General features: G+C 41.9%; 7 protein-coding genes across 10 annotated transcripts; 4 read left to right on the plus strand and 3 right to left on the minus strand.

Moving 5' to 3' along the window:
* Window positions 1–689: 689 nt before the first annotated feature.
* On the plus strand, window positions 690–10,914 carry LOC114447342 (phosphatidylinositol 3,4,5-trisphosphate 3-phosphatase and dual-specificity protein phosphatase PTEN). Of its 2 annotated transcripts, XM_028423559.1 has the most exons (10): window positions 690–1,498; window positions 5,138–5,222; window positions 5,318–5,362; window positions 5,459–5,502; window positions 5,732–5,970; window positions 6,161–6,302; window positions 7,716–7,784; window positions 8,302–8,468; window positions 9,354–9,683; window positions 9,879–10,910. In XM_028423559.1, exons 1-10 carry the CDS (start codon window positions 1,420–1,422, stop codon window positions 10,062–10,064), a joined length of 1,386 nt encoding a protein of 461 aa, XP_028279360.1. In that variant the 5' UTR covers window positions 690–1,419; the 3' UTR covers window positions 10,065–10,910. The 2 variants fall into 2 exon arrangements, with proteins under 2 accessions (XP_028279360.1, XP_028279361.1); XM_028423560.1 differs by lacking the exon at window positions 7,716–7,784 and having other exon boundaries at window positions 9,879–10,914.
* Window positions 10,915–27,679: 16,765 nt separating this feature from the next.
* fas (Fas cell surface death receptor) lies at window positions 27,680–30,867 on the plus strand. The gene is made up of 9 exons (XM_028424241.1): window positions 27,680–27,835; window positions 28,105–28,208; window positions 28,798–28,935; window positions 29,134–29,248; window positions 29,380–29,450; window positions 29,531–29,632; window positions 29,805–29,839; window positions 30,078–30,096; window positions 30,340–30,867. Exons 1-9 carry the CDS (start codon window positions 27,687–27,689, stop codon window positions 30,627–30,629), a joined length of 1,023 nt encoding a protein of 340 aa, XP_028280042.1. The 5' UTR covers window positions 27,680–27,686; the 3' UTR covers window positions 30,630–30,867.
* Window positions 30,868–31,501: 634 nt separating this feature from the next.
* On the plus strand, window positions 31,502–43,383 carry dync2li1 (dynein, cytoplasmic 2, light intermediate chain 1). 3 transcript variants are annotated; one of them, XM_028423153.1, is made up of 20 exons: window positions 31,502–31,604; window positions 31,711–31,834; window positions 31,924–31,958; window positions 32,087–32,156; window positions 32,406–32,494; window positions 32,604–32,802; window positions 32,915–32,983; window positions 33,091–33,168; window positions 33,305–33,384; window positions 33,524–33,594; window positions 33,704–33,801; window positions 33,906–33,998; window positions 35,147–35,635; window positions 36,059–36,227; window positions 36,509–36,615; window positions 38,754–38,981; window positions 39,317–39,507; window positions 40,927–41,120; window positions 41,260–41,359; window positions 42,519–43,383. In XM_028423153.1, the coding sequence occupies exons 1-13, from the start codon at window positions 31,516–31,518 to the stop codon at window positions 35,207–35,209; spliced, it is 1,158 nt and encodes a 385-aa protein (XP_028278954.1). In that variant the 5' UTR covers window positions 31,502–31,515; the 3' UTR covers window positions 35,210–35,635; window positions 36,059–36,227; window positions 36,509–36,615; window positions 38,754–38,981; window positions 39,317–39,507; window positions 40,927–41,120; window positions 41,260–41,359; window positions 42,519–43,383. The 3 variants fall into 3 exon arrangements, with proteins under 3 accessions (XP_028278954.1, XP_028278955.1, XP_028278956.1); XM_028423154.1 differs by having other exon boundaries at window positions 35,150–35,635; XM_028423155.1 differs by having other exon boundaries at window positions 35,475–35,635.
* abcg5 (ATP-binding cassette, sub-family G (WHITE), member 5) lies at window positions 35,199–42,997 on the minus strand. The gene is made up of 14 exons (XM_028423152.1): window positions 42,803–42,997; window positions 42,541–42,662; window positions 42,147–42,283; window positions 41,224–41,322; window positions 40,954–41,086; window positions 39,329–39,468; window positions 39,075–39,204; window positions 38,778–38,991; window positions 38,426–38,631; window positions 37,119–37,257; window positions 36,956–37,029; window positions 36,752–36,863; window positions 36,551–36,663; window positions 35,199–36,209 (listed from the first exon to the last, which is right to left on the minus strand). The coding sequence occupies exons 1-14, from the start codon at window positions 42,961–42,963 to the stop codon at window positions 36,025–36,027; spliced, it is 1,965 nt and encodes a 654-aa protein (XP_028278953.1). The 5' UTR covers window positions 42,964–42,997; the 3' UTR covers window positions 35,199–36,024.
* Window positions 43,337–49,472, plus strand: abcg8 (ATP-binding cassette, sub-family G (WHITE), member 8). The gene is made up of 13 exons (XM_028423151.1): window positions 43,337–43,476; window positions 44,591–44,692; window positions 44,814–44,961; window positions 45,042–45,280; window positions 45,372–45,504; window positions 45,873–46,142; window positions 46,225–46,384; window positions 46,573–46,674; window positions 46,756–46,955; window positions 47,728–47,804; window positions 47,954–48,221; window positions 48,312–48,439; window positions 48,629–49,472. Exons 1-13 carry the CDS (start codon window positions 43,432–43,434, stop codon window positions 48,764–48,766), a joined length of 2,010 nt encoding a protein of 669 aa, XP_028278952.1. The 5' UTR covers window positions 43,337–43,431; the 3' UTR covers window positions 48,767–49,472.
* Window positions 49,473–50,260: 788 nt separating this feature from the next.
* Window positions 50,261–93,973, minus strand: lrpprc (leucine-rich pentatricopeptide repeat containing). Its single transcript, XM_028423411.1, has 38 exons — window positions 93,772–93,973; window positions 92,779–92,981; window positions 92,541–92,663; window positions 92,243–92,364; window positions 92,047–92,105; window positions 91,822–91,908; window positions 91,594–91,720; window positions 91,336–91,480; window positions 90,901–91,052; window positions 90,700–90,805; window positions 90,477–90,584; window positions 85,533–85,651; window positions 85,351–85,441; window positions 84,524–84,593; window positions 82,583–82,610; window positions 82,160–82,217; window positions 81,352–81,458; window positions 80,450–80,527; window positions 80,259–80,330; window positions 80,082–80,189; window positions 79,859–79,989; window positions 79,449–79,534; window positions 74,843–75,050; window positions 70,297–70,421; window positions 68,282–68,388; window positions 65,036–65,104; window positions 64,810–64,900; window positions 64,092–64,234; window positions 62,625–62,736; window positions 61,834–61,960; window positions 58,979–59,067; window positions 58,694–58,898; window positions 57,261–57,388; window positions 57,041–57,156; window positions 53,987–54,061; window positions 53,427–53,511; window positions 52,205–52,347; window positions 50,261–50,500 (listed from the first exon to the last, which is right to left on the minus strand). The coding sequence occupies exons 1-38, from the start codon at window positions 93,948–93,950 to the stop codon at window positions 50,435–50,437; spliced, it is 4,248 nt and encodes a 1,415-aa protein (XP_028279212.1). The 5' UTR covers window positions 93,951–93,973; the 3' UTR covers window positions 50,261–50,434.
* Window positions 93,974–94,492: 519 nt separating this feature from the next.
* On the minus strand, window positions 94,493–96,648 carry znhit2 (zinc finger, HIT-type containing 2). Its single transcript, XM_028423418.1, has 2 exons — window positions 96,575–96,648; window positions 94,493–96,349 (listed from the first exon to the last, which is right to left on the minus strand). The coding sequence occupies exon 2, from the start codon at window positions 96,289–96,291 to the stop codon at window positions 94,585–94,587; it is 1,707 nt and encodes a 568-aa protein (XP_028279219.1). The 5' UTR covers window positions 96,292–96,349; window positions 96,575–96,648; the 3' UTR covers window positions 94,493–94,584.
* Window positions 96,649–104,590: the final 7,942 nt, after the last annotated feature.

Consider the following 104,590-nt stretch of genomic DNA (forward strand, 5'->3'; position numbering starts at 1 on the left):
CAATCAATTAATGAGGATACCAGTGTGTATTTTTTTTTTAAGTTGACCATTAACATTGATAATCAAAACAGCCTACTTGGTGTTCAGTTTTCTGTTGCATGATGGTTGATTTATTATTTCAAGCCCCACGTGCCCTACTGTACAAATATGATGTTTTAATTTAGTGACGTTTTAATCGTGTTCCGTATTGTAAATAGTGTCCTTGCAGTGTGTAAACAGCGTTATAAATTAAAATTGACATAAGAGAAGGCTCTATTAAAAAATGGCCGGAAATACGGTAATGTATATATTTATACATTTGTAAGTATATTTTTATATTATATAAATGAATTCTAAATATAATTTTAGTTATGTCACGATGATTTGCTACGTTGCGAAATGACAGTTTAAACCGCGAAAAGTGACATTATGTTGGAAACTTCCCTAATTAGAGCCACACGTGATCACTTTGACAGAAGGGAGCGTCGCACACGAACAGACTTTATCCTTCCGCCAGATGCACGAAACCATTCAAATGTTGCGCTTCTCGAGGTTAAAACAATAACATATTTAAGAAGTAACTTAGCATCACTTTATATTAATTGTTGAATTAATATTATATAATTCTGCATTCACTAGCTTTAATTAAGCTGGGGGGACTATACAGTGAAGGCGGCGGGATATGTGTTCTAAAATCCCAGCCTGCTCTACCTTCTTTTTTTCCTTCGGTGGAGGCCATGATGGGAGCCTGAGAGTTCAGCTGGAGCGAGAGGAACGAGAAAAGAAGATGATTACCCGGGACGGAACTGTCAAACCAGCCTGTGCAGATTTTTGATCTTTGTATAACTATATACATTTAAGGTGGAGCCTGTCACTTTTTTTCAGATGTGTTTTTGGCAATCAGTCGATGACAATGTTGAATCGTTAGGAGGCTTTTGGATCGAAAAAGGAGGTAGCATTCGCTATTGTTGCTAGCTAGCTGCGCTAGCTAGCTAGTTAGCTAGCGAGCTAGCTACATCTTAGTGACTGGATACGGGTTTTAGAGAACCGGTGAGTTCTCTTTTCTGCTGTCAATCGCGGCAGCTGCCATCGAGCCAACAGCTTGGACCGTGTCTGGCTTCTAAGTTTTTTTTTTCAGCGGACAACTGCATGTATTTTATTCGGGGGTGTTTGCAAAACGAATTGCAGGATTGGGAAAGTCGGGCCTGCACGGAGGAGCAGAGCAAGGCCCGTCTTTATGATCCAGAGGAAGCCTTTCTAATCCTACCGACGGCCACTGCTAGCTCTGCTGGCTAGCACGTCTGTGCGAGGACTTGCAAAATTCAGCAGCCAACGACCCAGAGCAGACCTACTGACTGCGACATACACGACCATAGAGCCAATACTCGATAAACCTGTTATCATCATTTTTCCACATATAGACTCCTGTCACCTGCTACAATGGCTGCGATTATAAAAGAAATGGTCAGCCGGAACAAAAGGAGATACCAAGAGGATGGTTTCGACCTGGACTTAACATGTATCCTTTCATGCGTTCCTCATTTTCAGCGCATTCTGTGCATTGATTAGATAATGTGTATTAATTGCATTAACTGCTAGTAATGGAGCAGGATGGTCAGTGGAGTAAAGTAAGGATAGTTAGCTTTCCTGCTACTTAAGTTAGCTAGCTGGCTAGTTGGTTAGACGGCGTAGCTTTGCTGTCACCCAGTATGTTTAAAAGATGGTGGATCTGTCAAACCAGCACGCATAAATGTCACAGCTGGATCCCCCCGTTCAGATGGACATTGGTGTGTCTTGCAAACGACAGGGTATTTAATCTGCATACCAGTCACCCAGTGGTGGACTGGCTGGAGGTTGTCAAATGATGAGTGGGATCTAGTCAGTATTTTTAATCAAAGGTGCTTGCAAGGAGATAGATGGTGTTCAGTGCGTGTTTATCTCTGTTCAGTGTTCTGTATACTGTGCTTTGCCATACATCTTGATAGAGTTGAATTTTAATAAGGTAGGTATCTGTTTTTTTTGTGATAGGATTGTAAAAATGTCTCTCTCAGCCTTTTCTCACTCACTGTGCTCTCTTTCGGTGAGCATTCAGCGATCAGATCATAAAATGAGAAGCACTGTTCAATTCTGATCCCTTCTACAGAAATACAGATTTTTCTAGATTTAAGAATTGGCATTTCAGCCTCATGCAGGATTTTGGATAGTACTGGTTCACTACTGCAGTATCGCTGGTGCTAAAGTTGATACACTGACTTATTTGACTGGTGATAAACTAGATCAGCAACTGCTGTGGTTGACCAAGACCAGCTAAATGCATAATGTAATGTGTGACAGTGCTTAGAGTGGGCCATGGTTACAATCAGGGTGGAAATGCACTTGTCATTTTTGCAAGGATGTGTAACTGCCATTTTGAGTTTTTGCATTTTACAGTCAATCTGCTAGCATTTATTGGTTATTTTTTCAAAGGACTGATAAAGTAACTTATATCCCATCTCTCAGATATGACAGTCTGCTGTTTTTTTAGCTAACTGATATAAAGTGGGCTGTGGGATATTGTACGTTAGACCAAATCATTAATCTAAAGTCAAATCAAGGAAAAACCTGTGGCAAATAGAGGTGCAGCACTATCTACTTCCCTACAGCACAAACAGGACTTATTATTTGCAGACATATTATTTGCAGACATAAATTATATTTATTGTAAATGTTGTGTTTTACCTGGAGAGCCTGGTTGAGAGGTGTATTTTCTTTTCTTTGAAAAGTAGAAATATAAATAGAAACATGCTGAAGTGATTTCAGGTGGATCTGTCACCTATGATGTATGTGTGACTGTAAATGCTAAACTGTGCCACAGTACTTGATCAGATGTTTGCCACCTGCTTTTATAATGTGGTAAATCTAATGTCAGGTCTGTCGGTGGCAGGGCTCTGTGGTGTGCCTCTACAGCTGTTTTTGTGCAGGTGTAAAAAAAGGGGGCACACTACTCAAAAGTGTCATCTTTCTTTGTCTTGGAAGTCTCTTCTTGTTCAGATGTGGGCCCTTTCGAACTCTCCCTTTTATCATTTTTGGCATGGGTGTCTAAAAACAATATGGGCTCTCTGCAGTTATGTAATGCAGTATCACAGTTCTGGGAATTGCCCTTAAAATAGAGTTGCCAGTGATCTTGTATCAGCATTGCTGTCTGAGTGCTCTTTCCCTCGCTTACCCTCTCAACCCACCACCTCTCCTTTTGCTCTTTTTCTTTACTACTCCCACTGTAATCCTCCCTCCCAGTGCATGCCCCCTTTCCTCTGCTCTCCTCCTTTTCCTGTCCTGCCTACCTCCTTCTCCTCCTCACTTAGCGCTCTTGCCGGTTCCCACTCTCCCTTTCCCCCCTTCTCCTCTCTTGCTCTTAGTTGTGGATTTGGCGTGTGCATAGTGCAGAGGCAGGGCTGGCTTTAAAGAAAAAGGGATGCCTAAAACGGCAGATTTTCTTTTTCCCCCCTCCTACTTAGAGCTTCCGTCAAGGGTCCCGCATATGCGTTTCCTCTCAGCTGCAGAGACCAAGCCCCCTGTGCTCTGGGCTGAGGCTCTCCTGGGAGCTGTGGAGCTTTTTAAAACACTTAGAATAGTCTGACTGGGATCAGTTTGCCTGTAGGTCCAAAGGGTTAGAGTAGCCCATTAAATAGCATAGAAAACCTGCATTCTGCTCCTAATTAGGTCTGTGAGGCATTAATGTGCAGGATTATGGAGCAGCATATACAGATAGGCTGTTGTGGAAGTAGATTGGCAATATGTAAATAATACTATAGATTTGCTGTTGGGCTTGTTGAAATCTGGTTGTATTTAGACTCTCATTTAATTCCTTTTAAAAGGAATCTGTTGGTTTTTTCATAGTTGGTTCAATGTGACAGCTGTCATGCGGTTGACATCATCTACCTGTTCTAGATATCAACATTTTTCTGCACCTACAGGTTTGCTGATGAAACAGTGAGGTGTGTCAGCCGTGAAAAGTATGTTTTCTTGTGCAGGTACTTGATATGTATATGTGCACATTGGCAAAGTTGAGGATTGTATACTGCACCCGCCAGCCTCTGTCCTCACCACAGCTGTCGGATGTGTGTGTCAAATTTTTCTGACCAGTTAAAAAGTGATTTTTAACTCTGGGGGGGAAAAAAGGTCTGCTCAGAATGAAACACATCCAATTAGAAATATTCAGCTCTCCTATATTTGACACCATGGCACAGGAAGTGTAAGTAAAGGTTGCCCTTTAGTCAGTGGTTAAAGTGTGAAATCGCACAGCTTAGGGTGACAAGCAGACTTTAGTTACAGGTAGGCGTTGCAGCCGAGCCTCGAAGACATGCATGCCAACAGAATTATTCTTTTCATTGCAACATGACACTCACGAGCCTTTAAGATTTTAAGTATGTCAACCTAATATTTGGCCACAACATTTTTCATCACTGACCTGTGCTATCCCCCCCATTCAGTGACAGAAGGCAGCTGTGAAGGCAGCCGAGGTGTAGCATGCACAAAGTGGTGCAACCAGAAGTTAAACTGGTTGTGTGATAGATAAAGTACTGCTTTCCATTTATACATAGTAGTATGTCATAGAAACCGACAGTTACTTCAGCTGCAGCTCAGCAGTCAGAGCACAAAGCATTTTTGTTTCAGTTTTTTTTTCCTACCTGTGTGTCTTCATGTTACCTGCATTTAATATCACAGATATTCAAATTAGTCTTCACTGAGCTCAAAAGAGAGATAAGCCAAACATTTGCAATCATCCCAATATAACTTTGGGCTCTAAAAATACATACAGGTCAGGGAGCGGAGACTCTCCTCGTGCACCCACATGTGGGCCTGGCTGAAGTAGGAGCGCCGTTACTCTTGTCCTCTCTGCCTGCTTCTCACTGTCAAGGCCATCTGTCACAACACACACTCACACTGATCAGCACCCTTTCTCTGTGCCTCCCATCTATCCATACCTACAAGAACACCCTCATTTTGACATTCTTTTTTTTTCATCACTGCATTATTTTATGCTCTTCTTTATGTTACATGCCTGTCAAACATGCAGGTTTTTGTTTTAATATTTATTTATTAAATATTTCCTTTTTTGTGAAGGCCTGATTCCCACAGCCATGCACAGTGTACATTTCCTTGACCCCTGCCTGAACAGATATCTACCCAAACATCATTGCTATGGGCTTTCCAGCAGAGAGACTTGAAGGCGTGTACAGAAACAATATAGACGATGTAGTGCGGTGAGTGATCAAAGAAAATGGAAGTGCGTTAATTTTTATACATGTGGCCAGTACTGATGTGTCCTCTATCTGGTCACCTTCATTTCTTTAAACAGGTTTTTGGATTCAAAGCATAAAAACCATTACAAAATCTACAACCTGTAAGTGTTCCACATTCTGTTTGTATCTGAAGTGGTCTTGTTTACTTTTCAACTTCCTCTGTGATCGTTAACTGGAGTTTGTTCTTCCCATTTCAGCTGTGCAGAAAGACACTACGATGCTGCCAAATTTAACTGCAGAGGTACGCTGCTTTACATCTTCTACAAATGCTTCCTCTCTTTAAAGCAGCAGCCTGATCACACACGTTAAAAATCCCACATAATGTCCACTGTATTTTCCTTGCTGTGCTGTGCTGTCTTCTCTGACCTGTTTATATTGTGTTTGTTTTTATTGTTTACCTCTTTTTTTGTTTGCTTTTTTTACTTCTCTTATTACCACTTTGCTTGGATCTGCATCTCTTCACGCATCAGTTGCACAGTACCCTTTCGAAGACCACAACCCTCCTCAGCTGGAGCTAATTAAACCATTTTGTGAAGACCTGGACCAGTGGCTCAGCGAGGATGACAATCACGTGGCGGCCATCCACTGTAAGGCTGGGAAGGGCCGCACTGGAGTCATGATCTGCGCTTATCTCCTCCATCGTGGCAAATTCCTGGAGGCCCAAGAAGCACTTGACTTTTATGGTGAAGTCAGGACAAGGGACAAGAAGGTGAGACAAGAAAATGAAATGCCTCTAACACATCAGTTTACTTTAGATCACTGTATGTGTTTTTTAGATTTGAAATGTGTATTATTAAAACCCTAGCATTGTGCTAACTCCCTGCTACAAATGAATCTTAAAAGTTGACACTTGAAGACCTTATGTTTTAAGTCACCGTTTGCATGTTTATTTGTTCCAGGGAGTAACAATCCCAAGCCAGCGCCGCTACGTCTACTACTACAGCTACCTACTGAAGCACCAGCTAGAGTACAAGCCGGTGGCGCTCCTCTTCCACAAAATGGTGTTTGAGACTCTCCCCATGTTCAGCGGGGGCACCTGCAGTGAGTCACTCTCATGTTCATCTTCAACTCCAAAAACTAGGGCGTAGGCATGCATACAGGCCGCTGTTCAAACGGAGTGAGAATGTGTGCGCACAGTGCTCTGTAGGGTTCACCCACGCTATACAGTGTAGCACTGTAAAACAGAGTGGGTCATGTATGGTCAGGATGAGTTGCCCGGTGCCAGGTTTAAGAAAGGAAAAAAGAAAAAAGTGTGGCCAAATGTGCAACATATTTGGACCTTTAAATAATAGGGGCACAAAGCCTGCATTTAAAAACTATTGAATGATGTGCACACTTCAACAGGAAATTTAAAGTGATGTTAAACACATAAGATGTTTTTTTATAGATTCTATTAGCTCAGTTGAGTTGAGCAATAATATAATTAATGCACCACAATCATAATTTTTCAGCTTTCTCAGAGCAAGCAACTTTTATAGAAACCAGATTATGTGTGGTTTCATTTCATTTTCTGCACGCTGTATTCAAAATAGTTGCAATGTGCACTGTTTAAACAGAGCAGAGTGCTGTAGCAAGCAAGAGACAGATAATTTACTTAACTGGGAAGTAACATAAGAGTCATTAAAAAGTGAAATATTTTGGTGATTTTATTTTTGTATACAGTTGCTCAGAATTCAAGTGTTTATAAGTCGCTGAGTTTATTCCTTCAATCCAGAGTGTTTGCACATCACTGCATGTTTGCATGTAGCATGAGTGGACTGTAGAATGGTGTGTGTGTGCAAACATTTGGTCTTGTTGTCCCGTTTTGCTGGTAGAGTTATATAGGCAAAAAAATGTTGGCATAACTGACATAATGATTCTTTTTCACCCCTTTATCTTACATGTGTTTATGTCATGTTTTGCTGTATCTACAGGCAAATCTTCTCAAATGTGTCTGAGTCACATAGTGTTGTGCTATCCTTCTATCTGAATTTGTCCATTTTTAGCTGGTCAGAAAAAGCACCTCTTCTTCCTTCATGTCTTTGGCTTTCCCACCCTAACACCTGACTGCACTCCACAGCCCTGAGTATTGATTCTTCTGTTTCCTGCTAACCATCTCCTTATACAAAAAAGGCCCTATTCTGAGTTTGACGTCTTCATATTGATGCACACACATTACTCATTTTCTAGCCTCACAACAGCCATAAAAAGGAGCTAGTTGGATATTAAGTGCACATCACACATTCCAGATTGTTCTGTGGTTGCAGTCTACAGTTCCTCCACTTTTCCTTCCCCTTCTCACAGTATATGCTAGGTGTTATGTCGAAATCTGAAAATGCTCACTCTTCCACTTAAACGACTTTTCAATGTATGTTGTTGCAGATGTAAATATTTGTGTTTGTGCCTGCTGTGCTGTCAAGCCACTGACAGGCCATTCAGGCCCTTTTTGTGATAATCTCCTTCTTTCTCTCTAAGGGGACAGTACCGTTAAAAACAGGAGCGAGCCGACCCCTCAGGGCTTCAAGAAAGGGAATTGGCATTGGGGTAAATGAGCCTTTCATCCGTTATTGTTGTTATTATTTTAGTGGTTTGCATTTTTATGGCTGCAGAGATACAGTAGGGAGGAGCAGTCAGAATGTAGACATGTTGCTTAGATGGATATGAAATGAGGCAAGACCTCCCAACACCTCCCTACCCAGACAAGAAGAGGAAAGGGTTAAAATTCTGCAATGTGTTGCGCTGGTCAAAGACCAAACCATGATTGTCTATCAGAATAGGGTCATGTGTCTCTGGTTCTGGGTCTCTTTGGGTGTTACATTTTGTGGTCTGCTACTTTCCCCTTTCTCCTCCTTAATTTAATGTTTTTGCACTTATCCAGTGGGGTGGCGGTGGTGGCCTGTTGCTTTTGTCAAACTCTTGTAATAACACTGTTACCCTGTCTCTCTCTCCTGATTCACTCCCTGCTCCTCTGTCACTCACTCCTTCTTATGCTTTCTGTCTTAAATCTCACATATCTCTCACTTCGCTCCTGTACAACCTTAACACTTTTCTTTTTTTGCAGATCCCCAGTTTGTGGTCTATCAACTGAAAGTCAAGATCCACACGTCAAACCCCGCTCACACACAGCGCGAGGACAAGCACATGATTTTTGAATTCCCCCAGCCGCTGCCCGTTTGCGGAGACATTAAAGTGGAGTTCTTCCATAAACAAAGTAAAATGATGAAGAAGGTGAGTTTATTTCAGCTGTTACATGTGCTGATGTCTGCTAAATAAAAGTATTTCATTCTAGCACTTTCCTGCCGAGTGCCAACTGCAATCTCATTAGTGGCAAAAAATCCATTTATCAGGGCTTTCAGTTGATTCAATTATTTAATTGCAACTGACAGATCCATAGCCAATTTGCAATAAATCTGTTATTTGTTCTAAATGTGCATTAAAGGTATGATTTTTGAGATTTTAGTTAATTTTACACAAGTGGCCTATTTCTGTGTGAGGGAAACGAATTTCTTCTCAGGGGTGTTTGTTTTGTCCATATACACTGTTAATGCTGCCTCACTTCCTGATTTCCAAAACTACAGCCACGTGCTGAGAGTCAAGGAGTTTGTGCTATCATGCTAAATTTAATAGGTTTGTTGTTAATGTTTGTATTATATCACCAAAAGCTGATGATAATGTGTCCAAAAACTATTCAAATATGAATTATCTGCATTGGGCATGGGTCTTCTCCACCATGGGCAGATAATACTGGAGGTTCTTTTGAGTTGATCATTTGTTGTCTGTCCTGCTGCCTTAAATTTTCAAATGCATATTAATACACAGCAGAAAATAGACCCCAACAAATGTTCTATTTACTCCACTTTGAGTAATATTTGCTCAAAACTACAGTGGCCAAGGGCTTGGTAATGTCCTGAAATAGCCTTTTTTTTCTTTTTTTAAAGAAAAACACTATTTTTGTTAGTAGCTTTGAGAGATTCACATCTTCTCTAGAACAAATACGCTTGGGGCTGAGACTAATGCATGGTTGGTTTGTTACCGGATTTGTTGATAATAAGAATTTCGTTTTGACAATTTTCTTATTAATGAACCGTGTTGTCACCTCTTGTGATTCTTCAGGACAAAATGTTTCACTTTTGGGTGAATACATTTTTCATCCCTGGACCAGAGGAGAGCATGGACAAGATGGAGAATGGTGCAGTGAACAATGCAGAGAGCCAGCAAAGAGGACCGGGACCGGGCCAGGGCCAGCCACAGACCGCCGAGTCCAGGGACGGCTGCAGGGAAAGCGGCAGGGACAGCTGCAGGGAAAGCGGCAGGGACGGCTGCAGGGAAAGTGGCAGGGACAGCGACAGGGACAGGGACTACCTCATCCTGACGCTCACAAAGAATGACTTGGACAAGGCCAACAAAGACAAAGCTAACCGCTACTTCTCGCCAAACTTCAAGGTAAGCACGGATGGAGTTTAGATCCAATTAAGATATTAGTTCAACAAAAGGATTTAGTGATAACTGTAAGTCTGTTGTTGAGTAGGCTAATTGCTGTGCTTTCATATCGGTGTGTAGTTTTTAAAGTATGATTACTGCTATGGAAAGTAATCTGTCTCGCTGCACAGACTAAAGTTTAGTTGTCTTAATTTCCAGGTGAAGTTGTATTTTACGAAAACCGTGGAGGAGCCTTCGAATTCTGAGGCTAGCACTTCGACATCCGTCACCCCGGACGTTAGCGACAATGAGCCAGACCATTATCGATACTCTGACACCACTGACTCTGATCCGGAAAATGAACCTTTTGATGAAGAGCAGCACACGCAAATCACGAAAGTGTGAACTCTTTTTAAACAGGAAAAGAAGAAATTATACACCAGAAAAAAGGAGAAAACTTGAATATAAACTCAAAAGAAGAACCTTTGTCCCTTCCCTCCCCCAGATGGCAATAGAATATCATCATGTCAAATGCCAACTTTAGGGAAAAAAAGATAAATATCCTGACCAATATATTGTTTTTTTTATTTTTCTTTTTTTCTTTGGCACGGCCATGTTCCATGTGCGAGGTATTGACACTGTTGCCCCATGGGAAAAGGTGCTGTAGCTATAAAAATGTGTTTATATATATATACATACGTATATGTATATACATATATACATGCATATATAAACAAACTTTTTTGTGTCAAAGACAATGGAAAGAGTACCACAATCAGGAGATGGGAGTTGAAGTGTGGGAGAAGTTAGAATGATATACTAGGACTATGCTGCTCCTTCTCCTGTCTAAACCAAGGCCAGTGCTGCAGTCACTTTGTTTCACTCCCTCTCTGCTCCTCCTCTCCTTCTCCTCTCATCTTTTACTCTCCCACCCTCCATCCTTTCCTCCTTCCTATATTCCTTTACTGTGAATGCTTCTTGTGCTCTTTGCAGGCTGTCTCACGTGACTTTTGGCCTTTGTGCAGTGCAAACTGCATGCGGGCAGTGGGTTTGGGGTGGGCGGGGTTATGAAGAGGCTGTGATGATGTCTAAAGCATTGCCATTCCTGTTCCCACTGTGTAAGCGTTAAATTATGCAGAACAAGGCATCCCATGTAATTGTTAATGTTTTTTTTATCCTAAGATAATAAAAATATAATACACAAAACAGCAGGGAGACAAGTGTTTGCAATAATGTCGACACTACATTTAAAGGACAGTGGTGATTTGCATGTATTGGAATGGGCGTCCATCCCTAATAAATGTATGCAATGTTGTCTTTTCTTAAAGAAATCAGCTTTGAGATGTGTCTTCTGCGTGGGGTTCCCCAGTGCTTTGAGTCATGCTCAGAAAATTACATCAGAGGTTTATGTAATACTCTCCCTTAATGCAGAAAGAGAATACATTTTCTAATATGCAGTTGTCATCAGGTGGTGAGGCCACTGCGGTCTTTTAACTTAACACCACTACTGTCAAGTGAAGTCACACTTTCAAGAGACGGCACCCAGACGCTCCAATCTGAATTTTAGCTTGTGTGAAATGGAGCGTTTGTGGGGGAGAAAAAAATATGTGTATGAGCACTGCGCTTGGTGAGAAAAATGCTGTAAAGCAGGTTGTCGTTGCAGCTGTTGGAGCTGTGTTAACAGTAACTTCCTGCTTTAAAGGTCAGTGCTGCAAATAGCGGTGGGACCTGAGGTAGGGAAGTGATGGAAAGATTGTTATTAAAAGTTCAACTAAGAGCAAAGAACCTACTTCAAACAAATAACACTGATTTAACTTTGTTTTGTTTGTGCTGGACATCTGCATTAATGCCAGGCTTTCAGAACACAGACAGAAATCTATTGATTATAAATGCAACTAATTCAGACTTGACTTGTAATTGCAGTTAATGCTTCCAGGTAACAGGACATTTACATTTCCTGAATTATTTCAGAGTAAACTGATCCCTGAACTGTGTTTAAAAACACTGTCAGCCAAAGGCTGGCTGACTGCATGCAGAATGGCTGCTGCTGGTTAATCAAGGCGTTCTCCACATGAAATGAGCAGAGGAAGGAAAGGCTACCAGCCCAGGAGGGAGGAGTGCGGGGCCTTGTGTAGACGAGTCTGCTCTGCTCACAGGGTTGTGTGACTCCCCAAATGAAAGAGTAACAGGATTAACAACCATGTCGCTGTGATAGGAGAGCACAGAGTGGCAAGACCCTGGCTAAAGCATGGCCCAGAGTCTCCTGATAATAAAATAAAGTATGAATTAAACATATATATTTAAAAAAAAAATGTTCCACCCCCAGAGGCTGGCAGTCACATAATCCCCTTCTGCTCTATTAAGACTCAGTCCCCGGCTCTTTGGTGTTGATAGAGACATCAAAGCTAACCAGTGCAGCGTCAAATGAGACAGGCAGCAGTCGCAGGGGCCCGGCTGTAATTGGCTGAGCTGAGAAGGAGAGAGAGACTCTGGTAGATTAATAATGGATGTGGTGTGCAGGGTTAAGAGATGCCTTAGCTCTCCACAGGCAGACTGAGAAGAAGGAAGAGCCTTACTCTTCATCAAACACAACCACAGCCGAAGCAGCACCTGAAATATTCATCCAAATCAATGTTCAGCTTCATTTGTATTGTGTTGAAAGACAATGTCGACACATCTTCTGAGATGAGACAAAGATGGAAGCAGGGATATTATCTGGAAGCTGAACAGGGACTATAATATACTGTTTTATGGTAATGATATGACTTTTAGGCTGGATATGTATTTTATTTCTGTATAATTACTGGTTAAAAATCCTCACAGCTCTGGTGTTTAAATGATTTTACATTGTATACTTGGTAAAGTTTCACCCCTTATGGTGGCCCCTGAGGGACAGTATGAAGGAAGAAATGTAAATGGAGACACTTTGCCGTCCCATTTTGCCGTGAATGATATTTATGGCAATTTATGGTAATTCAGTTGTTAGCATTGGCTCAGTGGGTCTCCTGCTCAAACTTTGCAACAGTGTGACCAGGCCTTAAGTAAAAAATTATTAGTGATTACTATGTATAATGTGATATTGACCTGCTTGGAGTAATTTATCAGGCACGACCTTTATTATGTTGTTTTCTTTTTTATGGCCCAACATATTTTTATCCACTATACGGTGAAAATATTAGGGCCAGCACCAAACACAGAGCTTCAAGCATAGTTATTATGACAAAATGAGGGGGTGGGGAGTGTGTGTGTGTCTGTGTGTGTGTAGGGGGGTCAGTTTGGCCTACAAGAAGAAGATAAACCCAAGCTGGTAACCCCATTTCTCTTCCATCTGTTGGTAGCAGTTGTAGAGCATGGCTGCACTCACCAGGACCTGGCAACCCATCCCCCAAGCTCTCTTTCTCTGGCTGACTGCACAGCTGTGTTGCGTTTGGATTAGGCCAAGAATAAAACAGGAAGTAGAAATTAAACAAAAGCTTAAACACACACACACACACACACTGTAAGTTACCAAAGACTCTGCAGCGTCACAAGTGACAGTCTGTGGAAAAACATGCACACACCCACACATGTGGACCACCACACACACATACTGTATATATACACAGTACACTGCAGCATTAAAGTCTCACAATGCATTCTAACACGGGCCCAGCAAGGACCACAGGCATATCATTTCACTGTGCCCACACATGTGGTACTTTTTACATGCTAACTGCCTCGCCCATGGAGGGATGAGGCACAACATACCACAATTACTTAATTTATTCTAATAAACACAAAAAATACTGCACAGTATTCTGATACATGTATTTTCTAATCTGTATTTTTATGCTGAAATTCTGATTTTAATTCTGATTTATATTCTGAGAATATTTGTTTTTCTGCTGTGAACTTGGGCCTTCTTTTTAACAAATCCTCTGCATGGTTTCTCTTTTTTTGTGTGTGTGAATACACCAAAATAGCCCGGCGATAGCGCACAGGAACTATGCTGAATAAGGAAGTGGAATTAGGAAGAAGAAGAAGACGTTTGGAAACGTCGATGTTTATTTGGCGTTAGTGTGCATTTGATGGAAATCCATTAAAGTGCTTCTCGTCATGACTTGGATCAAGTCTTAATGAATATACGGTAAATGTTTTCAGATGTTACTTTTTACTGTCAAGACCTGAGTCACCTAATGAGTCACACAGGCTGTGTTAGTGTGTGAGTTTTTGTTGACATGGATATGCCAGCATGCTTTCTCAGTCTGTGTGTGTTTATGTGCGTCTTCATGAATAAGAGAAGCACATGGAAACACTTACTGTATTGCTGTCGCCACTGGTCCCTCCGCTTTCTCCCTCTCCCTCTCTCTCTCTCCCACACACACACACACTTATTCTTTCTATGTGATCAATGAAGAGCACATATGTGTCCATTGTACTGAAGAATAGTCAACATGCATAGCCAGAGGCCAAGAACATGGAACAGAGTGTATCAGCTTTACCAAAAGGCTCTGCTTACAGTACATGCTTACAACACAGCACACATTCACACACTCATCATACAGCAGGAACCTGCTTTGTGTTTAGCCTAGGAAGACGGTGGTGAAGAGTGCTGCTGCTGCTGCTGCAGGGCTCTTATGCATATCCGTGTGAATTTGTGTGAAAATGTATGTTCATATGCATCAGACTGCACTTTGACAGGCTCTGTTCTCTACCTGACTTTTACTCTGAAATCTTAGAGCGGGTGTAATCCTTCCCCCGAGCCTTCTCCTCCTCACTCTCTTCCCCTCTCTCCATCTAGTGTCATCAGGAGGGTAATATGAGGCATATGGCTGCTGATGACAGTCCCTAATCCTCACGCTGATAACTGATAGTTACCCCGCACACTCCTCACCCCCCATCTCATCCTTATATACCAAGAACAAGGGAGTGAGATGCAAGCATGTCTGCTGATACTCTTTGCTCAGCCTCAGCGTCTCTCCGCTCTGTGTCTGTCCCAGCTGAGAGTCATTATCTGAAATGACTTGATGCGAGGATGGCTGATGGACAAGAGCGATATTAATGTTTGTGCTGGAGAGTTAAAGTTAGAAACGATACCGCAGACTTTCAGAGTTCTAGAGAACAGAAACTGCTGCAGGCTCTTAGCACTTACAAAAACAAACTGCAAACGCTGAACATAGCAGTAGATGTAGTCAATTTAGTGTAGCAGTCATAACGGGCTGTGTACAAGTTGACATATTGTGGTGATGATGTCAAAAAAGCAGCCATCCAGCTGCCTCTCAGAGTGACAGACCACGTGAATAAGGAAATCAGAAATTACCATACATTTTTTAAAGGCTAATGTATTTGTTGGTTTGGTGGTAGTAAAAGTTTAGATTTGCAACCACCTTCAGCGCATGAAGTGTTTAATGTGTCCCTTCTGGGCTCCTGTAGAAACAAGCGTGCTATATTTACAGTACAATTCATAGTTAACAGTTATCATACACTAATGAAAACCTTAATAATGTATTAAGTGAGTATTAAGTGAGCCTGTTTACTCGTTCAACTTCTCCTACACTGGTATTAAAAGTATAAAAGATTTTGTACTTTCAGTCTTGAGAGTTACATAATTCAGCAAAATGTCTCAGGAATAGCACTTATTGCTAATATCTATCTGTCGTTTTCTGTCATTAGCTGCTCTTAGCCACCATTACAGCAAAATCCCCTGAGATACTGAAATGAGCCGGTGAGCTTTTATAGCTTACAAGTCCCACTTTTCATGTTTTTTTTCTTAGCTTTAGTTTAGCCTGATGTAAGAATGAAAGGCACTGACCTGATGATGCTCAGGGACACACCAACAGAAAGGATTCATGTCATTCTTATGTCTTAATAATTCATATGAGCCAAGTAGCTTAGCATAACGATCAGAGGAATAAACTCACCTGCAGGCTCTAAATATTAACATGTTTTATTTTGTTTATTTTACTCATGCAAAACCAAAGTACAGTGTCCTTGCTTTGTGTTCAGATGTTTTACAATGCTGTGTGTGCTTATTTAAACCATTTTAACACTGTAAACTAATCGTTCTCTTATGTTTACTCTTATCCCAGTATTGGATGACACCTCTGAGAGAAGCTGAGGGCCGATTCTGGTACGTTTACTGTGTGTACAGTGTACTTGTACAGACAAGTGACATACTTTCTGGAGGCCTCGTGGATGTCAGTCACAGAAGTGGGTAAGCATGGTCCATCCTCTCATTTGGAGCCTGCCAGTCAGCAAGCTACTCAACCAGCCCTTAAACCAGCCAGCCAGAGCTTTTTAAAGGGCCTGTGATTTGACAGAATCCCGTGGGGGGAGATGGGTGGATTAGGATTAGCAGCTGTTTCCCCTCAAACAGTGGAGAAGATACGCTATAGCTACACCATGCTGATGGCAAATTAATAGATGAATAGAACATGCGTGCGTCGTCTCAGATAATGTGCTAAAGCTCCCCATTTCATAAATAGTGAGGAAGGTGTCCTTTTCTTGAACCCGGCTGTGTGGATCGGCTGTCACACTCATTTTGAGTAGCAGGGAGGGAAGCAAAGGCATATTGTGGCCGTGAGAAAGGTTTAAAACATCATCACTTTAATCTGGGAGCACAAAGCCAGCTACAGATTATGCTCCTGCCTCTCTAGCGATTCTGCCGCAGATCGGTTTAGATGACCCACTAACACCCTCAGAGACAGGGGCTTTTAACCCCAAACAAACACCGATAACAAGCAGCCATCAAATGAGAACACACACATCAAGCACACACACACACACACACACATTATCCGCAACCACGGATCCCATACACATTGGCTGCACCCACCCACAGCTTCCAAAAACACATAAATACATACACACAGAGGACACCCATGGCACATGCTCACAGCCACAGACAATAACAGATGAACACACAGGCTTATGTCAGTTCCACTTGCATCCATTTCTGGCTATTAAGCAAGACACAAAAAGCCCAAACTGTTGCGTAGCTAACAGGTTTTTAAGGTAAAATGACACAATTGGTGGTGTGAAGAGACAGCGTGCAATGTGGCTATCACTTAGACTGTCACCTGAAGTGAAGGTGACACTGAAGTAATGCTGAAGCAAACTAAGGGGCACACGTCAGGTAACTAAAATAATTTTCCAAGTTCCATGAATGCAGATACTGTGGAGGCCTGCATTAACGTTCACATAACACATAGTAGAGATCTAGAGAGATGAAATCCTGCTCCTCCCAGTGGATTACATTCATCAAAATGTGTACAGCAGTCAAAGTTGAGTTAGCGCTCAGTAAACTTAATCTCTTGTCTTGGGGAATATATATGTCAAATACTAACATGGCCGTTTAAAGTATTGCAGTCTGTGTTGTCTTTCTGAGGCCCGTAGGTTTTCATTAACATGTTGCTGGAGGACAATTTTCCACAGGTTCTGTCTGTTGCCACGTTGGCAGCATTAAAACTAATACAAATGCACCAAAGAATGTGTAAAAGATGGGCACCGTGACAGCTCCCCAAAAACGTCAGAACATCTTAAAGGCCTCCTCCATGTTAGTGGATGGAACACAGACCCAACTAAAAACTGTTTATGGCGTGTTTCTATTTTTCAACATGTTGAACTTTGTTTAGGAGTTCATAGTTATGCTGTTGTTGGCTTAAAAAAAAAGGGAAGTAACGTTTCGGTCAGTAGCAGCAAGCTCAAGTTTGATGTGGAAGTGGGTGAGTGTTTGGGCAGAAGCATTGAAGTAGCCTCAACCGCTCAACCTCTTCTGTCCAGACTCTCTATTAAGTGAGATATTTTGGCCTCAGTTTTTATGTCATGGTCAGAATTGGTTATGTCTTTTTAAATCTTAATATACATATATTCTAACATTAGAGTCTATGGAGAATTGACTCACTTGCAGCCCAACTCCCAGGGGTTGCAGGGGGTACTGCAGTTTTTGAAACTTCAACATTGGCCTGCTCTGATTGGTTAACTTCAGGTGGCCTGAGCAGACTCCGCCCACTATTAAGTAAAGGAAAGACCCAGGGAGGTGGGAGCAACACAAACATTTGACAAAGTGATTCATGAGACACAAAATTACTGTACATTCATAGTGCAGGATGTGTCAGCGGCCATTTTTATTGCTTTCCAGGAAATGACAACAACATTTTTAACTCATTAAAAATGAAAAACAACTTGCACTGGCATATAGGTGACAGTGCAAGACATGTTATATGCATTATTTTAACATTAAATTTGGTATAAATGGCACTCTTGACCCTGCTTCTTTTGAACTAGAGTTGCAACCACACAATTAGCTTCCTGGCAATTTAATGACTAGTCTTCTCTATCATTTATAAAAACCCTGAGAGGCCACATTGCATGCATGAGGAACTCAACTCCCTGCGTCTTTGTCCAAATATTGAACTATTTCAGCTCACAAGATTGACACACGCTGTATAATTTATAATATTTTTCTTTCAAAAAAAGCTTGCTCATTCATGTTTAATTGGGAATCTGCATTATTTAGGATGTATCTACATTGAACCAGAACTTAACCTTTGCTAAAAGGAGACACACACAGCAACGACGGAAATGGAGAGAGGGAGAAATCGAGAGGAAAGGGATATCAAAGTGGAGTAAATCCGATGGTGGTTCACCACAATACACTTGAGATGTGAGGAATGAGTCAGAAAGGAGATGACTGTGTCAAAGAAAATTATGAAAGCATAAGAAATGAGGGGAAAATGAAAAAGTAGAATGCAAAAGTAGCATTCTGTTTGAACCTATAGCTCATGATTTTCAGTGAGGAGAAAATCATACAACTGCAATTGTGTCTTCGCTTCTTCAACGTGGGAGAGGCAGAGCGTGTGGAAAAGTTATTCTGTGGTGTGACAACATGGCTGCCAGTTTTTGCCCAAACTAATTGGTCTCACTCCTCCTATCCTCTGCATTTAGGTCATTTGTGTCTTCATGTAGACACACTTTACAATTGCAAAGTTTAACCACTCAAACCACATGGAAAATGTCCCCACACCCCTCTGTAACGGTTTTGTGTGTGTGTGTGTGAGAGAGAGGTAAAGAGATAAAGAGAGTGAGAGCACACCCTGATGTTTCCTGTCTCCAAGTAAAGACTGATGTATTGATGTGAACAAGATGTATGTGTTAAAAAATGCTGACATGTTTAAAATAAGTGTCGCACAACTCTCTGACACCACCACTCCCAGCTGGATGTGTGTATGTGTGTGTGTGTAACAAATTAAGTCAGATGTGTCCAGATTTAAGAGAGTACATGACACAAGTGATGTCTTACACGTCCTGATGCAACTGTGCGGATGTAAACGTGCTGTTCTTGTGTGTCTTAATACATCCAACATCACCTTCTTCCTGGATGATTTCAACCAACCAGTCTGTCAGATAAAAAAACAAATTGCTGAGGTTGCAAGTCTGTTCACTTCCTCTGTGATTTCTCTCTTGAGAGAGAGAGAGTAAGAAAGAGAGAAAGTGTGTGCATGTGTGAGAGAAAGAGGCCCTATCTGTACTTGAACACACCCCTACCACAAATAAGTGAACGTGATTCATCACTTCCTTCCTATTAAGCATGAATAGTGCAAGAGCAAAGTGTAAACCAGAACACCATGCACAACTCCACCCCTCTGCATGCATGCACGCAAGCGTGTGTGTCTGCAACCACACACATGTGCATGCCTCTATTAAACACAGCATACTTCCATATAAACTTGGTTAACAACCTGCACTACACCAGCTTTTTTGATAGTTTAAGTTTTTATATGACAGGCATGAAGCTTCATGTGTGTACGTGCAGATTCTACCGTGTGTGTGTTTGTGTGTGTGTGTCTGTGAAAAGGTTCCTCCTGCTCTCGACCTCTGGTGCCATCTGCCAGTGACAGGGCAGAAATGCAAATCAGATACAGTCAGATAATACACCACGCTCACTCCTTCCATTAGAGCAGCCTACAGAAATAAACTAGGTCAGACAGACCAGCAGCCAGCTGTGTGTGTGTGAGGCACATGCGCCTTTCTTTGTGTAGGGAGACAGCTATATGTATGTGTGTGTGGGGGGGGATGGGTTAGCAAGTAGAGGTTCATAATATTCTTAGTTCTGATACTGCACACTTAACAGTCACAAGTAATGTACAGACAAACGGCGGCTCAGCGCTGCCTTTTCAAGATTTCAGACTGAGGAGGCACTTGGAGGCTGTGTGACAGGGCAAAGGAGCTGGGTGACAAATAAAGTCTCTTATCTGAGGCTGAAATTAGACCACAGCCAGAGCACAACTGATAGGGAGCGTATTAAACTCTCGAAAAACGAACCTCCCGGGAGGGTGATGCAACGCAGAGGCAACGCTGGCGTAATGCAGACAGATGCGTCCTCCTCTCTCATATCGCTGCGACGCCTCTGAATTATGAATGAGACCCTCGTGCACCTCTTCAATCCAAAAGGCTTCTTCTCTTCATGCTTACAATATACTGTTTGTTTTCATTAATGCCTCATGCTCACATGGAGACCCCCGTATTCACCGTTGGTTGTGATAAAAAAAATCTTAAATAACGGTTGGCAGGGTATTGTATTATGGGAGATGATTTTAAATCCCCTTTGTCTGAGTAAGGACAAAGCAGATGGCTTATAGGTGCTGATCTAAGACAAATGCATCTGAAGAGCTGTTTTGATGAATACAGTATTCAATACACACACACTCCATCTTTATTTGCTGCATAAGAAATCCATGCTGCATGACATGTAAATCATTTCATTTACCTAAAATACAGTCATAAACACCCTGTATCCGATCTGTCCTACCAGAGAATAACTCTACAGCCTTTTACTCATTCCATGTGATAAACATGCAGCAATATGAGCTGAATAATAAATGACTGCATGCCTTTCAGAAACATTTCAAACATGGGCCTTCTATTTATAGACGCTCAAACATTTCCTTCTCCAGCTAACTTTCTCTGTTTTCTTTCTTCCTTCAACTGATCTCAGGCACAGATTGTAAATTCGGTCACAGGGGAGGGTCAATGATTCTCATTTCCTGCAGTTTGGTCCTCTTTTAACAAAATGACTCTCCACTCCCTGAATTCTCTGAAGTTCCTCTGAGATATATCTGCAGCTGCTCGTTTATGTGTGTGTGTGTGTGTGAATCTGTGTGCACTCACAACAGCCCGTAATGTGCATGAGTGCAGCGGCGTGGCATGGGAGCACTGTGCACAAAGTTAGACTGGAAAGGTGACATGAGATGAAAAGGTTAATATTTTCCAGACGGGTGGGTGGGAGGTGAAAGCTTTGTGTGTTCATGCAGTGTGGGTAGTGTGTGTGTGTGTGTACGTGCTTGTGTAATTTCTGTGTGGGTGAATGAGAAAAGTTTCATGCAGTGCTGTGTTCCCAGAAAGTGGACTAATTTCACTGAAGGGAGGACCAGTGTTGTCAGAGATCATGGAGCCAATCATTAGATGATAGGAAAGGAGTTAAAGGTTGGTGCATTTTGTCACAGAACTAGTTACAGTACTGTCATTTCTTATAATTTATGCACATCAGTTAAACTTCTTTCTGCCACTGTTCTTTATTCCATGTCCAGATGATGCAATATTTTTATCAGAAAGTCAAGGATTAAAATATAAAAACAACTTCACCCAGCTGTGATAAGAGCCAGCTAAGTCTATCTGTATGATGTTTATGCTGGAGTTTTAAATCCAGCGTGTATAAAGGCACCAATACTAATGCTGTTTATGATGGAGTTAGAGCCTGTGGTGGGAAAAACCTGGGAAGTGTCTATAAAAAGAACTACCATCAATAAAAGCTAAAGATATTGGCATCAATGATGATGAAAGCTTCGTAATGCTAATCCTCCTGGTCCTCAGAAATACATATAAAAACATATATATGGAATATTTAGAAGCAAGGAAATATCACGACTGGATTTGTTGCACAGGTGGAATCCTATGACAGTTCCACGCTGGAATTCACTGAGCTGCTGAGAACGGCCCATTCTTTCACAGATGTTTGTAAAAACAGTCTGCATGCCTAAGTGCTTGATTTTATACACCTGTGGCCAGGCCAAGAGATTAGGACACCTGATTCTGATCATTTGGACGGGAGAGCAAATACTTTGGTAATATAGTATATATGTATATATACATATATATACATATATACGTATATATATATGTATATATGTTTTCAGTTGTTTAAGGCGACAGTTAATAATGTGTCCAAGAGCATCTGCATTTTACAGTGGCCCAAAACACAGAAGTACCTGGGTAGATACTTCTGATTGGTTAAACTCACTTCTCGGTTCATTCCAGTTAAACAGATAACCCAGGACATTTTACAGGAAGAGGTGAAATCCCCACACTCACTTCTCATCCTCTCCAATCACAAAACACTCCCACCAATGGTTTTGAGTAAACAGGTGACCATTGTGTCTCTTAGGCTTCTCAGAAACCCTAACCTAACCCTGGGATGTGACTTGCTGCATAATCTTTAGTTGCTCTCTCAGGTCCAGTCTTAGTGTCATAACATATCCTGTGACCCATCAGAGGTAAATTCACTCATAGTAATAGGCACATATTGATGGTGTTTGTGGAAGGCAAACTTTCCGGGCTCCAGCTTTAAGTGCTTCATACAACTGAAGTTTCACGAGTCCATTATATAACTTTTCTGCTCACTTGTTTTGCACTCTGTCAAAGAATGTGGATTAGTGTGCAGTATGAGAAGTAACTCCTGGATAGCCCTGCATGGGGATTTCTAATGTAGATCACAGTTTAGGGACTGTTCACAGATTTGTGCATGAATGCAAGCTCTGAACTGAGAGAGGGGCTGTCCTTGAGGACAGAAATAGGAGGACGCCCTCTCATATAATGGTTCAGACAAAGGATAAATGAGTGGAGTGGACCCGCTCTGCGGACAGAGAGGACAGGTAAAGGACAGGACATGCAGGACTGGCATTGGTTTGGCCTGGTCTACAGCTCAGCTTCTCGCTGCTGCTGCTGCTGCTCTTTTTGATTAAGTCCCTAACTAGATTTTTCCAATACCAACAGTCCCAATAAATCCATCTCTATGGGATATTCAGCTGGCATTATCCTTGTCTCTCCTCTGGAAAAAAGACATCCAATCTGCATTCGTAACCATTGTCTTCCCACCAGACAGCCCAAAGAACGAACGCTCGCAGCCAAATCCCGCTTCCATGTGCAGACACAGACTCCATTGCCCACAGATACTCTCAGCTCTAATTAGGCAGACCGCTGGACGTGTTGCTGGGGGAAATCTCTCTGCACAGACTTATCATCTGGTGGCAGCTTTACAGATTTACGTCTTTTCATCTAGTTTATGTGTGTGTGTAAGCACACACACACACACACACATAAAGACAGGGAGATGTTGTAGCTGTGTTTGGTGATTTAGTGATGAACACATGCTTTTAACATACACAGCACTCAAGAAAAGTGTGTGACTGGGCGCTTGGTGTGTGTGTGTGTGTGTGTGGGCCCGTGCTGCAGCATGTTGCACAGCTTAGCACAGCCCTGCTGCACATGCATTTACAAAGTATACAATATGCTTCAGATGTACAGAAATACTTGCTGAGCTTTCCCCAGAGACCTGCGTCATCAGCACCGGGGTTATTTCCTGTAGCTGAACAGCAGCATGACTCTCTTCCTGTTCTGTGTGTGAAGAAGCATCAGGTTTGTCCCTGCAGTTCTTTCTTTCTTTTCAGATTTTCCTCTTTCAAGATCTCCAGTGTTTTCGACATCAACATTAAATGTTCAATTTTCAATAAAAATAAACTGAAATATATGTTAAAGACTGACCCTCATGGACTGTGATTGTGGTTAGGCCTAACAATACTAGCTCTATGAAAGATGTGCTGCTAAACTAGAAGTTCAACTATAAGGAAGTAAAAATGAAAAAGGAGGAACTCTTCTGCAACGTGCATTAAATTTATTTAAAAAATGCACAGGGCAGCTTACACAGAATGTGGCACTGACATGCCTGCAATACAATTTCTTCTTAGGGGGGAGAAAAACTTGTTGCTTTGCTTGTTATTCTGCAGTTGTGACCCAATTTCTAAAGAAAGACAGAGCATCGTGACTACAGTTAACTGAATCTATCAAACATACAGCATTAATGAACTTCAGCATACACAGCCTGTTCTCTCTCTCTCTCTCAGCTGTTACCTGCCGCCTCCCCTGAATCATCTCCTCCCTGTTCTTCTTCTTCTTCTTCTTCTTCTGTGTCCCTGGGGAGGCTTTGCTTCCAGCAGCTTCCTCCTGTAACAACAAAAACATTGTCTTATTCTATTTTATGTTTTTTCTTCCCTCTCCATCTCAGTAGAGCTATTACTCTGCCTTATTCTGCATGTGACCCCAGGGTGCTGGGAGGCGAAACACATTGGCTGTGGAGGATGATGCCGCCTCACAGAGCTGAGCTGTGTGAGCTGCAGTTCTCTGGTGGTGGTTTTTAGTAGATGTTTGGTTTTGTTGCAGTACAGCAAGCTGAGAGAGAGAGACAACAAGAAACATTTCAATGCTATTATTTAAGATAAGACAATCCTTTATTAATGCCCCCCACAAGAGAAATTAACATAAGTCCACACAAAAAAGAGATGAGCCATCTGCTTAAAAATGGCTGGTTGAGAAGTTTATGGTTTTAAAGGGAAGTTATGAACAGACAGCTACATGAGAAAATTCAAGAATGTGAGTGGGTAGATGACAAGATGTAGGTCCCATTAGGTCAGGTTTATGAAAACATCAGTTTGGATTAAACAGAGCCCATTATACACATGTCCACTTCCTCTGACTGTTAATGCCCACAAGACCACAGAAGGGTGCAGATACCTTAACACCCCATTCAACTTAACACCTCTGCATAACTGCATAACTACTGTGGTTAAATGTATTAATTCATAATTGTCCGACAACACCTGCGTGTGTTCATTTTGCTCTATAAGTAGGCCACATGAGCAGGCAGCAGGCTGGCACCAAATCCAACACTGGGACTACAAACGGATGAAATTCTACACATGCAAAAACAACCAAATCCCACAGGAGCTCTCCTTCAAGTGAAGTTTTTATTCCCCAGACAGACACTTTTACACACTTTTGTTCAAAGATAAATGTGGAACTTGGTTGAGATGAAACAAATATGGCACTTTTTTTTGTAAGAGAGAAATTATTTTTGATTCATTTTGATTTCCTGCTGCAAACAGTTCACTGTATGCATGGAAAACTATCATATCTCTGCATTGCTTAGCAACGAAAGCACGTTTTAAACATTCAATTTCACAATTCTCAAAATTTTTTGTAAAAAGTGTGTGAAATACAACCTTTTTTTTCTTTTAAAAAATCCTTACAGAGCAATGCACAGGAAGTCATGACTGTATTCATGGACCTCCACCAGCAGGGCTGCTGATAACAGAGCAATCACACCTCCTAGTGGCAAAAACTAGGTTTGCCTACATTCATCTGCAGATCATACAAATGTTCAATTTTAATCACCTTAATTACAATAATAAATGAATCCGACCAGTGCAGTGACGGCTGTTTTTCAGTCTGTTTGTATCAGCATCCTGATGGTCACAGTTCAAACAGAGATCGCCTGCGGTGTGATGTGTCCTTCAGGATGTTTTGGGATTTCCTGATACAGTGGGACTGTGTAGTTCTTCCAGCATTTAAAGAAGGCAGCCGACGATCTTCTGGGCCGAGTTTATGACCCTGTGGAGCATTTTTTTTTCTGAGCCAGCTGCCACTGCAGCTGGTGAACCATACGCTGATGCAGCAGGTTAGGATGTTCTCTGTGGAGCACCGGTAGAAGGACACCAGGAGTCTCTGAGTGGTGTTGTTGTTCCTCAGCACCCTGAGGACATAGAGTCTCTGCTGGGCCTTTTTCAGCAGTTCAGAGGTGTTCGTGCTCTAAAGACAGATGGATTAAGAACCTCAGCAAACATACACATGAAACATGCATATTGATCACTTCTGATCATCACTACAAATAAATATATACCTTCTGAAACTCTGCTGGATTTTCTGTAAAAAGAAAAAGAAAATATAAAGTTAGTGGGTGACCTCAACGATTAGGAAATACTTCTTACTTATCTGAGTTCTCATAATAATAACATGAATGTACTTATCTGTGTTGGTGGTGTGTGCTTCGGCCTCTCTTCTCCCTAAACAATGATAAAGGAGCAGAACTGTTAATGACATCATCAAAATGTAAAAAAAATTATTGATCAGGGTAAATGTTATAGAAATAAATGTATACTTATCTTTTGCAGCCCTGCTGGATGACATAAAATGAGATGGTATCAGTGAGGTGAACATAACAACATATTAGAATATAACTGCTAATAAAATATGTACCTTTGGGGCTTTTCTTTGTTTCTCTCTATTTATCTAAACAATTAATAACAGCAAAAATAAATTCTGTGTGTTTGTGTGTGTGTTTGTGTGTTTTGTCATCAAACTCTGAGGCACTTCTCTGAAGGACGATGGTCGCTGGTCTCTGTGGTCTCCGTGGTCTTCCACTTGGTGCTGGGAGGGACTTTGAACCGGCAGAGGACCAACATAAGTAGAGAGTCATCTGTACTGTTGTCCGTCACCCTCCACCAGTTCTCCAGCTTGGTGCCCTCACTGAGGTAAACGGCAGAGATGACCCTGAACACAGTGCTTCCAGTCAGATTCAATTTGCGGACACAATTTCTACTGTCCGCCTTCAGCAGTTCCAGATCAGCCTTGTCAGGGAGAAGTGGTGTCAGAAAAGTTCTGACAGCATACGCGCTGGTCCCTCAGTGAGCCAAGATGGAGTAGTTCTCTAAAAGACTCGGCTCTAATATTTGGAGCATTTAAAGTGAGCTGCAGTGTTTTAAATGGTATGAATGTAAGTCCTGCTCTGAGCTGGCTTTGCAGAGTTCACTGACTGTTATGTGTGACTGTTTGACTGATTATACACTGGCCATTATGTCAGCAATAAGTTGATCAACTCAGCCAGTCAATATGGTTACATCCATACCTTACATTTACATGTTTACATTTGAATATTTAACATTTAAGTTGCCTGCACCTAATCCACTGTGTGTAAACTCCATAACAACACCACATCTGCACTGGCTACAGGACATGATGAACATTATATCCACATATATCATTTAATTATTGTTCAGGCTCTGTGTGAGGCTCTGTGTGTCAAAATGATCTATGCTGTCTAAACTTAGCTGTTACTCTGAGGACATGAAAACTCTGCTAAAGACTCATCTATTCATAATCCATCATTTTTAACCTCTAATCAAGCACAAACAACAAAAACATGTCATAAGCTTTGATGTTAAACCCAGGTTAACCACACTCTCTCCATGCAGACTGGCAGAGACCTGGAGTCCACTCCAATCACCAAAAAGGGGTGATCTCCTTTCCCTTCTATCTAAAGGTTACCCTACAACACCCCAAATACAACACATAGTTACAATACATTTCTTTACACACAAGGCATTTACTTGTAGTATTGAGTACAAGACATGTATTTGTTTCATGTGTTATTTGCTGTTTATTGCACATTAAACCCCATTTTACACATTTAAACAGGCCCAGGGCTAAACAATGATCAGTTTTTGGATAACATTGATTTTTCAATTTGTGAATATAACAGCAGCTGAACTGAAATGTGTGTCACAGAGACACACATCCACCAGAACCAGATCAGGCTATCTCAGACATTTTTAAATAAACTACAGTTTATTTTGATTATTTTACAGCAATGCCAACCTATCCAACAGCTATATTCCTCCTGTAGTTAATTTAGAGGTTACTTGGAATAAAGATAGGAACAAAGATTTTGATGAGTAACTCTTTATTTTTAGAAGCCTATGAAGAAGTGTACACATTTTATTCACAAAGTGGATAATTCTGATGTTTGTCTTTGCATTATGTCAGTTAAATCGCGTCCAGCTCATCTGCAAAGCATGTGTTTAAACTTGTAGCTGTACATGTTGAAACATCGCACATCATTGGGAGTGACAGGGAAAACCCAGCCAACCCAGAAATCCCCGCATGCGCATGCGCAATCCACAGCAGCAGCAGCAGCAGCAGGGCGGTTTGAACAGTGTGTGTGATGAACAGTGCAGATGCAGGATGGCGCCTGATAGAAGCACACTTTCAGCGTGGACCATCATCGTGTTGTTCTTCGTCGCTGCGTCGCTGTAAGTTACGTTTTTATTTCACGTATTGTGACTCAGCTGTCGCTACAGGTGTGAAGTGTGCTGTGAGGCGTATACCCTGACTGTGTTAGAGCTGTCATTATAGAGCACTGCTGATGTATTAAGGCTTTAATTATGATGATATGTTGAAGTTTTTGTGGCTAATAAAGTTTGTGCAAGAGTAACCCATAAAAAGGTGACACGTAAAGTTAGCTTGTTAGTTTCGAACTACTTATAAACACTTTCGGTTTCGTTTTTGTTTGTTTCTCCAGAACTTCCGCCTCCTCTCGGGTCCATCTCCGAGGTAAAAGACAGGCTGGGTGCCAAGATGGCAGCTACACGCACGAAGGCAGGACGTGTTGTATGTGTGCAGCTGGTAGGTGTCAATGACTAAAAAAGAATAAGGAACAGCATTAACTTTAACTGTTAACCTAGCTGTCGTCTTTGATGAATATGTCATAATTTACTTTTAAAGGCAGCACCATCCTCTGGAAGAGTTATTGTTTCTTTAAGCCCTGTTTATACTGTAAACATCTGCCAGAGGCAGCAGATACATGGGTGTACTGTTACACTACTGTAGCACATATCATAGTCTCTGTTTCATAACAAACCCGCTCAACATTAGAGCCAGGCCCTCCGAGGAGCCACGGATCAGGCAGCGTCTCCAGAACATCATCATACAGGTTGATTGTAAGGCTGTTTTAGACACAAACACTCCTAACCCTTTCCTCTCTTGATGATTCATTGGCTCACAAAACAATCTAGCGGTGCAGAGAAGAGTTATGCAGTGGGTATTTTCTTTTTTGTATTGTGTGTAAGATGAGTAAGTCATACTTACAGGCTTATTAGCTTATGAGTTTTGTGTACCATAGGAAAACATTACAAGCATCTGTGTTACTTACTTGTTAAATATGATTATGACATTTTTGCCTCTGTACTCTGACTTGTGTATCTCCTCACTGTAGGTCTGCGGCTGGTGAAACACTGCACTGCTACGAGTCCAAATGATGGAAAATGTTCAATCTGCGAACCCAACACATACAACAGTCTCCCAAATTACAAAGAGACCTGTGAGCCCTGCAAGTCCTGCTCACAGCCCAGTGGTATGAACACAGTGATGCCTTCCTTTGTGACAGAAAACATTATGTATTAGGACAAACACAAGTATTGGCAATAATATTAACTATTGTTTAGGTGTCCCATACAAACAAAATCCAAATATTAAACAGCGCTTGAGTGTCTAACTTGACATTTAAGAGTCTGAAGTTTGCCTATTAACACTTACTGTACTGTCCTTTTAGCCAATATGGAGGTGGCTGAACCATGCACCGCTGCCAGGAACACAAAGTGTCGATGCAAGACAGGTTACTACTGCAGCAGTGACACAGACTGTATAGCCTGCCATCCCTGTAAAGAGTAAGTTCCTCTCAGATGCAGCTATATGTATATATATATATATATATATATATATATATATATATATATACATACAGCCATAGGATTGAAATTAATTTAATGACCTAAAATCTAAATTCTCTTTGTTCAAGGTGTGGTGATGCTGGCGTTAAAACAGCCTGTAACGCCACCAGTGATGCAGTCTGTAATGATGAAAGTCAAGGTAGTCTCTAGCACAGCGCCACATCATTTCACATCATTTCACAGTTCACAATTTAAAATAAAATGTTTTTTGTGTTTCAGCAAATCATACGGCAATTATTGTTTCCGTTGTCATCATCATCATCATTTTTGCCATCGCTTTTGCTGGTGCTCTATATCTCTTTTTTAGAAAGAGACAACACAGTTGAGTATTTCTCACTTTACAGTACATTACTAAATGCTTTATCTGACCACCAGAGGGCACACTATCCTCATATGATCCTCAGCAAAGCAGCGAAGGATCAGACAAGGATTGTGTGTTTGTTTTCCTCCTTTATCTTTCCTCTGTCTTAATTTTTTGAATTTATCTCATCAGGCAATGAACCGCAGCCAGCAGAACAAGTAGATCCAGTAAGTTATTCTTTCAGCCAACTGCTTTTACACACACACACCTGTTCTCATGGACATACGTGATAAACACTTGTCTCTCCTCTAATCTTGGCATAGCTGCCCCTTTATGTAGGAGGGACAGGTTAGTTGTGTGAAGCATTTGGTGTTCTTCATGTGTGTGTCATCTCTGTCAGTGTTGATGTAACGCACGTGTAAACAGTTTGATTTCAATTTTAACATTCACTCTACTGCTTTACAGCTGTTACCGCAACTTAAAGGTAAGAACATTGCGATTTTATACATCCAGTTTGCCCATTAGATTATGTTAGCATGCTTTACATTCAACAAACAGAATAGTCAGTGACTATGATTATATAGAAATATTTCAAAAGAAATAGCATTTCAATTAAGATTTAAACTGAACTACTTTATATTGACTGGAAATAAAGTGGTTATTAGTGTGGAAATTAGTGTATTTTTTTGCACTGTTCCCTATTCTCATTTTTTTTACATGAATACAGGTCTGGAACTGCAGCCTCTCCTGCCTGACCTTGCAGAGGTGCTTGGATGGAAAACCATGAAAGAAGTAGCCATGCGCACTGGGATGCTTAACACTGCTATTGAGTCCTGTAGACAGAACCACCCGGGTAACGCTCAGGAACAGACACTAGAACTACTGAGCACATGGGTCGAGAGGCAGGGCAGGGAAGCCCCAGAAAAACTGATCACAACCCTTCATACGAGTAGAGAAAGGATGAAGGAAGAGAGGGTCAGAAAGATTTTTTCTGATAAACTAGATGATAAAGTATGACTTTTACATCACTGCTGTCTGATGTATGAGTTTTTATTCTAAAAAAGCGAGAATGCTGAGATTCTAGATTGACAGGTTTTCATGTTGTGTGAAATTATTTCTCTTATTCTCTCTATTCTGCATGCACTACTTTTTGCTTCTGTTCATGTGTTATTGTGGTGAGAGCCCCTCATCACAGCTTTTATTTTGTGCAACAATGCTAAATAATGTGAAATTAAATAGTTCTTTTTATTCTCTATTCTGTTTTGTCTGTTATTTGATAAACTTGACATTTAAAACAATGTTATATAAAAATTCAGTGCTGAAGTTTTAGTGACTTATTTGATTTGAATTCAGGTCAATGTGTAATTGTTGCATATATCTATAAATATGTATTTATACCTCTATTAATGATGAGCTGTGATTGGTTGATGACATCCAGAATGTTCTTGGTGTCCACTGCAAAGGTGTCAGAGGACATTAGCATGTTTCTTGTAGTCCTTTTTGTAAATTGATGGCAGATTGTGATGAATGAAAGGTTTCTACATTGAATGTAGGTTGTACAGTGAGAGTTTAGAATTCATTCCAGTAGGTGACTAACATTGATGTGGATGACAAGAGTCTTCAGCACGTTTTTAATAAAGGGGGACAGATTTGTCTGTCAGTGCTGCTAAGGGTCTGTAGTCCAGCCATTTTGGTGCCCTAGCTAAGATTATAGTTGAATGGTATTGGAAATACTACAAACGTAACAAATTGAGATATTGTTCCTTCCAATATGAATAAATGCATTTGGTGGAAGTTCTGATCCATGTCTTCCACTGTTGTGACCCTTTCCAGTTCCAAACCTATTTACGCACTACACTTCCCACAATCCTCAGACAGGCGCAAGGACGAGTGCGTCATCAAAATGTGCCGTTACTCTGGCAACGTTTGTGACGGCTTGGCTTTTAGCTGTTTAGCTAGTTTGTCAATATCGACTGTAATGCCCAAAATAAGGTGAATAATCATCTTGCTTGCCACTTTTATACAACTCTAATATAATTACATAAATAACGTCATGTTTCTTTTGATCGACGTGTCGGTTCTGTCTCATATTTGTTAGCTCGGACACACTATGGGAGCAGGCAGCGGCGGAGGTGCACAGTCTGGACAGAGGAGGAAAAGAGGAGGACGGAGGAGAGACGGTGACCGAGAGGACTGTGTTTCTGATCGGCAGCAAGGCTGGGGTGACTTTAGTGCTGACAGACTGGAGACAGAAATACTGTTATGTTGTTGCTATAGGTGGTAAGCTAACATACATCTGCTTCTTTTTCAGGGCAAAACGTCCATTCTCCTCAGATGCCTCGACAGGTGTGTGTGTGTAAATCTGCTGCATGCAGACAGGTGTTATGTAGCCAGTTCAGTGTGGCAGTTATTAACAATAATAGCTCAATAATCTTACAAAACTATCATCTCTTACTGCTTTTTTTATCCACCAGAGATGAACCATCCAAGCCAACTCTGGCACTGGAGTACACTTTTGGCAGACGGGCCCGAGGACACAATACAGTGAGGAAGCCTTTTTTTAGTCTTCACACACTCTTAGTGTCTTTACACACAACTTTAAATAAGTTGTTACAGTCTAAAGTTATTTTGTTAAATATCGACACCAGCAAACTGCCCATAATTTTGTCATTTCCAGCACACTGAGTAATGCTTGATGAGGCTCGGTGGTCCTAGTACTTTATAGTAAAAGCTGTATGATGCATAGTCATAAATTGAAGATAAAACTAATAATGGTTATTTCTTTTTTTTCAGCCCAAAGATATTGCCCATATATGGGAGCTGGGAGGAGGGACCTCTTTGTCAGACCTAGTCCAGATCCCCATCACTCCTGCCAGCATCAAGTAGGTCTCTTAGTCTTTTTTGTCAGACTATAGCATATGTCCTTAGAAGCAGTATAAGTGCAGTGTCTTCTGAATGCCACTGTACAGAGCCCTTTCTGTCTTTCCACAGGTCTCTCTCTGTCATCCTTATACTGGATCTGTCTAAACCCAATGCTCTGTGGGGAACCTTGGAGAAGCTGCTGCAGGCAGCACAAGCACGACTGGAGAAAGTCTTCTCACAGGCACAGCAAGCAGAGAGGGCCAAACCTGGAGCCAAACACCAGACGGCTCCCCACTCAGCAGCAAGCATCTTACCTAAAGACTATCCTGTAAGGCTTGTGATGTTGTCCATTACACCCCCCCCCCCATTATATTAGTGTTTTTGTCCACTGCAGATGTAATATGACACATGTAACCTGAGTTAACTATGTCTGTGCACAGGACAGGGAGCTGATCAGTCCTTTTCCTGTTCCACTGCTCATCATTGGCAGCAAATATGATATATTTCAGGTAAAAACACGCAGTATAGTAACACCTGTCTTTACTTGGTGCTCCTTGCTTTACTTACATCTGGTGTTGAATTTTTGAAGTGACACTTTTTTCAATCCCTGTGGTAGGAATTGGATTCTGACAAGAGGAAAGTGGTCAGTAAAACATTACGTTTTATTGCCCACTATTATGCAGCATCGCTCATTGTAAGTGCACTTTTTTGCAGTATGTATATATTCATCACATGTAAAACAAGCAGGACCTCGTGCCTTCTTCTGTTTGCTCTCACTTTTAATCAAGGTTGACACATCTTCTTCTTTCTGTGTGTAACGTTTTAATTAGTTCACCAGCATCAAATCAGAGAGCCTGATGTCAAAAACCAAGAGCTTCTTCTCACACCTGGCTTTTGGTCTGGACAGAGGGTGAGGAGCATGACACAACATTGTACACAAAGTCAGGCAGACTGGAAAATTAGAGAGTGGTTGATTCAACAAGATGCTTTTATTGTTTTGGTTTTATTTGTGTTTTTCTTGTTGTTGTTGTTGTTGTTGTTGTTGTCAGGAAAACAGTGTCCTGTGAGTCAACTAAGCCTCTCATTATTCCAGCAGGCTCTGACTCCTTCAGCCAAATAGGTGAGCACAGCACCACCCAGTGGCCAAAAGTAGTAATGCCTTTAAAGATTGCTAAATGAAAGGAACATTAACAGAATTGTGTATTGTGTATTATATAATGTTAATTTAGGCTCTCCTCCATCTACTGATGTGGACATAACCTCTCTACATGCAAAAAACCCAAAAGACCTGTGGAAGAAAGTATATGAGCGTATCTTCCCTCCAGAGGTAGACCAATCACTGACAGCACCTGCACCTTTATCATCTGATTTAGGAATTTATATATGAATGATGTAGTTTTCACAGTATTCTGTCTCCTTGTTACTTTGCAGACCACAGGTGAGCAGAGGGAGCTGAAAGATCCAGCCAAGGACCAACAGTACAGTGAGCCTCAGATTGATGCCATGAGAGCCCAGAAAAACCAGGTATCATATCCAGAGCATTTACATAATCAGACAAAACTCATCATAAATCATCATTATGAATCTGGACAGGCTTTATTTGGTGCCAGACTGAAATTAGTGACATGACTCATTGGTTGTATGATGGCCAATCATAGTTTATCAGAAAGTCTGATCAGTTATCTCTGTGACCATGACCTTTGTCCTACCTGCAGACAGAAGCAAGTATTTAGGAAGATAGTGAATTATTGAAACAGTTAAAAGGAATTTGGAAGTTTATATAGCAGCTAGTTTAATTGACGTGTAATATGTTAAGTCTTAAACAAAAAAAAGAAAGTGCCAGACATACATTTGGAGAAATGCCTCTATTGACATAATTATTTAAGGGAATTTAAATTTCAAATATAAAATTGAAGCACACTTCCTCTATTTCTTTGCAAAATAATCTAAGCATCAAATAGAAATTCACGTTTTTCTTCTGCGTGCTGCCTGTCACCTGTCTTAAACAATGTCTGAGAGTGACCCTGTGCCCTGTAGTAACCCGCATGTAGAAGTGTTTCTTTCATGATCTCATTAGGCTGTAAAGTATGCTGTGGTAATAAACTCAGAGATTAAAGACTTTCTTGCTGGCCTGCCACTCTGGCACTTGACCGGCAGTAACCTCCTGGAAACACAAGTCCCTATTATCTCTGACTGACTCTCAGCTGATGCTGGTCATTTTGCTTTGGTATTAGATGGTACTGTTACATAATTAGTCCAAGCAAGAAAATTCCACCTGAGTCTAGAGAATAAAGGTGCGTGTATATGCGTGTCAAGGCAGACTTTAAAGTGACATTCTTAATGCTACGTAATACTAAGTGATAATATTCTAGTCTGAGCTAGTGTAACACCAACCTCTTATGTAGCAACACATTTTTGTTGTTCTTATGAAAAAGTTCTGAAAAGTTATGAAAAAATCAATTCCTTGAACTGCATAGATACGGTATGAATGCAGTGTGTCACATGTTGCAGGTGTTTTAACTATCTGTGTCCTGTATCTGTGGAGGAGAACAAAATCTTGTTTACCTGAGTTAACTGGGTTTGTGGAGTGTGGTTTTGAAAGCACCTCTTCTGTTTAAATTGATTGAAGTGTTTATTTTAAAACTCTCCTGTCTGTGTCATCTGTTTTTCAGGAGTTGGAGCAGTATAAGAGGAATGCAGCTAAGTCATGGAAAGGCCTGGAGCTGGAGACATGAAATAATCAGCTTTATTACACACATAAAACATGCAGCAAAATATACACAGTATACATTCCACATTATTCATTTACTTTTGTGTTATGTCCTTTACATAGTGCAACTTTTTTATATCTAAGTTTAATTTAATTAAATCTACAAACTGAACAAATGCATATATTCTTTAACCAAAATAAAATGTCTTCTAGAAAAATAAACAAAGTTTATTCCGTATTACTGGTGTCTTATGTTACAGTCTAAATTCAGTTCAATTTTGCACCACTAGTGGCAGCACTGAGCAGCACTCCCATCCAGAGCTGTGGAGAAGACATCTGGCGCCATTTTTGATTTGATTTCCGCCTCCCTCCTGCACCTGTGCGCTTTGTAATTAAATCAGTTTTGGAATGTTTTACACCTTCTATGTGTCGGGAGACCTTCTGAGAAACAGTGAGTTTGTATATTTACAGCCTTAATTTGTTTACATGTCGTTGGTACGGTGTTTTTCATGAGAAAGAGGAGTAATAAACACAAACTGATCATTTATTGAAAAGTTCGAGCAAGCCGCTAGCTTAGCATGGCCGAAAATAACGAAGGCGAGTGTCCATGAAAAGTTGTCAGTTGTTTACGGCTGTTATATGATGTCACGTCTGCATCCCAGTCAACACACACTAACCCTAACTTGTATTCATTAAAAAAAATAAAACTTAACTGTTTATGATGCAACGGAGAAAAGGGTTAAATACAGTACTTGATCTCATCTGAATAGTGAGCTGAATAGTTCAGTGTACTGTTATTGTTATCGTTAAGCAGACGAGTTTTCAGAGTTTTGTGCAGATTTAGTGACGCACAACTTTGTCCCTGAGTTTGTAGCTGATCATGCCGAGCAGCAGCAGGGCAGGGAGGAAGGAGTACAGGAGAACAAAGTCCAGTGTGTATCGAGACAGCGCTCCAGGATATCCCTCATCTATGATCTGACTACCTTGTGTGACGAGGCAGCTCCCTGGCAGCAAAGCAGATTTATCTGCAATAACACAAAACAGTTGTTGAGTGATGGCAGATTTTACAGATTCAGTTTCTGATCTGTCCTGACAAGTGCCCTCGAACATTGATCTCTGAACTCACACTTCATAGATCAGACTTAAAGGGCTGCAGTTTGATCAAATGTAAATGTAGATACATTGATTAATAAATGATTTTGCAATAACAGATGATAGGAGTTATAAAATGCAGAATTGTTTAGACTTGTTACACTGTTGATCAAGTTCCAAAATTCATATTATATATTATTATAATTTTTGGTGTCTTTTCATTCTTTCTTAGGGTGAGTGTACAGAGGAAGATCTCATGGGGAAAACCACTTACTGCATGTGAACTGGAGATCGTGGAACTCAGTGACTATGAGAAGCTCACAACTGTACTTCTGAAAGGTCAGGTAACTGAGCCACTGGAAGACCACTGGCATCTGCTTTGTGCTTCTGTTGTCAGAAAGAGGAAGAAAAAGTTGCCTGTCAAAGGTCCAATCCCAACACAGCTATTGAATTTATAAAACATACAGTGTCTTACCTTAGGAACCCAGAGCCAAGCAGAATCCCAGCAATATTGAGTAGAGCGACTCCCGTGTTGACCATGTTAGGGTCTTGAACTACTCCTAGTAGCACTACAGTTAGAAGCTCACCTAAGGATGGAAAAAAAAACACAAGATACAAGCACCATTAAGCTTAAAACATGCAGATGTATGTACAAAAATAATATATTCTATCAGCTCACCTGTAATATGTGGCACCAGAACCACAGCTGTAAAACATAGGAAGCGCAGACTTTCAGGGTGCATTCCCACTGTCCTAAAAACAAACAAAAACACAAAAGAGTTATCGTTCTACACACTTTAAACTTTTCCTAAGAATTGAAAGCAATTACACTTACTACCCACCAGTAAAGGAAGGAAGTGAAGATGAAGACACTCAGGATGCTGAAGGGAAGGATGTGGAAGATGTAGGCCAAGAACATTTGCCATTTACTGTAAAGGCCATCCTGACTTTCCTGATCACCAATGGCTCGCAGTGCTGGGACTGTTGATGTAAAGATAGATAAAGTAGAGTCAAGTTCAAAACCTTGTACCCCCTCTTTGTTGTTGTCACCCTACTCATTATCTAACATGCCATGACTTGATGATCAACTTTATTAGTTTAGTTTATTTTCCTATTCAGTTTTCCTGCCCTCTGCTGTTAGTCCATGTACGACTGCAGGTGTTATTCAGACAACTCAAGAACCTCAGTATCCTGCCAGTTATCTATGAGACTGTAAGTCAGAATGATAAACTCTGTAGCTGTTTGGGTGAACTTGCTACAAACAGAAAGACCTAAACACAGAGATAGTATAGATATGGTAGGTTTGTCGGACAAAGGGTACTACGGTTCATTGACCTGTCATTTTCCTAGGTGACCAACTAAGGTACTTCTAGTGACTGTGAAAAGCCAAATTACTGCTCTTTACAATATTCTTACAGTTTAATACTGACATTTTATCCGTAGGGTGTGATTGAAGTGTTAGATCTCAGGTAAGAGTCAGTGTTAGAGAAGCTAGTAAATTAAACGATTTAGCACAGTCACCTCCCAGTTACATGCTTAATGTAGTGGTCGTGGAGCATATGTTTAAACATTCCTGGATAGCTGTGCAACAGTAGGTATTTCAGTGCTGAATTGCAATTTAGATGACCCAAAACAGACTGTTTTCCCCCAAATCATTCGAAGAGTTGTAATGCATGTGCCTCATCTCCCTCTACCTTAGACCTCAAACTTATCAGTCACACTTTGTACAGTACCAGCTCTGTAATTAAACTCACAAATCATCATTTAAACTTTTTCCCTGACCTAAGTACCACAAGTCCCTTGAAGCACCTTCACCACACAGATTTTGAGCTCGACTTTTTTTGCTGAAGGGAACAAAAATACTGCAAACTGCAGGCGCCTTTCACCTACTGAGCAAGAGATAAGCGAACTTACATAGCCGAGATAAAGATATTTAAAGCGTGCTGTTTAACAAAGATAACACATTGCTGTTACTTAGATAATAGGCCACATGTACTTGAGTATTTCCCTGATCATATCTACCTCATGTAGATATTTTTTAAAAGAGTTATCAGACACATGCTGTGAGATCTACAGTGACGTAACCAAGACACCTTAGAGAAGGTAACCACATTTCAACATAATAATTTCCAAAGTAGATGAAACTCACAGAGAGCAACAGCATTCAGCATGCCAGTGTAGGGTGAAGCACCGATGCTCTGATAGATGATGCCAATGCGGTCCTGTATTGCACCCTTGTTGACATCGATGTCTAAATGCATGACGAAAAAAGCCACAAACAGACCGTAAATCAGGTTCTGAGATAGACGCATCAGAACGCCCATCCTGTCTCTGGACAAGTTTCTGGCTGTACGCCTGCACAGACAAAACATACTTGTAAATACAGAGAAAGGCACAATACATTTTCTTTCTAAAGCACTTTTTGGCCAATATGGAAAGAGTGATGTGTAACAGATGTTCTTGTGTCACATACGTAGGATGAAGACTCCTTCAGCACTGACCTGAGCAGAACTTCAAGTTTGGCAGCACCACTCGGTGACTCTTTGCTCTTAAAGGGAATGGCTGTCTTTTCTGATTGCTGCAGGCTTTGCTCCATTTTTCCCAGCATGCTCTGGTAGATGGGGGACCTCTGGTAAGAGGAGGTGATTTCATGCATGCGACTGAATGTGGCCGCTTCCCTCTCACTGCTGCGTGTGTCCACTGAGGTAAAGTCAACTGTTTGACATCATAGCAGTAGTTTAACTACACATACACACTTTAAACACACAACACCAAACATATTCTAGCGCATAGATTACCGTAGATATCGAAAGGGTTGCAGTACTCTGGACACTCATATCCACATTGGCTGAAAAAGTCCACCATCTCCTCTGGCTGCCCACAGAATACCAGCTCTCCTCGACTCATTATCGCTATCCTACTGAACACCTAGGAGGCAGACGCAAGTCAACAAATACATTTTTATAGGCCATGAAACATGTGTTTCAGTGTACTTGGAGTTAAAAGGTGTAAAGGCCTCTTTACAAAGTTCTGTTTCCAGTTCAGCACTCACCCTGAAGAGCTCAGAACGTGGTTGGTGGATGGTTACGATGACGATGCGGTTCCTCTTGGCCAGCTCCGCCAGCAGCACTACAATCTGGTTGGCTGTCATGCTGTCCAGGCCAGTGGTCGGCTCGTCCAATAGGATCAACCCTGCAACAACAGCATCCCGATGACATCACTGCTTTTGTTGTAGGTTTGTCACACAGTGAAAGATTGAGACTTTTTTCTTAGGAAGTTTTAAGTGTACTTTTTATTAAGTGGCACATGCAGGACTCTCAATGGGGCCAACTTAACTTGTGAAGATAAGTGAGTTCTCTCTCTCTTTTTTTAAAGATAATTACTCTAATTAGGACAATTAAAAGATTGCCTCTTTACATTATGAAAGCAGTGTGGAATTAGCAGATGCATTAATTGTGAGATTAATTCATTTCCTGGTTGATTGGAAAGGCAGCGAATGGGAACTCCTTATTACTCTGTGTGACTCTGTGTGTGTGTATGTGCATGTTCATGGCCATTTTAATCCTGAATGAGGACTGAGACCCTCCATCCTCCCCGGAGGACTGTAGACTGATAAACTACACCTGGGATGAGCACACACACACACACACACAGAGTGAGCTGGGTCTCTGTTCATTCCCTTCATGGTGTGATAACCCAGTCCTTTAATACTCTTCTCCATCTCTCTCTCTGTCCCCTTCTCTGTCCTTTCCTTATTCCCCTCCAACTTAGATCCTTTTGTTTTGTTTTTTTACCACTGTGGACTTTAAACTCTTCTGGGGAGAGACAGGTTATGTGGAAAACTTTCTCCCGTCATCAGCATGGAAGTCATACTTCTGTTTCTATGCCTGATGCTCATTTTGCTTGCTCTTCTTATCCTTTGCTGATGTTGGTTTTTAAAAGATTCCTTGCCTAGTTACATGCTTCCAATATATTGTAGAAAATCCACAGACTCATTCTTGACTTCAGCAGTATTTGTTAGATAAAGAATGAAAATATCCTAGTCTGATGTGAGGGTTGCCCTTGAACATTGTATGGGTAGAGAAGCCAACAGTGCTTGTCAGGTGATCACTGTTCCCCATTTGAGGTTGGCAACTAAACTTTCTTTCCATTAAATAGCACTAATGGGGCTAATAAGTTTGTCTCCAACTGTTCCTAGCTATCTTCCCTCCTGTGGCCATGGGGAAAAACTGGCTCTAGCCTGCTCTGATCATCAATGTGGTGGCCAAGAATAAATGTCAGAGGCTTGTTGCAGATAGGACATGGAAAACTGCCATTTATTTTGTTTGTGTGTTTGTGAGGATGTGTAAATTATGTAGCTAGGTTTCCACTTCACAACATCACATTCACCTCATATCAGCACTGGACAGCAGGAATCTTCACATCAAGCAAAAGCTGTTTCCTGTGGGTACCTATCTGTTAACCTATCCTTTAAGGGCATCTTGCTGATATTTAACATTTTGTATGTAATCCTTGTCTCTCAAAGCTTTAGATCGTCTCTATATCTATATCTATATCAATATCTTTTAAAGACATAAGAAACTTGAACTGTGCAATAGCACAGTTTGAAAGTCTGATGTTGAGAGGTAAAACTCCTGCTATTCTCCTCAGGCATATCCAAGCTGCAATGGTACTCACGTGGGTCCTGAAGTAACTGGCTGGCAATGGAGACCCTCCTCCTCTCACCCCCAGAGATCCCTGGGAAGACACGACCTCCAATAACACTGTGGGCCACATGAGTCAAACTCAGCTCGGCCATCACTGCCGACACCTACACAGGAGTTCAACCAGAGTTGAAAAGTCAGGTGACAAGAGAATATCTACCTCTAACAAGTTAGATGTTTTTTATTATGTCTTTGTATGGAGAATTTTAAACTGAAGAAAATGCTCACAGCCCTTGAGAGTCACCTTTTTCTTGATGGCTTCGGCCGAGTGTTTCTGCAGGGCCAGCTGGGCTGTGTAGGTCAGAGTCTCCTCCACTGTCAGATAACTCAGTAAGTTATCACTCTGGAAAAGGACGAGGCAAAGAACGAGAGAAAACAAGGTAAAAAGAGAAAAAACCACAATCAGGATTATGATCTGTTTTCCTGTTCTCATCCATCACTAATGACAAACTACAGTCTGCTGAGACACAGGAAATATATAGATTTCAGTATCACATCTTGTGATACTGACTACACTCCCATGCAGAACACATACTGAATACAGAATACTCTATTCGTGTTAGTTTACGTATGCATGGGAAAATCATCTGTAATAAACCTACACACACACACAGAAACTCTAATTGCTTGAACCAGCTGAACCTGCTGTCCGCTCCAATTAACATATGGCACCTCCCAATCCCACTTCTTCTTATTCTCTCATCTGAATGACTTTTAATATCAGGAGCTCATATCACCTCCTCATCTGCAGCTTAGCAGGGGAAGTTAATGACGAGGCTTAGAGAGCAAGAAGGCGGTGCTATCAGCAAGAAGAGTGAGATGATTTGAAAAGAAGCAAGGCCAGTTTTAAACCGGCGTTTTTAATTCAGGCTTTGGATACACTTGAGCACCTCTCATTGAGAGATTAAGTGTATGAGGAGGCTATCAAAGGTCTTAAGTTAATTTCATACGGAGGCTGGGGCAGCCTTTCTTGGAGTTGGTGCAAAGTGGTGTGGTCATCATTGAGTTTGTGATTTAGTATTTGTGGCAGTCAACTTATCTATACACAGTGTGCATGCATCCACTTTCCTATGAGGAAAAGTTTGACCAGTTGTCAGTGTGTGTGAGGAGAACTAGGGCAAAGTTTTTACACTTTTTTTTAGTTATACATTGTGAGTCAATATTTACCTGCAGTACGTAGGAGAAGCAGTCCTGATACTCTTCTCTCTTCAGTTTCTTGCCATTTATGAAGACCTCTCCTAGCAGTGTGCCAGAGTTTCCAATTCTCCCTGAGATGGCATCCAACAATGTGGTCTTCCCAGACCCTTTGTAATACACATGACAAACACACAATTGACACATTCATACACTTGTTTAACAACATTTTATATATGAAAATAGCCCCCTCTTCTATAGAAAGACGTTGTTTTATTAATGTGTTCCTTCTATTTTTGGAGCTGGAGTGGCTGTTATTTAACATTTTGAAAAAAAGATGAAGAGCTATAAAATGCATCCTTATGAAAAGGACACTATTTTTGTTTTTCTTTTCCTTTTTTCGAGGCTTGCTGTGTCTACTGTGTACCTGAATTGCCCAGAATTCCCATGATCTGCCCACTTTCTACGTGGAAGGACACATCATTGAGGATCTGACGAGTCCATCGTTTCCTGTAGGAGGGTAAGTCCCACCATGGACCCACACGTTCACTGACAAACACACACAAGCACACACATAGAGAAGGGCAATAAACAACATAACAATTGTTAATGTACAGCATTTCATTTTTTATGGGCCCTGAGAGGTAGAGCAACCTAAAATTAAAATGTAGTCTGTGTGCAGCTCTTACCTGACTGTGTAGGAGATCTTGCTGACACTGAGACAACACGAGGCCTCGTCTCCGCTGTCTCTGCTTAAATCCTTCTTTACCTCTGACAGGAATTTGAAGGACTCCTTGAATTTTGTCCCGCTTTCTGCCTCCACTGTTTGCATTGAATAATTTCTGTTCATGTCTCTAACTAATCTTGTACTCCAAACAAAGAAACCGTAACACGTCCGTTTCTCATCAGTACGTCAATAATCTGTATGTTCTAGATTTTGTTTCTCTGCACCTGTTCCCTGCACCGAGCAGCAGTGTGAGATCAGCAGCTGAGTCCCTCAGGAACCATAAACACGCATCGAATGTTGCGTTATCTTAGAGAACTTTGATCAGGAGTTGTATAAAGAACACAAAGAACACACACTCTTAGTAGATTCACTGGATGTCAGTCTCATTTCAGTCTTCATGTTGGACACTGCATCTCAAAAAGCCATGACGGACAGGACAAAGAAGAGCTAACATGACGTGAATATGACTGGAGTTAAACCAAAAGAAGAAGAACAACAGACACCTGTAGAAATAAAAAAAAAAAAAAGAGAGGATCCTAACGGGTGTTGATCTCTTGACCTTACAAACATCAGCGAGCGATTTGCATCATCATGGACACAGACACTGCCCTCAGTCAGACTAATGGCTATGCACAGGTCAGTCAACTCATATTTTTAAAATTCACTACTTATTTACAGATGTGTCTTAATTAAATCCAATGTAAAGCTAAACTTTCAGTTGATTCCTTTGACTAGCATTAAGCTGCACTCTTTATCTGCTGTATAACCACAAATTGTATAAATTTAACTTGTGCCTGAACTCAGTGACCTGAATCAGATCGTGTTTGACACTGTAGTCAGATCAATCAATTGATGCAATTAAATGATTGTGGACATTTTACAAGGTGATGTTTCTTATGTACCCTGAAAGGAAAAATGAACTAACATACATTTTATTAGGAAATACATACTTCAAAATACCACATGAAAATGACAGCATTTCTTTAATATTGATCTGGTAAAATAACAAAATGCTTCACATTTTTGCACTGTTCTTATTTTCTACTCTAGATTCCTGCCTTCCTCCGCTTTTCCTGTTTCATGAGTTCTTTAGGTGTTTGTCTATAAAAATGGAGAGACTGTTGAAACTTTTGCTAAACACTGCACTGCTAGACCATGAATTCTAATTAGAAAGAACAGTGCTACGATTATTTCACATCAGATTTAACAGCACTGAGACAGTCGTTTCTCTTAGCTCATTCAAAAAAAGGTGCATAACCCAAATTAGCAATTGTATACAACATAAACAGTATAGCATTTAGTGTGGGTGAAAGCTCATTCTTTCTTTAGTAATCATTTATTTAATTGAATTACATAATATTAGGTTTGCTTCCAAATGAACTCTGGACCACTGGACCCACAACGAAGATTTTAGGCAATTATTTGCACATAAAGTAGATGGATGTTAATACAGTCACACAGGAAAAGATCCACACACACTGAAGATTACAATTGCATCTAAACTAAAACAAACACAGTATCTAATGCTAGTCTAACCATAAATTTAACAGGCTTTTGTCATTTGTTTTTTTTCGTTAGTGGAACTAACTCGTCCACAGATCCCTTTATTCATCTAGTAACTGAACAGAACTTTAGAGTAGTGATACATAAAAAGAGCTGTACATCAGTACCCAGATGAATATGGATTTTGATGTGTGTATGTCCTTGCCTTTTCTGTATTAGTCCTTGACCTGTCTACTTTTTTTAACAGCACCAGGACACAGAGTTGTTCTCAACTGAAGAAGACAGCAGTCTCTACTTCACCTACAGTGGAGGGTGCAATGAGCTGGAGGTCAAGAACCTGCACTATGAGGTAACTGTTGAATAGCCATTCTGGTCTCATACAGATGTTATGTTTAGCTTCACGCTGCATTTTAACCTCTGTATGTATGTGCACGCTGCTTGAGTAAATGTGCACACGTGTGTGTTTCCAGGTGGACACAGCAGCTCAGATCCCCTGGTATGAGAGGTTATCAGAGTTTAAATTGCCGTGGGAGATAAAAGGAAACAAGCAGACAGCCATCAACAAACTCAGCCTCAGAGTGGGCAGCGGACAGATGCTGGCTGTCATCGGCAGCTCAGGTGACACTCAAACACTCTTGCATTGCTTAGTTTCCTCACTGTTTACATTTTGCTTTACAAATATCATCACCGCCTACCAGGTTGTGGTAAAACGTCTCTACTGGACATCCTAACCTGTCGAGATGAAGGCGGCGTGATGACATCTGGTCAGATTCTGATTAACGGAAAGCCCAACAAGCCGCAGCTAGTGAAGAAGAGCATCGCTCATGTCCGCCAGGATGACCGCCTCCTTCCTCATCTCACTGTCCGTGAGACACTCAGCTTTGTTGCCAAACTCAGGCTTCCCACGCACTTCACACAGGCTCAGAGGGACCAGAGGGTATGATGAATCTCACACTGTTCCATCCAGAAGTATGTACACAACATGGTGGTATTGCTGTGTGTATAACAAAACTAAATCTCTGTCGCAGGTGGATGACGTCATTGCAGAGCTTCGGCTGCGTCAGTGTGCGCACACCAGGGTGGGGAACGACTATGTGAGGGGTGTTTCTGGTGGAGAGAGGAGGAGAGTCAGTATAGCTGTCCAACTTCTCTGGAACCCTGGTAAGAAAATGAAAAAATGGAATAGAGACACCACCAATTAAGGTGTTGACTGTTCTCTAGACTTTTTTATTTTTTGTCATGTTTCGACACAGATCATTGTAAAGTGTTCAGTCACTGACTTTTAGCAAATCGTATTTATACATTTAGAATCAGAACTTACAACATTATCAGTTTAGTTGCGGACCACTTTTAAAATATCATCCCTGTTCCACTTTGGTGTCAGACAGTATTTTATTAGCAAGGATCTAGACCAGTTGTATTACTCTGTCCCCTCTTCCAAGCTACTCTGTTGATAAAAACATACCTACATTTGGACTGAAGGACACGTTGAGCAGCAGCACATTTTATGAATTATTTTCACTTTTTAGGTATTTTGATCTTGGATGAGCCCACTTCAGGTTTGGATAGCTTCACCGCACACAACCTGGTCATCACACTGTCCCGCCTCGCCCGGGGAAACCGCCTGGTCCTGCTCTCAGTCCACCAGCCTCGATCAGATATCTTCCAGCTCTTCGACCTTGTCGTCCTGCTGTCTTCAGGCTCAGCCGTGTACTGTGGTGCAGCTCGGGACATGGTTCCTTACTTCACTGCTTTGGGACACCCCTGCCCACGATACTGTAACCCCTCTGACTTCTACGGTTAGTTTGTAAATCAGCTTCAAATGTTGTTTTCTAGCACAGGTTTACAAGTGTTGCCTGATTTTGTTGTTTTTGTGTCCAGTTGATCTGATCAGTATAGACCGACGTAGTCCAGAGCGAGAGACCGAGTGTCTGGAGCGGGCCAGAGTTCTGGCAGAGCAGTTCATGGAGAAGGTCCGAGACACTGATGATCACATGTGGAAACCCCCTGGAAACCAAGCAGCACCAGCCCAAACTGACAGGTAGCTGTATGTTTAAGTTGGGCATTCATTGCTACTCAGTGTCTTGCATCAGTGTCTTCTGTGGCAAAAAGAATAGAGGGTAAATGCTATAATTGTATGTTTGTATTGTTGGTGATTAGCTCTTCCTCCTGACTGTTTTGAGAGGCCTGTTTTGGCTCAAATAAAACTTCTTTCTTTATGTGCTGTAGCCCTCAGCAGGCAAAAACAGCAGAGGGTGAGGAAGTCATCACTATTTCCACAGGCAGAAACAGACTGCCTGGCAGACTACACCAGTTCTCCATCCTGATCAGGTAAGAACATGCAAACCCAGTGATGTTGTTGGAGCGCTGATGAAACGATGAGCACGGTCCTCTCCTTTCTCTCTCCTTCAGGCGTCACATGTATAATGACTTTCGAGACCTGGTCACCTTATTGGTCCACGGCTTTGAGGCACTTCTCATGTCACTGCTGGTCGGCTGTCTGTACTACGGGGCAGGAGAAGAGCGTCTGTCCATCCAGGACACTGTTGCCCTCCTCTACATGATCGGAGCGCTCACCCCATTTGCTGTGGTGCTGGACGTCATAGCTAAATGTGAGTAATTAAAGGCTGAGGATCAAGGTCAGGTGAACATTTCATGTTCTGATCTCAGTTAGGTCTTTACTGCTTTACTACTCCTAACGTTGCCTGGCTTTTATATTTATCCCAAGTCAAACCAAATATTACTTGTCACACTGAATAAAATACTGGTTATTAAAACTTAGTAAGTAAGAAAGATGAAACTCTTACTTTTGAATGATCATTTGATTGTAAGGTCAAATGCTTTGTATGTCTGCACACAGTGTTTTTATTGGCAAAAGATTGAAATAACTGAGCAAAAGAGTTGTAGCTAGTTGTGTGTAAATTAAAGAGAACTGTGTGAAGCTATCCAAGAATAAATGAATAAATAAAAGTTGTGACGGCTACATTTGACGTCTGAACAGTACATTATTAAAGAGAACATGTAACAGTAAGTCAGCTAAAGGTCAGACAGTGCAAGTGGTCAAGTTATCGGAGTTATAAAGTTATTAGATTTGTTGGAGAGTTCTTGGAACCCGATCATTACAGCTGCAGAGATAGCAGCCAGCCAGCATCCTTTTAAAGTAAAGTTCAAGGTTAGATGATACTACAAGTCATAAAAAATGTTCGCTTATAATTCAAAATGAAACATTGACAGTCCAAAGCGACCAGAATAAATGTGGGAACATAGATGCAATAAATGTTGTCTGCAGCTGGTCACAGTAAATTAGACTTTAACCAGCGTGTAATAGAGCTCCTGGTTTTTGTGCTGTAAACTGTCATCAGACTGACCGATTGTTCTCTGCAGGTCACACAGAGAGAGCCATGCTCTATCACGAGCTGGAGGACGGCATGTACTCTGTCACTTCTTACTTCTTCGCTAAGGTAACCCCTCAGTGATGAAACTGTGTCTCCAGTAGGGGTCAGTGCTGCTCCATGTTGGAATCACATTTAGCACTGTGTACTACACTGGCATTATACTGCACTGTTTTAATACTGAATATGTTCTGTATGTATGCTTCCTCTACACTCAGGTCCTGGGGGAATTACCTGAGCACTGTGTGTTTACCCTGGTCTATGGTCTTCCTATCTATTGGCTGGCAGGGCTTAATGAAGCCCCCGAGCGCTTCCTGCTTAACTTCTTGCTGGTGTGGCTGATGGTTTACTGCAGCCGAGCCATGGCTCTGTTTGTAGCTGCTGCACTGCCCACCCTGCAAACCTCCGCCTTCATGGGAAACGCACTGTTCACCGTCTTCTATTTGACTGGCGGCTTTGTCATCAGCCTCGAGAATATGTGGCTGGGTGAGGAGACACGTTTACTGTACCTAGTTAAAATATGTTAGAATAAAAAGATGCTGATCTGATGCTTATGCATGTTCTTGACTCCGTCAGTGGCCTCTTGGTTCTCTTATGCCTCCTTCATGCGTTGGGGTTTTGACGGCTTGCTGCAGGTACAGTTCAGAGGCAGCAAGTATCCTGTCACCATCGGAAACATCACCATCAACATTGATGGCATATATGTGAGTAAAAACACTGTGATACATGACGATCACACACACAGCCAGATCCTATTTTTACAGATTTGGAACACAAGGACACAATTAAAAAGTAATTGATCCCATAAATAATAACAGTAGTTTGACAAGACGTGATTTATTTATGAGTATAAAGCTGGTTTTTAAACTTTGCTAACAATGTTAATTTTTCAGGTGGCTGAGGCTATGAACATGAACCAGTACCCTCTGTACTCATGTTATCTGGTCCTGCTGGCAGTCTGTCTGGGCTTCATGGTGCTCTACTTCCTGTGTCTTAAATTCATCAAACAGAAGTCCAGTCAAGACTGGTGAACCTTCCACCGAGTGGAAGGGATTCATTTTGGTTCGACTGGCTCGGCACCTGATGTTTTAGAGAGAAATCTGTTTAATTCAGAGGATATTCTAACAGCAAACTGAATATATTTACATTGTTTAATGTCATTGTCTGAAACTCTAGTTCTGTTTAAAAATAAAATAAGCTAGTATTTCATTGGTGTTAAAATGATTCAAATGTATGCAGTCTCATACTGCTGCTCTTTTGAGTTTCAAATGCTTTGAATGTGGGTAAAAAACGAGTTTGAGTTAGTTGAAGCTCTCTGCAGTACCGCTGTCTGCTGCTGGGTGGCAGCAGAGCACTGCAGTAAATGTAAAATGATGGCTGTTTTCTCTCTCTCTGTCCTCTCAGTAGTAGCAACTGATTAGAGCACTACTTTGGCAGATATCCATCTATAGCTTTTACTTTATTTCCACAGCTTTATCGTTTCTGTATATGTAAGGTTATTAAGCTTACTGCAACTGTGTGTGTCTGTGTGTCAGTACAGGAAACACTGAGACAAAAAGCCTGGTAGAGATTTAGTAAGACACACTGAGAGAAAAATAGACACTTTATTTGTTGTGTCCTCATAGATTGGAGGTTATGTAAGCTGTGTGTGTTTTTGTACTGGTGCAAAAGCCTTTTAAATATTTCACCAACATAGTTTGAATTCAAATTAGTAAAGTATTAAATCAAATTGCTCCACTTGAGTGTTTATTTTTTGCCTTCATCCTTTGGCCTCTTGTTTTCAGTTGCATGGTGTAGTCGCCTGTTGCTGTGTAGTTGCATAACAAAACAAGATATTGATAATGTGATTATCCTCAGTGTTATTATTTGTGTGACATGAACCACTTAAAATGGGTCTTTATGCAGAATTGAAAGAGTATCGGGTAAAATCTTTCTGCTGTGAGAAGCTGAAAATTGAAGCAGATTACTTCTCTGTCTTAATTTGAATCCTGAGCGGTTTCCAAAGCCATGACTGACACTCTGACGTCAACCAGCCAGTCTTCTTGGGAACGGACCGGTGCATTATGTAAGGCTCATCTATGTCAGAGCCAACAGTTTGCATTACATGAAACGGAAACATCTGAGGCCAGTATTGGAGAGTATAAGGAGTTATGATGCCAAACGGCTGCAGAGGACAGATGTTAGACGATCTGTCATTCAAAAGCAAATGGATAATAATATTTACATCTACAGCAGTTTGCTTAAAAATCAAAGCAAAGCTAATAAGTTAATGTGCTTCCATGATTTTTATTTTTATTTATTTATTTTTTGAGTATCACTTTAAAAAAAAAACATTTTAATAATGCATTTAACAAGAACGGGCTCATTTTTAAACGCTACATCTTGGGGAGTTTAATCCATCAGTCAAGTACACATTTAATGAGCATGAAATGCAACTAATCTTAATTTAATGTGGCTGTAAAACATCATATAATTATATGGAAATATGCTTCATGTCGATAAATAATACACCCAATCGCACAATCTGGATTTCCACTGACATTTATTAGCATAAATACTTCTGTACATTCTCAACATTACTGATCGCAGTGGACAGAGTCTTCATATCCAACAGATACAACACAAAGCACAAACAAGGGCAAAGAACTTATAAAAAAAAAAAAAAGGGAAAAACACGTGTGAGGAGGAGATGATGATTTTTATTCCTCTGCCCTCACCTGGGTTGCTTTCTCTTTCAGTTTGTTTGCATAAAACTTAAAGGACTCCTGCAAAGAGGAAGAAAAGACACATTCAACAAACCTATTCAAACGAACCAGGTACATTCTCACCTGCTGTAGGTGTTTATGCGTTTCTATCTTGCATCTTTCCAAAAGTAAGCAACACTGAATCCCTCCTGGGTCTGTCTAAATAGTCTCCAAACAGGTTGTCTCGTTTCATCTTTAAATCCCCATTAATACACAAATAAGGGATTTGTACCACATTCCCCAAACACATACTTCCGTTCTTTGCATCTGTTCCTGGCTAATTAATCAGTGTTTTGATCCAGACAAAGTGTTGCGGTGGGTGTGGGGGGTGAGAGCTTTTCTGCAGATTACGCCAGCTCCTTACAATGTATGTTTGCTTATTAATATAGTAATTAAGCCTGATAAAAAGGCTGCGTTCACTACAGAAAGAGAGAGATCCTGGCACGGATTTCAAACAGTTCCAGGGGGTCCGTTCAACCTAATTTACAAAAACACATTTTCCTCACTACATTTGTCTGGTCGTTGGTATATTTGTCCAGGTTTGGGTGTTCTAATATTGCTTCGAACAAAGCTCTTTATTTCTTATTTGCCTAAAGCTGAATGTAGGAAAGTCGCATTTTCAAATTTACAAAATGTCATTTCAGGAATAGCGACACATATTGCTGTGGAACAAGGTTAACTGGAGAAGCAATCTACTATTGAAGAAGACAAACATCACAAAGGGAGGTGTGTTTCCCCCTGAGATGTGTTTTCAGAGCCTTCTGTATACACTGGCTCGTAACCTTTCCTTCTCCTTGCAACTCTTCCTCCCTCAGCTTATAAAACTCTGCAATCAATTAACTACCCTGACATTCTGTAAATAATGCAGGAGCTTTTCTACCTTCATCCCTCTTTCTGCTTCTATCTTTGTACTGCAGGTGAGTGATGTGAAGGTAAGAGTTGGGCTTCTGTCTACACCTGCCTCCAGGGGACGGCACATCAAAGTGCTGCGGCTGAGAGGACCGCATGTGTCCTCTGCCAAGAATAGGTCTACATCGGCTTACAAAATGTTCAATGTGCTGAAGTGTTCAAAAACACTATGAGCCGGAAAAGTAAGAGCGGCCATTGGAGTGACACCATCTCGCTTACACAATATATGTACTCTGTGACCGTGGGGTGTAATTTGTGACACGCACACAGAAGTAACAACCACAAGAGGCAAGCTGCGGGCCTGTGAGCTGCCCCGAGCAGGCAGACTGCTCTTTCACATTACTATGGCACACACAGGCTGCAGCGCACACACAATGGCACGCATTAGGGTGCCAGGCAGACAAGTGCCAGCACTGGTTAGAATCTGTAGGCAGGGTGTATTTATATGAAGTTCTGGTCGTAATATGTTGCTCACATGTGCACAGCTGGTATCAGTATGGGCAGGTATGGTAAAAATGTGGCATGTTATCATTTTCCACAAAGCAGAAGTTAAGAGTTATTAAAATGATCAAATTTATAATATGACATTGATTCAACACAAATTATTCCAGTGTTTCCCAACCTGCAGGTCAGATCACAGGGTAAAATCTGAGGGGTCTGAAGTTAGGAAGAGGAAAAATATGTACTTAAACTAGCAACACAGTGGTTACAATTAGCTGCTTATTCAGACCTGATTTGTGAAAGTTGCAGCTGAGTGGTTATGTAGGTTTTCTCTGTGTGTGTGTGAGAGAGAGAGAGAGAGAGAGAGAGACTCACGGGGGGCTCAGGGAAAGGTGCAGTCTCTCCCACTTCACGATAAAGTACAGCCAGTCGTTTGAGTGACAGTTCGTGTACGACCATCCCCTCCTTCTGCATCTGCTCAAGTAAAGCCTTGGCTGCTGTTAAGTCCTTATCCAATACTGGCAGAGGAGAGTAAGGAGAGAAACGCACAGAATTACCAACTGAGACAAAAAAAAAGTCAAATTCTTGTTTGAATGCAGATATTTAGAGGAAAAACTGACTGTATGACCGAGAGTCAAAAGCATGGTTGCTGGGATAATCACATTTTTTCCCCCACACACACTGGTCTTTGATCAAATTGTTGGTGCCAAGAAATTCCAGTTAAGATGGAACTGCACACAGGCCAATCTTTGTATTTACCCATTCTTTTGCCAGGATAATACTTTCTTTTTATTACTTCTGAAATTCGGCTGGTTTTGGTTGTGAGTGAGAACACGCAGGTGGAAAAGCAGAAACCTGTGTAAGGCCTACTCTGTTTTTTTTAGCTGCAGAGTAATGATGGAACGTGAGGGGGAAAAAAATAATGTTACACATTTAAATATGAGCAAATAATTACAAAGCTGTAATCAATAACTTCTTCCTTACTTAAAGAGATAAACTACATCATGTCATGAAAACAATAATGTGTAAACCTAAAACGGTGTGTGGCTGTTGAGAGTAAGGTCACGACTGTTAAAAGACAAGAAAAAAGACACAGTAAATAGACAGAGCAGAGAACCGAGCTGAGCAGAGAATCGCTAATTGCTTCCCCTATGGGTGCCTTGACCGACCAGCTAGCTAATGCTAATTAAATAGTCATGTCATCTCATCTCTAGTGTGACAAGTAAAAGCGGGAGGGTGAAAGGGGTAAGAAGGTGAAAGCAAGGAGAGGCAGACAAAAAAAGGGACAAGAAAATGTAGACAGGAGTCAAATGGGGAAGAAACAAGAAAAGATGTGGAGGGGAGGGGGTAAAACTATACAAAGCTGAGTGGTGGAATATGTCCAGATTAGCACGCCAGGCTAGCCAGGACAGCTAACTCATTAAAGGACATGTGTTTTATAACCCCCAGAATGCAAGCCTAAACACACACACACACAACTTGACCTGATGCATTGTTAATGGGTCTGTTAATGCCGATTATTCACAGGCCAGCGAGCCTCAACAGGACTCATCCAAGTTGCCTTGGATAGGAGTGAGTGCATGTTAAAGTGTCCTACCGTGACATTTCATCAGGTACGAATACAGCACCTCCTTCTCAGTGAAGTCTGGAACCAAGCTGCACAGGTTCTTTATCTTGCCCACCTGTACACAGAAACACTGGTTTATATATATATATATGGACAGCAAAATTACGTTTCCTGAGTTCTTCTGCAGTTACGAGGGGCTCACAGGAGTCGAAGCACAGCACCAAGCTGACCACTGTGTGCAACATGTGAACATGCAAGGGTGAGCAAAGGGGACATTCAGAGGGGGTCTTCTTAGCAGCATTGAACCTTATTTTTTTTGTGAAAAGAGAGTGTGACTTCAGGATTTGATTATTATTCAGACACTTGCCGTGTTGCAACAAGACTTTTCTGTTGAGATCTCTATTGTCATAGTAACAGGCACTTGTAGGATAATTACAGTGTGGTACCACGTTTTATTTACAGAGTTTCGAGCACCAAAATAATTGGTTAACCATAAACATGGCGATGAGGCGTTTACCGATTGTCTGCTTTTGGTTCAAATGGTTGATAAACACTCGACTAGAGAGACTAGAATGCTAACTCGACTTTACCTGTCCAGGAGACTGAGCCTTTTGGGCCACGAAGGACAGCAACACCTCCTTCTGTTCAGCCAAGGCATTACAGCGCTGCATTGAAACAAAAGAAAAGTGTGTTAACGCAGATTCCACTTAACCTTTGTGTAAAGGTCTCTCCTAACTGTGCTATTAATACAATTACATTATATAAACCTATACATGCTCATTCAAACACATGTTCACGCCAGGTTACAGGATAATTCTGAATTCAAGAACTCCTCCGTTCTGTTTGAATTTAAATGTACAGCATTGTCCAGAACAGAAAGCGTAATTATCTCTCAGTGTATGATTGTGTCCAGTGACACTTTAAGACTTAAATCAATTACTGACGGACAGGAAGCACAGTAACAGCAGAGGGAAGAGTTGTAGGATTTGAAAAGCACAATATTTAATTTGCATTTATTGCTAGCAGCACAGCATTTCCTGTGACTGCAACTGTAACAACCTCTTTTTAGATGACATTACATCAGATCCCTATTAACAGTGACAGTAGGGCAAAGGCTTAATTTCAGTGCATTACACCTTAATAATATGTGACGTATAAACAGACACAGAAGTATAGAACTACGTCATGTTGGAACTCTTATAATCAGGTTTCTGATGGCTGGTTTACCCTCTGCATGACTGTTTGCACTGAAAACGTGCACGCATATGTACAATACATTGTATGTGTGTGTGCAGGAGTTGCATTAACACTGTTGTGCTCTCCGTGTGTGTTCCTGGCTGAGCTGCAATGAAGTCCGATTACTAGCCAGTCGTAAACTGACGTGATCCACTCCTGTTCCGCCTTGTACAGAATTAAAAGCCAGCAGCCTGCGAGGCTTTTAACAGGACCCACATACACAGAGCTGCCTTCATTCGGAGTCACTAAGTGGCCAAAGGCCTTTAGTACAATCAAGCAATTAGACAACACTATGCCACTTCACTCTTTGAAGTAACTTCCCTCTGTGGTCTCACTCTTGCCCGTTTTTTTTTCTCCCTTGCTACACCAACCACTCCCAACGGCGACGCCATAACAGACCCAGGCCTACTGTCTCCCCCGCTCCTTACACACACCACCTAAAAGCTCTGGATACCCGGGGAATGCTTCCTCCTTTTCCTCAATGACCCCCTTCACACACGCATGTAAGCAGTTGTAGAAGAATTTGCAAAGCATCTGCCTCACTGCTCCCTCCTGACACCATTTCTCTTCCTTAATGACTGACTCCATTCCTCATGCTCCCCACTCCCCCCCTCACCTCCTGCTTTCCCAAAAGCTGTGTCATCATTATAGTCTGCTTTCCTACTTTAAAGTTTTTCAGAGTCTTGGTCCTGCTTTACTTTGTATAGGATGGAGGAGTTAGGTTGCTTCCCCCCACTAACCTTGTAAAATGGCTTAGAAATGGGAGACACCAGGCCACGATGAGGGGCAAACCAGAACACACCAGGTTAACCCGGGTCACGTCAGTAGGGTCCAAACTTAAAACTACATATGGTCTTTGCTGTGGGATGTCCCTGTAGGTTTACTGACATCATGAGGTGGGTTTACCTGGGCCTACCCAAAGTGCTGCCCAAAAATATACACTTAAAATAACGTTTATGAGACTATTTTCTCTCAACTGCAGTTAATTATGAATACTGGAGTAGAGAATAATTATAAAATAATTATAAAATAATTAAAAAAAATAATAACAGAGATTTTGAAAATTATTTTTTAATCTCAATTAATTTTTTTTTAGAGATGGAGAGGGAATCAATCCAGGAGACAGTAATAGCTTTCACATTGTGCGACCATAGTTTGTATTTAAATAATAATAAATATGGGAGCAGTACGTCATGTATATGTACATTAATATACACGATAGCCCCACGTCCCTGTTTAAAGATTGAGCGGGATAATCACTCAAGGTGTCAGCAGGGTGAGACGGGCAGGCACATGTCATCTTTTTGTAAACTGTGGGTTTATTGTTAAGTTTCCAGTCTTAGTCTTATCACAGTGGTCCTGAATTATAGCTCACCTACCTGTCAAATTGAGGAGGCTAGTCCAATTAGCTGAATGTATGGGTGCATACACAGCCTATTGTGATTTGAATGTCAATATAAAATACGCAAAAACCACAAACACTGTCAACAAGAGAGCAGCTAAGATGCTATGATGAGGAATATACAATACAGCTTTCTATAGTCCATGTGTAAAAAGATCTGATGTGTAGCAAGCCAAAACTGTGAGCAGGATATGTGTGTATATTACAGAGCACTCTGCTATCATGAAGCTGAACGACTGAGAGGGGTAATCACTCAGTGGGAGAGAGTAACATTATCACAGTCAGACAGGAGGAAGAAAACAGAATGAGAGCAATGTCTTCGTCTGAATGTTGAAGTCTTGCCTCGTTCTCTGTTCGTCCTCCTACTGTCTCTCACTCATCGAGCTGCTACATATTCATGTCCCCAGGCTCAATGCAAAGTCATTGAGCTGTAATGTATGAACTGTGTTAAATAAGTGAAGTAGCAGGAGGCCAATTTCAGACCACCAGACTCAGTGGAGGAATGTGGGCGAGCACAGTAATGGGAGTCCAGATAAATAAGTCAACATTCTGTCTCCGCCATCACTAGGGTCTGACAACTGGAAAAAATGCACTGGGACTTGTGGTGGACTAAATTCATCAGCATCCCTTGTTGATTTGTTTTTTTGGCAGTTTTTAATTGCTTTGACATTATAATTTTAAATGTAGCCAAGTGAAAGGCAGTCCAACGGAGCAGTACACAGTGGGACCTGAAAAATGTTCCAGATGATTTTAAATTCATTTAAAGTACTCACAAAAAGTTATACTCATAGTATGTGCACTTTACCATTTGAGACTGAGAATTACACTACATTACACTGCAAAATGTACTGTATGTAATGTATGACTATTAATTAATAATAGCAATATCTCAGCCTTTGTGGCGTGCATGTATCAGATCTACAAATAAATAGTATTTTTACCAACAAATGTCTTTGCTCTCTGCCTCACAGCTTCTGGGAACAGGCGCACAGTCATAAATACTCACAGCCAACATGAATTTGGCGTCCTCGACCTTGTCCGTTTCCAGCAGCTGGATGAACAGGTCTGTAGCTGGTCTGTAGCAGGCAAAGTGGTTGGCTAGCCGCTCTGCCATAGCACTCACTGAAACACACCGTGCACATATGGGGCAGTTTTTAATTCCATCATGTTGCATGTGGTCTCATGCTTTGTATTGTCTGCTTGCATGCTGAGTGTGTATATCTTACACTTGTCTAAGGCATGGTCGTTGTCCTCTTCCAAGATCTTCCTGAAGACAAAGGACATACTGGGGTTCGAGCTGTCTGGACTGGTGTAGACTCCCTCTAACAACTCCACTGCCGTCTCCACGTCACCACTGAAGAGAGAGGTGGTAAGAACTGATTGTGTATCTGATTTTTAGAACTATTACAGGGCAGAAATTTCAACATTGGGTGGTTCTGGTTTCAACTTTGGTCCTGTACAACCTCCCTCTAAGAGCACCTAAATCATCCTTCCACTTATACTGTAAAATGTTTTTCTGCTGAGGCTGCCACCATCAAACAAAGCCTGCACCCCAAAGCACTACAAATCTAAAACAACTCAATCTGGCAACCCACCCCAACTACTAACACTTTACGCTCCCTGCTCCCTCCCTACCGTCACCCGTCGTAATGAATATTTAACACAGAGGCTGTGTGTGGATCTCTGCGTATGTATATGTGTGAGCGTACAGAGGTGGAGGAACATATCTACGCTGATTGTTGCGAGTGGGACCGTCTGAATAATTTACCAAGGGGCCCCTCTAAATGCGGTGCGCCGCTTTCCGGGCAGTGCTCGTTTTTTCCGCTGCAGCTCTTAACCAGTCAGCTTGACTCAGATACAATAAGGAAGCACGTGTCAGAGAGGCTCAGAGCGAAACTCCAGAGGTCAGGGTTCAAGCTGACAGGCCTGCGCTTCGATGGCCAATCAGGCGTGAGGCTGCTTTGCTAGTCTTCACTTCCTTCTGTCCCTCTGAGTTGGCATGAGGCTGCTATTGCTCGAGCTTGGGGACAATGCCATTGTGGCAAGAGGGCCAATAAAACTTTGATGCACGATGCATTTTATTATTGTGTTCTCTGTTGGTTGAGAAGCGACAAAGCAGCAGTGGAGGATGGGTGTTTTTATGACATTAAAAGGAATCCATGAATAATCCTATTACGCCTGTGTTTCCTATTTGTATGTGCCCTGTAAGCTTTTACTGTAAGAGTTTGTCGGCCTGGCTTTTGTCACGCTCTCCTGCTGGCATTGCATCAGAATGTTTATATCGGTCACCAGTGTGTACAAAATAGCATAAAAGATTCACACCAGACTTTAGTGAAAAATTTAGTTAAATTTTGCTCAACTGCAGCCTGCAGCCATGCTCAGCTTTAGTCATTTGTTTCCCATTGGATGTACATGAGTGGGATTATACTCTACTTCCAGACACAGACAGCTGTGAACGCAAGTGTTACAAGTGCTACCCAAGAGCATGTTTGGAGGAGCCACTACAAACATGTACAGTTCCACAACTATTGAGCCAACAAAGTGAAGGGTACATGGTTGTCCTTGTAAAAGCTTATGTTCACCCTATGATAACAAAATGATGTCATCAGTATAACACCTGCAATAAGGAATACAGACACCAAAGACTTATTGGTCTTACTTCTTGATATGTGCCAGCGCTTTGTTGTTGGTGAACAACATGCTGGACATATTGACGCTTGTTCCAAGACTTTTAACGATTGATTCCACTTCCTGGATCCCTGCCACATCACCTTGGTTACCCAGGGCCTGAACCAGCCTGGTGACGGAAAGATGCATAGGCATATGGTCCACCTGAATCATTGACTTCAGTTTCTCAAGAGCATCTGTGGGGGAGCATATCAAAGTGAGTGTGTGTATACACAGATTACACTACAGCATGTGCGTGCACATATCTGGGTCTTACCTTTGAGCTGGCCTCTCTTGCTGTATGTAATGATCAGCAAACTGTTAGCGACTTCACTCAACTTGAAGCCGGGCACACGAGTCTCAGCACTGAAACAGAGAGACACATTTTATTTTCTTTCTAGGATAGGATTGCCAGCATGTGAACCTGGTAAAAAAATGCTCATCTTTGCAAAAGAAACTACAGAATATATGTTAAAAACCAAAATGTGTTTTAATATACATTAATTTAATGTTATTAGCTCTTTTGTCAAATTTTCATCACTTTAAATCAGTTACAAAATACTACATAATGCATTATAAATAGTTCTGTTAGCAACTGTTCCTGCTAAAGATGGCTAACAACATTTTGATTATCTTAAATGCAGCATTAGTCTGACAGCAATACTGAAATTCTAGAAGTCTGCAAAAATGTCCTGCTCTTACAGTTCATTTACTTAACTAAGAAAATCTGTGGAACAAATAGACAATAGGAGAAAAACAGCTCATCAGAAGCAAGTCTTAATTCACAAGAGGTATTATTGTGTGTCCCATAATCCACATGTTGCTGGGCCACCTTTATGAAAATAACAAATATCTTAAATTAAATTACATATGCACATAAACAACAGAAGATTTAATCCATAGCAAAGTCATGAAGCATGTCCATTTAAAAGCTGATACTGTAGCGTAGCATTAAAAGCAACGCTTTATAATCTGTGATGAGATGTTGAGTTACTATCTGCGGTGCATCTTAGGCTTTGATTTCTGTGCCATTATGTGGCATCACATTAGGAAAGCATTAAACTCCACTGACACAGAGGATAAACACATGAGCTGAAACACAAGACAATGGGAACAAATCTGAAAGATAAGTCTGAGCCTCTAGTAAAGCACCTGCTGTGACCTGAAAACAATACAGACATACAGCAACACAGTGAACTGCAGTCACTGTATATATGTGATGATCCCTCCTGCTGAGCTCCTTTACGTTTTGTATGTCCATGTGTGGTATTATGACCGTGTGTGAAACTGCTTTAATATTGAGGTCTCAGAGCTGCTCCTGCTCCTCATCACCTCCTCTTTTATTCACTTTGTTGGCTGTCGTTTCCAGCCCTCCTCCCTTTCATTTCTTTGCCACTAAAACCTCAATCAGCTTGCCTCCTGCCTTTTTTTTTATTTATTATTATAGCCTGGCAACCAGATTAATCTGTCCGCTCAATTGAGCATCGGGCTGGCAATCCTTATCACCGTGGCGACACCAGGCCAAGTAGCATCCGGCAGCCGCTGTGACAGGGTCATGGCAAAGATTGGAGCGGTAACAGGGTCGCCGTCGGATTGCCGTGGAGACTGAGCAGTGGGGGTGTGGGGTCAGAATTATTCTTATCAGGTGGGAGAAAATCTCTCTCCACTTCTCCACACACACACACAAACCACTCTCACCTTCTCCAGTGAATCCATCATTCACTTCCTCCTCTCTCTCTCTCTCTCTCTCTCTCAATCCCTTAATCTCACCATAAGCACCCTGCTGCTCAATTCTGTACAGATTACCCAAAAACAAACACACACGCATGCACTGAGAATTAATGCCTGTAGCGTCTTCATTATCCCTGTACATGATTAAATCTAGCCCTCTTCTCCTTATTCACTCCTCTTTTCCCCGTTTAGGTCCTTTTATCTGCAGCCTTTCCTTCCCATTTCCATCTTTCCCTGACTCTCCTCTCAGCTCATTTCACTTCTCATTAAGAGTGCTGATAAAGTAAGCTTTTATCCAGGCAGGGATGCCATAAACCAATTCAAACAGAGACTGGAGATGGGTTATCACTTGTATTGCCTTGTGTAGAAACATGGGTCTAAAATTGATATGATTATTTCTCACAATATAAGAGAGTGAACCATGTAGAGAGCTAAAAAGAGAGGAGAGGCTGATAGTGTAGATAGATGTTTTTACATGTTTTTTTTTTTTCTCTTTCTGTACAAATTAGTGACTCCGGCTCTTATTTCATTGCATGTCATTATGTTATTAACTATTTGCGTCTCTACAGAAAGAAAGTGATATAAAGAAAGACAAAAAAATGAGACAAAGCTGAAAAAAGGAGATTAGCGAAAAAGACAAACCGCAGAGAAGATCAGAACTGTGCTAAGCTCAGATCTCTAATACCTCTGTCCGTCCATCCATTTGTCTCCAGGCTCAAGGCCTGATATGGCCCCAGTAACACAACACATGATACATTACTAATAGGAATAAGATTGATGTTTCTGCACAAAGTCACCCGCTCTGCACAAAACCAAATTTAATCTGGAAATCCAAGCCTGTGTATCTTGGGGCTTAGAAAGAACCACTGTTCATGTCCAGCAGGGCTGAGTATGTTAGCACACAATCACTTTATAATCCTCATGTCTATGAAGGAGCGCGAGTTTTAGCCTGAGGTGACCCACTGCCATAAGGAGAAGAGGCAGGGAAAGTGGCAGAGTATTAAGCACACTACATGATGAATATGGTGTTTTTGGAAGCTTATAAGTGAAACACACTGCTGCAGTCTCACAGTGGATATTTCACTGACATTAACTATTGTAAATTTAAGGTAATCTGAAACAATTGAAGACAGTAAAAGTCGATGGCTGCTCTTTATTGCTGATTCAGACAAATACTTTTCAGTCAAATCTGTAAATAGGAGGCTTATGTTGTGTGGCGCCAAACCTAATAAAGCAACCACGTCTCCATTAAAGCTTTATATTAATTAAATGGATAAATTGACTAACTGTTTAGCCTAGAGTGGCCATTTGAGGAATTATGGCAGGTTGCTGGTTGCCCAGTCATTGGGTGTTACATTTTACAGAGGTGCTGGTAACAGAATGAGATCTGAAGACACTTACATTTCTTTGACTACCATGGCATCCTCAACGGATCCCTCTGACAACAGGGCACGGATCAGGTGGTCGTAAGGACTGGAGCCCAGTGTCACGCCCTTCTTATCAGCTTCCTTCAGTATCCCATATGCTTCTGCAAAGAAACAAGAAAAAATGGGTCAGATTGGACAACATGATAAACTCTCATATTATTGGATTACTGGAGTAACCTGCCTTTGTAATGGTAACATTATAATTTCTCTTTCATAACATCTATGGAAGTATTTTCGAATGATACATTTTAAATACAGCGTTCTTTGATTAAAGTACACATCAGATGACCATATAGCTTCCTATAGTCTCAATGTGTCATAGTCTCAGTATTTGGATGGTTATCACATACCTCCTGTCTCTATCACAGCATGCATTTCACTGTGCCTTTTTTCTTATTTAGCTAAATTCTTGGTCCATAATTACACTGTGTGGTTGCCTCAGCAGGATAAAAAAAACTGTTTTAAGCAGATTGCCAATTAATGCAAGCTGCACAGCACAAATAAGCAGTGGGAGTGAAATATACCAGTGGATGGCAACATAGATGGTCCGGAGTCAATGGTTTTCTCGTAATTTGGAACCAGAACTAAAAAACTGGCCACAGAGTGAGGATTTATTGTGCTTTTTTCTGCTCTGTAATAGCACAGCCTAAATTTAAAGATTTGGGAGCCGGGTAATGGAAACTGAACACCTCTCAGATGGGTTAAGTATTTCACACCAGCTTTGTATCATGAAGAACAACAGTAGTAATACCTCCTGCTGCTTACCTTTGGCCTTGCCCTTCTTACAGAGCGACAACAGGCGGACGTTGTAGTTAGTACCATGTGTATCTGCTTCCGGCTTGACCTGCTGTGTGGTGGCAGCTTGTTGATACCAGGTCTGTAACACACATAGAAAATAGTGTTAAAACTCGGTCTGATGTAGTATTAAAGCTGGAAACCATGTTCAACTGGAAATGAGCTGTGTGTGTGTGTGTGTGTGTGTATGACAGAACAGTAACGCGGGGCATGCAGGGCAGGGTCCTGTATTGCTCAGTCACCCGTGTTGCAGTAAGGGGAGGGGTTAAGCTGTATTGGCTAGGGGCAAATTAGGTCTGGCACCCCAGGGGCAAAGGAAAAGTGTGTATGTTTGAGTGTGTGTGTTAAAGAAGGTGGGGGTGTCAACTTAAGAGCCCCTTGGGTCACCAAGTTCATGGCTTCGGGCAGCAGCAATCACTTCCTGTCTCATCATGCTTCGGGCGGTCGGAGCTGCCTTAGCAAAGATGAAGAACAACATGCAGCGCGGAGTAATGGGGCAACAGAAAATGAAGCAAAACTCCCCATTGTCTTCAGCTTATTTAAAAACGTAAATTTGCTATAGCTGAACCTACATGCACATACAGCTGAGCATCAAGCGGCAGCCATATGGTAGCATTTAGCCGCAGGGTAAATTAGTCTGGCATTACAGATTTATAGACAGATCAAGCTGTAATTCCTTTCACCAGCCAACCAGTCTGATTGACTACACTTCAGATCAGAGCTTCAATCCTGTTTCCTCTGCATGTAATGAACAGAGGCTTAAAGTGGAGCAGAGTGGGGGGGGGGGCTGCATGGAGAGCAGCTGATAAGAGTTTTCAGAGGGTTTTCAGGGTTAGCTCCTACAAACGGAGGCCGAGGGCAACTCGCTCTTCGGTTAATATATTCACTAAGCAACAGTTTTTATTCTGAGCAAAAAAAAAACCTGTAGTGTCATCAGAGTGAAAATAACTGCAAATGAGACCATTGTGTTCTAAAAGGAGAGCATCTTCATTCATTGAGTATGATTTTATTGAAGTAAAGAAAAAAATATATTCTATGTGCCCAAAACCCATAAACAAAACATCAGTATCGTTAGGCATTCTAGTTTTTTATAAAATATATTTTATTTTAATAACCTTAAAAAAAATTAAACCTCCTCTGTTGCCATTGGTACTTTAATTACCAAGGACCACACCAATACAAAGGTTCAAATGAAGTGCCTACAAGTGGGCATTACAGCTTTTCAACTAATCATTACTGACCCAAGGCACCTTCAGACTCCTCCGGTTCTCTGGAGAATCTTGTGCCCTTTCCCTTCACATTTACCTGCCTTCTTCACTCTCCCCCTCTCCCTCAGGGTCCTCCAGGCAGTTATTCTTCTGAATAACACATCAACCTAATGAGCATTATTGGAATGTACATATTCTAAAGAGGTAGTTTTTTTTTGTTTTTTTTTACCTCGGGCACCTCAAAGGGCACCTCCTGGCCATTGTTCCTCAGGATGTCTGCCAGCAAACGCATGGTCCTTTCTCTGGGAATGACATTCTCTTCCTGCATCTTAGTCCACACAGACACTGCTTTCTGCCAGTCATTTGTCTCCTCTGAAAAAGAAACAACCAGACATAAATCAGTGGAACTGAGAACAGGTGTGTGATTTGTTATGGAAGCGAGAATACACAGACCTATGTGGCTGTATCGTCAGCTAAGCACACAACCCATAACAGAGCAATTTCTGACAAAGCACTCCATGCTGAGAGAAGGCAATCAAAGCACTAATCTGATCAACTGACTGACCCTCAACTATGCTGTAATTTGTCAGACACACTAACTAGTGGTGTGTGTGTGTGTGTGTGTGTGTGTGTGTGTGTGTGTGTGTGTGTGTGTGTGTGTGAGAGAGAGAGAGAGAGAGAGAGAGAGGTGAGGGGAAGCAAGGATAATGAGTTGACAATCAGCTTTAACACTCCAATCACAACTGCTATCTGCTCTTCTCTTCACTGCAGCAATCACACCATGTCTTCTGCGTACTTATGCCATGTCCTATTCTGTCATGCGCTGAAAATCTGAAAATATACTTTACACTCAAGAGGTGGAAGGTCACGGAGGGAGAAGGGAGACTGAAGGACAGGGGAAAGTCGAAATATACAAACCAAACCAAAGAAGAAAGAAAGAGACTTACTGCAGAGCCGGAGGACGTAACAGTACATCTCATCTCTGTCGCACTCGAACAGCTTGGCTGTCATCTCCACCATCTGCTCCAAGGCCTCCATCTTATACACACAATCACAATAAACACTGTACATCTGAATTTCAAGTTTTACATTATGTTTACCATACTCCCTTTTTTGCTTCATCCATTGTGACCTTGACTTTTTCTTTTTTTATGCCTCGTGTGGGTGTCTTACCTGGTTATGAAAAATGCATTTCTCTGAATACCAGTGCAAGCGACCTGGCTTCGCCCTCAGCCCAGGGGTCTACACAAGGAAAAACAGATCAGAAATCAGCAAAAACAGCATCAGAGCACTGCACTAAACACCCACAGTTATATCGAACACAAGCATTATGCTAAAATAGATCCTGCTTAGCATACATCTTCTTAACGTTTCCAACATCGGGTAACACAGCTCTAAACTATTAATGCAGCATCCAAAGGATAAATGCCTATTGATCCATACAAAGCCATGTAGCCTAAGAGGTGCTTAAGAGTTGCCATTATTTGATGCACACTAATCATAGAGTCGTTTAAAGAATCAATATAGGTGGATACATCGCTGCAAAAATGAAACGTGTTTACAAAGGTGGTTTTATGTGAGTACAACAATTTTACACCACACATATTTTTCAGTGGCTTTAACTGTAAACCAGGGTAAGAACTGTAACAATGATGTTTGTTTGGCCTTGAATTGATTCACAGCAAAGCATACAAGCTACGAGGCGATGAATGCAGTCGGATGTGTTCGGAGCAGGTCACTTCTTGTTACTGTCATGAACAGAGTCACACTTTGTTTCAGTTTCTTATGTTCTCAAAAGAATCCAACCTTCTTGCAAATGTTAAAGACCAGCTCTAAAGCGAAAGGTTAAAATAGAGAAACAAAAATTACCTGTGAGGTTTAATATGTGTTTGCTGAGGTTCCAGCTGTTGTCGTCATGACATTTTTGGGAGCTTTTACTTTAAGGGAATTCAGTTATATGTGCCGATACTGTAGAGAGTGTGTGGGCTGCCATGGCTGACATAGATTGATCTGCAGTCTCATGTAGTTATGGTGTGCCTGATATGTGGGGAGACTAGACGATTATGCTCATGGAATAACAGCGATCAGGATTTCATCTGTCTCCTGGGTTTTTTTTTTAAACAAACTGAATAAGACTAGGATTAAGAAATCTCACTCTCTCCCTCTCTTCCTGGTAATCTGGCTAAGAAGCAGAAGAAAAAGGGGGACACAGGCCGATCTGGCAGGATGTTAATCTGAACGAGGATCAACAGTGTTCAATCCCCGCTGGCCTCTTTGATGGGAGCCCATCATACCGTGAGTGGGAGGGAAAGTAAAGAAAAAGACAGCCTTCATCCTTTTCACTCACTGCCATCATCTTTTCCTCTTTCAATCCCCACTTCTCTCAATTCCTCCCCTCTTCCTCCAAATCTCTCCTGCTCCTCCTGTCTTTTCCCCTGCCTATCCATCCCTCTAGCTGTCCCAGGCAAAGGCATTATGTTCTTACCCAACCAGCCAAAGGGACAAATTAAAATGTGTTGCACTCTCTCTCTCTCTCAGTCTGTCTAATCTTCTTAGAGAATAAGGCCCAGTGCAAGTGCTCCATCTTTTTTTTTTTTGCCTCCGATTCCTTTTACTTGGTAAAGTCTTGAGGGCTCAAAGAAAACAAACACACACACATGAATATGTTGGGGATTTTGAATCCGTCAGGACAAATCTCCCTAATCTGTGCTGAAAACAAAATCCTCAGAAATAAGAAGGCACACAATTTACACACACACACACACGTGTAGATCATAAGAAGGCGAAACAAAAACATCACAAACACACTCTCACTTTCAAAGAGAGATAATGAAAAAATGTTAAGCAGGTCAGATTATAAAGACAATCCTCAAACACGCAGCTGCCTCTTTAATAGTCCTGTGTGGCCTTTAGATACAACATTTTTACACATCCCTCATTCTTACGTTCACGTACACAAAAAGAAAAAGCAAGAGGCGACCTCATCCTACCTCCACTTAACAAACCCTCTCCATCTCAATTCCTAATGTTCTGATTCCACTAATCACCTGGCCACTTAGCCCCCCCCCCACACACACAGCTAGAACCCTCTCCCTAACACAAAAACACATAATGGCTTACCACTCTTTAGCAATACTACCTAACCTTGACCACCACACACACACGTGCATGCTGCAATAATAGGCCTGGCCACCTGACAATCCCCTACCTATCCACGACCATTTAGCACAAAATTGGCCACCTTTCTCTATCATTACATTTAATTAGCTGTGATTAATCAGCTGCCAATTATACCAAACACAGCCTAAAGAGAGACACCACTCTGTACTGCCACTTGACGCTCTCAAAGGCAAAAAAAAAATAGTTTTTTTGCATTTCAGTGTGCGTGTGTGTATGCATATTTAAGTGATAGATATTGATTCTATTGTAGTTATATCACCTGAGCACTGCCTTCATCATCATGTTAGTAAAAAAAAGGCAGTTTAGAGGGGAACTTTCAGTTAAGAACTTTCAACTGCTCACAACTGAATTAGTTTCAAAGCTGCATTCATGAACAATGGATTTGATATCTGTGTAATGTGAAGGGTTGGGTTTAAAATGTCTTTCTCAATTGTACATCTAGTCTTTACAAGGCACCAACAATCTCACACATTACTGGCACATAGCTGACTGATTATATGTAGGATAACAGCCATACAATCTACCAGGAGGGGAATGAGAGCCACAGTAACATGTCGATAATAGTTAAGAGGGTCTGGAAATCCCTAAGAGGGACAAATCCCCATTTTAGTGCATACCAGGACACGACAGCGAGAGAGAGAGATGTCAGGGAGTTAAGGTGTTTTTTTTCCTCTGTTTTGTTCTCATCCTGATCAGACAACATAATGGCCTTGTTTCTCTCCTCTGATGTCAGGCTCATCCCTCAGTTCATCTGTTCATCAATCTCTCTGTCTGGCTGTCCAGTCCCAGATTGCCCATCCATGTATTATCCATGTGGAAATCGCTTCTTATCCTTCCGCTCTGCCACTCTCCTTTTTTCACACTAATCTACAGGGTTTATAGCAGGCCTTAAGATCATAAAGATATGAATATTCATCAGATATTCAGGTCAGATTGACAAAAAAGATGCTGGCAATGCCATTTATAGCATGTGCCCTGTAGCTCAAGACATGAGAGCATGCAGAAGCCAGTCAAAAACAACCCTTCAAATAAAGAAAGTCAACTTCAGTACTTGACAGCTTACACCTCAGGGAGATTAGATTCCCAGACCTTTCTCCTAAAACTTCACCTGGTTTAACAAAATAACACCTTAATTCAAGAAACTTTTTGAAATGTAGGATACGATGTTTGCAGGGAGAAGCAGTATTAACTCACCAACCCTGCTTCCATTATTGAGTTGTATTTTGTGTGTGTGTTTACCTCGATGATCTGACGAGCTTCACGGTAGCGGCCTGTTTGTAGGAATGCAAAGAACAGATCATACAGCATAGTCATCTCTCCTCGCTCCTGGCTCACAAAGTCCATGGCTGTAGACAGACAGAGAAACAGGACAGAGAAAGGTCATGAATAAAAATGCCTTTGAGGTAAACAAACACACCACACTCTTCATCATTTCCTTCTGATTCCATTATTTGGCACAATGTCCCGAGCACAAAGCAGCCATATCACATCTGCTCTCAAACAAATACACAAGTCCCAAATGAAAGCCTCTAAGCTCTCCTGGTAAACTTTCTAAATCGCTCTGCTCAGCGGTATGAACTATCTCTGTCCAGCAGCATCAGCACAGGTACCATACACGTACACACACACACCAAATGGGCCTGCAAATTCAGCAAAGCACAGGACGGAATAATAATCCCTCTCCCTCCACTTGCTCTCATTTCAATTTTAAAGAAAGAAAAGTGTGTTGCAATTTTTCCTTTTGCACTTTAATCAGACTTCCTCACAAGTTGGACTAACATTTTATTTTCAACAAATCCTAATTTGTCGATTGATGTTGCAGAATGTAAGTGTTTCCAGGTTAAATCATGTCTTTGTGTCCACTAATTTGAAAATAGCCCAGTGGTTGCTATGGTTTCCAAACATCACAGGACCCTACATTACATTTTTCCATTGATGCTTGAATTTAAGCCAAGGTCATAAATGTGAGTGACGATGCTTTGACAAGTGTCATGCGTTTAATGTGTTTCGGACCACCGAAGGTCAAGGCTGCTGGAAGTTTGAAGCTGCAGTTTTTATTTCTGGAGGTACATTTTTTGACTATCCTTGCACCGCAGCAGCATGTGTCCAGAGGAAAAAGCCACGATGCAGCAATCCGCGGTACTCGCAATGCCGTCACGTTGAGTGTGACTCAAGGTTTATGTCATAAGCCATGCCTCTCTTCAGCTTTTTTATGATGGAGTGGGAGACAAAATAATTTGTTTTTGTAAGATTTGTTGATGGTTGGCCATAGTTTATATGCTGCTCGCTGTTAGACAATTAAAAAAGTTACTTTGTTTTCGAGGGGGCTGTGACTGACTCTGAGGGTTTGTCACCTTTGGGGTGTAGGGGGATGAAAGCCGACAGAGGGGAGGTGGAGAGGTGCTCCACTGCACGGTTTCAACCTTTATGTACTTCAGAGCCACTTGCCCCTGCAGCACATTGAACTTGACCTTTTCGCCACAGTGCCGTCAACATACAGGGAGGCTGCTCTGCTTGTGATTGGCTGCGGTGCTTCACCTCAACCCCGGTTTAAACCTTTCTCACTCACTGCTACTCTTATGCACTTTTGGAATTGTTTAATGCAAACACTGAATAGGCACTTTGGAATAGCACTACCTATACCCACAGAAAAATGAATAAAAAGGGTTGGGAGTCAATCAGGAGAAACAAAGTTGGATCAAGCTAAAGTGGAGATAGTGGATATAGTTGTGAAGCGCCACCACTACTTTTTAACTGATCAGTATGGAATTGGACAAGCACAAATGCTATCCTGATCTTTTCTTTTATTTAGCTTTCATGAAAGCGTAAAATGGGGCAAAATTTGTAAAATGTCTCCTCTTCCCTGGGTCAAGGAAAGTGACTAAGATCAATAGTAGGAGGCGGATTTTCAATAGCGATAAAGATGTGATTCAGAGGTTATGTTCTATAAAACAAATAAAAGCAAAAAGGAATAAGATAAAATTAAGCAATGGATCTGGGCTTAGTACTAGCAGAGATTTGGAAAAGAGGAAAACCTAATTTGATACTGATTTGATACTGATATTTGATATTTATAAATATAATTTTTTTTAAATCCCAACATCTAAGAAGCTGAAACAGGCCAATGGTTGCTTTTTTATTAGTGACATAGTAATAAATTAAAAAAATACATTTTTTTTAGATAAAAAAGTGTTGGAAAGATGGAAAAGGAACTATTTGATAAGAGTGTGATGAGAGTTTAGATGAAGTGTAACCTTTCTGTAGCAGATCCGTGTCTCCTTTCTCCACCAGACCAACGATGATATCGTGGATGCGAGGCAGGTGGTTGTAGCGTTTCTGGCACTCTAGTGCTGCTTCGAGAGCTCCGGACAAGTCCTCACTGCAGACACACAGGTGTAGACAAACAGAGAGGGAGAAAGAGCCTTAGAGACAGGTCTGTCCAATCAGTAATGTACAGGATTGTGGAGAATAGCAGGTGTATCATGGAGTGTTAACCCTGTGACCTTCTATTCAAGCACTATGACCTGCCTCAACAATACAGGCCTTTGAAATCATGACAGCACAACTGTAGGTGATGAAGCCTTTTGGCCCCAATACATCATTCTCACACAATCAGGCACACTCACACACCTGTCTGTGAGGGGCTAATATCGCTTCGGACAGGCTTTTAGAGGGGAAGCAATGCAACAGATAAAAGGACTCTGCTGATCTTTACCCTCTCTGCTCAGCTCCTCTTACGCCTGCAAACATCTTGTGCTGTTTCTCCCTTTTGTCCTTTCTGACCCCCTTTAACCTTGTCCTCATTTCCTCTTCACTCTTACTTCCGTCCTTCTCTTTTCCTCTTCACCATCGTCTATTTTTGATTTCATGCTGTCAGTACTTACACCCCTCTGATGACCTTGCCCCCCAGCTGAGCAATTTAACAGAAATATGGTAACAACATTAGACCTCCCAAATGCATGCGCAGCTCGCTCTCTTCCTCTCATGTCATCCTTTTCTGGCACAGACTATGCAACAAATAAAAGCGTGCCGAGGCAGGCTGAGTGCGCCTGATGGAGTGATAGCGAGAGGAGTACAGAGAGATGGGGAAAGGAAGCAAGCTAGGAAAAGGGGTTGAGTAAGAAAGACCACTTCAATCCCCTGTATTGTGACAGTGCTGCCATCAATCTGTTGATTGGGTAATTAGGATGCCAATCACACAGAGGTCAAAGCAGATAGGGCACTTGAGGGGGGAGGTAGGGAGCAGAGCCAGTGAGTGAGAAAGAGACAGATTGAGAGTGAACAGGTATAATTTCTCAAGTGTTTTCTCCTCTAATCAATTAGACAAGCAGATATGTGAAATAAGCCCAAAAAGACCAACGGCTTGGAAGGGGGGAAAAACAGCAAATGATATGACCTTGAGTTTAGCTGCTGAACAGCAGGAGCAGGAGAGAGTGATGGAGGGAGGAAGAAGGGATTAGAGTGGAAAGGCAAAGGGGTCCGCTAATTGAAATGAAGAGGGACAACATTATTTAGAAGCGCCAGTCAACAGGCTGTTCAACCACACAACAGTCTGACCGAACAACACAGAACAGATTTTTGAAAATGAGTGAAAGAGTGTGGAGAAAGAATGAGACCAACGAGGGGGAAATGTTTGTGCTATGTACGTTATATATATGCAATCATTTGAAGTCATACACAAAAGCTTTAGGCTGATGCTTTTTCATCATGGTCCGCTTCATCATCCCTCCATCAAGCTCCTCCACACCGTCTTATAATCCCTGCTTCCTAATGAGATCTTAAAAAAAGTCACTTTGCAGAAAAAGGCCTGGCTTTGCAATTACACCCCCTCCGCCTTCCTCCCTTCACCCCCCCTTCAAAAAAAAAAAAAAAAGCTAAAGATGTCGAAAGATGGATAATTTCCCCTAGGTACAATTTAACTGTCACTTTGCGTTGCCATTTACTGCGGCGCACAGCCCTGTTAATGTCCCCAACTTTGCATGTCAGCCACTTTCCAGCCAATTAAGCCCTGAAAAAATAACGAGTGCTTTGCTCGGTGGAAACCTGAAGGATTAGACAAGGAAGCTCATTTTGTCTCATCTTACTCCCCCCCCCACACCCCCTTCACTCTTACCCTCCTTCTCCGTCCCATTCTTTTGTTCGGAAGAGATGGACAGGCCTGTTATCAAGCCACTGTCCCCGCGTGAGGGAGAACAAGGTGTCTGTGTCTTGAAACGCAAATGAGACTGTGATCATGACACCACTAGCCCGCTGTTACATGTATTTGAGAATGGCACTTACTTATTAATAATAATGTTCTCACCCCACATACGTGAATGCGCGTGTAAAGTTGCATTAAGCACAATTTTGGTTTATACATCAAACATGCAAATGATCAGCTGCTCTATGGCTACACAGACACACTAGGTTTGTTTATGTGGCACTGATGAATTACTGGCATTTACCTAAAAAAAATAATTGCCTCCCTTTGCAAGAAGCAAAGCAGATATGAGGGGAGCTGAAAAATAAATCAATAAGATACCAATGATATGTCTTCTCTGTATAAACGTCTCTACAAACAGTCACCGTTTACATACAAAATACAGATTAGTGTAGCTTTAAGATCACAAGTTAAATACCAAACGGAGATGACACAGGCTGAACTTTATCTTTTAACATCTTTTCTACATTGTTCATCTATTAACTTCCTTTTTTCAATTCAAGCTGCCATTTATCTAGTTTCTTTTTCTTTAAGGCCTTAAAGAGTGGGAGTGAATGAGGCATTCTTCCTCAACTCTTTTCAGCTCTCTACTCCTCCTCCATCATCACTGATGTCGTCTTATCATACATGTCCTGCCAACCTCTTCATTTTGTTGGACTCATTACCATTTACTGTCGCTAATCACTCCTATGAGGATGTGGCAATTCAAGCTAGCTGCCAGCTAGCGTGGTAGCAGGTTAGCACACACAATACTGAGCGGACGGGCATAAAGGCTAACGGGGCGGCGCATATGATGGGCTGTCAAGGGCTAATCTGGTGGAGAAGTGTTCATTAAGTCATTAGCGCTGACGCAGCGATGAGATGGGTGCAGGCGGGAGTGATGCCTGCTTTGTCCTCTTTTTATCGCTTCCCTCCATCCCTCCTCCTCCACCTCCTTCTCCTGCCGCACTGTCTATTTGTCCACTGACTGACGGAATGAAGAGGTGGATACAAACGGATAAAGATAAAAGAATAAAAAAAGAGAGAGAAGAGAGCAGGGAGATTTAGCTGGAGTGCAAAAGTCAAGTGTTGTGGTACTCGAACCTGTCCTGAAGCACAGCTGAAACACTGCTTTACATTCCTCCGCATTATCTGAAATTATCAGTGCTGCTGCCAAACATGTACCTACCCGAGTACCAAAGAAATCTAAAGGCAATGAATAAGGTCTGTAATTATTTCATGGATATTCATACGTGACATAGTTTGAGTTTGGAGATAAATCATTGAGCAATTAAGGGAACATGTTGCTTTAAACCTGCACTCCACCCCCTTTTTCTCATTTTGTTTGACAAACACTTTTCTTTCTTCTCCTGCCATGCAGGCCTTGTTGGAAAATTTGAGCGTTGCTTTAACAAACTTCTGCAGGGTGGTGTTCGAAAAAAGGACTTGCTATGCTGCTGCTATTAATTGTTCAAAAAAGGACAATTATTCCAACAAATTTAATCTGCATATTAGGTTTTTTTGACCGAGCTGCCAGACAAATAACACTAACAATCACATGACAGATGATGGTAGAATACCAGCAGCTATCTTGTTCTCTTGTGTTGATTAGTGTGTGTTCACTGCAGTATCATTTGGAGGAAGTACAACTGGCACTTGATTTGTGCGCAGGGCTTCGGTAAGCTGCTGTGTGCGTTTGTGTTTTGGCTGCTGTTGATGACCCTGGAGTAAATTAGCCTGCTAATCTCACAGAAGCAGTGATTAACGAGTGAACCTGGAAGCTCTGTTTGTGCCAGCGACCAGACGTACAGCAACACAAACAGCAGCAGGGGAGCGACGGTGACTGTGTGTTTGTGTGTAAGCATCTGTGTGTGTTTAAGCTTCATTTGCAAAGGTCTACCTTTACTGCTGCATGTACACTAGAGGTGTGAAAGCACGTGTAGAATGTGAGTGTGCATATTTGTGATGATGGGCCCCCTAACGGTGCACCGCGCAGTTATGGTAAATCCAGCAATTAGAGCTCTGTACATAATTAACATGCTAATGAGCTGATCTACTTAAAAGCTCCTCTGACAAATATAACACACGCACACACACACTGAATAACACATACATGCTGAATAGAGTTGAGGTGTGGGGCAATACTAGTGACCCCACAGCCAATGTTTGCTAAAATACATTTGCATATATGGGAAGGAGCATCAATGACCCTCTCTCACCATATGCGCAAACGCACAATCTGAGGATAGCAGCGGGTGTTTGAGAAGATCAGGGGTGGGGGCTCATGGGAGAGGTTGCAGCTGGCGAATCCTCAAACAAACAAAACCTGGCTCTAACAAGCATACGCACACACAACATAAATGAGCAATTTCCACATCCTCTCTCTGTCTGAATCACTGACCCAGAACGTAACCCCAGCTATGATCATAGGGAGGGATGAGTGACTCGTTGAGACACACATACATGCATGCACCTGGCAACAGGCTTTGGCAGACAGAGACAAAACAAAAGTGAGTGTGTTGGCTGCTTAGCAGACAACTTCAGCCATGAAAGCAGAAAATTACCGGAAATCTAACACAAGTGATTTAATTTTATGAGTCTTATATGGAAAGAGTTTTTACCTCTCAAGGTAAGCAGAAACCAAAGGTGAGCAGAGATTGGTGGTGGGCTTGGTCAGACCAAGGGTAAAGATGGTGTCCTGCATCTGTCGCACAGAGGCAGGGTCGCCTTTGGCTGCAATAGCATTGAGCGTATGGAAAAGTGTGGTGACGTGCGTATCATTTAACACCACTTCCTTCTCCTTCATCTCTTTCAGGATGTCCAAGGCCTCTGTGATGAAAGGACAGAGAGATAAAGACAACAATCATTATGTGAAGAAAAATTATTTCTTACAACCTTCGATGTGTGTGACACTTCAGAAAGGCGAGGTCAATGTGTGACTTCCAAACAAAGTGAATGATTCAGAAGTAAAAGCAAAAGAACAAGAGTAGAAAGAGAGATCATGCAGAGGCAAGAGGAGATGGAAAGTGAGAGGTGGGCAGAGCTTGGCTGGGAGAAGAGTGGGGTGTGTGAATATGATAAAAGGCCCCTTTAGCTAATTCCATGTGGGGAAAACAAACCCATATTAAAACAGCATTTTGTGCCCAGTTGGGATGCAAATCCAACCCCGTATAATGCCAACTCTGTGCTAATTGCTACTTGCGGTTTTCTAAACGAGACTACAATTACCGGACCCCTACAATGGAGGCCAGCTTTTTGCCGTGGCCATGTGGAAAGCACTTGGGGGGCTAAATTATAGGTATGTGGCGACAAGGGCCCGCTGTGGCCCCAGTGAGACCTCAGTAAGCGGGCTGAGGGGTGGATCAGTTTGGTCAAGTCCAGCCAGTAATGGAGGGCTTTTTACTGGGCCACGCGCCCATCTGGCCAACACTAGGGGCTAAATGGTGAAAAGGGAGTGGGCTGCGTGTGTGTATATGTGGTGTATCAGGGTAAAGTAATTAAGATGCGTTTACTGTCTATTTAGACAGCTGCTAATGGGCTGACAGCGATACAGGCACTCTCCACCACAGATACTAATCTATACAGCATGACCAAGACGAAGGGAGGAGATGAGGATGCAGGAGCACTGAATATATTTCAATAATCTGCATAAAGCCACCAACTGCAGGGTAATATTGGCACATCTTTTAAAAATTCACTCAATAAAAAAAATCCCCTGCTCCTTTCACTGTTGAAAAGCACACAAATAAAGTGAACAAATGTGGTAGTAATGATATCCACACCTACTCAATATAGTTGTTAATACAATGAAACCCCTCAAACAGGAGTGTTACACTCTTAAGGGAACACATGGACAGACACACACATGTGGGCTGCGGAGCGGGGCCACTGGTAAGTGCTTTGGCATCCTAATTTCAGTCTGTCTCTCCATCTCTCCACGTCCCTGTGCCAGTTGTTATGGCAATGGGAACCAAAGGCTGTCACAGATTTAATGGGACAGAGGAAAAGTAGACGAAGGAAGGGTGGAGGGTAGAGTATGGGTAACCAGGAGTGGAGTACACAGTCCCAAACAGGGGAGATGTAGCTTTTCTAGGTGGATAAGTTCAGTTAGTTGAACGAGGGTTTGACTTGATTGATGAAGAATGAAAACTCTGAAGTAATAATTTTTTTCTTTTGTGGTCATGACCTTAGGAACTTCCACAACAGAGAGACGTTACAAAGGGATCCAAAGTGATGGGTCATGCTGTTTTTTTTTCCTCTGCCAGGAGGGTGCAGTTATTCAGTTCTGCAGTTGATCCACTTCTTTTGAAAGATACGTTTGATTAAAAATTGTGCTGCAGAGAGAAAAAGCCATTCCAGAGAACTTTTTCTCTCAGAAGTAGAAGTGTATTTGTTGAAAGTATTCCTGTAATGCTGTGCACTAAGCTCAGCTGAATACAAATACTTATAGTTAAGCCAAGACTACAAACGGAAAAGAGACAAAGAAGACTGAAATTCTAAATTAAAAGTAGAAACATATCCTAAAGAAACCATTTCTGCCAGGTGTACAGTACATAGACCGAGTGGAAGGTATCACTGAAACAAAAGCAGGAAAACAAGCTGATCACTCATGGAGGTATCACTGTTAAACAATTTCTATGTAATGGCCTGACCTGTTGTTACGTTTGTACTGTTTATCAGCTCAGATGTAACATAGTCTCACTCTGGCTCTGTCTCAGCGCTTCTCTTATTCCATCTACCGCTCTCCATCACTCTCTGACAGACCCGTTAATCACAGAGACCAGTGGCTTGAAGATGATCTGCCCAAATGGAGCTACACCAGCTTACATCTTTCAGTCTACACACTCCCCCCATGGTGTTCTCCCTCCATCTCCCCCTTTATCTGTCCGTTTAGCCAGTATGCATATCCATCAGCTCAGCCGAGCAGCATGGCCAGCAAAGCGAGCCAGACCCACACACACACACACATCAAAAGGATGGGGAGGCAGACAGGCCAGGTAAACAAACATCATACAGCCCAATGGTTCATCTAATGTTCCATGGCTTGACTGCTAGTGATGTCTCTTTCCCAAGACGCACAGCACTGAAGACAAGTCCAAGATCACCTGAAGCCAGAGTAAGTTGTGTTTACCAAAGTGGGAGGAGGTACAGAGGGAGGAAGGAGTGCAAGGGCAGGTCAAAGAGATGCTCAGTGATAGAGGAGATGTGTATTTACAACAGATTAAATGTTATCCAAAAGGGTGTTTTTATAAGAAACATTTGTACAGTTCTGAAGCCATTGAGAGGTCAAAGAAGCATTTACAGGCATGTTTTCCTTTATATAACCTTACAGCAGTAAAAGCTGAATTCCACGTTATTTGTTTACCACCAGCTTTAACTCTGGAAAATTAGAGGCTTCAGTTAAAAATAATAACCTGCACATTTAAGTGTAGCACTTTTCCACCTGGCAGTGCTGGCCGAGGTGAACAATTACAGGCTCTTTGCAGAGACAAACTTACAGGAACACAATCTGATCAGAGCTAATTTTATATACAGAAACTATTTAGAGTAACATGGATACAAGTTCACTGTCATAATCATCTTTGGCTACATGGTGTTTGTATAAAATTGTCTAAATAAAACCATTGATACTAAGTGGTGAAGGAATGAGAGAAGCTTCATATATTTATAATGCTGCATTTTAATTAAGAGGGGTACTAAAAGAAGTACCTGCTTGTTACATGTGCTGGGAAAAAAGTAAGTGTGAATTTAAACAAGGCAGAGAAAGCCTGCCAGTGGAAAACTTTCTGAACATCCAAGATGGTGCTTTCCAAGATGGTACCTGTGGCTCTATGACTACTGACTATGTAAAAGTAGGAGGAAAAACATGTTGATACAAACATTATAGGAATGTACTAGGCTGACACCATGGGCCTCGATAACATTACATTCAGTTTTTGTTGGTGTAAGATAGAAACAGTGTGTGTGTCCATTGGTCTACTGTATAAATACTATATGTAGTACATTTACAGCTAACACACATGATCATTGCTAGTGTTGGTTGGATATGGTATAAAACACATGAAGGTTAAAGGACCATGATGTAGATGAGGAGTGAGCAGCAGAGGAAAATTAATTGGGTAGAAGAGGAGGAATTAATTAAGAGGAACTGTCACCGAGCAATGGTGGAAGGAATGTGCTGATAATAAAGTCAAAAGGATGAAGTAGGGTAAAAACAAAGTTTTCTGGCAAGGTGAGATAGGAGGCTTTGAACCAAGGGCATAAACAACAAAGCCATTAGGGAGCATGAGAAATAAAGCAAAATGCCAGTGGACATGATCTTGAGCTGGGCCTGGTGTGTGCTAGGAGCCTGGCAGACCTGCGTCTGGGTGGGGACAGGCTAACATCAAGGTTAGCCATGTGTGCTAATGTGGCTGACAAGCGTCCCCTACATATGCACACTCTGGCTAATGGCAAATGCGTTACCGCTGCCTATACACACCCCAACACACACACTGATGGACACACAAACCGTTGGGCTACCAAATGCCTTTTGCTTGAATTCACATGCAAATTTGTGTGTCACTGCGTGTGTGTGTGTGAAAAGCTCAAGCACTTCGGTGGACATGATCTGCCATTAGCATCAAGGCGGATTTCAATAATTCTGCAAAAATACACACAGTCCTGTAATTTTCCCCCTCTCTCATTTCTCACTGATGCGGATGTTTGTGTGCGGGTGGGGAGAATAAGAGAATGACACGCTTTGCGACAGAATGGGGGAGAGAGGGTCAGATAGAGAGACAGAGACACAGACAGAGAGCGTGCAAAGGGGAGGAGAGTGAAGGCGAGAACAGACAAGGGAAACATTTTGCCTGTCATTGAGTGCAAAAAGCAGAGCGGCAAAACTGATGGTAATTGGGTCTTCGATGGGCTGGAGGAAACCCACCGTAGCATTCTGGAAATGGCCAGCTAATGCGGCTTGAGGGAGGGAGAAAGACAGATTGTGACAGTTGGTGGCACACATACAACCACACATATGGACATATTTTTTTTAGGTTTGAGCCCAGAGAAAAGGCAGAGGGGATTGATTGCTCTTGGGACTAGTCAATTGACACAAAAATTAAAAAAAAAAATGTGATAATTGACTCATCATCCAGAATGCTACTGAGTATTTGCTTTAGTTAGTGAACAAAATGAGTAGTTTGAAGACGCCTGGCATGAGATGGGTGCAGTTTGAGGTGAACTTACCCTCTAACATGTCATTTAGAGAGAAGGTCTTGACAAGTGCAACGTATTTACTGGCATCCAGTGCTGCTGACGAGTCCTTCCGACTCCTAAAAGCAGAGACAGTGGTGGCGAGAGACAAACTTGATTAATGTATTCCACTTACAATAATGCATCTCATCTATTGTAATCTCTCAGTGTTGGGTGTGATGCTGGATCCAGGTGGTGAGTGAAGAGAAGGAAACAGGGGAGGACGAGGGAAGAGTTTCCTGTGTTTTAGCCAGTCAACAGAGCGGCTGGACCCTGCATTAATGTCTCCCCTAATACCACTCAAGTTAAACTTTAATGGCCTACTACTGGCCGCAGAGCAGCCTTTGTGTGTATGTGTGAGTGTGTGTGTGTGTGTGGGTGTGCGAGTATCCTGTTCCACTCACATTTCCCTCTTCAGGTTGAGCGCCTCCTCCGTATTGTTGTGGCGGCAGCACAGGCTGATGAGGATGGCATAGCTGCCAGCTGTCATACCCTCTTCGTACTGCTGTTTCAGCTCAAGGGCATGCTGCATGTTCTGACCAGACGACAAAACTCTTAGAAAAAAAAATACGCACACAGACAAAGCAGCTAATATATAGGAAATAAGAACAAAAAACAGGTGTGTACCTCCTCAGAACCCAGAGCCTGGATGGCTTGTTTGAGAACAGAACTAAATGGTTTATTCTCTGCTTTAAGTTCAGCCAATTTATTCACCAGCACCTTGGAATCGGTTCCCTGATGGAGACAGACATGTAACTAACAGATACAACATTTTGCTTGCACCCTTTAATCCGTCCTACTTACAGTGATGCGAGGTGTATACGACACTTCGTCAATTGAGCCTCTATCATTTGATTCCACCAAGGTGGCCACATCCTGACACAGAAAATTAACATAATTACAGAAGACTCTTAGAGAGTAGAGGAGCAGCACATATATATGCTCAGTTTAGTCAAGTATTTCTAACAGTAAAATGCTGACAGTACGGCTGCTACCTTGATGAGCTCAGGAACACCGTAAGAGTCCAGGAGGTTCCGAATGCCTCTGTAGATGTTCCTTGAAATCGTTATATTCTGCATAGAAATATGAAAAGGATGGTCAGGTTAACAAGTTATAACTAATAATCACGGCGTTCTGGGATGCTTCATAAAATAGACACCCTCTACTTGATTTCTACTTTTTTGACAAGATGATTATTTAAATAATAAAGATAGAAACAAATACAAATTGGCTGATAAAAGGCACCCTGGCATTAACTCAATGATTCTTGCTTTTGTTTTGCATTCTATTAAATCCACGTTGTATTTCAGTTTGATAACAATTAATGATTCATCACTTCTACCTGGCTGAATGTTTATTCGATGTTATTGACAACTGTGTAATCAGACCAGCAAGACCTCCCAGGCACACAGGCTCCAGCTGAGCTCACACCTTTTTGTAAAAATGTCTGTGCCGTCTACATTTCAGCACATTCGCAGCACTGTGACTGTTTTCAGTGAAGATTTTCTGCAGATGATGGTACATCAAATGTCCACTAAAACACAACACTGTTAGAGGACATAAGGCCATCCTGCGACTCATATTCTGGACCAGGAAACTGAATTTCAAACAGCCAGTTAAGATGTGACTTTTAACCTTGAAGTGTTAAACATGATTTCATCTTCCCCAACATGTCAGGACGTCCCAATTTGAGCTTGCACTGTTCAGAAATGGAACACAGGATGGAGGTCATGTAACTGCATTCTGTGATTAATCAGAGTTCTGTAAATCATCTCAGATCAGAGGGTGTAAGCTCCTTTAAAGTCAGAAGGTTATGAATGAGCTGGATATGCAGTATATTAGTGTACAAATGTAGTCAGTGTGTTTTTATGATAACCTCCACTGTGTGTGTGTGTACCTGAGCTTGTAGCTGATTGAAGAAATTCCGCAGTTTGCCTTCCTGTGCTCGCACCTGGCCCTCCGACATGCTGTCCATCAAGCTGTACAGAAAGTAGGCTGTGGCTTCTAAACAAACAAACACAGACACAGACAGTGAGCAGTTGTCTTGGGAATAAATTTAATTTGCCACCGTGTCAGTCACTGCACCCATTTGTGCATTTATACTATTTTTCTGTAACCTCTGCAGAGAGTGGTGGTGTTTCTTTTCTGCTGACAGAGGCGGCTTTTGGGCTGCAGTCAGAGGGAAAGCATGACGGCTGGCAGTGACAGCTTCATCTTACTTCAGTGCTCACACACAAAAACACACACGTTCTCCCGTGTCGATTAACAGGATGTGACATGGATAACAGTCTCCGTCGCTCCCACCAACACACACCAGTTTCATCACTTGGGAATCTCTGTGACACACACACTGACACAGAGCGACATTAGCGCTCCACACGTACACTGTGAGAGCAAAGACTCAGCACTGTGTCAGCAGCCAGGCTCCATTTCCTTCTCAGGTCTTTCCAACAAACACACACACACACCTGGACATAAACACACACACAGGCTTCATGGCCAAACATCAGTCTACTGCCACTGAGATTGAACACACACACTGCATTTTTTGGCATGTGAACTATAGTTTGCAGAGGAGGCTGCAACTTTAAACACTGATAGAGAATACAAGCAATTTCCTAAACAACCACCTGTACAAAACCACATAATGTGTGTCCTCCTGACTTGCCAGTGAGAACAGTGTTGATATATTGGTGTTTTCTTACCAGCAGGCTTGGAATTTCCCTGGGAGAATCTCTCATCTTTGTACAAGAGCTTTGTAATCTAAAGAAGAATACAAGAAGACACAAGAGAAACAGGAGATCATACATACTAGTCCAGTCATCACCTTTTTTAAATTAACCTGAGTGTTTTAATCTTGGTAAAAATACAAAGCAGTAAATTAAGATTTTAATTAGGCTGAATATGTACCCTAAATATTTGTATCCACTTAGTGTGGTATAGGAAATATGGCAAGCAGCAGGTGAATAAAAAAAATCACAATAGCTGCTGATCTTTGAGAGCTAAGCTACCATGTAAGGAGCTGAAGCTTCACTTGATGCTTAAAAAAAGCAAAATCCTTTCCTGTCAATCTGTGCTAATATAAATCTAATTTTTTTCCACAGAGTGTGGCTGCGTTGGCGTCTTACCTTCACCATGCTCTCCACATCAGCAGACCTGCAGGGGGCAGTAGAGGACAAGACATGAGCAGTGTCTACATGAACAACCAGCAGGTCAATGAGGCTCCCCAATTTGTCAGAGGTAATGTGTAATTTTGTCAAAAGCAAGCGCAGGTTTTGCTTTTTTGGTTACAAAACATAAAAAGATCAAACACAAATGTGCAAATACATTTACAGTGCACATTTTTAAAGATCTTCTTAGCTGTCATTATTCCCCCTCCGTGTGTTTTCTGACATGATACAATTATTAAAACTGTTTCCACTATGCTCAGTAATAACTATATTAACTATATTTATATTTTAGTTTCAGTGATTTAAAGCACCAAAAGATGAAACCAGCATGGAAAAATAGGATGTAAATCTTGTTTTAAAGCTGTAGATACATTTTTTAAACTTTAATTTAAAAACAAAGTTTATTCATTACTGTTATATTTCACATTTTTTTCCTCAGAAGCAGGAATATTTACTTCTTTATCTATTAGATGTTGATACATAATTCATATTCAAGTATATATAGGTACATATCAAAATATATTTAAGAGAGCATACACAATGCCTGAATTTAAGGAACTATAACACTGACAGTGATGTTGCCACAGTGACTGAATTGACAGTGTAGTACTATACACCAAGAAAGAGCGGCAGATTTTCCACTTTGACACTCTCAATCCCGCAGTACAAGAGAGGAGCGATGGCAGCACAAAAGCATGGGAAACCACAAAAGACACACTTGAACACAAAGTCACCGACTCACACACACACACGCTAAATGATGACAATGTGTGACATTTCTGGCGTTGTCAGCTAGTTGGTGGAAAGGAAGCGAGAGGGGGAGACGAGAGAAGAAGAGGTCTTTAATGATTAAATTATCCCCTGACCTTGTCTTTGACAGGGGCAGGTCCCGCATTGCAATGACACGGCGCTCACAAACACACACATACACACTTCCCCAAGTGACAAGCCCAATTATGACCCTGTCAGGCAACCTAACCATCAGAAGCGTGTGTAGGTGTGTGTGTGTGTGTGTGCACGCACTAATGCAATGAAAGCAAAGCAAATGGATGAGGAAAAAAGTGGATTCAAACAAGAAAAAATATGAACAAATAGTGAATATTCTGACTTAAAATATGTAGCCAAAAACATGGGAAGGACAAAAAAAACCTGTCACTACTTTTGCTTTCTTAACTTAAGAAAAAACATCTTTTACTCTGCTTACATTATTTTCCACATGTCCTTGAACTAAAAGGTATAAAACTATGCTGCTGTGAACAGTTTATTGTATCTTTTTAAAATAAATTAGATTTTTTTTTTTAAGGACACACTACATTCCTACAACAAAGAATGTACAGCCTGAATAGAAAGTTAAGCTCGACTGAGCATATTTCGGCTCTGTAAAAGAAATAACTTGGGTCCCTGCAGACAAGTCAGCACTTTTCTCTTTCACTCACCTCCAGCCCTGCTGAGGGGCCGGAGTGTTTTTGTGTGGATGTGTAGTGCTAAACTGTAAATATTCATAAACACCCCTTCAACAAAAGCCCTGTGGGTCAAACCATGGTCCTAATGCTAACGCTGTGTGTGTGTGTGTGGGAGAACAGTACAGGGGTCTGGGCATGAGGGGCAGTGGTGGGCATCTGTTGCTTTGGGGCGAGAGCTGACGGCCTCCATATGCATGAGGCACCCATGTATATCTGTGTGTGAGGGATGTAATATTTTTCCCTGCAGCTGCCCACACGAGCTGTAGATGGTGTGATAGGCTGCACATGTCATATTCATAGCATATGCCACAGTGACCTCCATAGTGCTACAGGCCTCCCCAAAAATGCTAGTCAGGGGTTTCGAGGCAAAACATGGAGAAATGTGGAATATGAAATGACAATCAAACACATATAGGCGACAGGATAATTGACTCACTTTTTGAAGCCAAAGATGAGGCTGCCGCGGAATGCAGTCAATTCCAAAGATGGTAAGGAGGGAGAAGACACTGAAACACAGAGAATACAGGAGCAATTACAAAAGGAAAAGACTGTTATGAGGTGTCGTTGTTGAAGACAATACTTGTAGCCTAGGAACAAATTTCACACTTCAGGGTGAAATTATCTATTCATCTCAGTCTCTCATTCTATTACATTTTTCACAGAACATGCTAAAAAGGGACAGCCACTTGAGACTGGCTTTAAAAGTCCCTTCCCATAGAGATCCACATTCATAGCAGAAATCAGGGATTTTCTTGGTCAAGTGAAGATGCATAGCTACAGCATTTCTAACAAAGACAAAAGCTTTTCTCTAGGAAGGTTACATTTGTGAGGAGAAATACATAAAATGTTGAAGTACATTAAAAACTTTCTTCATGCGAGGTTAAAAAAATAAATCATTGGGGACAGTGAAATACATAAAAAGGAAACATAGCAATGTATGTGAAAATTAGTGGTGGATGTTTTGAGACTAAAAGGAGATGAAGGACAGAAAACAGGAAGAGTTATCCATTATTTAACAGCGTTCTCTATTCCGACCCTCTGTGCAGTTGAGGCGCCTCTCGTTCTCGCTTTTTACATATTCACACAGACTAATCTCTTAAAAGGCCTGATGAGCACAGAGGGGTAAGTGGGCAAATGTATGTGAGTGTGTGTGTGTTAACACTGCGCCAATTAGCCCGCAGGCAAAGCCGCGATTTTTATGATGATGGGAGCTCAAGACGCTGTACTGTGTACCGTGTGTTTCTTTGGACTGTGTGCACTTACATAGGGTGTACAGTTCAGCCAGGCTGTTTAGAGCCAACAAACGAATTTCTGAGAGCAAAAAGCCCTCGGAATCTGTGGAGATGCCTGCTTCCTGAAAGAAACAAAAAACACATCTGTCAGTGCAAATTTTTATTGGACACAGGTCACATGCACAAACACACACACACACAGTTATGGATTACCTGGAGAGCCTGTCGAGCAGCCTCAAGGCTGGGGAAGATGGAGAGGATGTAGTTGGAAAAGGTCTCAATGTCTGGGGACACACCGAGCTCCTGCATGCCCTTTATCACCTCCAACACACCTATAACATGAACACAAAGTCATGAATTTCTCTTAAAGTAATTGAGATATTGTCAAATGTTAAGGCAAATACACCTTTTCTGAATTCACTGAAACCAAATGCTTTCAAGGCTGCAACAAGGCTGTGTAACCAAACTGTCTCATCTCAAAGGCACCTCCAAATGCAGCCCTCACCTCCATGGAAGCATAGGATACAATGGGTGGATTCTGCAATTTCCTGCACTTCCTGTATCTTAACCACTCAGCTTGGACATACCAACCTTTTTGTCTTCACATATTTTGCTTTTATAGAAACACACACTTCCGTCCACTCACTTTCATGTACAAGCCTGAAGCTGTATAAGCTCCGTCACACACTCCCTTCATGGGCACGATGCTAATGGCTGAATCCCTTCTTACCTCAGACTGGAGGATACATGTGCATAAACATGCACTTGGCCTGAAGTGGACTCCTGAACTATCTTCCCCGTTTTCCTGTGGAACCCTGAGGTCCTGCTCCAGGGAAGAAGGGCCATAACAGCCACATGCATATGGAACAGCCTCTCTCTCTCTCAAGATGCCTGCAAGTGTGTGTGCACATATAGAGGCAGCACTTTGCATATGTCTAGGAGCAAGCCCACAAAGGGACAGGGGCCTAAATGTGCACATACACACATCTCTGTGTATGTGCTGATCGTGTTTGTTGCTATATTGTGACAAAACAGAAATAAAACGCATCCACAGTATGCTATATATGAGCACATTTAGAACACCCATTCACCTTGTTCTCATATAGACTTCAGCAAACTACCCTAAAGTGCTTCCTTGAGTTGACAGACCTGCCGAGTATATTTACACTCTGCTCAGGTTCTCATACACACACACACACACATATATACGTCGGTATTTCTGCATCCACTTGGGGCATATGTGTTCACCTGGCAGTCCCTCTCTTTAGTTGAATAAAAGATGAATCCCTGGCTTTTATACGCCATTAAAAACTTTGACTGCATTATCCCAGGTAGGGCTACCTGAACCACTCCATCCATCCCTCCCTGCATATCACTCATTCATCTGCCCCGCTCACTATCCATCTACCCTGCTTTCAAGAAAAAGTAAACCTTCCTATCTTCTCAATGGAGGATCCATCCACTTCACCGTGCCACCATCCATTCTTACCCCCTAATCGCTTTCATCCAACCTCTTTTTATGAAAGAAGAGAGGGAGCACCTGCCTTCCTCCTGAATAATCCATAATCAATTTCACGGTGAGCCAGACAGACAGAAAACAACTGAATGGAGAGCTGGAGGTATAAATGCCTAAGCTGGCCTTCACCTCACGTGCTTTCTGGCTGCAAGAGCATTCTCACATCAGCACTTTTTAGTTGTCCAGCAAGGGTTTTTTTTTTTGCTAGTCAAGTCTGTGACAAAAAGCTTTTAACAGTTTGAACTCTGGGCTGCTTTGGCTCAGTTTACTCTCTTTATGTAGAGCCACAGTAAGTCTTAGCTAGGCTGCAAGTAAGGCCTCACTTGACTGAGTGGTACTGTTCACAGCATAGAGCAACAGTATTGAGGATTCATGTCATGAACAACATGTGATATTAAGGTGTGTCATTTGTGCTGCTCCCATCCCCAGGTCTCCATAATCCTCACATGTGAAAAATCCCTGTTTGCTTTCTCCCCTGTCTGAACAATTTAAATGAAGACTTTGCACAGGGGAAAACTGAAAAGAGTGGAGACCTCTCCAGGTTGGTCAGCGTAAAGCCTGACATACCATCTCGGCAAGAAGTATCAAAGTAGTGAGTTAAGCATGGCAGTGGTCACAAGATATCATCATCAGATTCATGTCTTCAGGTTAACTGTCACAGAGGAGGAGTGAGGAAGGAGAAAAGAGAGGAAAAGAGGAGTGGAGTGAACCGGTCGCTGTCATCTCTTCCTGTCCTTGGACATGAGTACCTGTCACTTCTCCTTTTCTTTCTCCCCCAACGCCATCTGCCTCTCCATCTCTATGACTCTCAAGGTAGTCTGTGTTTGCTTCAAAGCGATGGCAGGTCGCAGTTTAAAAACAGATACAAGAAAATATCTGCTTTATGAAGCAAGAAAAGCAGCATTCTCTTCGACACATCAACTCAAAATAAAGTTCGGGGATGGACTGAACAATATTTTTAATGCAGCTGCTGCTTTTAAGATGTGAAAAGTTAAAAGTGTTGAACGTGGGGGCGAATAAAGAGTCACGTTAGGGGGGCAGCCCAGAAGGAAAGCCGACAGGATAAGAGAGCCTTTACATCTCTCTCATCACCCAAAACACACAAGGCAAGGAACACTCTTTTCTTCTGCTGCTTCCCCTCCTCTTTCATGTCAGAAGTGATAAGAATGCGTTGTGTCGCAAGGACTGACAAGCTTCCACTAGCTGGCGGCAGGTGGTGAGTACGGCCAAGCATATGCTTTTGCTAAACCCGCCAAATCAACACCTCATCAAAATGTAAAGGGTTTCCCCCCACCCTTCCTCCCCTCCTTGTCAATGCTCCCCTCTAATTCCACGGGTCCAGCCTCTCTGCCCGCTAGTGACACCTGTGGACAAAAAGTGACACGGCGCTTAATATTTCATAGGCCATGCACAGTGGGGCGCGTAATCCAAAGTGAATTCCCTCAGAGCGCTTGCATTTACATGAAATCAAGTCACTCTGCATCAGTCACATCACCTGCACTGCCCCCCTGAAAGCCCACCCTGCATACACACAACCTCCTACAGCCAGTGAGTATGAGAGGGGGTCCAGTAGGAAAAAAGAGGGTAGAAAAAAAAGAGAGGATACATCATTCATGAGGGTTAAGGCTAACAGCATTGGAAACAAGCAAGTGAGAAAAGCAAGTGAGAAAAAAGTTTCTCCACTTTCTCCTTTCTTCCATCATTCCTCCTTTCTGTGCTGCGATACCTAAATGAAATGCTTTCTGATGTGATTGTGTGGCTTTGAGACTGTGTGGTTATGTGTGGTTATGCATGTTTAAACTTATGTCTGGTCCTCTTTTTCACACTGAGACGTTGTCTCAACCACACAGAGACGTCAAACTGCAGTGTTGCCACACTCACTTAACTGTTTTCTCCTCCCTGCCAGCTCAAATGCTGTCAATTGGCTGACAGGAGAAAAATACATCATTTATTAATCGCTCTAAAACAGCCCAAAGAGAGACCCAGAGCTCAGCATAAATAAAGCACTTAAAAACCCAAGCTGCTGCAGAAATCAGGGTGCATTCGCTAATGAGTTGCAAATTCTGACAAGTCTCCAAATGCCAGCTATCTGTCACGGAGACAATCCCCAACTCACAGATGCACATAAGTGCATCACTAACAAATACAGTAAGAAAATGTCCTTCACTAAAACAAGGATTAAGGGACAGAAACAATCCCACCGACTACATCTGCTGAGCCATTACAAAAACCTCAAAGAACTCCATAGCACATTTGTACAAATGGTCACATAGACCATGAATGTAAATAGATGTCCAATGAATACAGTTTCATTATAGACCATGACAAAGAGAGACGTACTGCAGTGAGAGACAGGAGGAGGTCTGGACTGACAAACATGTTCTGCCTGACAAAAGATTTAAAGAAAGCCACTGAAGCAGAGTGACCTCTGAACCCTTGGCCTCAGGTCTGCATGTTCATCCATGTATGCGGGTAAGAATGAGCAAGGGAGATGCTTAAGGCTACTGAACCCCTGCAGTGTCTTAACAAGGATGCTTAGGTGGCCCCACCATGAGGCAGAGGTCACCAGGTCAGCCATCTATATGCACTGTGCATTTCTTCTCTGAGCAGCATCTATACAGTTGAGGCAGTGATAGCTTCTATTTGTGCAATGAATAATACACTATAACTATTGCCCAGACACATCACATGAGACTGGACACAAGAGAACAAGTCTCCCTATTTTCACTTGACTCTCCATTCTTCTTAAAGGTACCTGTAAGGTTGAGTTTAAAAACTAAAACCCATGAAAACCCATAGTGAACCTTGATACAAACGTGAAGATGCACAACTGATTATTGTAGACATGCAACCAGAAGCTTAACGTGACATTTATGTCTAAACATACTTTCTAAAAGTCAAAGTGTCTTTTTGGTACAGAGCAGATGGGACATTGGAACGTCTTCTAAATTTTGCGATCTATTCCAAGAGCTCTCTCCAGGGGGACCCTGTGTATGTATTTGTGAGCAAGTGTTTATGTATGCGTTTGTTTCATCCCCTCTCGCTCTAACCCTCTCACGCAGGGATCAGACCTCTTTGCCCTTCACTGCCCCAGCCCAAATGAAATCTGTCCCAGCTGGACCACTCTACGGGTCATTAATAATTGAGGGGAACTCTCCTTTAAAAGCTCTTTCTGGTACAGAGGAAGTCATAATCCCCTCTACACAACAAAAAAAAACACTAACGTGCTCAAAAACTGCTAATATCATGCTCACCAAAAACTCGCTCTATTTCAGTCTGGATGCACAAACAACTGATACGCATTGCTCCCTTGGGGCTCGACAGCACCCATTAGCTTCTCACATTCACATGAGATTGTTCACATGAGGCTAAAGTGGCTCCAGGATCTAACAACAGGCTTCTCGCAACAAAATACTATGGTAAGTTTTAAGATCTATTGGACAGTCTCACACTACTGCAATCCGAGTAATAGCAGATGAAGATGAAAATAAATAAGTCTTCCCTACATGTTCCCTTGACTCCCTAGAATTGTTTCTCTATTTTAAAGCACAGTTTGAGTATACTGAATAGTACAATTATTCCTATCAAAAAGGGTCCTCACAAAAACACAACAGTATACAGGTTTGTGTTTGTTTGTTTACCTGCTGTGTTTTTTTCTTTAACGTGTGGAATGAGTAGAGGCCAGAAGAAGTGAGGTCTTATGGGTAAGCCTTGCTCCTTAGATAACTTCATCAGCTCTAAGGATGTACCTGCAAAAGAAAACAAGACTAAACATATGCAGACTTACATATTATGACTAGAAATACAGAGTGAATACAAATCTGTGTGCACGTGTCTCTTTAAATGCAAGCAAATGAGTGTTACCAGTCTTCTTGGACTCCAGGGCACAGGAGAGAGCAAAGCTCAGTGGTGCAGAGTGCATATTTGACTCTTGGAGCTCTTTGCAGTAACGGGTGATCTTCTCCAGTGACTATGAAGTGCAGGAAAGAATCAAACATTATAATGAATCAAGCACTACTTCTGAAAGTAAAAATAGATTAGGACAGTATTTTATGCCAAGTGTACCACGTCCGTGCAGACACAATGTCTAAGGAAGAAGTTCCCCAGGTTGATGTCATTTGTGCCACCAGAGTGCAGTGTGGGGAAAGTCTTCAGGATGAGGAAACTGGTGTCCTCATGGCCATGAGTGATGAGGTTCAAGCACAGGTTCATAGAATCTACAGGAAGAATGACAAAGCACATGCTACAGCCAATCCATTTCATAAGATTATCTGTATAGCGCTTTTACAGTTTAGAATTGTTTCTTGGCACTTCAGAGAAACCGAGAGTCTGACCCCCAAGCAAGCAATTAAATGTCAAGGAAAAACTCCCCTTTAAGGCCAGAAGCAAACATCATACATTACAGAGGACAGACATAGCAGGTTACAGATTATTGCTGGATTACATTTCCGGTTTAGCAGAAACCTAATCCAGCAAAAAACCATGCATATATGAGTATACCTGGAATGTAACTCTTCTCGTGCCTCAAGCGTTCAGTCATGTCTGGGATGTGCTGCTGGTGTCCCGCCTTGGCCAAAGTGAAGATGACCTGCATGATGTCCCTGTCCTGCAGAGTGCAACTTGAACTCTCTGCTCCCTCCAGAGTCTAAAGAAGAGATAATAACAGCAAGAACTGCAGTGGTTAAAACCAACACTAGATACAAAAAAAACATCCACATCTACAGACATCGGCACATGACTGCCATTGAACACACTTGCCTTCTTCATATTGTCCAGGTCTCCCTTCTCTGCATATGCATTTAACAGTGACACATAAGTATCAGGACCCGGTTCCATTCCTGCTGCTCGCATCACAGGGAGGATGTTCTCTGCACTCTTGATGTCGCTGCACAGTCATTGAGAGAACAATTTTTTTTTTTACAATCTTATGTACTAAATGTGCCATCAAATAGATAATACTCGAACAAAAAAGGCAGTGACACTTACCCTGCCCTAGCGTGACCTGTCACCAGTGAGCTGAACACAGCCTCAGTGATGGGTAAATCTTTGCTCTTCATAAAACCCAATATGGTGCTGTGAAAGAACCAGAGAATATTAAAATGCTACATGAAACAACAAAACTTGAAAGTATCGATACAGAAAAACAAGACAGCAGGCAGGATTAGAACATAAAGACGAGGCTGACTGTGAGCTATCACAGCACACACACACCTGGCTCCTTCAATATCTCCATCATGGCAGTAAGCTGCTATGAGTCTCTGGTAGGTAACCTGTGCACAAACAAAAGAACTTAAAATACAAAAATATATCACACAGGGATGTGTTGCTTTTCCACTGACACTCTTGTGGGTGAATGTGACAGTAAAGCATTTCTTGTTATTGTAGTACCATGCACTGCAGTACTCACTCGGTTGGGCAGGACATTAGCTGCTTCCAATTTGGCCAAGAAGTCAGTGGGGGAGAACTTGAACTCATTCTGCAGGTAAACCTTCAGCAAGGCGTTGTAGTGACTAATGTCATACTGTGCACCTGGGGAGGACAACGTATGTATCACACTCCTTACATCTTGTACAAACCCTTGTGCATGTGACACAAGTGATAAGGAAAAGCAACAGCTCTCCTCAACACGTGAAGTACCTGAAATCAGGTACACCAGCAGCAAACAGCATCATAATTAGGTTGTGGCTACAGTTGCAGTCTCTTACCAGTCTCCTGCAGCTTGTCCCATATGTGATGTGCCAGCTCAGTGCGCTCCTCTGGAGGGACCTCAGGCAGCAGGGACCCACAGCTACGCAGCAGCAGCAAGGCCTGGTTACTGCTGGGATACCCTACAAATAGGCAGGAACAGATGAGCCCAAGTTGAAAGAGAAAGAAAGAAAAACAAGGCAGCCAGCATGGCTTAATACATATACAGAGATGATGAGGCCACTTCAGACTGCTTACCTGTCCTGACCATGTCATGGAAGATGCGGAGCAGCAGGGTTTTGGTGATGCGACCGGTCCTCCTCACAGAGCTGTCCAGCCTGGCCAGGGCATATTCGAACTGTTTTGCCTGCTTTGACTGCACAGCAGTGCTTGCTTCATCCTTCTGCTCTGTGGCCACAGCGTAGCTACGTACACACCCCACTGCATATGGCCATACTCCACTGTGGAAGATTGCAATAAGACCAGAAAAGGGGAGTGGGGGAGAGGAGACACAAAGAAAGAGAAGGCCAGAAACAGATGAGCAAGGCTGTCCTATCCTAAACTGTCTCGTACAAATCAAATAGCTGAGATTTCCCTCACAGAATGTGTCGATTAACAACAACAGAGAGCTCCTCAAAAACACTTTGACTGACACATACAACCAGCTTTACCAGTTAAAAGGCTGTCTGTGCTGTGACCTTGACAGGAAAAAAACGACTTCATTAAGGCTTGCAGGCCTTTATTTGTGCATTTAATGGCAGAGCTTCTGCAAGCTGCATAAAAAAACAATATTATTGGCTTTTGCAATAATTTGACTGCACAGAACCGGTCACAGTGTGTACACCCTAAGTGATGGGCCTGTTGCTAAAGGCTAGCTTGAACTTAAGCTAGGCAATAAATTAAATAAAGACATAAAGACATTTCAGTGTTTAGACAGGAACTGCAAATGGTTTAATTATAAGACGTCAAACAGACTGTAAGATCAACTTTGTTACACAACGTCTGATCACCTTGCATTAAAGCCAGGAGCCATGTTTAACTACGTAACTACGCTGCTAACTACTTTTAGCACATAGTTTGGACATAATAAAATAAATATTTATGTCAAAATTATGACAATTATCACGTTTGTGATGCAGGTCATACTCGTCCAAACACATGAGGCTTTGGTTGTCATTGAGCCTCAATGACATATCTGCTGCACGCTCACGCGTGGATCACAGCTAAGGGGGTTAGCGGGCTCTGCGATACCTGGACACATTATCAGAGACACGGCTGATCTGTCGGGAACAAACTCCGGTCCTTCTGCCGCCCAGAGTTCCGCTGTGCAGTCGTCCGAGAGGCGGTCCGGTTCTTTTGGTCCCTGCGATTTGAAGCAAACCCGAAGGCGAAAGCTTAAGTAACCGGGCAGATCTCAAGAGCGCAGCCATGTTTTCTGTCTCAGCGTGGAGGAACTTCCGCACATGTGACTCGTCGAAGAAGGAAAGTATCGCGAGAGCAACAGCGGTGCGTTTCTCGGTCACGTCACATTGTTAGAACGTACATAAGTAAATTACCTCGATATAAAAAGATACAAAAATACTTAATAGAACACATATTTAAGTCTAAGTCTATTTAAACAATAACGTTTATTCATTACCTTGTATCTGCATTCAATACATTTCTCTGCACATGGATGTTGCTTATTTGCAACAGAGTGTGAGAAAGTGTTCTAATTTTCATCCTGTAAATTATCCAACAGTTTAAATCAAGGCAACTGGACTCAAGGTTTTTTTTTAAGACGTTTCCCAACTCCCCCCAGGTGGCTTCTTCAGTTTTCCTGAAAAGTCATAGATTTGCTTTTAGGTCTCTTAGCTAATAAAACAACATACAATACAAAAAAGTACTAATAGACTTATCTAACCAAATTTAAAGTTAATCCAAGAGCAAATACAATTTTAATTCCAAAGAGTAATGCAAGACTTATAGATAATAGATGATAAAAATATTAGTCTTTATTAACAGAGATGATCATTTAACGTGTCGTGTGTTTCACTACATTCCAAATTAGTGCAAACACCTGAATTAGTTGAGTTCTTCTATAAGCTTACTATTCTCTCTCCTCTTCTCTTTCTTTAAATAATCCTCCACTACAGTCTTTTCTTTCTTCATGCTGTGCCTTTCACTCTGCCTTTTACTATATTCACCCCATAACTCAATTGCTAGTCTAGGAATCTGGTGTTGATTGTCCAACACCCAGGCTTGGAAGAATTCACACTTCTTGCTTGCCAGGAAGTACTTCTGCCTCCTTGCCCCTTCTTCTCCTTCTTTAGAAAGGCCTGTTCTAGCCTGAGAGAGCACTGAACGAAGCTGACTCAGGGCTGCCAGGCAGTATCCTGCAGGGTCCTTTCTGTCTCTGCCAGTCATGATGTGGGCCACAGCTTCCACGGCCCGAGCTGGGGCAAGAGGATCCTCCTTGTCAAGGTAACCTCCCCCCAGAATGAGAGTCTCTCCACAGTCTAAGGCCTCTTGCACAGAGCTGAATGTCCGGTTGGAGTTCAGAGCCTCAGACAAAGCAAGTATCATGTCACAAAATTCAAACATCAGTGAATCAGTGTCCCCATTGAACAGGTACAGGGTAAAGGTGTGGCCAAAAAGTGCATTGACTAAACTATAGCAAACCAGAGAGGATGGATTTGCACACAAGGAGCTCAACTTTGGGATTTTTGCAGAAACTGGTGGAACACTTTGAACTGCTGAACTTTTTTTACTCTTACATGTTTCCTTTCCTTTTTTTCCTTTCATAATTTTAGTTGATTTGTCTGATTGCTGAACCACTTCTTGCTTCTCCTCACTTACGGTTTTGGTTTCTGGGTCAAGTTTGCTGACTTCTTCCTCAAGTACCTCCACCAGTCCTCTTCCTCCTGTCTCGTGCTCCTCCCACCACAGGTTCCACAGAGGAACAAGCTCACCAACAGCTCCATTCTTAATTAGACCCACAAACGTGTCCTTCTCTTTGCTATTGAGGAGTTCCCACAGCTCCTCCTCAGAGAGTTTATCAATATCCAGCCCTGAGAGACGATGAGCCAAGTCCAGCTCTTCTTCTGCATTATTAGCATCATCAGCTGTGTCTTCAGTTGGTGGACTGCCTCCAATCTCTTCAAGCTTCCTCAAAATATCCTCAATCTCCATTTCACTGCCCTCTCCAGATTGCTGAAGTTCTGCTAACCTTGAAAGGAGCTCCACAACCTGCACTTTCTCTGTTACCTCTCCTCCTCCTTCATCTGTGTCATCACCCACAATTCCTGCTTCCTTTAACAGGCTTTCAATGCCCCCATGTGTCCTTTGTGCTTCCTGTCTGAGTCCCAGAAGAATCTCCTGCATTTTCTTTTTGCCTTCACTTTCTGTTTTCCCCATTTCTTTCAGCTCCTGTTGGACGGACTCCTTGTAGAATTCCTCTGAGCAAACAGTGTGATCTGGGCTCTGGTAGCATGCCAACCCACAGTACTGGAGGTTACACCGTGGACAGGTATAGCAGGAAGGTTTACATTTACACAACATGCAGACTGCAGTCGTCCGGGTGTTACTCGCATCCACTGTAGCCTCCTCCTTTTGGGTCCTTGCTGGCGCGATGAATTCGTCTTGTCCAGGCGCACCTCCTCTGGATGGGAGCAGAATGCCATCTCTGGTCACGGGTTCGGGTTCTGTGTCGGTCCACTCCTCCTTTGGAGCGATGTCAGTCAGAAGGCTCCTCACTGACGGAGGAAGTTTCCGTCTAATTAATGGATTCATAGCGAAGCACGACGATGTAGCAAAACGGGGGAGGGCTGTGTGGTCCAAAAGTGGCAACCTAAATAAATGAACAGATAAAGTATCTTAATAGGACGTCTGTATTCAGTAGTTCCATTGCTAACATTAGCCACAAGTAGCTAGGTGCTTGCTAACATGGCGTTACAATCGTAACGCGCTTCAAAACAAACGTCAGTGTCCTTAGACGTGCAACATTAACAACATCCGACGTCTATATAACAAACCTTCGTTACTGTGGCTAACTTACGCAACAACCTTTACTTACTTCACAGCATTTGCACTGACAGACGTTTCACATTTGTTGTCTCATACATGCCGCCATGTCGCCTTGTGATGACGTAGCACCAACGCTGCGTCATAGATAGATAGATAGATAGATAGATAGATAGATAGATGTAAAACAATATATTTGCGAACATACAAGTATTGTACATATTATTTTTTTTTTACTTTGACAGCCCATTGTTCTTTCTGGGCACATGTTACTTAGTGAAACTTCCCAGGAAGTCCAGTTGCCTTGCTTCAACCTTCTGACTTATTACAAGCATGTTTCCATGTCACAGTCCAACCACAGCACAGTCCCCCCATTAAACTTATGCATGTCTATGTAGGTGTTTGTCTTCCTGACTGCGCCGAAAGTCTACATCTCCCGTAGGGCTGTTTGCTATGAGGTGATTGTCTCCTGCAGGGGGTCAAGCATAGTAAAGGTCATGCAGGTGGGGAGTTGTCAGATGGCTGTCCACCCCTCGCTGGGCCAACAGGCTCTCGTGCTGCCTGTCAGGGCCTGTGGGGAAAAAAGGAGGAGAAGGGGTGTCTGAGGACGACGTGTGCCATGCTGTCTTGGCCCCGCCCTTGGCTGCCGTGCCAGCAGTCCTGGGCAGGCAGCTGCCTTCTCTTATCTCCATTCTTCTTTCTTGGTATGCCCTGTGACATGTCAGTACCCCAACACAAGGTCCATGAGCCTTACAGTTACACTGATGATATAACGCAGAGTTTCAGCCAGAACCTAAAAATCTATGAATGTACAAATTATACCCTATATAAAAACATCCATCTTCCTTTATCAATCATAATGCCTTTACACACATGCCACATGATATCTGTAATGTGAGGTATAGACACAGGACAAATGAGCATTAAATAAATCACCACAAAAAAATGTCATGTTTAGATGTTTGTCCTCATGACCAAATGCCAGCTAATGAACTGGCCAAAATGTTCCTCCACCCAACATCTAAAGCTTAGACTGTCTTAAGAAAGGCACATAATGCAAACACACTCACATCCCGCTGTCTGCCACCAGCTGATAGGTGACAGGGAACAGGCTCTGCCTTTTGGGCATGTCCAGCCTGGACATGTCTGGAGCTGTCTACTGTACAGCAGCAGTGTGTGTGTGTGTGCTGTAAAATAGTGTAGACCCTCTGTTGATGTGGACTGTTCTGTCACCCGTCATCTCAAAGGAATCTGGCATAAGGATGCCCAAAAAGGAGGGTGAATGTGTGTGGGGGTGGTAGAGGGTCCGTCTGTGTCTGATGCCTAATTTGAATGTGAGCAGCCAGAAGAAGATACACAAAGACACACACAATCACAAGAGTGCTGGATTACCTAGAAATGGGTCACAACGTGACAGAGAACTTCTGCACGGATCTGTAGAATAAAACAGATTCATCACTGTAAACCTACAAGAAGAGAAGATCATGGATCCAGCAATATTCATCTGAGCTCATTCAAGATAAATCGACTCATTAAACAACCTCATCGATCATTTCTTGTTTGTTGAATCGAAACATCTTCTAGCCAGTCCGATACTTCCCTTTAGAAAAGTGAACAAGTTGAATAATTAAGAAGCTATTAGTGAACGTGGCCTGGAGACTGAAACCTGTCATAGCAACAGACTCTTAGACCCTCTCGTTCTTCTTTCATCTTTTCTACTTTTTTTTTTTATGAATGAACTCCTGAATATAAAATCAGCCCTCCAAACATGAAAGCATCAATGTACTCCTTCAATAATTCACCTGCAGGATCCATTATTTACCTATCACTTTCCTTTTCTTCACAAGATGGCACAGATCTCTCCTCCTCCATCTCCTCTCTTCCTGTCTTCCTCTAGTTGATTATCTTTGCCAGGTCACTCCATCCACATAAACAAATCCCTGTTTCCTGGTAAAGCTCCTCAATCTGCCTTGGCTGGTGTATGTGTGTGTGTGTGCTGTGTGCAGTGCGGCGTGTGATGTGCTAAAACACAGGTAGATGGAGCGGTAGCCTCTCAGTGACCTAAAGCTGCTGCTGACAGCAGTGACAGTAGAAACGAGTGGGGAGAAGGAAAAGGAAACCTCACACCACTCTAGAAGTCAACTTTGTCTCTGTCTCTCTTGATCCATGTAGGAAATAAAGGGTCCAGTGTATCACAGTAGTCTACACCAGCAATTTTTATTTTCTATCCATGTTTTTTTTATACCAGTGAGTACTGTTATTTTGCAGCTCCAAGGTTTATACTTTTTGTTTTTGATGCTTACTCAGCCAGTTAGTAACTGGTTAACTTTCTTATGTCCCTCCCTGTTGTATGTTCTTTTCTGTAAACTTCTAACAATAGATCAGTGTAATTGTCTAAGTGTAATACACTGTTTAGCTTAAATTTAAAAGGGCTAGTTTGTTCTAAATTCATCAAGCTCTTATGTACATTTCAAGGTCTTGTAGGATGATTAAACAAACTGCACGATTTATGCCCAATTGCTCCTTTCTTAGCTCCTAAAGTGATGTTTTGGTCTGTTTTTGGAGTGGCAGTAGGCTGCAGTTGGCAAAATCTGTATAGAAATAAATATTAAGCAGTTTTTTAAGCCATTTCAATATTGACTTGACTTGAAACAGTGGAAACATACTTTTGTTTAACCATAACAATCTGATACACAATTTACTCTACACTATGTAAAAAATATACTGTTTTTCCTGCTTCTATTTCTGTGTCTTCTCCTGACAAGAGAAACGGCCTCAGTAAGACATTTTTAAGATGTTTTTTTTTCTCCTTCTCTTTCTCCTTCTCCATCACATCATTCCCGCAGGAGCAAACCTGAGACTGACTGTGTATCGGTGTGTATCACCCTCCTCCATCTGTCTAACCTCCAGCTCCGCCTCCCCTCCATCCCCTCCACGTGAAGGAGCAGTGGATATAGAAATGGGAAAGTGTGGAGGTAAGGGGCGAGGGAGCGAATGAGAGAAGTGTGTCTGTGTCCCAAAGGATTGGGCTCTGTCTGTCTGAATCAGAAAGTGAGAATGTGACGGCAGGAGAGACAGAGCAGAGACATCCTTTCAGCGTGTGTGTTTGTGTGGACCTTGTTGAGCTGAGGTGTCATATATGTGAATATCACAACTTCACGCTCATGGCAACCAGGGATGACGCTCTAAATCACTGAAATGCCACAGACAATGGTGCTGTGATATGTGGTGTGTGTGTGTGTGTGTGTGAATGTCTTTTGGGATATTTGATGGAGATTAATACCACTTTTAGAGTCTGACAGTGAAAATGTTTTCAAGTATGTCACCTTGAAAAAAAGAGAGTGTGACATGGTCTCTCTGATACACACACATGCACACATACTGTCAACACATCTCCATATTATAGTCCACAGATTTTTGTCCAGCCAGTGGCTCAAAATATATTTAAAATATGCTTATATTTAAACTTCAATAATTGATTCATATGTTTTTGTCATCTATTTCTATTCTTCTGTTGCTTTTCACTCTGAGGTTTCTCATAAACATGGTGTTACCCCGAACAATGGCTCTGAACTTTATTGGTTTACGTTTGGCTCTTCCATGTTGTCTGCATTTCGCAGCCAAACATCACTTCATCACACTGTTTGCTATTTATTTCATTTTTCAAAAAGTTGAAATAGTCCTCCTTTTTTTTCTATGATTTGAAGCTTTCGCTCATCTAGACTAAGCACACACACACACACACACACATACACACACAAGCACACCTCTAATAATACACACTCTCTCTGTGGGTGAGTAATTAGATAGACACAGGGCTGTCTGTGTTCCTCCTCACACATTAAGGAACATGAATGTAGGCCAGCTCACTGCCAGCTTCGCTTTCCTCTCAGCACAGTCAAAACAACACATAGTAGATGTCTTCTCCTGTTTATCAACCTCTATCTATCTCTTGTTACTTCTATCTATCTTTAACTCTCTCTTTCATTAGGTGTGAGTCACCTAGAAGATCAACAGTGCAACCCTTCCTGTGATCAGGCTGCATGAACACACACACACACACACACACACACACACACACACACACACACACACACACACACACACTCATGTTGATACAGTCACATCGTTATAATCATATTACCAAGGAGAAACCCTTCATGCTCCATCACCTACATATATCACATGTGTGTTCTCCTATTTACTGTGTGTATGTGTCCATGTCGTGTTCTATCTTGACAGATTATGCTCAGGTCTTACAGTACATGATGGAATATGTTTTCTCCTTTCTCCTGTTCTGTGAATCAATGCAGGACTTTTTTGTAAAAAACTGTAAACTGTAAAAAAAAGAAAAGAAAGAAAGAAAGAAAACAATAAAATAAATGTTGCATGTATACATTTACCTTAGGCAAGCTGAAGCAAACAAAAATTGAGAAGGGACAGGGGGAGCACTTGGCATTTTGGGCCTGCACATAATCACACACTCTTACTGTGTGAGTGTTAGCTGGAAAAGGTTGTGTGTTAGTGTGTTTGACAGAGCTCAGACCCCGACTGCGATGTTGACATTAGTGGACCAGGACACATCACCTCTGCTTTGAGAAAAGGCCGACGGTGAGTCTGCCCTGGAGCTCAACACGGGGTTCTCTGTGTGCAGTTTTACTGCATACTTATAGTGAGTGTTAGGAGAGTTACAGTTAAAATGTACAGATTACAGGATACATGCTATACATTTAAAATGAGTAAAATGGTTCAAATATTTTGGGTTGTATCTTACATTATTATTGCATATAATGCCCTGATTTATTTATAGTAATTGGATAAATAGCTCTCTACTGAATATTCATCTGTGTTTTTAGCTTATGACCTATATATATTTTATCATATCTGAACCAGGGTCAAGTTCTAAAAGCATCTTCTGACCTCAGGTGGATTTACTTTCCCCTGCAGCTCTTTTTGTATAGAAGCTAATGTTCACAGCTTTCAAAACATAGGCCCTATTTCTGAAACCTCCCCCTGCAGTCATCTCTGCTTTCTTCATTTTTACAGCACAGTGAACACAAATTTGTATATTTTTCCTCCTGAGAGTGTTGATTCTCACTTTGTGTGAGCCCCGTTGTTGACTTCACTTTCTCACGGCTGTCCAGAAATCAAATCCTATCAAGTCTTATATTCCACAAATTGTCATCGTGCCAACTCTGGAGGATTGAGCAAATAGAAGAGGGCAGCGAGACGCAAACAAACAAGCATGTAGATGAATAACGCAATGCTCATGTCAACAACACGCCTGTCATCATCGGAGAAGATACAGGTTCTCTCAACCGTGACATGCAATTGGTCTGCAGGAAGAGCAGAAGAGATCAACAGAATGATACAGAGCAAAATAATGGGCAAAACATATGCATTCTGTTTCAGCATTGTCACTCTATCACATGTGTCTGTCTTGTTTTCTCTTTAGTGTGTGTGTGTGTGTGTGTGTGTGTGTGTGTGGAAGCACATATGTATGAAGTCCAGAGCTGTCCCAGTCTCTTGTGTGGTGTGGAATGTCAGGGTTGTCTTGTTGGATTAGGAATCTGTGAGGAGAAAGCTGCCCAGTATCGCGCTTCAGTGAAGGCACCCCAACAATAGACACTACAGTCCCACCATCCATTAACACACTACACACAGACTAAGTCATTGCATACACATTCATTGTTTAGAGGCTTTAGTATTATTATTATTATTATTATTAATATTTAAAAGTTATACATTTTCCCCTTCTCTTTGTACTTTTCTTCATCATCTCATTCCTCTCTAGCTTCACTAGTTTCCCTTAGATTTCCATCTGACCTCTGACATTCATCCATCCATCCATCCATTCATCCACCAGCCCTTCGGTTACTTGTCCATCCCTGTATCTGTCTCCTTTCTGGCCTCGAGTCACGCTCATTCTAACCTCAATCTTATACTCAGCACGTCCATCGTACTACCCTTGGGTCTTGTTGGCTGCAGGTGGATGTAGCAGGTCTGTCACAGGGTGGCAAATCTGTCATTCATTGTGCATGTATTCATATGTGTGTTTGTGTGTAGGTGGGCGTGCGTATTGGTGAGAGGGGCGTGAAGGCAACTGTCATGCTGTCTCAGGATCATATGCTGGCTGTCAGACATGTTGTAAAGTAACTGACATCCAACCCGCTAAAACATACCATGCACACACACACACACACACACACAGTGGCATGATGCTCTAGCATCCTAGATCTGATCCCTGCTCTGCAACATATGTTAACAGGGTTCAAGTGAAGAGTGGAGTTCCCTTAAGGATCAATGTGTTGTATTATTTTGATTTATTATTCATGTTTGTCCCACAAAGCAATATTCCTTACACTGTTCATAATTATTGCATTTTGTTGTTAAACTCAGGGAGTGGTGATACACATGCACACAGTGATGTCAAGTGATATCTGTACCAAACACCTAAGGCCTCTATTTGCATGTGTGGGAATGTATGTGTCCTGCATGTAGGGTGTATGTGTGGGCTGCGGGATTTCTCTGGGGAAGGTGAATGTCCCCAGCCTGTCCAGGTAAATAACACATTCACACACCACTGGGCACACCATTGACCTCCCCTGCACTTGTACATTATTGATCTCCTCTCCTCTGCTCTGCTCTGCTCTGCTCTGCTCCTTTCCTTCTCTCCTCCTCTCCTCCTCTTCACCTCTTTAAGAAATGCCTTCACAGCTACTCCTCCTCTGTGGTGTGTGTCAGATGTCCAGTGAAACAGGGGAGGCAGGCAGGTCTCCACTGGCCACAGTGCAGCTGTCGTTTCAAGTTAGTGCAGGTGAAAAGTGGCAGAGGAGGAGGTGGAGAAAGATGAATAAGTGAAGAGGCTGCAGACTGGACTCATGTTAAATGTAGAAAGGCTAACGGACCAGACTGCTGTTGAGCTGTGTGTGTTTGTGTGTGAGACACATAGAGAAAGAGAGACTGTGTATGATTCTACATGGGCACTGCAGAGGACCTGCTGTCTGTCCCACTGAGCTTCCAATTAGCACACACCACTAGAGCAGGACACATGCACACAGACACACATACACAAACACACACAGAAGACCCTAGAGAGAGGCCTCAAACCTGCCTGTCAGCTGCTGTTAGATCACACTGCACTTGGCTGAAACCACAAAACACACACACACACATACACCCACACACACACATATATATGTAAAGGTAGACAGTGATTAAGATTCAATAACAAAACTTGCTTTTACGTTTGTACACATTTGGTTAATGAATGATTTTAAATTGGTATAGTTTTATAGTTTTACACAAAAGTACAGTAGGCTACATAATACAAATAGAAACTTTACAAAAACTTCTTTGAGGTCCTCTCTACAAAGGTGCAACAGACCCACACACACACTCACATAAACTCATAGCATTATCTCCTGAAACTCTTTACTGCATTGCCTATTTTGTCCTTGTGCATATTTTAATGACATCATCAATAATGGACATCCATGGACGAACAAGTTAGGATAGTGCAGCAGTGCTACCACACACACACACAGACGCTCGCACACACAGAATGTGGGTCAGACTGGTTGGTTGATTTTGAATCTTTAATTAACGATCTCTGCTGTGGCTGGTTTGTTAGTGAGCCCATTAGTGTGCTATTTGTCTGCTTGTCTGTGATTGGTTGAGACTGCTGCATGCTATCCATCCATGTCTCCACTACTCGACTTTAACATGATTTCTAAATTACAAGTGTGATAGTGAAGTAACTTATTCCGTTTTAAAGTGATCAGATATGTTTCTTTGTGAAACATAGTATTACTGCGAAGTGGAGACTGAATCTTTTTCGGACAATTTTACATTACATTAATTTTTACATGAAAACAGCATTCCGTTGGCATCAAAGAGCGAAAACACAACCCGTTATGTTCTGCTCTTGGCTGCTCAGTTTCTGGATGGTCTTCACTGGCTTTTTTCTCTTGCAGGACTTATGTGGCTACAGCCTCAGCATGGCTGAAGATGGCAAAAAAAGTATTTTTCACCTACAACGTCATTTGACTTAAATGAAGAGATGCCA

Source organism: Parambassis ranga, chromosome 15 (assembly GCF_900634625.1).
Source record: "Parambassis ranga chromosome 15, fParRan2.1, whole genome shotgun sequence".
In the NCBI taxonomy this organism is placed as follows: Eukaryota; Metazoa; Chordata; class Actinopteri; family Ambassidae; genus Parambassis; species Parambassis ranga.

Excerpts from the sequence above, each read along its gene's own strand:
- LOC114447342 (XM_028423559.1), top strand. The coding sequence starts at position 1,420 with ATGGCTGCGATTATAAAAGAAATGGTCAGCCGGAACAAAAGGAGATAC. Across the intron at positions 8,469-9,353 it reads AAAGTAAAATGATGAAGAAG|GACAAAATGTTTCACTTTTG; the intron begins GTGAGTTTATTT and ends GTGATTCTTCAG. Across the intron at positions 9,684-9,878 it reads ACTTCTCGCCAAACTTCAAG|GTGAAGTTGTATTTTACGAA; the intron begins GTAAGCACGGAT and ends CTTAATTTCCAG.
- dync2li1 (XM_028423153.1), top strand. The coding sequence starts at position 31,516 with ATGTGCCGTTACTCTGGCAACGTTTGTGACGGCTTGGCTTTTAGCTGT. Across the intron at positions 31,959-32,086 it reads CTCCTCAGATGCCTCGACAG|AGATGAACCATCCAAGCCAA; the intron begins GTGTGTGTGTGT and ends TTTATCCACCAG. Across the intron at positions 32,984-33,090 it reads GCAAATATGATATATTTCAG|GAATTGGATTCTGACAAGAG; the intron begins GTAAAAACACGC and ends TCCCTGTGGTAG.
- lrpprc (XM_028423411.1), bottom strand. The coding sequence starts at position 93,950 with ATGGCTGCGCTCTTGAGATCTGCCCGGTTACTTAAGCTTTCGCCTTCG. Across the intron at positions 91,721-91,821 it reads ACAGGTCACGCTAGGGCAGG|CGACATCAAGAGTGCAGAGA; the intron begins GTAAGTGTCACT and ends ATGACTGTGCAG. Across the intron at positions 81,459-82,159 it reads GGGAAATTCCAAGCCTGCTG|AAGCCACAGCCTACTTTCTG; the intron begins GTAAGAAAACAC and ends TTGTTTGTTTAG.
- znhit2 (XM_028423418.1), bottom strand. The coding sequence starts at position 96,291 with ATGAATCCATTAATTAGACGGAAACTTCCTCCGTCAGTGAGGAGCCTT.
- abcg8 (XM_028423151.1), top strand. The coding sequence starts at position 43,432 with ATGGACACAGACACTGCCCTCAGTCAGACTAATGGCTATGCACAG. Across the intron at positions 46,385-46,572 it reads GCACCAGCCCAAACTGACAG|CCCTCAGCAGGCAAAAACAG; the intron begins GTAGCTGTATGT and ends TATGTGCTGTAG. Across the intron at positions 48,440-48,628 it reads TCAACATTGATGGCATATAT|GTGGCTGAGGCTATGAACAT; the intron begins GTGAGTAAAAAC and ends TTAATTTTTCAG.
- abcg5 (XM_028423152.1), bottom strand. The coding sequence starts at position 42,963 with ATGAACAGAAATTATTCAATGCAAACAGTGGAGGCAGAAAGCGGGACA. Across the intron at positions 42,284-42,540 it reads GGGAATTCTGGGCAATTCAG|GGTCTGGGAAGACCACATTG; the intron begins GTACACAGTAGA and ends TGTATTACAAAG. Across the intron at positions 38,992-39,074 it reads CAACCCTTTCGATATCTACG|TTGACTTTACCTCAGTGGAC; the intron begins GTAATCTATGCG and ends GATGTCAAACAG.
- fas (XM_028424241.1), top strand. The coding sequence starts at position 27,687 with ATGCGCATGCGCAATCCACAGCAGCAGCAGCAGCAGCAGGGCGGTTTG. Across the intron at positions 29,451-29,530 it reads CTGTAATGATGAAAGTCAAG|CAAATCATACGGCAATTATT; the intron begins GTAGTCTCTAGC and ends TTTGTGTTTCAG. Across the intron at positions 29,633-29,804 it reads TTTTAGAAAGAGACAACACA|GCAATGAACCGCAGCCAGCA; the intron begins GTTGAGTATTTC and ends TTATCTCATCAG.